This window comes from Seriola dumerili, unplaced genomic scaffold (genome assembly GCF_002260705.1).
Source record: "Seriola dumerili isolate Sdu_G_001 unplaced genomic scaffold, Sdu_1.0 BDQW01000226.1, whole genome shotgun sequence".
Lineage (NCBI taxonomy): Eukaryota > Metazoa > Chordata > Actinopteri > Carangiformes > Carangidae > Seriola > Seriola dumerili.
Genome location: NW_019174481.1, coordinates 6,472,295 through 6,598,278, shown reverse-complemented (window position 1 = coordinate 6,598,278; position 125,984 = coordinate 6,472,295). Strand labels below are relative to the sequence as shown.

Genomic DNA, 125,984 nt, shown 5'->3' with positions numbered 1-125,984 from the left:
TACTTAACACTAGTGTACACCAAACTTTTTATAGGAAAGGTTTCCCCCACTTAAATAACGGATGCTCATCAAGGTAAATTGGCAGCACCTGTAGCTGTAACTGTATTTAACGGTCGTAATACATGGGTCATTCCACAAAATCGGTGCCTTGGGTTAGATGGCCTTTTTTTCATGTTACAGGTAGTTTAGGGTTAGAACTTGCATTTTTCCTGGCACCCAACTCACACACTTCACAACTGACTACTGACCTAAGCCTGCTATGTTTTGCTTACGTTGAGTTATCCTTAATACATTTCTTGTTTACTAATGTGTCGACCTCGTTCTGTGTTATGCTCCTGAATTAGCCAGGCATAAAAATAGGGGTGACATGACATATATATTATTCTACATAATCGTGCCAAAAACACAGTTTCACAATAAGTTCATATCTAAAACAATATATAAATGAGAATGAGAATATTTTGCCTACATCTTAGAAATGAAGTCGAGCAATCATAGCCAGGAACAGGCCAAAAACCTCAGAATAAAACTAATTTTAATAATTTGAAATAATATTTAATTGAATTGATATTTTGTTGAGGAGAGACATAGTAATAATATATTTCATAATCACATATTTATATGTTGTCTTAGTATTTTATGACTGATTTTTTTCTTCGGGACTCAAAAGGCATCGAATCTACAGACCCACATAAAACTGGGCTAGCACGATAGCTGGCGAGTAGCTTTAGTTAGCATTAACCAGTGACCGTACTAAGTGTCGGCTGAAGTGGTGGTGAGCCCTCGGAGTATTTAACCCATTTCAAGCCTTTTGCAAATCTTCCAAGTATAAGACTGTTTTTTATGCTAGTCTAGCTACATCGGAGGTTGGAAAGGTATAGAGAGAACGATTGTTAGCATGAAACTTACGAACGATGAGGTCTCATTAAAACCTCTTACCTTTGCTCCAAGCAGTTCCTCCCAGGTACGGAGTAGTCAGACACACTGGTTAGTTAGCATTAATTTGACTTCTTGACTAAGTTAAACTGACACTGGTTTATGTCACAATGCTAACCTTGTACAACTTAAAACATGTAAATAACCAACCACGGAATTGCCATGCCAGCATAATACCTTTGTTTTCACACAATGAAATAACGGCATCCTTTTTTGCTTTGCTTCCAAAGTTGAAATACCACTTATTTCTGCCTCCACCTCGAGCCGGATTCTGGCATTGGCATAATCTGGAAGCGTTAAGTGACTGAAGAAAAAATTGAGAATTTAGTTTTGAGGGGATGTAAATACCAGGTGAGAAACGTAACAGATCAGTGTGTTGTGTGACATTTGAGAATGAGTAAATTGGTGTGTTTCTAATAGCGGGATTACCACCAGGGATATGTGTTTAGACTTTATGCTGTGCCAAAGTCACACATGAGACCTAGGTGATTTAGGTGGCCTCAGCTGTTGAATCAAACAGCAACTTTAGTTATGCAGATAGTTTCAGACTTTCAAGTTCATGTACCTAAAACCACAGCCTATACCCTGTATTCTGTCTCCACATTTGTACTGTGGTGTGCTTGTGGAGGCTATTGCCAGATGTGTACAATACAATGTGTGCTTTAATGCTGTAATGAGCAGTTCTACAGAACAAAACTCACCGACAAATATACTTCATACTAGCAAGTACCATCTCTGTGCAAGCAATTGTTTTTCTCAAATGATTCTCAGAGACACAATATTCAGTTGTGATGCTTGCCCCCAAGCTTCAAGTCCCGCTGAGACTGTATTTTGATAGTTCACTCGATAGTTCACATAAGATGTGCTGAGGTGTTCAGACTAATTAAGAACATATTTGCCCCCCAGGAATGCATGAAAATCTGAGAGCATGGTGTATTGCCTGCAACTCCAGCACATCTATGTGCTGTAGCTTTTGCTGGGGGCCTCCTTCAGGTAGGCCTAAGTGCAGAATGAGCCCAGAGGTTGTACACATCATCTGGGAAAGCTACAACAGGAGATCTGGCTGTCTCCAAATAACCACTTTCAAACTGATTAGCTGTTGAGTCAAGATGTGCTGGCAAATAACTGTCCGAACAGCCTTTGACTCTGCTGTTCTAGATGATGCTATACAAAACAAGCAGGATGAGCCAATACTACTGATGCCTCTAAAGTAGCCAGTGAGGATATGGTGCTACTATAGCCTTCCTTACAGAATGCTTTGGGTCCTCCTACAGAGGCTAAATCTTCTGTCACAATTGGGAGTCACATGTCTTCCCCACCATGTGACTATGTTTCACCTCTGCAGTAACAGAATCAGCAATTGTGGTCCTGCATACTTTGCAGATGTCCTCATGGGAGTTTCCTGGTCTGGAGGCACAGTGTTCACCACCATTTGAACCCCAGGACTACACAAACCCAAGGAGGCCACCTGCCACCTGCCTTTGTCCTCACTGATGCATGCACAAAGTGAGTTTTAATTACTTTTATGCATGGTTTATTGTTTTAGTTGTCATCTGTTACTTTAGCCATCATTTATTCTTATGAGGCCAGCTCTCAAGCCTGGCTGCTATCACATCCAAACCACAGCAAGAAGAGCAGAGTGCTAATGTCAGTCTATGCCCTGATAATGTCTTAGTGTACTGTATATTGCAGCAGCAGCAGCCGATTGTGTTATGGTGGCCATTGGATTGGTGGTTCCATGTTCAAGTAGTGGCTCTAATTGGGTTGGTGGCATTACTGTTCAGGCTTACAAACTCCTGGGTCTGCAAGTCCATCAGCTGTCATTGGATCAGAGCACTACATTTTGAGCTGCTCTGAAACTTGTTTCAGTGGGCGACATTTTCACTGTGACTAACTGAGCTTTATCCTGTGCTTTTACCTCTTTTCAGTATTACATAGAAATATGTCAGGATTACAGCTAGCTTTCCCTTTTGTCTTTCTAAACACACAGTTCAGGTCAGGGTGTTGATGTGATGGCAATAGTTTCAGTAGTTTTAGCAGTTCTCAGTAGATTTTTCCCCCAAAGTTCAAATAAAAATGATTGCCTTAGTTCATAGAATGAGAAGGAATGGAAACCTCCACTGTAGATGCGTTCAAACCAACCAAGCAATAAACTTGCCCCCACCCCACTAGATCATAACTTAATTATTTATTTATATACCAATTTTCTAAAACCAGATTGCAGAATTCTTTGGTAGACTATTATAAACCAGTTGGCAGCTGATTGCTGATGTAGTTTGTTGTATGACCAGGAGAGGGTAGTATTTAACAAAATAAAATGTATAAAAAGAGTACCAGTAAGGTTACATTAGGAAATGTTCATTTAAAATCTATTGTGTACTGTATATACTGTAGGTCACACACATATTAGGTGTATAGATCTACATTGTTACACAGAAAATCTGGAAAACATGTCATCATAATTGGATAATGGTAATTTAATTTCTGAATTATTATTGATTACATATTTTAACTCTCCAAAAAATCTTACTTTATACTACTATAGATGTCAAAGCTGTATAAGGAACATAATATTTTGATAGGCGCATCAGTCTGGACAAATGAGTGCTTGCTTTTTTACTAAATATTTTTTGCCAGAAGATGGCAGCAATGTAAATCAAATAAAAGTAAATCTGTGGTCTTTACACATTCCAGCAATATTAAACAGGAGATTCAGATTCCCATTAATGCAAGTAATCAGCTCCAACTCAACAACCCCCGTACTCTGAAAAATTTAATGTCCTGTGCTGTTTAACCATACCCCTCCCCACATTCATACTTAATTGTGTGCCTTGAGGACGCTGGCATTTATTGCCCTACAATCCATTTACTCATAATCCTAAATCCTGATGAAAAAAAGGAAGATGTAGATAGTAACTTAATGCCATCTGAACATTTTTAATATAGTTTCTTTCTTGTAGCAGCTGACTGTGAGTATCTGCCTGAGTTTAAAATAGAATTTGGGTCTGTTGGAGAGACCACCAAAAATAACATTTAATGTTAGGGTGAGTTTGTAATCTCATGATATTTTTTTTATTTATTATTACTTCAATTTGTAGATTATAAGTAAGGCCATGGAATAATGTTGTGTTTTACTATTCACACATTTGTTACAAAAATAGTTTAAAGTTAAATAATTTTCAGAAGTACACAACATGTCACAGGATGCAAAAATTATAGATAAAATATGAGATATTGTTTAGTTGTAGGGATTTCAAATGTTGTACGGATACTGAGACTGCAAGTCCCTATAGGGATATTGTAGTGAGTTTTAGTTGGGGCACTTAGCTGAAGTAAACAGAAAGGGAGGGGAGTGTGCAGAAGGCTTTGGAAACAGGCATGCAGACAGTCGACCACTGCAAAGTGTAGAGCGCGGGACAGACTGACTTCAGCTCACACCACTCTTCATCTGTGCTAGAGAAGACCCCAAACCTCTAGCCTGCTTTGAGGCGCTCACACTCATCCCAACCAATAATGTGAAAATCAGACGGAAACGTTTGTCAGATGTTTAAACTCATCGTCGCTTCATTGTACTCCAGTGCCGTCTACATTCAACACTGTCACACAGTTTGCAGTCAGGCTACAGTAGGCTATCCACAAGGATACCTGGTGTGAGATGCAGCAATGTCCCGAGGAATATGCCCACGCGTGAACTCTTGCGGATCCTTTTGGATTTTGTCAGCGGTCATATTTGCGGTGAATGTGATCGACGTGGACGCGTACAGCTGTCATGAAGTCAGGACCGCTTTCCAGCTGCGGCAGGTCGGACCGCTTCACCGCGTACCGGAGACACCTGGCACAGGTGAGCGTGTGGGTTTGGCGCCTGCAGGGAAGAGCACTTAGGCTAAAACGTACTATAAACATCATAGATTTTGTTAGAAGCCACACATTTTGCTTAAACTACAATCATTACCATTTCAGCAAAGACAATTTGCGTGTAATATGTGTCAAATTAGCAACTTGATGACAACCTCTCAGTTTTTACAGTAGACTTGTCCAGTGCTTATAACAGTTCAGTGCTCCTGTCAAAAGGACACGTGGATCACAACACACACTGTGACTCCCAAAGGTAAAAGTCAAGTGACAGCATCAAGAGATTGAAAAGCTTAGAGACAGAACAGACACTGCTGTCTGTCTTCACTTTGTCTCTCTTGTAATAGTAGTCATGTGTGTTGAAAAGAGTAAAGGGTTTTTACTATAAAATGTCTGTCTGATGTTGTGTATGGGAAGTATTGGTTATGATGTGGTATATTCTTAATGGTATAGCACTGCAAAATCCAAAAAGATCTTGTGATCAAGTGAAGTGTGTCTTAATGTGTTTGTCAGTACTTTTAAATTAAATTCCAGGAATCATATCTGTCCATCACCGTGAAGTCTGAACATCCTGAGGTTTTTTTTTTTCTTCCAAAAAACATGTATCGATAAATTATCGCCAATATATCGCTCCCATCTGATCTGTGGGGTTTAAAGCACCAGTGCCTCTAGAGTTCCTCCACAATCTGCAGCTTCACATGACACCCAGCTGCTTATCATATGCGGGTTGTTTGGAGAGATTAAACAATTATTTTGCAAATTTCTTTTGGCAGAGAAGCTGCCCAGCACATTCACAGGCTGCTGAGACAGGGTTTTTGAGCTAGAACAAGACTAGTGTGATGCAGGGGTCCCATGTGGTTTAATCTGTCTGGATCAAGAGGCTACAATATTGTGTTCACAATAGGGGAAGTGATTGATTTGCAATCTGCAGATTGATTCGCGCAAGTCAGCAAGACCAACTCTTTTGTTCACATGTCTTTAGATACTTGGGGTAGCAAGCCCTTATACATGCACTTGATTCCACTGTACTTTGGACATCAATTGACTCCTACAGCAGGCCTGTAGAGTCTTTTGGCACCTCTGCTGACACGGTCCCCAGATTTTTACTGTCTTTTGACAGATTTTTGTTTGTGATGCTTGAAAGCAGCCTCAAATGCCTTGAAGGGTTTGTGGTATGTGCTTCCCTCCTGCACACTGAGGAAAAGTTATTTTCTAAGGATAAACATTGGTGCCAAATCTGTTTTAGAGGCAAAACACATTTTGAGTGGCTTTAGGCTTTGCTTCAACTATGATAGTTTTGCTTGAAAGTTACTTGCAAGCAAAAGACACTTTTAACTAACTGTCATGTTTCTTATGAGGAGGACATTTCAATTGACACATACAGACGGGACATATTAAAGCAACAAATTTAATAAACAAGTGGAGAAACATACCAAATGCAGATGCTTTCACATGGTGCACTGCATGGTACAGTTGGTACATGGTGCAATGCTCTGTGGCATGTATAGAAATGCTGAGCAGGCCCTGTTGATTCTTATTTTATACAGGCAACAGGAAAAGATCTAAGTGACTTTGAAAGAGGGTCCATTGTAGAGGCACTGATGGCAGGAGCTTCATTCACAAATACTGTTCAACTATATTGTTTCAATAGGAACAGTGACTAAAGTGACGTGACATCTGTATGTAAATCTATAGGAAAAAGGGTCAGAAATTGTGGTTGACAGCGCACATGTGATGACCGTGATGCTTGTGCATTAGTGAGATATGTGAGGAAAAACAGGAGAACAACTGTTCCTCAGATAACTGAGAATGTCAGTTCTGTGTCAAGAACAGTCCGAATAATATTGTCCTTATCGTAGTAGGGTTGCAGTGTATAAATCCCTCATTACAGTGATGCCAAAACCATAGTCACTGGTCTGAGTCATCCTTCACCATATTCTCCACAAGTGGAGCGAATGCATATGTGGCGTACACCAAGAGAATGGTACAGACCTGAATGCTTGACATCTACAATGAGGGGATCTAACAGCTCTGTTATACTGTGGGGCGCATTTTGCTGGCATGGTTTGGGTCCACAGGGAAGGGTCACTACAAATCAATAGAAAGTTATTCTGAGTGATCACCTTTACGCTGTGATGACACATTTCTATCCTGATGGGAATGGTCTCTTCCAGGATGATAATGCCACAATCCATAGGGCACAGGGGGTCACTGAACGGTTTGATGAGTATGAAAATGATATGAATTATATGCTATGCCCTACACAGTCTCAATCTCAACCCAACTGAACACCCATAGGAGATTTGGACCGATATGTTAGACAGTGCTCTTCATCTCCATCATCAAAACACCAAATGAGGGAAATTTGTTTGGATAAACAGTTTTATTCCCTCCAGTAGATTTCAGAGACTTGTAGAATCAATGCCGAGGAGCTTGGAACTGTTCTGGTGGCATGCAGTGGCCCACCACCACTTTATGTTGTTTTTTTATTTTAATTTGTCACCCATTTGTATATTTGAACTCAACAAATGAGGCTATTCAGTGGGCATTATTATATTTTAACTCCAAGATTTTTTTCTTTATCTTTATTGTAAGTTTTTTATTCTTGGGGGTGTCTAGAATACAAGAGCATTTTTCCTTTTGAATACTCAAATAGCAGTAGATATGCAAATGTACAACTATCTATATGAATACAGACCACAATCTGCTTTACTGCTGCGGTGTCACAAGCAGGTTGGTGGCAGTTTAAATATCACCCAGTCTGAGACTGTATGTTGTAACAGGGAGAAGAGCAATAGATAGCTGAGTGGGAAACATACCTAGAGGTGCATCCAAACCACTTGATATGTTTGTTTAGCAGGGTGTCACTACTAGCAACAGAGGCTGTCAGTGTCAATGCAAGCATTAGTTTAGGGTTTGCTCTTAAAGACAACAGAAAGACCTTGGTCTTCTGAGGATGTCAGCAGTCTGGAGCAAGGCTTGCATGACAAGCTTTTACAGTCAGCAGTGCATTGGCAGAAGCTACATATGAGTATCTCTGTCTACAGTTGCAGCTGTTGGGAGCATTTTACCTGACAGTGAACAAACAGAAGCATGTACTCACTATGCTATGAAGGGGATACAATAGTCTTTCCTTTTAATGAATGTGCTCTTCCCCACCTCTAACCCCCACAGTTAGATATTTAATTTGAGACACATCTATCTATAGATACAACATTTTTGGAAAATGGTGTTAATATGATCCAGATACAAACTGTGGCTCCTTGGTCTGGACTATTAATTGATATAAATATTGGTGTTTGTTTAAAAGGTGTGGTGAACTGCATTTTTGTGCAGTTACACTCCACTACTTCTCTGCTGCTCCTTCCCTCCGCAGCTAATCAAACATTGCTGTAGCTTCACTGGTACATTCTGGGCTTCTATCTTATTTTGCTTTTTATTTGTACTTGTCCTAGAGAGGTTGTTTTGGGTCAGGCGCAATCTTGTCTTCAAAGCGCTGACCAATGGAAGGGGGTGTTACAGTGGGAGATTTGGTGTATATTTGTGTGTGTACACAATTATGCTACTCTGCTTCAGTTCTCAGATCAAATGCCAACAAAAGCAAGTCTTGAAATTTGAAGTGGCAAAACTTCAGCCCTTTTCAGAGCCTGATGTTTGTTTTAGGATACAGTGCTGCGTTTCATTCATGTGTGGTGAACTGAATTCTCACTAAACACCAGGAGTGTGGCAGCAGGGAACTTAAGAGCCGGCCAATTGGATATGATTGTGTATAAAAAGAATTGCACTTTAACGGTATAGATATTTTATGCATTATTTCTTTGTTCTTAATTCTGGCATTCAAAGAAAGCATGAAGTGCAATAAGTAGTGATAGTGCCTTCTGATTATAAAGAACTCTGTAACATCATGTTGCCATGCAGTGTTGCAAGAAGTACTCATTGCATTTGCAAGTGTGTGCTTAAACTGTGCTAATGAGTGACCATTAAAAGCAGTATTTTACCCATATATATTTGTATTGAATTATTTCAGTTTTCCAGACATTAAATGTTTGTTCCCTGCATGGGCCACAATTTATAAAGAGTAACTTTATCTCCATGCCAGATTCAGCATCAAGGGAGCTTAGATAATCAGTGACATGAAGTTGCTTATCCTGTCGTTATTTTGAAGAGTTATGACCACTTTGGTACTGTGGTACACAGCCAAACGCTCCATATTGAGATTACCACAGGGTGCTGATATAGCCCTTTGGAGATAGATCATTTGGAAAGCAGACGGGTAGCAGTGCTGTGCACAGACTCACTACTTCTACAGTTGGCTTCCTGGATAATGTCCTCAGATATGATCAACCTATTTTACAGCTCAGTTAAACCTATCTGATTGAGCAGGGCCTATCTGATGGTGTACATACCCAACACAGAACACCTTTTTAAATCTTATTACTGTACTGCCATTCTCTGATTTACTGAGTCATTAACAGCTATTTTAGAGTGAAAGATAAAGTGTCTTATATCTTTAATATGTGGCAAGCAGGGTCATGTGTTAATAGCAAGAGAATGGGAGCCCAGTGTGTTATCACATGTCACCACATCCTTAACCAGTTACAGCGTCAAAAGCACTTGGCAAGCTCTCAAAGCTCAGCATGGTCTTTGATTGGCTATGGTTATTTTGAGTCCTTTTTTTACTTGGTCTTTCTCACTGAAATACCTTACATGGAGGTGTGTGCCTCAACCACCTACTTCAATCTAATGTACAATTCACATGAGTTTTGTAAAAGTGGATCTATTTGAAAAAAGACATTGGTGGTTAGAAAAATTACATCATATGTCTTCAAGTTACAAGACACCGTTTAGATTATTGAACTGACAAACACCTCACAAGCTCTAGCTCCAGTCAATCTCAAACAGTTCAGCCTTACCAGCGTTTTCCCAGTCTGAAGCTGATTACACTGTCTGAGTCTGTCCCTAAGTCTATCCCTAAGTCTATCTTATGTTTCAGTGTTCAGTGTGTGTGCTACCTTACCCCTTCTGGCTTGCTACTGTGGTAGAGGAAGATAGTAGTATATCATCTACCTCTCCAATAATATAACCATCTAGAAAAGATGAACATATAGGACATAAGAGTCTGTGGCCCTCTGATATAATGCTGCATCATCAGGTGTGCATCTATCTGGCCACCAGCCTTCCACTTCTCTCTTTAAGATCTGCCTGTCCGTCCTCTGCCCTCTGCCGTGGCTTTGGACTGCGTGCCAATCACTGTAGGCAGTTGCAGCTTGGGGTCTGGGAAAGCTAAACATTCCAGTTGAGTTTCAAGGTTGTCCAAAAATGCAGGTATGCAGCAAAGACCCTTTTGAGTTGTTTTCATTCAACATGGTCCATCCCAAGCACAGCAAATCTGTATAGAGTAAATATCCTGTATGTTCAGTTGAGCTGGGAGCTTCAAAGCAAACTGGCTTCCTGAGGCAGGAGAAGGGTAACGGCATTAATTGCCCACTTTTGAACAAAGTTATTCTTGTTCTCAGAAAAATATCAAAACAGCAGCATCAGGAAACCGCAAACCTTCCAGTCATCAACACATTCAAAATCAAAACAAAATTTCCATACCATATTGAAGAGATGTGAGCTGCATATAAATCATTTTTTGAGTGCAGGACTTTATGCACGTGTTTGAAAAGAGTGGTAGTAACTCAAGCATCTTCTCAGCAGTATACTGTATTCAGCTCTGCTACTGTAGTACCACATATTGAGAATGGCATGTGAGTGAGTATGTCAGTTATACAGTGGTAGAGTTTCTCCACTCAGTTTTGACTTGTGCAATGAAGGGCACTGAGGTGTTGCTGAAGGGATTGAGACTAACAAGTCAAGACCCCTGAGCCATGGCTTTAATATGGCAAATTACTTCAGAGGTATTTGTCACCTGAGGACGATTAAGGGAATTAGGATTCAGAGTTGACATCCAGTCTGGAGAGCAAAGTGTGTTAAGGTTTAGCCAGGCAGAATGAGTAGGATACACAGTGGGCACTAATTACAAAAGAACCAGTAGAGTTCAGTCATCTGTCTCCATTGGAGTCTGTGTCAGAGTTGTTATTTGAAATCAGAAAAATAGCTACAGCCTGTAGACAAAATAACATTTACGATTCATGAGAAACTTTGGAATTTGTAAAATAAAATACAATTACCATAGCAAATTCTGCATATCATGTTGCAGGCCAACTAGCTGTATTTGTCCTCCCTCATATTCTGCAAATATTCATTATCTTCATGGCTGGTTAGTTTCAACTTTTAACTCCTCAGTGCAGTTTATTTCTTCTCATGGTCTTTCATCATATTAATAGCTCAAAATATTGTTTAGCTTTCAACCAGTGCATTTACAATGTGCACACTGTTTGTGTTGCCTTTTCAGAGCTCTGTTAGCTGTTGGCAAAAAATAGTTATTGCATAAGTATTCACCCCATTACAATTACAACATGCCAGGGAGTAATCAAGGTGTGGTGTCAGTGAAACGTTCCCGCGAAGGTCCAACAACTAAATAGTTTATTTCTATCCAAAAAAGAACATCATGAAAACAAACAGGTAATTCAAACTCCACAACAAAGTTATTGAACAACTTCCAATTTTGGAAAGGATACAAGAAAATTTTCACAGTAGCACCGTAAGGTCGATCTAAAGAAAATAAAATACACTCACAAGTATGCCACAAAGGTTGTCTGTGTGAGCAGGGCACCAGTGTGGGGAAGCCACCAAGACACCTGTGGCTACTGTGTAGTTAGAGGGTTACATGGTTGAGACTGGAGAGACGGCACATACAATAACTGGCTTTGGTGCTTCACCAGTTATAACTTTATAGCAGAGTGGCAAAGAGAAAGAAGATTTGAAGTTAACTCTAATGATTTCTTGGCTTATTTTCCAGCAAGAGAGCAAGCCAAACCTGTGCAGAAATGGCTTAAAAACAACAAAGCTGATGTCTATTGTGGTCAAGTCAGAGACATTCCAATCCATCCAATTGAACATTTGAGGCAGGACTTGAAAATTGTTGTTGAGTCATGGTCCCCAGGCGGTTTGACAGAGCTTGAGTACTTTTGCAAAGAATAATAGGGAAAAACTCCTGTGTCCAGATGTTCAAGACAGCAACTCTTGCCAAAGGTGCCTACTAAATTTTGACTACAAGAGGATGAGAACCTTTAGAAATATTTAGAATTTACATTAGATTAAATTTCTTTTTTATGTTGACATTAAACAGCCCTTTAAAACCCCCATTAAATCCAATTCTTTCATTTGATTAAACAGTATAAAAACAGTTCTAGGGTGGTTCAATACTTTTTATAGGTTTGTGGTATGTGTTCTTTATCTTGAAAATTTAAATGGAGTTTGGTTGAATAATACACATTCATACGCAGTCAGGTATGAAGATACTGTATGTCCTACATAGACTATATAGACTTAAATGAATCAGAGAGTCCTTGGAAGACCACTGCCCTGAGTCCTCAATACATATTTATTTTACCCTTAAGGCAGAAACCACTGAAATGTTGTTTATTAAGATAATGTAGCCTAATTAAAATATTTTTAAAGACAAAAAAGAACAGACTCTGCAGTTTGTTTGCTGTTGGACATACTAGTAGTGACATAGCGTCTAATGATTCCAGAAAGTGGCCCGGTACATTCGTGACACAGTCAGACTGTCCTGACTTCTGTGGTGGCTTTAACAGCCAAAGTATCCCTGAGTATCACTTACTCCATGCAGCTACTCGCAAGGGACGGAGAGCCCAGGCTGGATTCCACTGTGAGTCCCTGGATATTAGTTTCATATCACAGATAACACACAAACACAAAGGGGAGAAAGAGCCAGCCAGTTAAGTGAACAGGGTCAGGGACAAAAGAGGAGACAGGACAGACACCAAATATGGTGAAATGATAACCCTAAAACAGAACTAAAACGATATATCATGCTTTCCCATACATTTCCCATACTTCTAAGCTAACAGGTTGAGCTTGTTGTTATAGGTTATATGTTTCATGAATCAGCTTGTTTACATTTCCACAATGATGAGGCCCGTGTGTGTAGACAGTGATATTTATTGAGAGATTTACAAACGTCCTTTTTTTAGTTCATGGAAATCTAAAGAATGCAATACACTTACATTATATCCCTAGAATATATAGCTTCTATAAAGGGCATTTATGGTTTGTTGTTGCATGTCATTCCGCCCCTAGAAAACCAATATCTTCTCCAGTCAGAGCTGCATAGTTGCACTTACCCAGTAAAATGTAGTGGAAATGTCAAGTGTTGCTTCATTGCTTCTGTTGCCTGGTGACATGGGTGTAGACGAGCTCTGCTCTGACTGAAATACTTTCATATTAAAAGAAGATCCATTTTAAAAGGTTGGTGTTACGACTTTTAACCCAAGGATGAGGTAGACCACCAGCAGTATTCACTTGTGACGTTGTGACCTCGACCAAAAACAAAATTAGAACTCATACCCATTATTTTTAACTGACGTTACTGACCTGTCCTGTCATCAATAGGACCCCTGATTTATTTAAGTGTTCATGTTAATTTATGTTTAGATCAATAAATAACTATGGCTTGTATGCTGGATGGATTAGGATTCTCATTTATATCAGTTATCAAAATAGTTTTTAAAAGAGGTAAAGTTGCAAATAAAGTGTGGCATTGAATTTTTGTTAAATTTGTTCATTGGCAAACTTTATTCTTTGATGGTTGAGGTAAGGAAGAGGAGGAGTGGCATTATTGTAAAAAAGGTCAGGATAAGACTTTGCAGAAACAGTGTTGACATAAAAAGAGTGGACTGCTACAGAGATGGAGATAATGAGCTGGAAGGGGCAGGACAGCCAGTTATGACTTCACTCGTCTGGCTCTGGGATGGGAACAAATGGAGCCTCACTGGGTAATTAAGAGACACCCAGGCCTCAGTAGGATATGCCAGGCAAATGGGAGAGAGGGAGCAGAAAGGGAAAGAGGGATTGAGAATGCAACCCTATTGTGTTTCATGGAGGGATTTGGACAGTGAGGCACTGGTCTTGCGGTCTGTCCTAAGGCCATGCTTTAGGCTCTGGTTACAACACCTGCCTCCAGCCACCACATCCAGCCCTTCCCCCTGTAAAATGAGTTATCATATCAGCTACTGCATTATATAAATGCCCCTGTACATGTGAGTCTGTGCAAGGAAATGTGTGGGAAAGGACAGTTTTAATAGCTCATGCTAATTGTGAACAGTCTCAGTGATGTCATGACAGTGTTTATATATATAGCGATGGTGAGCAGCAGGTGACACTGGCAGGACAGGGTGGACTCTGTTTCAGCTGATGTAATTGTGCCTGATTGAGCTGTTCTTATTTGCAGTTAGGTCATTGCCGTCATGTGGTCGTTATGAACTACAGCATTATGGCTAATGACTGTTTAGTTGAAGAGGTGAAATTACTGTTCTGTATATATACGTGTGTGTGTGTGTGTGTGTGTGTGTGTGTGTGTGTGTGTGTGTGTGTGTGTGTTTGTGCATATGCATGTGTGTGACTCAGTTTGAAAGTTTTGCAAGTATGTGCATTCATGCACTTTTTTTAGTTTTTATGGGACATAGAGTTTACATACATGTACAAAAGTATGTCTTGATGACATGTGTGCAATCGTATGAGCCAAAGATATTTATATATTTAGCAGACACAGTATATATAGCAGGAAACATGGATGAATTCTTGGTCTACTTTCTCACCCTCCCCTGGTGCCTCTTCTGTCTCCCAGTGGATATGTGCATACTCAGGACACTATACATATACTCACACATACTTGGACAGCACACATATACACACACACACACACACACACACACAAACACACACACACACACACACACATATTATATATACATACATACATACATATATATAAGTTCTCTGCACTTCTATTTCCTGTGATATGCTTTATATGTTACCTCTGATTTGAACATATGTTCATTTCTGCTTGACTTTCCTAGATGTGGATCTGCTGATTTGTAAGCACCAGGGTCCATCCTGCTGCACCCGGAAAATGGAGGAGAGCTACCAGTTTGCTGTAAAACGAGAAACTCTTCACAACATTCACTCCTACAGCTATGAGCTTGAGCACCTCATCTCCGGCCACTCGGATGCCTTCCAGGGTAAGAGCTGCGACAAAGGGGCCAAGCTGGGGTTGGGTGGGATTGGCCTGAAACACTGGGTTGTTGTTGATGTAATGGAAGGAGATGTTGGGATTCCGTGGTTGATGAGTTGTTATTTAGCTATCTGGCACATACTGTACTTACCACTGCATGAGACTGATACCCCAAAATGTTAGCTTTTCCAAAGTATTTGATTTGAAAACTTGACCCAGCACCTTGTTCACCTGAAACTGAACCTGTCCCCCTTATTTTAATCCAAATTCAGCAATAAAAGCAAAATAACTTTTTGTTTGTTTTCGTGCTTGCAAAGAATATTTATTTATCCAGTATTTGGTGAAAAAAAGTTTTTACTCAGTTCCCCTGGGTCATGGTAGCTGGTGTGCAGGCAAGTGTGCAACTCACAAAATGGGCAAGGCTTTACTCCCCCCCCCTCTCCTCTTCCCTTCTTCTGTGGGTTTGGCAGCAACAGAACTGTGGAGAAGGATCACTGAGGGTAGATGGGAAAAGAGGGTATATAGGCCTTTTTCAGCCTCTAGTACTTGGTGGAAGATGGTCTGCTTTGTCATTATCTGATCCTGCTCTCAAGACAACAAAACAATTACTGGAACTCTGCAAGAAATTACAGTATTTTTGGAGGGTGAAACAATCTGTCCAAGGGTAATTATTTTCGGGTATATGTTTTCTTGTTGCAGTACTTTGGTTGTTAGTATAGTTCAAATGTCTGAGTTCTAAAAAAACAAACCCCTTCTGTAGATACAAAGCCTGTTTCTGCTACGGCTTGCCTGGCAAACGGCTTTGTGCTACACCCAACTGAATCAAGCAGTGCACTAGTTGCCCAAGCTTGTCCTCCCTCTTCCTCGAGTAATTGCAGTGTCATATAAATTTAAAAATTTCCGAAACAAAGTTTTTCTTCTGCAAAACCTCCAGCACAATCCCACAGGGTTGGAGACATGCTTTGGATGTTTTTAGTTTTACAGGAATTTCAGTACCATGCAATTAGTTTTATAAGACAATGGACTGCTTAGACGCCATGTTGGCCAAGTTTTATTTTATGATGGATGTAAGAACACTACTGGTCTTGATGTCCAATATGGAAAAGTCATATCATATGTGAACAAATGGTGTAATAAAAAATGAGCACTGTTTAGGGAACAGTCATGGAGAATTTATTATTTTCAGACCTTGTTGTCATGGAAGTTATTATTGTCATATTTGACTTGTAAATGCCATATGGACAGGATATATTAATGTCACACAATGTTCCTCGTACTAAAACAGAACCAATATATGAAACTCCAGGCCTGTCAAACATATTACTATGTAGGTTTTCACTTAGTGCTGGAGATAAGCCCCTCTTACAGCTGTTTCAAAAGCAGGCTACATGAATAGAAGTAACCATGTTTGAATAGTGCTCCTGGTATTCGTCCTTTTCATCATCATTAAGATCTTTCCCGTCTTACCTCATGTCTGAGCCTGTCTGGAGAATGAAGATCAGGTGTTCCACATATCCAGAAAAGGCCAAGATGGAAAATAACAATGGAATAACAATAGAAACTGGAGTATGGTGGTGCCGAAAATGATGATGTCACTAGCCCTCAATTTGCAAGGCCATCTAAGGACAGTCTCTGCGCTGTCTGAGTGCCTTGAGTGGAATGTGAAGTAGCAAGTGGCTCATATACCGCATGAAGTAATGAGAGTATGATTTTGGCTGATACCATTGGTACTGTTATTCACACGCTGGATGGTGGAAAAGTGTGGGTAGCTTTCCTCCTCACTGCCCCTATTTGTTTGTACTGTATCTATGCAATACACCACACCACTGTGCACCACATGCAGTTCACCACTGAGGCAGTTGTCTGCAGGCTGAAAACTCTGCTCCTCTCCTGTTAATGTGTTGTTTTTATTTGATAATTCTTTCATGATGTGGCAGTACAGGCATTCATCTGTCTGTCATTCAAGTCATATCGTAAATCTTCCAACAACAAGTCAGATGTGTGCGTGTTTTCTCAAAAGGATGTGCCCATTAGAAAGGAGATGGTGTGAGTGAGTGTGTATGTGTGTATGTCTGTGTGTTTTCGTTGGCCTTTCCTTTGTTTAGACAGCCCTAAAGGCCCTACTGTGCTCTGTCATGTGTGGGAGTTGTCATGTCATGAATATGACCCCATAAACACAGACCACATTTATGAATGTTGAGAGGTTTTTTGTTTCAGCAATATTTCTGACATTATTCAGATAAAAGAATTGGTTCAGTTGTATAGTGTGATAACAAATCTAGTTCTAGTAAAACAGTAAAACAGAGCCAATAACCTTTTGGGATTCTCCAGATATTGTTGTCCCCATTTGCTCTGCGACTGCCAAGCCCTAAATCCCACAGACAGGTTCCTTGTTTTTAGATAACATCCTCCTTCCTCCTTACTATCTCCTCCTACCATTCAACTTTACAAAAGCATACTCTCAAATACAACCAGGCCAAACCCACTGCTCTCCTCTCTCATCTCCAACACACAAACAGACAGACTCTTCTAATCCATGCCATTGTTGATAGGTAATGAGTGTTGGGCCCTGTTGGTGGGTAGGTGTCAAAGACAGAGCCCAGTCTAAGCTGGGCCAGTCTAAGCTCGGCCAGCTTAGTGCTGCCATCAAGGGCTTTGGCCTGTCAACTTGCTCTAGCCAATCAGATCTGGAGTAATCTCACTGGCTGGACACCTTTCTGTGGCCGCCTGATTGGCTGAGAGAAAGTTGAACAGATGGATTGGCCACTAGAATATGTTTGTGTGTCTGTTTGCCTATGTTACTGGTTAAATGGCAGAATCATTGGGTTAGAGCCTTATGTTTAGTCAGTTCCAGCAAGCTTACTTATTCATTTTTAATATGCAGCAACCTTCTGACAGCAGATTGTTGTGCAAGCAATCCAGTTTGTGTATGTGTATATGTGTGTGTGTGAGTGTGTTTGTGTGTGTGTGAACGACAGGTGGGAATGATGAGCAAGAGAGTAAGTATCTGGGTATATAGTCACACTACTGGGAAGCAGATGTCAAGAAAATGCTGACACTTTTGATCACTAGTGTCACCGATATGAGGGGGACCTGGCCCACAGCTAAAGGCCATGACATCTGTGTTTGTGTGTGTTCATATATGAGTGAGTGTGTGTGTGTTTGCAATTCTGCATTTAGGTGTTTTGTACATGTGCATCTTGAGCATTGTGTGTGTGCGCGTGTGTGTTTGTGTGGGTATATGTACACCAAAGACATGTGAGCATGTACAGTATTTACCACCCTTGCAAGTCATCATGAGCACCTCAGGGCTCAAGTTGTCCTCACAAGAGCTGACAAATGCTTTTCAGAGAAATATATTCTCCTGGCCTAGATAGCACTCTATCATCAATGAAAGTGCACTGCATTTAAAACTTTAGATGCCCTTCAGTGAAGGGACAAGGACTACATTTGACAAAGAGCGACAGTGAGAGAGAGTTAGAGACAGAGAAAGAGGCCATGGCAAGGACGGTGCCTTTCCTCATTGAGGCGACATAATTAGCTGATCCTTGTCTCATCATCCAAGAACTCTCCAGACCCCCCCTGTCCTGGGAGACGGCGTGTGCATGAGTGTATGCGAGAGACAAAGTGAACAAAACTATAACCCAAGGCAAAAGGGATACTTGAGGTTCTTTGCTGTGAATGGCAGAGAAAGAGAACTCAGAGAAGCGAGAATTGGTTGAGACAGGATAAGAAACAAAGACTGTGTGGTCTGTTGCTGCATCTCCCCCTGCGACTGTTTGTCTCCCTAGGCTCTCACAGGTGGTTGAGTTCAGCCTACTGTAATTGTCCCTCTGCCCCTTGGGAATTTTGCGCCTGCCTCATTGCCTGTTTAGACAGTAGACAGAATTCTCCACGTCTGTTGCTCTTTGTGCCCCAGTCCCCCCAGTGTCTCTGCTTTCCCCCCTAGACTGACAGCCAATGATGTCTAGCCTAAAGCATTTTTGCTAATAAGCCACCACAGATTAAACTGTTGAAAAGTCCTTGTTCTCTCCGCTTTGACTGTCAGGATCATCCTGGGTGGCTCACACAACACGGCCTATGTAAAGGCAACTGTCTCATTTATTATATTCTGAAGATTTATATGCGTTTGTGTTCACAATTTGCGTGGCCACGTGTCTGCATGTGTATATAATTTGCGTGTGTGCAAGTGATAGGGATGATGAATCACTTGGCTGTTGTGTCCTATCTTCATTCTTTCAGCAGTCATAGTTCGTCTTATCTATATTGCAATCGCTCTGTGTTTGTCTGGAAGTTCTCTATCTCATTTTGCCTGTGATCTTTTTAGCCCGTCCTCTCTCACATCATCATTTTTTCCCTCTCACTTCATGCCTCCATGTATTTTTCTCTGCAGATGTTTTGACCGACAGGGTTATTGCTCTAGAGGCTGATGCTTGGACATGGGACGACATTGCACTGCGCCATGAGCTCATGCTCAAATTAGGGAGGATATCCGGAATCCATCCCTGCACGTCTTATTTAATCATACAGGGCGGAGGGGAAACGTGTTTATGGACCTAATAGTGGAGCAAATACGTGTGTGTGTGTGTGTGTGTGTGTGTGTGTGTGTGCATGCACGTGTGTGCGTGCATGTGTGTCTGAGTGCGTGTGTGTGTGTGTGTGTGTGTGTGTGTGTGTATGAGTGTGACCGACCTAAACATATTTGTATTTTAACTATGCCTTTTTATTCTCCTGAGTAGACATGATACATACGGGCAGGATGCGTTTCCCTCAGAGTTTTCAGGACTCCTCTCTTGGGGGAAAAGAGGGAAAGAACAAAGGAAAGGAGGGTGGAGTGAGGGGGAAAGTTCAAAGCCTCTAGCAGTCATAAAGTCACACTCAAAGCTTCCCTAATTACCTCTGCTTTTCATCTGCCCCTCTCACCTCAGCATGAATGTGTGAGTGAGAATGTGCGAGGAGCAGGGAGTTAGGCCTAGAGAGTGAGGAGAGAAAAATGAGACAAGACGGATGGTGAAAGCAGAATTTCAGTGAAAGTGTGCACAGGTGTGTTTTAATGTGGTTCAATCGGGTGTATGTATTGGTGTGTGTGTCTGTGGTAAAGAATGTTGATTCGACAGGTTTCTACCTTGTAGATTCGCAGTTCCCTGCTGCTCACTTTTCTGCCTCTTTCTTCCTGGGTGTCTCTCTGTCTGTGGCCCGTGCTTTGTCAGCAGTGGGTGCTTAACAAGAGCATGCTGGGTCTAGTTGGGCACTGTGCCAACAGCTTGCTTGCTGCCATGTGCTCTACAGGGAACCCTCACGTCTCAAAGATAACCGAGTTGCCAAATGTGTGCTCCACAGAATAAAACCATAAACATAGGAAATCTTCCCAATCTTCTTCTTCACCCCAAAAGTCTCCTCTCATTTTTCTTCAGCCTTGTTATTCTGCTCTCCGACAGCCCCGGTCTTCCTCACCAACCATCCATGCTCCCCAATATTACATCTATTGCCTAAAAAAATAGGAGGTCTGCATAGATTAGCCTGCTTCCAGACACCACAGCCATATTTTGACATACTAATATGAAATGAAACTGAGATAAATACCCCTTTAGTTCTCGCCAACATGATTTCGTCTCACACGCAATGGTTTTGTGACACAACTTTACAAATACTATTTCTGACACTGCTTTTCAGCTAGCCTCAACAAACACTCTTGGTATAGACTAAGCCTCTTCAGTCTCACTGCTATTGTACGAAGACAATAAGCTTGATGTCCAGGAAGTTTCTTGGTAATCAGACAAAGTCGCATCTCCCGGGGCTTGTTCTCTGTCCAAGAGAATTTGGCTTTTCTGGAACACAATCTGTCTGGCTGGCTGATGGGATTTATGCTCTACTGTTGCTGATTGGTCCAGCCTGGCCTTTTCCTGTGTCCTGTCTGACTCTGCTGCACCCGTCCTTCCCAGACTGATCCCAAAAGCCATAAAATGTGTGTGTGTGCGTGTGTGTGTGGGGGTGTGTGTGTGTGTGTGTGTGTGGGCATGTGTACAAGTATGAGATAAAGATCTGTGTCTGCACACGTGTGATTGCATAGCAGCTGCCAGTCAAAACTCTTTTTTAGAAAATGTCTAATAACCTACACGTTTGCCAGACTAGTCACTCTTTTGGTGAAATGTTATCTACCTTTATTCAGTTTAATGAAAGGCGATATTATAAAGTGGTGGATTTTGGCCAAAATAAGGTCACGCTGGGAGAAATAAAGGAGTATTGGTGAAGCGTAGCATGAGAGAAAGAGGGGTTGAACACTGCAAATTGGCCAGACTCGCATGCCTGTGAGGGAGAGTTGCTTCCACCCGACGCCTGTGGGAGATCAGGGTGTGTGCTTAATATGTGCTTTCAATGCATAAGTGGATGAGCATCATGATGTACATTTCTCTGCGTTGTGACTCACACTGTTACTTCAGTTCCAAAGTAGGTTGGAATTGGCCGTCTTCCTCCCATCTCCCACCACCAGCTCACTTCATCACTCCTCCATTCAAGTCAACTCACTTTCCTCATTACACGCTGTGTTGGACACTCCTATTCTTCCTCTCCTTCTTCCTACTCGCCTCTGTGGCTCCTAGCACACCATTAAGGAGTCCCCACGGTAGGCTTTATTCTCTAATCCTCCAGTCTTTTGATTTGTCGTTTTCCAGAGGAGGAGGTATAATAAATGAGAGAAATGGATAGACAATGTTGTTCTGACCCTGCCCAGTCGTGTCCTGTTTTTTTGATCCATGATGGATTATGATATCTGCTGCACTGTCTGCCAAAATGAACAGAGGGTTTACATGGATCTGCTCTTACATCAACCGCAACGGAGTCTATCACTGGCGAACTCTTAATACTTCTTTTGGTTTCAATAATATGATGGAATTTGTCCTTCGCCAATATTTTCAAACATTTATCTTGATTATTTCGTGTTTTCCTTTTGATTTATTTCAGCCCACAGAACGGGATTTTGGATTGTTTTTAATGGCATTAGCACAAAAGCTCAGGCCTAATCAAAGTAGTGTTTTTGGCCTATAATTGAAACAATGCATAAGTGACCCTCCCTGTGCTGAAGCTGAAAAACGAAAACAGGAGCCACACCTGCTAAGAAAAGTGGAAAATCCTTCATTAGTCTCCCTTTCATCTTGGATCCCTTTCACACCTCAGAGTCCATTTGAGGGTCTGTTTCATGTTAATCTTACGTTAGCCTAAACGTTTCCCTTCCTTTTTCATGAAAATCTGGAGCCCAGTCCCTTTCTCCGGCCGTCTCTAGTCATCATCAATTTCTACTTAATATTATGGGTTATTACCTTGACAAGGCTTTTTTTGTTTATAACAAACCCACACTGACATCATTATAACCAGGTCTTGGAGAAAATGTCTCCTGTCTTTCAGGTTCAGTTTTTTATGTTCTCGTCTGCAGAGTACAAAAACACTGCCAGCTGATGTGCTGTTGCATGGAATCTACTTTTTCTTATAATTCTCTCTGTCAAGCAGTTGACTCTTTTTTGGATGTGCGTGTTCTTCTTTTCTTCCAATCTGTAGAGCTATAAACAATATTTCACAACTGGGATAAAGATATATGTAGCAGTCCCACTAAGATGTGAATATTAATCAACATACTGTTTGTGCAGGAAGGCTGCTGGTGCTGTGTTCAAGAGTCAGAGGGCATTCCTACTTGTACAACTGGCATACATTTGATTGGAGCTTTAAATAGTCATCAGCGGGTGCAAATACTTTTTTTGTGTATGGCACTCTGTGTTGCTCCTTAAGGCTACACCATATCAAAAGAAACACCATATTTTATGTTCCAATAAACAGCAGAGAAATGGGGGGGTCACTGCAGACCTGTGGCCCCCTTAATGCTTAGGACCAGAGGTGCTGTCCATCAGCCTGTCAACAGTCTGCCCCCAGGCTGGCCCTCCACATCTCCCCTTTATGGTATTAGCCATTTAAACAACCTTCCCTCCCTCCCTTGCTCTTCCCTTAGCCCCTCACCCACTGCCCGTGTGCTCTGTTTCCTCTGTCCCCGTCCTTCTCTCGTCTGCTCGTTCCCCTGCCTTCGATCATGTTTCCCTACTTTGGCCAGAGCAGAGAGAGCAGTGAGCCCCCCCACCCACCTCCCCATGCCAAATCTCCACCTCCACCCCCCAACCCCCACTACATTATAGCCCAGTGCACCCCGATTGCCCCTGGCATCTGTGGAATTGTTTATGTTTCAAAGTTTTGATATAGCTGGGCTGCCTTTTTAATTACTGGAATGCTGATGGAGAGATGGGGAGCTTTCTACCCCCCTCTCCTCCACTCATCCTCCACCACCTCCTCCTCCTTAACCTCCTCCTGTCCTGCCTCTCAAGCTAATTGTCCCACCTGTTAGCCCCCTGATAGGACAAGACAAGCAAATAAAAATTTATGGCCAGGCTTAGCTGGAATTTGTTCACACACATTTGGGATTGAATATGTGAGTTTTCTAATTGGATTGTGGAGTCACAGTGTTTTTGTGCAGCTCAGCCAGTTCATGAAGGTCTGCGCCTGTTGTCTGACAGATGAGTCATGCTCCCACTTTAGACTTTAGACGTGTGATTTTGCCACACAAGTATGATGAATCAACAGATTGATTCATTGACTTATTAATAGTTTATTGCCATTAAACTGTTTGCTGAAAGGTTAGAGGCTGGGAGAGTGTATGACATTGCAGCTCTCCTCTGTAACCTAAGATGACCAGCGCTCAGTGGGAGATGGCCCTAAGTACAGTATTTCTACTAATTAAAACAAGGATATGTAATCTGCACACGTGTCACTATGTCACATATCTGTGTGGTGACCTGTCTGAAACCCAAGCCTATGGTAGGATTAAAATGCTTTGCCTGAGAAGACGGTTGGTCAGGTCCAGTCAGGACTGATTGCCAAGATAGGAATGGCCCACAGCTCCATGGTATGAGAACAGTGTCTCCTACCTCATTATCACAATATTACCACATCTCCAAGCACATGTGAGCATACACACATATGCACACCCACCTCAACAGGCAGACATGCACTTATTAAAAGATGCAGTCCAATTTATGACACAGTAGGGCTATACAACTGGTTTAGGATTTTTCTGGGGCTGCACATTATCGATTTTCCATTTTTTCAATCACAAAATTTGCATACATGTGACTCAAAACCTTAAACCTCTGAACGCTATGTGTTTTTACAGTTTAGACGTCATCTGATATAACTAATAATAATATTAGTAATTAGTTTTTTTATTGGGTATTGAAAAGCAATGGTGAAATTGCATTACAGTGGAAACCTTATGGACTATCTCTCTATCTCCAAAAGTCATAGAACATGTTTCTGATCACACACCTTTATCTAAGGGGATAAAATACATTTCCAGGATTTTACAGGAATAAATGTTAGTGTACTGCACACAAGATATATTATGATTCCTTTGGGTTAAAAGGTGAAATAAAGAAAAAAATATATAAAGTCAATGTTTTCTGTAATTAAGACTATTGGACTGTGGATTTCAGAAATGCAGTATTTTTAGATTTCAGAAAATGCTCTGTTCACTTATGAACTCTGCAAACATTACACACACATGTATGCAACAGTTACAGTTGCTTTGTGACATGCGATTCTTTCTGCCACAATGTCCACCTCGATAATACCACTTGGAGTCATCAAAGTCAGAAATTTAAAGGGATTTTAAATTATTAACAAATAACTCAGTGACGACTACTACTAGAACATATAATGGTAATACAGTATGACCCTTTTGTCTAACCTCTTTAAACACACTTACCTTGTTGGTCTGTCCTGACTGTCTGGTACCACGTGTCTGTGCTGAGTTTTGACAACTCAGCTTTGATGCCTCGGCCAGTTGTCATGCCGTTACAATACAACTCAGTCAGATACACACACACAGTGGAAGTGGCTTAGAAATCAGAGACCACTGTTTAGCAAATTCAAGGAACATTATATTTGTGACTTAAATCTCTGAGCCGCCACTGTGCTTATTTTGACTCAGTTACTGTGGCAGCTTCACCATGGTGACACTTCAGTTTTAATTGTGCCAGTAAAACACTGGGTTGCCATGCAGAATGTAAAGTAGAAATAGCTTCTTATGATTAAAACCCTGTGATCTCAGAAAAGTGGCCTTGGCTGAGCATTGGTGGAAAGATATGGTATAATATCCCATCCCAGAGTCATAAATGCATCTCAGTTTTAGCCACGGCAGGACAAACGCCTCCTCTGCATTGCCACCACTGCTTTTTTATCCATTTAATACCTTGTTTATTCCGAGCAGAGAGCATGTTTCGGCCCACAGGGCCACAGACAAAGCAGGACTGTTCATTTATTCCTGTATAGTTAGCTTGACAATTATGTGTTTTGAATTTCAGTGTTTTTAGGACTTCCTTGCAAATTAAAGATAATTGTTTCATGCAAAATAGCCTCAATCCAGCCAGACTTCATTTCCCAAGAGGCTTACTGATGGGAGATGTGACAAGGTAATGATAGCCACCCACATCTGTGTGTCTGAATGGAATGTGGTCGAATCCCGATTAAGACACAGTGGTCAGACAGAACAATCAAACCCAATTGACTATCATGCATTGGTAGTTAGGACATAAAAAGCTCTCTCTCCTTGGTTTCTTGTTTTTTATTCTCACACTGTTTCCCAGCACTGGAAAGTGCAGAGAAACCCACAACGACTGTCCTTGATTTATCGCAGAATGAGAAACCGGATCCGTGTATTGGAGAGAACTCGATAGAGAACAGAAAATAACTGATGTAGAAAATTAATGAATCGTGAGATCCACTGTCTTGTTTGTCAAAGGGAGTGGGGAGAGGAAGAAAGGTGGACTCTCGTCCTACTTTTGCATATTGAGAGGAGGACATGTTTGAAGTAACAGCCACGGAGAGACAGGGAAGTGCTCCGGACCCAGGGGCCAAATGAATCCAGATGTCAGAGCATGTTCACAAGGTGGAGTCCACTTGTACAGTAGTTGTTTTTCCTTGTTTAAAAGTTCAGTCGCTTCTTTTTATTCCATTTTTCCTGGCAGTCTCCCACTCTCTCTTCCCTTTTTTCCTCTTTCGTGTTCTCTCTGTGTCACTCTCTTGGCAAATAAAAAACAAGCTTTTGCTTTTACTTAACAAGTACAGAATGTCTTGAGGATTTAATGATCCTGTCAAAACTCTAAGAAAGATGTGCATCCAGATAGGCCCCTCTTAAGAAGTATAAGACTGAGGTTTTGAAGTTTAACCTCATCTTTTGAGAGGCCTTGATTGATTCATCCATCTACATATTTTGAAAGCAGACAAAGCATCAGCGTCTGGAGCTGAAAAACACGGAAGTGCCAAAAACTGCAGTTCCTCGAATGGCCAGTTGAGGCTGGCTCCAAAAGTGAGTCAATCCCCATAGACTCCCATGTTAAAATGCCCAAATTTACAGCAGAAATTAACACGTTTACAGCCTGGTACAAAAAATGGTTTTGGTTTCTATACCTAATTTCCCCCTTCATCACAACTGTTTTTATGCATAATTGACAGGTGGGTGCTGTCACAGTTGGCTAGCCGCTTGGTGTCTGCTCGGCATTACCATGGCTACTTCGAGTCACCGAATGTGACCTCTCTGCAGTGTTTGTGGTGTTCGTGACTTTTGGAGGATTTTTCATGCAATACTGGGCAGATAATATGGCTTGCTGTGCGATTAATTGACTAATTAATTAACAGAATGTGAGGAAGTATGTGCTCCTCCTTTCTGGGGGGGTGAGTGAATTTCTAGTATAATTTTATTTATGTTAGCACTAATTAGCAAGTATTCATGTCTGCACTCACCATACTCGGCTTCTTAGCTTAGCTTGTCAAATAGCCAATTAGCCAACAAAAGAATTAGCCTTTGGTTAACCTTTGATGCCCAGTGGTGCTAACGGGCGCGTATGCTTGCCTCCGGCATGCACCAAAGTATCAGCTCCACACTCCACACACGACAGCTCTTCGCCCAGTTTTGGATTAGACAGGAGTTAGGCTGAGTCAGGTACTGCCAAGATGGCGACGCTGGAGCAGCCCACTCTCTGCTTCAAAGCCGCTCCTCAGAAACCTATGGATGACATCACAGAGACTATGTCCAACTTTATATACAGTCTATGATGTAGTCTAGTTGAGTTCTGTTTTTGCACCCACCACACCTCACAGAGAGTGAGATTAAACTGTGGTATTTCTGAGCATGATAATTTTATAATAACATTATGTAATGCTGTGAAACCTAAGCCTGTGAGTACATCTTGTGGTGTAAATGTTTTGTGGCTATTGAGCCTCGCGGCCTGACTGGCAGGCAAGCAGGCAGACCTCACACTGGTACCAGCTCTGCAGCCTCACAGGCTCAGGAGACAGTGAAGTGGAACTGAAACTGCAACTTTACAACTTCTCTGCCAATCTCATGCTATTTTTGCCCATTCCCTTTCTTTTCGGGTCTCTCATTTTGCTGCTCTTCTCGGTCTGTTGTTAGCTTGACATCTCTGGAGGGCTATCAGACTGCTTCCAGCCTACAGTCAGACCACGTTTCACCACCCTTTACTTTACAGTAATAATCCCTAACAGACCATTACATCTAATGTCTGTCTGCTTTATTTCTGTCACAGGCAGTCACGCTCTTCAGAACCCATTTAATAGGCTACATCTTTAAATGTTTTGTGTGTGGGAGCTGCTCTGATGATGACAATAGTGTTTTCGGGCCCATTACAAATGAGTTGTGCCTTTCACTGACCAGTGGGGAGTCCCTGTGTGTCACAGACAGCGGTCATATTAGTGCAGCTGTTGAGGAGGACATGACTGTTGTTATCCTTCTGTCTGTGAGCAGGGAGGGGCTCCACACACACAGGCACACACACACACACAAACACACATACACTCGTTTGGTAACAATCACTGTGCCAAAATAGATTCACTATGGGAAAGGTGCTGTTATGAAGGAATATGTGTTAATTAATTTTTTTTAAAAATCAAGGCCACAGTATATCATTGATGACCTTTTGATCATACACTGTGGGCTTATGTTCAGTTCATTCACAATATGTATGTATGTGTGTGTATATGCGTGTGCGTGTGTGTGTGTGTATGTGTATGTGGTGGTAGTTGGGGAATGTGTGTTGGCACCCTCCTTTTCCTGTCTCAATTTCTGTACAGTTGCTACTGCTCCTTCATGTCCTGGCATGCTTTTAAGCTGACATCACACCCCAGAGGAGAGTGTTGTGTTCAGGGCACACATATACAAACTAACACACATACATGTATACAGTGCCACACAGTTTTGGAGGGAATGTGTGGAGAGTCACCGAAGGAGAACTGGACAGAGGGTTATAGGATTAAGTGGACGGAGAGTGAAGGAGAGGGTGGGATAAGAGAATGAGATGGCTGTACAGTAGAGGTCACATCCCATGTGACAATCAGCAAGAATAACCGTTTTCCTCTTGCCGTGTGGTCATTTTCAAATTAATATCTAAACATCTCTGAATTGCATCATACAATACACCATGTCAGTGAGCAGTGGAAGTGGGGCAGGTAAAGGGGTATATTGGAAAGGAAAGGATAGAAAACTAACAGGGAAGAGAGTCGAAGAGTTTTTCTAAATTGTATTTCTTTTCCACGCCCTTGGCTATCCGCTCTCAATCTTTCTGCTCTGTTACAGTACCTAGCTTGGCAAGAAGTGGCACTTCATTGGCACTAATCAGCCTCTGTACTGACATCATTGATTGCTGTACAGCTTCACTTGCTCACCAGGAAATGACATAAGAAGTGGATGACTCAACTCTTTCTCGAGCGTGTGTGTGTGTGTGTGTGTGTGTGAGAGAAATCCCTGTAGAATCTAGAATATACAGTATTTGCTGCAGAAAATGAGAACTGATTGCGGTTTGTGCTCATATCAGCAGCATTCAAGTCTCTCTCTCTCTCTCTCTCTCTGTGTCGCTTTCTCTCTCTCTCTCTCTCTCTCTGTCTCTCTGTCTTTTTCGCTCTCGCTCTCTGTCTCCTTAAGACATACTTATTGGGTGATGACTTCATACACAATGATTTCCAACTGCGTTATAGGGAAACTTGACACTGGTTTCTCAGCCCAACTTACTGATACACATAAGCCAAGCTTCACTGGTTGGGAGCCAGGGTTTGGAAATTTCAATGTCTTACCCATTTCACGGAGAGCTTGTAGATCATTCCATCAGTGATTTTATTAAATGACTGAATTCCCCATTTGTTCCCCGTCCTTGTCTTTCCTTCTTTCTCTTATCTCTGTGTTTCTCTTTTGCTTACCTTGCAGACATGTTCCAGTACCTACTATCCTTCTCTCAGGGCCACCTGAGTTCACTCCTGGAGGGAACCTACTCATCCCTGTCCCGCCATGCCCTGCCCCACGTAAATCAACTCTTCTCCTCGCTCTCCCTCTACCTCCGTGGGGCCAATGTTTCTGTGGAGGCAGCAGTTCACCAGTTTTTCAACAACCTCTTCCCGCTCGCCTACACACGGCTCATCAATCCAGGTATTGAAGGCAGCATGATGGTGGGCAGTGAAATGGGTGACTGTCTCCGTATGATCAGGCAGGATGTCAACCCTTTTGGGCCTCATCCAGCTGTCATGGCCCAGGAGCTGGCTGGGGCATTGGGAGCCGGGCGGCAACTTGGTCTGGCCCTGGAGGAGGGTGTGGAGGTGATGAATGCCACCGAACATGTCAGCCTGAGCAAAGAGTGTGTGAAGGGCCTCGTGAAGATGGTGTACTGCTCCCACTGCAGAGGCTTGACGCTGATCAAGCCCTGCGTGGGCTACTGTCTGAATGTAATGCGAGGTTGCTTGGCCAGTGTGTCAGAGCTGGATCAGCCCTGGAGGAGGTATACCAGTTTATTGGAGCAACTAACCCACGCCATGGCCGGCCACCACAGCCTGGAACTGGCCCTGCTCGGGGTCAGAGGGCACGTTAACGAGGCCTTGCTCTACGCGCAGCTCCACGGTCCACTCATCACCGCCACAGTGAGTACACACTGGAGAAACATAGATCAGCAGCTTTAATGGCACATGCAAAAAAACCTCCAAACCTTTTTGTTTAACATCTTTGTTTTATACATATACTTTGGCAATGTCCATTGTATTAATTGGAAAGGCTTTGCAGGCTGCTTGTGGGTTATGAGCTATTTTTTCCAGCAATGCAACAAAGAACCCTGCACACTGCATTAATGTTTACACAGTATTGAAACTATTCGGAGAAAAATAATGTTTATATTCCAAAAAAATTTCAGCCCTCTCCAAAGAAATGGGGGCTGGGTTGAGGCTAGAGAAAGACCAATTTTCCAAAATGGCAAGGCAGCTAAAAATGACCACTGCTGTTTAGATTCTTACTGTAAGGGACAATTATAAATTCCTCATTGACTAAAATGAAAATGAAAAAAAGTAGAGGCTGTAATGAGAATTGGGTGCACTTGCAGGCTATGAGTATTACCATATGCCTTAACCCATACTATATGTGGTTATAAGTTGGATGTTCACAACATGAAGACAGTTTCATGAATGACTGCCAGACATAACTGAATACTGCTTTTAAATCCACAGTGAAAATTGGGATTTTGTTTAACAATTTATCTTGGATTTGTACTTGTATGTTCTCACCACGCGTTGTGGTCAGACTATACTGAATAAACAAAATCCATTCAGTCGGCAGTTGTGTTTAATTTTGCAATACAAGTAAAGAAATTTTGATTTTAAAAACTACGGCACCATGGCTGGAAAAACTAGCGATAGACATAATCTCCTAATCCTAATATCCTAATCTTACACATATCCTTGCATGCAAATCATATGTAATACACCTACATCAGTTTAGTAGCTTTGTTTGCATGTCAGCCATTTGTCGTCTAAAATCAGCTTTCCTACACCGAACACCGAACACTGTCATCTTTACTTCACCTTTGAAGCAGTTCCCTCCTTTTATATCATATTTAAAAGGTGGAGGCATGCATGTGGGTGTCAGTAACATGAGTCATAGACCGAGGAGCAGAATGTGATTAGCAGAGATTTATGTACATCAAGAGGAAAAAAAAAAAACTTAACTCTCACAAGAATGTCAACCAAACAGTCCTATTGCATTTCCCTCCCTCCTTTAAATTTCAGACATGGTTGTCGACGCGGTGTGTGTATATTCACTGATTTTAAATGAATGTATAAGAGCACTTACAAATGTGTCTCCCCCTGGACATGAGTTGGAGAGTTTTGGACAGCGTGCTTCCACAACCTTTAGCGGTCCCCTTTACCAAATACGTGGCTGGACTTGACTTCCCTGACTTCTGGGAATCGTCTCTGTTATATCTGTTTATTCTCAGAGTCTGTGTCCGTCCTTTATTCATCCGTATTTATCATATCCTGTCAACACCTTGAGATATTCAGTTGGACTATAGCTTTCTGTGGTTACTGTGTTGCGTATGGGACCTTAGAATAGAAGAGCAATGCCTCAAATATGAAAGGTTGTGTAGGGTGGTGTTCTTCTGTAATATCTTTAATGGGACCGCTCGAGGACACGTCTACACTGGAACTGTTCCCAGGACTGGACTGAAACTATAAGACAGTGCTATAGAGGCCATAATGTGCATGTTCTTGGTTGATTAAACTTCTTGGTCCTTTTTTTTTAGTTAAATTACTGTTGCAATCCTTCAAAAAAATTATTGTCAAAAAGATTCTTAGGCCAGTAATTACTATGCAAGAAATAGAAATACACTTCTGCATTCACTGTACATTCCTGCTCAACATTTTTTAATCTCAGCTTTTGTAGTATTGTACTGTATTTTCAAAAGATTTTATCAGTAACTCGTTTTCCCTTGGGTCTCTTTCCAAACTGGGCAGACTTTCTGTGGCATCCATCACTGTGATACATTTTAGCCCTTGAAGTAATGCTCACTTCATTAGTTTGTGAACAAAGATCACAAAGCACTGCCATTACTATTATTATTGTTTGGCCCATGGGTTTAGTTCTCAGCTTGTGAATGCTAATGCTGTTAAGAAGGCAAACCTCAAGTCTTCATTAGCCCAACTTCACTTTAGCACATTTTTGTGCTACTGAGAAAAATGTCCAACATGAAAATACAATAACTGGAACTTTACAATGAAGTAAAAATACTGAAGAGGTGCTGTCCACTGTGACACTGTCTCTCTAGCGTCTTTCACTACTGTGTGGAAGTTGATTTTCGTAGTGTACCACAACGAACTGAGGTGAATGTTTGCCCGGAAGGTGGAAAAATACAGTTAACATGTACAGTGGCAGTAACCATAAAATGTATGTAATTTGTAGTTAATGGGGTTAAACATGTGAAACCACTGGTATGGTTCTTTAAAGTTGTGGAGGAACATCAAAGCCTCAATGATTCTACAATAAACACTCATTCCCAAATGCGTAGACACTTACTGTATACACACATGCATGCACAGACAGGGGAGGGACGGTTGCCAGGCTTGAAGATTGACCTAATACAACTATGCAGAGAGAGACCCAGCTTGTATTTCGTGTGTGTATGTACGCATGTGTGTGTGTGTATGCCTGCTTGGTATTCATGGGGTGGCAGGCGAGCCCGGAGCAGGGAGTCTAACACGAGGACAAGTGGGACAGAATTGAAAGGGTTCCAGCTAGGCCATACAAACTAGACCCAGCCAGCTGGAAAAAAGAGCCCAGAGAATTGCTGCAGGAAAAGGAGGTGGCCCCCAGACGGACACTGGTGGCTCCCATTTTCTGTGCTCTCATACGCTTCATGCAGGCGCATACACCCAGGCTAGAGTGCAAACATGAACACCAAAGTTTACTCACACACACACACACACGCACACGCACAAACACACACACACACACACACACACACACACACGCACATGCACACATACAGTCATGACACTCATGGCCTTTTTAAATCACAGTATGTTTTTATAAACCCACAGTGGCCTGTCAAGGAAAACTGTTAAGTCTCCAGTGCACAACTACTGTGTCAGCACTGCCACCTTCACCCTTATGCCTCCATATGCCCCCCCCATACGAACACCCCATTTAAAACACCTACTTTTTTTGATAATCATATACTATTTTATCCTAACTGTCTTACTGCAAAGCAAATAAACTGCAAATACCTTGCTTAACGTACTGCGGCTTTTTATAACTAATGCTGTATGTGTGAAGTCAAGCACAGACTCTGTTTTTTTGCAGAGTCAGAATATTATATGCAGTTGTTATTAAAGGAATTATTGTGACTGTGTGGTTTTACACTGGGATGTTATCCCAAACCATTTTGTGGTTGCTCTATTCAGTCATTTAGAGAGCTGCAGACTACACAGAGTCTCCACTATATGTTGCTATACGTCATGGGGTAGGACCTGGGTCACAACACATATACTGTACACACACACACACACACACACACACACACACACACACACACACACACACATATCACCACACCGTGTGCAGGTATCAGGTTTTTAGAAGTCCTGTAAGGAGTGTAGATGTGCGGCCCACCCTGTGACAATACTGGCAGTGCACGTGAGACTGAAAGGCAGCTATTGATATATGTGGGGCAGCAGCAGGATAGATTCTGTTTTAACACATTCCTGCTCTTATTGAGATGGAGCGTGAACGTGGGTCAGAGGGAAGTGGTTATGGTTATGGATACTGGGGGAGCCTGGGGCTGGATTATGTTGAGTAGACACAATTAGGAGAAAATTGGAAAATACCCAGTAAAAGTGGCGAACTCTTATTGGGCCCCAAAGCAAATGGTAGCTCCAATGTTTAGTGAGGTTTTCTCCCTCTCAATACTACATTGTTGAATTCATTTTAAAGTTACTCCCTCCAGAGTCAGCTGTGCTCGAGAGGCCGCAGACTGCTGTTTATTGACATGGCCATAAAAATGATATGCCTCGTATGACCTAGAGGGAAACTTTATATCTTCTGCTTGCTGAAGATGAGTAGACTTTTGGATAAATCTTAACACAAAGAAGCATGTACTGTATTCACTCACGCCGTCATTCACTCACTCACTCACTCACTCACTGACTCATTCACTCACCCACCCATTCTTTCTCTCACTCAGAACTTTATAGTGTGCTTATGAGAAAATAGTACCAGTGGTCCAGATTAAAACAGTTTATATGCAGGTCTACCTTATCCGCTTGTTGGTTTTACCCCGGCTTTTCATTACAGACTTATGGAGGAATGATAATAGCAGCCTGGGCCTTTAGATAATGGAAACAAGGGCCAGTGGGATGACTGGAAGGTTTCCATTCACCACGGCGGCACCTTAATAGACTGCAGTGGCTTACATTGCAAAAGCTGTTTTCTTTTTCTAGCCCTCAATAAAATGAAAGAATATTATTGGTATGAAAACAAACTTTGTTCTTATCGCACTTTCAGATTTTACTTTCCCCGTGCAATTCTCTGTAACCATGTATTTTTCATGGTTTAGTATAGGAGTGGGCTACATGATTATCTGCTTCGTGTCATCAGATATTTTGCCATATTGTTAATACCATGTTATTTATTTGGCCATTGTGAGCAATGTCGCAAATCAATGAGCAATAGAGTCAAAACTTTTTATAGCAATATTTGATTTTTAAGGGGTTTTCTGCATCAATGTTATGTTAACTTTACTGGTTGGGTATTTATTTTATAAGATTAGACAAAAACAGAAATCGGGTATTTAATCTATAAACAGTTTCTCATATATATATATATATATATATATATGTATATGTATATGTATATACATATATGTATGTGTATCTTCCAGGAACTTTTCTACATCACAATATAAATTCATCTTTCAGTTTAAAAGTAGGTTGGTTGAGGATTTTATTCATACCAGCCACTCCACTTCAGCATCATCTGACATTAAACATGGACAGTCTCTGTGTTACCTTTCAAATAAATTTATATACAAGACAATGAAATATGAAATTGAAGGTAGTTTCTACAGTCTTTACTTTCATCACTTTGTCCCATTTGATGATGCATAATGTAATTTTTTACTGTGTGTGTAACTTGTTAAATTCAATTTATGATTTAGGACAGGTTAGAAATTATACTATATTTAAATGAATATGATATAATGATAATTATAATAATATAATAATTATAATATAAAAATGCTAAGATAGTTGTGCAAGTAAGAATAAAAGGACAGATGAGGCTTTAAAAACTTTTTGAGATACTCTGACATCAGCTGCTGAGAACACCTCTGGAGGGCACCTTCTATAAAATGATTAGCTACACAGGCTCAGGCCTTTATGGTTTTTGTATCTAATATTTGAGACTGTTAGCAGAATGGTAGATGATGCAAAATGCGCTCACGGCCAATCTATACGCTTAACCCATCTCTCTAAGTTGTGTGTGCCTTTGGCACCGAGTCTAACCCTCAAGCTGGCTGACTCACTTACTCAGCAGTCCATTAGCTAATGATGGTTGGTGCAGCCTCCCTTCTCCTCAGCCACACTCACACATCTTTTCCTTCTCTGGCTTTCCCTCTTTTGATGTTTTCCTTACTTTAATATTCTGATGATATGTAGCAGTCCTCAACACCACAGAAAATTCCTGCATTTCTTCGCCTCTGAATGAAAAACGCAGTTGTAACAATGAGCAACCACCATATGACTGATTACTGGGTCATTAAATTTGGATCTGAAAATAAAGGAGTGGTGCTTAAAATATTTTTCTCTGTGCCCCCTGACTTTGATCGGTATAATCATATAATTTCAGGAATTATGTAATTTCTCTGATTGGTAGTTGATCATAAGTTGATGAAATGTTCACAGAAGAAAGACGTGGGGAGGTCTGCTACTCAGATGGACTGTTACACACATAATAAGAAATGCTAGGAGAGACAGAGATGACAACAAAAAGAGAGAGTGACCAAATACAGTGTGTTGAAGTTGTCGTTTGAAGTCTACTTAATATCAACAACGAAGCTCATATCCAGTGAATTAGACAAACCATACCCACATTTGGGCTTTCTGTACTTGTTCTTACTGTAGTATTTCAATGGTTATGTGACCTTTTACCCCTTTGTAAGCCCTGCTTCCTGACCCTCCATATTTCTCCCCCTCCCTCTCTGTCACCCTTTAAATAACCCCTGCCAACCCTGTATGTGTCTTCATACTTGAAGCAGCTTCACCTGATGCCTGCGTGCCCACTAGCCTGGTGTTTGAGCACCTTTAAACTTGAGCTAGCTGGTATGATAATTTCATGCAGCTGCTGTGAAGTTGACACAAATGCCTGCTGCATCTGTGTTATGATTTGAGTGGTAATTACTGGTTCATTGGAAGTCTTCAAATGGACATGTGGACCTTTAATGTTTCTATCCGCAAGATTATTTTCTTTGCTTGTGCACGTATGTTCTACCATATCACAGACACAGACGAGATGAACTCGCTTGACCTTCCTCTGCATCTTTTTCCTGCCCCTTTTCCTCCATCTTTGTGGTATGACACCACTTGAATCCTCTGAGACATCTTGCCACATTCTGTGTCTGTAATTCTCATAAATTTGTTTACAAAGATGGACAAATGTAGTCAACAAACTCCACAGTAACACCCATATTTACAAGGAAAAACCAAGAGCCTCTCATTTTTAGATCATCTGTGAGTGATTTGATCAGGGTAAACAAGCCTCATTGTGGACAGAAAAACTCAGGGTTCTCGTCACTGATTGGAATCTCAAGGACTTTTCCCTGTGATATACGAGGGACTGAGTCTCTCTTTAATTAGCATTGACATCATTCGGATAAGAGACAGCGAAAAAGGCGAGGACAGGGGTGGGGGCTGATTGACAGAGGCTGCAGAGTAAAGACTAAAAAGAGAAAGATGAAGACAAAGTGATTCAGAAAGAATAGACAGAGAGCTAAAGAGATGGCAATGAAGAACTGGTGGGGAGAGAGAAAAAAAGGCAGGGGGAGAAGAGCACTGCTGTAAATCATCTATCCTCTCTTACTCGAGGCTTTCAAGGAGAGGCTGAGTCTTAAGCTATCACAATTAGCTTACGAGTGGTTCAAGGGCTGTTATACACTGCATTCTGAAAGTTTTCGCACCCCCTTCAATTTTTTCATATTATGTTATGTTGCAGCCTCATGCTACAATACAAAAGAAAATCATAAAAATCATTTGTCCATCATTCTACACTCCGTACTCTACCTAATGAAGTTTCTCCCATCACCACACAGCATCTCTGAAGCTCAGCCAGAGTGACCATCGGGTCCTTGGTCACCTCTCTTACCTTTGGCCGGACATTGAGATCTAGGTAGAGTCCTGCTCTTTTCAAACTTCTATCATTTAAGAATTATGGAGGCCACTCTGTTCTTGGGAGCCTTCAATGCAGCAAAATTTATTTAGTAGCCTTCCCCATATGTAAGCCTCAACACAATCTTTTCTCTGAGCTCTGCAGGCAGTTCCTTCAACCTTAAGGCTGTTTTTTTGGGTCTGAAAACTTTCTGAATGCACTGTATGTGCTGAATGTTTTTACAATGAAAGAGGTTGACTGTTTTAGATTATCATCACATCATCACGTTTAGGACAGATCCAAACCCATGCATTGGTGACGCTTTCTTTGGTTCAGTAATCAATCGATAAATTAACTATGAACTAGCTTTGTACAATTTATATGACAGACACATCTGTCTCTGATGCAGTTTCCTTTAATTATTGTCTGGACCTAGAGTCGCCAGCTTGAAGTGTTACTTCACATATGTGAAAAGAATGAAGGATGACATCAGTTCAGTTGTTCACAGCATCATCTGGACATTATCAGATGACTCTTCCAATTATTAGTTGTATGCTGATGATACAAACTTTCCCATCTTCATAAGTGATTGTTACCTCTTACATCATGTATAATCTCAGTGCTATACACCAGACCCTCTGACTAAACTTAAAGGTTAGCATGTTTCATCTGCTTTCCCCCTGGAACACAGGTGATGAGCGCTGCCATCAAAAATGTAAACTTGTTTAGTAGTTCTGTTCAGTTATCTTATTTCGTAATATTCCTGAACACAAATGTGAACGCTGCTTTCTCTATGTCACTCAAATCTATGTACCATCATCAGCAGATCTAATCACAGAACACAATCTTTAGCCATAACAATAATTCAATTGATTGATTGATTGATTCAATCTGAATCAATCTACCTGCTCGACCCAGAACCACTTTAGATTATCCTCAGAGTCAGCCATGTAAATTAGATGGAATAAACATCAAATTACAGTTATCTTGTTATCTATCTCATTGATGAAAAATGTCTACAAGTCTACTGTTCCAGTCCTGGGTTTACCGCCATTTGAGGCCATAATGATCTAATTAAACTCAACATCTTAAAACCTACATCTGTCTCTGTGTTTGTGGTTAAACATAAAACAACCCCTAACGTTGTTGTTGAGGGAGGAGAGACACTTTCTTACTCCCCTAACGCACCCAGAATTTCCCAGATGCTCCAGGGTTTGAACTGGCAACTTGCCAGTCACAAGCCTGCTTCCTTAACCTGAAGGCCTCTGCTGCAGCACTGCTAGTACTGGGAAATTAAAGTATCACCTTAATGTGTAAATAAGTTCCATTTGGATCCTTGCTGTATACCGTATATGTGTATTGTTATTTTTGGATGGTAGTATATTGTGATAACACATAGTATCCCATGTTGATCCTCAACAAGTCAGTTGATTGTGTCCTCTTTTTTTGGTTATTTTGATGGGACAAAAACACATATATTTGAATCCTTGCCTTTTTATAGTGCATTGCTCCCGAAACACTAGGTCTAATGCCAGTCTATGGTTTTTAACATAATGTAAAATGCATTTAGCTAAAAGAGAAATGGAAACCCCTCTTCTCCACAAATAATGGGCCCTCCCTTTCTATTTATATACATGTTGCACTTAGGGATGGAAATTGTTACTTGTTTAAACACAATTATCATGCTGCTCAGCGGCGAAAAAACTCCAGTCATTTGAAATTAAATTGATGCCTCTGGTTTTCTTTGGAGAGAGCATCATAAACAACCATGTTGCCAAAGTGGAATAGAGAGCCCGTCAGTATGTGAACCAGTGGTCTAGTGTTCTCTGTGCTCTCCCACTACTCATGCCGCTATTTGGCTACTGATTGCATTTTTTTCTCCTCTAGTTAGTAACTGCAATGAAGTAAACACCAAATAACGCTAATTATTTTTGCTCTCGCTCTTTCTTTCTCTCTCTTCTTCGCTTGCTTTTTCTCGGTCTCGTATTTGGTTACATAACTCTCAATGAAACATCAACACTGAATGAAATTCCCATTCCAATCACGTGGAACGTGGTGCTGAACAGGGGCTTCGTTTTTTTGTTTTTTTTTTCTCCTTTTTACGTCACTTCTCGATTGTATGTCACATATCTAAACCTAAACAGAGGGACATCTTTCTTTGAGAGTAGTATGTTTTACTATCAATGTAATTTTATTTCCTAATTTTTGTTGGTTAGTCACTATTTCATGTTTATGAGAAAAAAATGATTCAAGAGAGTCCAACATTTTGAGATGACAGTGACTGTGGTTCGCATAATGGATGTGAGCAGATGTCACGACCATTCTCACATATACAAATGAAAGCAGCTACAGTTTGCAGATTTAAGCTTCTTGCCACAGCGAAGTCATAACATTTGCACACATGCATTCATACTTGCACTCGCACTTAAACATACACAGATGTACACTACTGTCACAGTGCAAGAAAGGCACGACTGAATTCCTGAGATTAATTTCAAATAATACAGCTCATGGCACAAAACCAGCGCTGATGTTCCATTCAGGCCATTCATCCCTATAATATATAACTATGATAAATGAATACAATCCCTAAGGCTTGGTTGAAAAGTGGATATTGTTTAAGTTAAGGTCAGGAAATGTTAATACAACACAACCTCAGTATGAGACAGCTTTTCTTTTCTTTTTTTTTTTTTAATTCAACACACTTCGTCTCTGTGAGATTAAAAAGCTATCCTCTGCTCAACCAGCGGAGCCATCAAAAGGCCAACTGCTGTAAAGGGAAGATCTTTGTACCTTTGTTGCAAATGCTAAGGATTGCTTGGCTCTACTAGAAAGGGAATTTAGCTGTTGTTCACTTTGGCAGAGCTGACAAATTTAGTACTGTTCCTAGAGTTAAACAGTTGGTAGCATTAGGCAACCACACTGTATGTGTATGCACACTTAGCACACAAACTGCCTGGAAAAGATGAAGGGGGGGGGGGGGGGGTCTTCACTGACTGAGCTAGCCCCCTCCATCCCACAGTGCTGTGTGCTTGGGGTGAGAGGGGGCTGAGAAAGTTCCCTTGGCTTTACTGGGTAATCCCTTGACAAATAAACTAGGAAGACAAGACCACCGCTGCTATCTGTAAACCAATACTCCCCTAGAGGAGGGATGGCCCTGGGCTTGGCTAGCTTGGAGCTGATTCCCTTGCTGTGCTCCTTTTACACTCTCTCGCCTTAGGATGATATGTTCATAAAGCACAAATACACACACATACACTCATCAGTTTAGAGCTAAAAACCTGGAAACAGATTCTGGTAGACACCATTGTGTGGTAAAAATCAAAAGTTTATTTTGGTTGGACTAATGTCTATTCTGTGGATATGCAAAACAGTAAACCCAGTAGTTGTCAAAACATCCTGCCTGAAGCAATAGAAATCAAACGTCCTTGGGTGGCTCAAATGTACATAGAATACATGCCTTATATTTCCCTAAAGTCTTCCCATGTGGACAACATGCATCCAACCAATCTGCCCCTTCCATCAGTCTCTGTCCTCAGGCAATCACATAAGGAATGCTCCACAAAATAGCTGAAATTGTGAAGGTATAACAAGGGCAAGCAGGTGGTCACACACATACATACTCTAAACCAAGTACTCATGCGGTGCCCAAATGGGATTTTCATTCTCACGCCATCATCAGGTCAGGAGATAATTGATTTATGGCCGTGTCCTAGCTCATACCGTTATTCAATCTGTCGTCTGATTGGCTCTCAGGATTATGTGGTCACAAGATCCAGCCTATAAGAGCGCCTCTCCATTTCTCAACCCATCACGAAGATACTGTTTATTTTCCCTACGATGACTTTGTGTTCTGTTTACACTGTTGTATGTTTAGTTAGGCAAAAGAATGATTTGTGTGAGCGATATTGTTTTGAAATGCAGGCCCTTCTCAAATCCTTTCTGGCCTCTTCACAAGTAGCACATTTTTGAACCTCTTCTCTGTGGTTTCTGTTGTAAAAATAATGGGGTAATGCAAACAGAACTGTGACTGACCTCCTCTTGGTGTTCATATTTTACACGGATGTTTACATTTTTCCCTCGGAGAATAGTGTCAAAGTGTCATACAAAGGCAGGTGAGAAATGGCACTGGATTTCAAACTTAAGTCTGCCTCTTTCAAAGTTCACAATGATAGGATTAGATCCTGTCTCAGTCCTCCATTAATCACCACTGCAGAGAAATGATAACCTGTAGCTCTGATCTTTTTTGGTTGCTTTTCATGTGCTAAATTAAAATTATCACCTTTAATATTATGACATGTATTTAAAAGCAAAAGGTGGGAGTGCCAAATAGTCCAGTGAGTAGTTTCCTATTCTTTTAAACTAATGGCTACATTCTATAACAATTTCCAGTGTTTTTTTTATTTAGATATTTCAAATATATTTTCATCTGTACTGCATAGGTGTGTTTATTTGCTGATGTTTGCTTAGGTGCATTTAGCCCTCAAGGGTCTGTTGTAGGTTTTTTTGCCCACATTTTATTTTCACATTGATTTACCCAGGATAGTCATTTGATAGTCCCAGATGAAATGCCATCATCATTAGGTTACACTAACCAACACAGAAACAAAATTCAATGAATGCAGTGAAATAAGAAAAAAGAGCATAAAACATTCAATAATCCATTTTAAACACACAATTTCCTCAACAACAAAAAAAAAAAAACAGTATATATTGTTACAAACCAATCTTGGCTTGGCTCAGCCCCCTCACACAGTATACTTGCTCCACCACTTTCATACAAACACACACACTACTCCACACGCACAGTATTGTAGACCTCCCAAAATCTGTCTGGACATGATGTCATGGTACTGTATGATGTCTCAGGAATATCTCAGGAATTTATTTTATAGAAATGGATTTTTTGCTTTATAAGGAAGAGGCACATGGTTCACTTCAACACCATCCGCCATACTGGCCAAGTACTTTAAGCATATACATTTAGTTAATGACCAGGTTTATGTAAGTTTGCCAGGTAAAATGAATCAGCTTTGACATTTGTAGCTTTATTACTCTTTGGAATCAACAGTGTTTTACTGGTTAGTTTTCTTTTTTGTTGCTACAAACACTAACATACTTGCCGTAGTTGATCATGCTGGACTGAGCAATGTTGAACTCCAGACTAATAAACAAAATTTAAATACATTTTAAAGGATCCTTGTTTTCCTTTAGTCTTGCTCAAATACTCTAATTTTGCAAACTTTGTTTCATGAAACCATTTTACAGGTTTGACATTTACAAGTGTTCTAATAAATGTCTGAACACAACATTGTGTGCATACGGTATGCAAATGAATTAAACAGTAATTGTCTGCAGAAGTACTGCAGCAACTGCATGGAGCATTTGGCTTAGTGTGTTGAAAGGCTACATGGACAAAACAGTTGCGATGTTCCGTCTTTTCTCACCACCACAATGTAATGTGAGTGTGTGTGGCATGTTTGCATGTGTATGTGTGGCTGTGTGCATGTGTGGCTGTGAGCTGCTCCACCACATGTGAGCATGTTTTATGGGTCCAGAGGGAGTTAAGGTTAATGCAATAAAACAACTTTCCCCGTGCCCAGCGTCTGCCTTAAGACAGGATTTAAGACCAGAATGTCGTAAAGAAAAAGTAGGAGAGAAAGGCCAGAGTGAGGAGTGAGGTGCAAACAGTGCAAGGAGGAAGAAAAATGTTCAGGTGGTAAGTTATACTGTTAGAAAGCATCTCTTTGGTTCCTACACCACGGATCGGGAATATCTCGCTATTACATGAAAACCTCCATTTAAACTCAATTTATAAGACACATGAGATGACTGATGTGCTTCACCCTGGAGGCCAAGTGTATCTTTAGCAGGCTGGCAAGACATATTTGTGACTGTTTAACACATATTTCAGCTGCTTCCAGAATTACTTACCTCCCACCATGTAGGCACACCACTTCAAGCAGCCATTTAAACACACATGCTTGCCAGTTCCTTCCCCAATGAAATTTATGTATTTGTTTGCGCGTTCCATTGTTTCGGGCCCCACACATGACATCCCATACACTGCCTTTTGCCATGGCACTGTGTCTAATAGTGTGAGAAAATTGCAAGATTGGTTCAGAGCAAATCTGCAGGATTAGCATTGGAGCTAATTACTGTATTGTTTGATAGATTGTTATTGAGCGTAGGACTTACTGATCTTGTGTTTTTTTATAAGTCATTGTAGTCTGGGTGTGCTAGTTGTTAAAACTCCCCATTGTGTACCTGCAAAATAAAAACATCATTCCATTCTTATTCAAAACGGTGAAGCAGATGAGAAAAGTCTAGACGTGCTTCTGTACCGTATGTATGAAAACATCACTAAGAATGAGGTGGCCACTCTGCTTCAATGAAATAGAAAAGAATAATTCCCACTGCTTCACTGTAAGTCTCCCTTTTTCTAGATCAGTAATACATTAAATGTGCTGTCAAACATTTCGTAGTCCTGTTGGATGCCCTTACACAGTAGGATGACGCATCCCTCAGGACAAAGCAGTGTATGTGCATTGATCACTACGAGGAGCTATTCAGTCCAGCATGCAAGACCCATTACACTCTCTCTGGCTAATTGAGGACTACTTAATAACGCTGCCCAGATGCTTTTAAGCCAATGAGATGTCATTGATTTTACCTCTTGGTTTGAAGCACACGCCCCTTTATTCTCATGACCCTTCTGTCTCCTCCTCTCCGCTGCTGGCTTTAATAGCCCACTGGAGGTACTTGCCAGCGTTGCCAACTGTGCACACATGCATTCACCTCCATGAGGTAGTGGAATGTTCTCCATTTACCGTCAGCCCTCCTGGCAATAACTCACTCATCGCACCATTTTCTTTCATCACATCCCTCCCTTCACGCCTCCTGTTTTCCCACGTTGTCCGTTACTCTGCACTTCTCTGTTCTGTAATCCTTTTCACCTCCCTTCACCCTGCAATCATTCATTCTTCAATTGAAGCTGTCAGTATCACCCTGAAAAGAAAAAGTTCACTTTAAATAATTTCTTTGCTTTTATATGCTTTCAACTGTGCAGGTGTCAATTGGTTTATTGAAGCAACCCTGCAGCTCCACCCCTGCTGTTATATGTTCTCCTAGCTTAACAGGTGTGTGTGTGTGTGTGTGTGTGTGTGTGTGTGTGTGTGTGTGTGTGTGTGTTCTATGCTCCCCACAGGTGGACAAGGTGTGTGGCCTGACGACTGGGGAACCTACAAGCATGCAGCCTACCAGCCCAGAGGTCACAACTTCCACCGTGACCTCATCGTCTCCTCTTCCATCTGCCGCTCCCTCCCAACCTTTACCAGAGCAGTGGCTGGGGCAGCTCGCCCACTTGAGGAGGTCAGACAAAGAAATCAAATGAACTCAGTCAGATCCAGAGCTTTACTGCTGCCAGTTGTAAATCAAATTGCCCTCTTTTTTTCTGGCAAACACAACTTTTCTTTAGCTTCTTAATTAGTTGTACTGCTAGACAATCAGCTAGATGGAAAGTTAATTTCGATAAAATTAAAACTGGCCAGGTCGGTATGACATAGCCTTAGGGTTTGGCCAATGTCTACTCACAGCTGCCATGACTTCTTTATTTCTTCATAAGGTTAGTTGAACACAACACACGCCCACACACACACACACATAGTAAATGTAGAGACTGGCACTAAGGTCCGTGCCCTCCACCTGGCCTCTGGGGCAACCAACCCATGCCCACAGCAGCTGGCAGTGATGTGCCCGGCTACAGGCAAGGGGGAGCGTAGGTAAGATTAATCTTGACGGACCAACAATTTCCTGTTTACCCAGACGGCCATACCACCAACTCTGTACACCAGCCAGCCTCAGCTTAAATAGCACCACACACAAAAACACACACTCAGACACACACTTGCAGCGTTGCCTGTCTGACCTTGTCCCAAACCATGAATCACTGCACTGATGCCAGCCTAGCTGACAGGTCTGGCCTGGCACTGCCACCGCCATTCATGACAACACAATCCAACTCCCTGCCTGCTGCCAAGCCTGACCAGAGCACATGTGAGCACTGACCACATCAGAGACCTGGCAGCATCCACTGCAGTAAAGGGAGAATAGTGTACTGCTGAAAAATATGAAACATGATATAGTAGAGCAACATTTATGTTTCGTTTTAATGGGGAAAAATGTAAATCAAGAAATACAGCAGAACTTTCTTTGGCTTTCCTGTGGATATTTTAAGTGTTTGCACATCTGCAGATGTTTGCTTGTGTGTTTGTTTACTGACTTAACATATACATTGCATACCAGTATTTGTTTTAATTGTTGGTGTGGTGTGATGTGGTGTGGGGAGAAACGGGGTTATTGATGTTTTTTGTGGTGTGGCCATTCTCTGCATGTGCATGATTAATCACTCTCTTCCAGGATCAACTGACTGGTCTTTTCTCCCTCCTCCCCATGTGTCCTGTCATGTCGTCCTTTTGTTTCCTTTTTCTTTCTCCCACCCCCCCACCCCCCCACTTTCACATCCCTGCATCCTCCTTGCTTGCAACAATCTCCCCTGGACTTCAACTCCCATCATTCCCAGCTCGCTCCCCCTGAAACCCTCCAAGAACAATAAACATAGTCTGAGAACGCTGTCTAGGTAAGCATGAACCCAAGGGACTTATTTCTCTCAATCTCTCACACAAGCAATGACAGCTCATATTTTGACTGGTTTAGATACATGTGACATTTTCATTTATTTTAACAGTTGATTATTTTTGTGTTTTGGGTGATTCATGCATTTTTTTCCATGTCTTACAAAACCATCGTCTGTTTCTCCTGAACAGTGATTCCCGACACTGTCTGACTCAGCACATAACCTCTCACGACCCCTGCTGTTTTTGCTCAGGCTCATGGGTGGCAACAATATGTGTCGGATCAAAATATCATGCCATTGTTTTGCTCGCAATGAAAACATCTATATCGATAACATGTGCTAGCAGATCTGGTGAAGCGTGCTCTGTGCCGCACGGCATAGTAGAGAAAAATATGCCGACTGTGGTCACATTCAAAGTCACTGATTTTCTGCCGCCATCAATATCATGAGGTGTATTTATCACATGGATGTATTGTTGAGTGGAATGCAGATACCTATTTAATGTAAGTGGGATGGCACCAAAGTATTATGTTAAGAAGTGTGCCCACCAGCTGCTGCAAATATGTGGCCAGTGCCCACTTATGCCACACTTACACAATAAATTCCTCAGTTTTTTCTAACATGGCCAGTGATGACAAAAGATATGTTGTGCAGTATGAATTAAAATCGCACTATGTCCTCTCCCCATGTGTCTGCTTTCTTTCTTAGGGAGTTTTTGATGTACCTGCAGCGCTACAAGTCTTTCTTTGCAGCGTTGCCAGAGATGCTGTGCGAAGGGGAGAATGTAGTGGACGACTCCACATGCTGGAGCGGCGATGATGTGGTGGAGAGGTACACGCGCACACACACACACACACACACACACACACACACACACACACACACACACACACTCCCTAAACTTGAACTATAAATAATAATATTAAGATCAAATTCAATCCAAATTTCTCTACGAATTCGATCATCTTCTATCATCACTACTGAGTGGTTGTTTAGGAACTAAAAAACTGCAAGATTTTCAAATATCATTATTACTGTCACCTTATATGCCCAAAATTCATTGTTCTTTTCAGTTTGAATAAGAGCAGCAAACGTGATCTACGTTTCGCATTATGAGTCTCTATTCACGTTTGCTCTTCATGATTAGGCAACAGTTTGTATCGTGTTTCACTGCTTTGCTGTGGCCAGTAGTTGCATAAACAGGTTTCTTGGCAGCGCTGGAGTTTGGAGATGAGATCTTTCATTTTCTCCAAATAACAGGGGATTCTGGCTTTTATGTATATTTCAAACAGGTTCTTCCAGTTCCACCTGAGATTTAAAAGCTCTATTGAATTGAGAAGTATGAGCTTTTAAAAGCGACAGACCCTCTCTGCATGTGTTTGTGTGCTTGTGCGGGATAATGTCAGGGTGTGTTAGTCAGTGTGTCTGGCTGTTGTTAATCAGTGTGGAAATAAGGAATTTATTAAATCCATCTCCACACTGAGTGAATGCAGACAGAACAAATAGTTGCTATGCTCTCCTCTCCTTTGTATTAGATTCAGTTAATGAGCTGTTATCTGTGCCATTTTTTTCCTCTTCATTATATTCATTATATTTATGAGGTTTCTGTTTTGTGCTGATTTATAGGTGTGGACCTGGAGCCCTTTTGCTGTTTATGGTTTTGGGTGCATCTCTCAGAGACTCAAGTGCTCACTCTCTGTATGTGTGTGTATGTAGTTACGGGTTTCTCAGTCAGCACAGAATTGATGCAGAGTACTGAGCCAATGCAAGTCTGTAACTGATTCCTCCCGCTGGATCTGTTTCTTAAACACTAGAAACTCAGTCCACAATTATGACAAGGTTATGCTCTCCTTTTTCTGTGGTGGCCCTAAACTGGCTCCCATTACTATGGCAACCTCAGCTCTTGGCACTGCAAATATTGGCCTTGACAGAGGAAGACAGTGGTCTGGGGATGCTTTTTCCCCCACGATCCGCCCTGAGTGTTTGCGGGATCCTTTTGCCCTTGTCTGTTTGCTGGGTTAAGCCATACATTAAACTTTACATGAGTACATAGGAAGACATTAGGCGCATGAACAGACGTCACGGACCCATTTTACTATCGTCGGTGTTAGGCAAAAGCATTTTGTCAAAGACTTTCAAAGACAGCTTTCAGAATTTTAGTTGGGTCTCTTCTCTTCTCTTCTCTTCTCTTCTCTTACCCTCTCTTCTCCTGGCCCTATACTCTTCTGCCCTTCCCAGCTACAGAGGATCTGCCAATGGCTGAGACATATTGAGCAGACCACCCATTCATCAGGGCCTGTGACAGTGTGTCAGCACACAAAGTACAGTAGGCAGCCAATGTGTGTGTGCTTGGTCCATGATCAGGAACATATGAGCATAAACACAGGGCGAGGCAACCATATCTCTCACTGAACTTGTCAAGGAACGGCCTCTTTGTGTGTATTTAAAGCCACTTCTTTATTTCTTTATTCTCCGTGTGTGTAAGTGAGTGTGTGAATGTCACTTTTACTACCAAACATTGCTAATGGGTTGTAACGGTGTGTTATCACACACTCCCTGGTGAGAGCCAGGTCTTTGCTTGTGGTGTCAAGTGTTCTTGGGTTGAATAAGAAAACAGTACCCTACTGAGACAGTTGGCACCACTCATAAACTGCTCAGATTGGCTTGTGGCTATTCAGCAAACCTCCTCCACTGTATTTGACTCTGTTGGCATGTATTAGAGAGAGAGGGGCAGGACAGAGCATGAAAAGGGTTGGCGTTTTTGGTGCCGTGGTGCCCCTTGTGCCTCCCCGTGCCCCTGATGAGGGAAGCATGGTGGAGGGATTGGGGAGGGGGGGCTTGGCAGCATAAAGACCCATTGTGGAGTCAGTGGAGTGGGGCACAGCCCTGCCGTGGGGACCCCCAAAGCCTGGAGGGGAAACAAAGACCCTCCTATGAGGCTGCATGGGAAAGACTTGGACATTACTGCCACTACTTCTGCCACTGCCCACACCACGCCTGGGAAAGTCGCATGAGAAACTGCAAAGGAGATGAGAGAAGGGTAGATAGTGAGAGGCAGCAAAGAAGACAGAAAAAGTGTGATCGACAATGAACATGCCAAGCTACCATCATGTTAGTTCATATCATAGTCTGACTTCCTGTGTGTGGTGGGCACACAAAGCCTCTGAGAATTTGGTTGGGTTTCCCACACATGCAGCCACATGCAGGAGGACACACACACACACACGCACACACAAACACACACACACACACACACACACACACACACACACGCACATGTCAATCCACATAAAATCCATATGCTACTCAACAGCTGGAGGAGTTATTCATTCAGACACAATCATACTGTGCTAAGACAAGGATACACACATCCACATGTTAGAGCACAAACATGCACACACACACACACACACACACACACACACACACACACACACACACACACACTTGCATGTTGTAATACTTCAAAGCACATCAAAGGCTCTGGGGATTGAAATTCCCTTCTTCTCTTTATTCAGCATCTGATGACAGAAGGGCGAGCGGGGGGCAAGCAGTTGTACTTACAACCAAAAGTGCATGTTGGCATGTGTTCAAACATCTCTGAACATTTACAACATCACATGTGTGAATACTTTGCACCATCTTTTCCGGAAGATAAGATCAACCAAACTTACCACGTTCCTTATTTAGATTTGCCAGTCACTATAAATCAATTGTAGTAGTCTTATCACAAATTGAAATAATCAATTGCCAGCTCTCCTCACTTTATCTGTGTTAATTACCATTCCTGTTGTTTCTTGCCTTTTTGTGAAGCTTTTGACACATATTTAGAGATAGTGTGCGCAGGTTATGAAACAACGTTTCAGGATATAGCCACTATTTGACATTATAAAGGCCATGATCAGCTCCCTGACTGAAAACACATGAGGGGGTAACCTCAACAAGGGTTTCGGTAGACAACAAATGTCATCCAGTCACAACCAGACAGCAAATATTTGGGTATGGATGAGACATTTATAGAATAGATGTTGTCATCAGTGTCAGGATCCAGAAAGCGGAACACATGCAAGTGTTGCTAATTAGATTCCAAAGAGGAATAGTGATCAGTGGTCGGTCCTTGTATTGGCTGTCACCCACCTCGACCTTTTTAAGAGGAGCAGCAGATCAGGTGCATAACAGCATCAGACGGGGCAAAAGACAGTCAGGTGAAGCGGAAGCCATAGTTTAAACAAGTAAGTGCAGCATGTCATTTTAATTCTGGATTTAGACTTGACTGTTTTTGAGATGCAGTTCATGCAGCAATCTGCGTCAACAATGAACGTTATTGCAACAACCATGGAACAATACACAAAAACCATTGTTTGGATTTACAAAGCTGAGGTGCATGGTGGACTTGCTGTATTCGGTTTTTGCCATTCAGATTCAAAGCTGATGTTATAAGAGAACAAAGTAAAAGAAATGGAGGCGAGTGAATGCAATAGTCTTCCTGTTTTTGATTTTGCCCAAGCTTTATTATGCTAGTGCAAGTGTTAAGAAATGATTTAGATGGAGTCTGGCAGTTCATCAGCATTCTGGCCTACGGACTCTTTTGGGATTTACATTGTATTGAGCTGATTTACACACTGTATACAGGTAGAATATATATTCTGTTTTGGGGGGTGGGGGGGGCAATCCTCCTAGCCAAGTATGTCAGCAGTAAGACATTATAATGCTCATTGGACAGCTCACTTCCTTCTCTCTCTGTATTGACCTGTATGAGGAGACATTCATTTTAACCCCACGGTCAAACCAATACCACCAGGCGCTGAGAAATATTTAGCTTTAATATAATTTTTTTTCTTAGTTTTTTCAATAGTATAGTATACTTTTTATAGTACATTATATTTGCAAAGCTGATTTTTTTTCAGAGTGGTTCTGCAGTGAACCCCCAGGGTGCAAGAGTGTGTCAAATTATCGTCAGATTGCTGAGGATCTTTAAATAAGTGTGTGTGTGTGTGTGTGTTTGTGTGTGTGTGTGTGTGTGTGTGTGTGTGTGTGTGTGTGTGTGTGTGTGTGTGTGTGTGTGTGTGCGTGTGTGTGTTCTCCAGTAATTGGGAAGAACTAATAGCTCATCACTATGCTTTAGGGATGATTGCAAAGTTCTGGATTAGCGCAATGGGACATACCACAGACAATACAGCAGTGTGAGTGCTTCTGAATGCCTTGCATTTTTATAAGGTTATGACAATCCATTTGTTTATCATTTTGACATCTGGAATCCATTCTGTTATTGCAGGGAGAAGCAGTGAGAACGCTGTATCGGGCAAAGCCCTCACCCCTCGCAATCACGCTCACTTTCTCTCCTTCCAGTCCCACTGAGCCATTTCTCTTTTTTTTTTTCTCCTCTACCTTCCCTGTGTCAGTCTCTTGGGTCAGATGAGCTCAAAAAATGTGAGTGCAAGGGAATTGGATAATGAAACTCTGGCAGAGGGGACAATAAATTAATTACTATATACACAGGAAGGACATTCAGTGCTCCAAGCCTGTGTGTGCTGTGCATATGTGCCTCAGAGCCTGTTGTTGCAGCAGAACACCAGCAGAAGTTCAGTCCGTTTAATCTGTCTTTTTTTAAATGCAGATACGAAGCCTGACATGTCGTGGTGAAAATCGAGTCATGAGAACAGTTGCCATCAGAGAAGAATTGACGAGCCATGGAAATATATAGACTTTATACCCTTTCATTTCTTATTCTCTTGCATTTGCCCTTTTACCTCTGCCATTTGCATTTGACGTCTGCGCCAAACTTCTTAGTCCTTCCTCTGCCCCCCCACCTCACCCCCCACAATCCCTCTCTTCTATTTCTCCTTAGCTGTGATTCAGTGGCCCATCCCTTTCCCATAACCCTGGGCTGCTGCCTGGGACCTCAGCATGACCCGCTCTACATTGCTTAGACTTTTCTCTCTTTGGGCCTGCATCTTTATTGTGTGTGTGTGTGTGTGTGTGTGTGTGTGTGTGTGTCCATGTAACAGAAAGAGAAAACAACGGTGATCATATTACAGTAACTGTGAGTTATTTATTCTCTCTGCTGAAGTGCTTGGATTGTGAGAGTCTGGAGTTATGGTGTTTCTAAACGTGGAGCAATACACTCGAAAATGAGGAAACAATCTGTTAGAAGAGAGCTTTTCCAGTTGTTTGTAAGCAAATGTGATTTTTGTTGGCCTCACTATACAATTATTTGCCACTTTGGGACTTAACATGCCTCTGAGTGAAGAGTGTTTATGCGTCTCAGCCTCCTCAAATTTTGGTTTTATGGTGTGCCTTGTGCATATTGTACATTTGTGAAATTTCCTTCCAGCTTCTTTCAGTCTAGTATCATCACTTTTATGGAAGGGACACGGTTTTACAGCCTCTCCCGTCTGTTGTGTGTCCAGCCGGCGGAGTGGGTAGAGCTAATATAATTAAAATGCCACAATAGCCTGGCATGTTTTACTGGAGCAGTTCCTACTGGGTGAGGTTGACAAAGTGCACTCACCAACCTCTGTGCCGGCCCATTGGCAAGGCATCAAACTCATAGCAGGCAAGGGGGATGAGAAACGGGGAGATAGACATGCAGGGCAGGGGGGAAAGGAAGGGTGGATGAGAAAACAATGGATAGAAGGAGAAATGGCCTGATGGATGGATGGATGGATGGAGGAAAAAAATAAGGGATATAGGTCAGTGGCAGCAGGAAGCAGTGGCTTTAGGAGAACCCTCTGTCTTTGTGGCTTAATTGCCTCTATGAGCCTGTTTGATGTCCTCGCTGCTAGCGTGTCAGGATGCCAGTCGATGGTTGTGTGTACGTCATTGTCCTGTGTGTGTGTGTGTGCGTGTGTGTGTGTGTGTGTGTGTGTGTGTGTTTGAGAGGGTTGTCTCAAGCATTTCCGTATCACAGTTTGACATGCATTCTGACCGACCACGGCAGGGAACAATGGACAAAACCCACAAAATGAATCCTCCTTGATGTCGACACCACTCATTATGTGCTATTGCGCAGATAAACACCACACCACCCAAATATTACGTGTAAAACTAAACAGTCAACAATGGGTCCTCAAGGACGAACCCTGAATTTTAGAGGCAATTTTATCTTGTGTCATAAATTTGCTCTTGGAAAACACCACAGCTATGCAGTGAAGTGCTCGCTGTTTCTCGGCAAACGCTCTGTGATTGTTATCGTGGTGTCGCAATATTAGAGCTGTCTCTGCCTGTGTCAACAGAGTCTGTTCCCCTTGTGTAGGAATTTCAATTTAATTTCTACTTTTTTAAACATAACATGCAAGATCAAAGGTTACATTATACATGATATTTCTACACTGGCAGCCTCATGTGACTTTCTAACTGAATTTCTAGAAATGGGAATGTGAGCTGTGGCACCAAAAAGTGAGCCACACATTTGCCACCTTTTGAGGTCGTGAAGTGTGACTTTTAGTGCAGTTAAAACAGAGAAAAACAGAATTAGTTCTCAAGTAATGCAGCCTATGGTATGAGTCTTCATATCTTTGACTCTTACTATATCAGTATCACACACTTACACTCTCACTCAGTTCAGTGTGCATTTGAACACTGTTCAAAGGCAGGGAAAATCCACCTTCAAACCTCTGCTTTGATCCTAACACGCGGCTCGTAGCCGTGCGGACACAGGATTACGGCCTTATAGACTATCACACTATTTCAGACAGCACACATTCTGTACACAACACATTCACACACCCGACACACATCAACACTCACACAGCATGATCACATCACAGTTACAGAGCTGAACCTCTCTCCGTAGTGACTATTTTTAGGGACACTGTTATCCTTCTTCCTGGGGGATACAGCAGACTTTTTCAGTTAGAGCTTGATTGTCTTTTATTTGAGCTGAACTTTTGTGCGATGCAGTGTATACCTGTACGTTCGAATTTGGGGCCCATAGCGAGCACTGGCAACACTCCCTGTAGAGTTTTAGTGTGAATGTGAGTACAAGTTTAAGTTTTCAGCATGTGGTATTTACCATCAGAGTGAGAATCTGAACAACATCAACGGCAAGTTTAAGGTCAGTCCGACTTGTTGTCCAACCCAGTGGATAAGTACGTGAGCTTAAAATGAAAATGAATGACAGGCACGGGAGGAGAGAGGGAAAGCTAACAAATCCAACTCTGTACAAACAACAAAAGTACAGTACACTACTGTGGAGGGTGTTGTGTGTGTGCCTGTGATCTGTGCTCTGTGTGTGTATGTGGTAACCTGAAACCACAGGGAAAACGTTCCTAGAATTCCGGGTGGGTTTGGTGTCGTGGCTCGCTCACTGGAGCCCCCTGAGTGGTGCTGGGAATGCGGCCTCTGCACGGAAGAGCAACAGAATGAAGGGAAAGTCCCCCCCAGCCACCCACCCACCCATCTCTATACACCCACCTATATACACCCCTGCTCCCAGACACACACACACACACACACACACACACACACACACACACACACACACACACACAAACACACACATTCCTTAGCAATTTACCAATTAATGCACATATCGACAATAATATAGGTGTAAGACTGAAGTTGTGAAAAAACTGTTGACTTTCAGAAATAGCTTTTTATTAGTGTCTGTTGCTCAAACCCTGACCCTTTAGGTCGTAACCTAAAGGTTAGGGCAACACCCTAACCTCACTCAAAACTGTATGTGCACAAATAGGCCTACCGTGTATCTTGTGAAGTCACGAAAGATAGCAATACAAAAAGCCATATCTAAGTCATTAACGTGAACAGTGGATGTCTCTGGCCCGGTAAGTCTGATTGCGACTGTGAATGATGATACACAGAAAGACAAAACGTGAACTGGATCTGGCTCCCAGATCTGGCTCGATTTGAAGATGCAGACGTGGCCCGTTCAAGATGAGAATCATCTCCTTTAAGCAGCCCTCTGGTGAGCATATTGCAACCAGTCTCAAAAGGGTTCGGGCCAAACTATTTTGCCTGTTTCTTTTTTTTTACAAATTAATTGAAACAGACATTGCACAAAAACGAATACACATGGCCATCATTGCTAGATAGCAGTGGTTGGTTTGTCAGGTAACAGAGACATCCCACTGGCATATACACTGTAGGTCTACAATTTGAGCCACAGCAGCTTGGCACTTCAGCACAAAAGATAATTGAATAGTTTGTTTCCTGAATTGTAGGTGAACTGAGCATGAAAGTGTGTTGTAAAAGGCACCAGATTTATACAAGGCAAGACTCTAATAACTGATGGGAATGTCTAAGCCGTTTTAAAGTGTTGTGTGAGAGAGAGAGAGAGAGAGACGGAGAGAGAGAGGCACAGAAACATTATTTTGCCGATTTATTGATGCCAATAACCCGTTTAACCACATACAATCACCCACGGCTATAGTGATAACAGTAAAAAAATGTAAGGTTGTTAATTAAATGATAGAAAATTATATAGTGTCAATAGAAGTTTACGATTTGTTTGGAAAGACAAACTTGTTGATGAGCGCCACAGCATACCAATAAATGAACACTCAAGTGTTTTCCAATCAAATTCATTGCTGCAGTTTTACACATCAAAGACAGCACCAAGGGAAGAGCAGTAGTCCATATTTTGAAACATTACGTGTTTTGTGACTTAAATAAATGCAACTTCAGGTTTGAGCCAGAAAATAAGGATGAAAATATGAGGCAGTGGTAAGTGCTAAATATTGTTGACATTTCCAGCAGGCAATTACACACTCAAGAACGTGCCTTTCCTATTGCTTCAAACTGTCACCTGCTCCATACATACTCCCTTGAAAAGAGAATCCTAGCAAAATCTTAAATGCATAAAAGAAGCTTAACTTATTATTAAAGGTAGTTTATTGAAATTTATTGAAACTGTATAGGACTGAAAATGCCAGAGGGGGACTTATCTTCTAAAAAAAAAAGTGATGCTGTCAATGACTCTGAGCTCTTGGGACAAATTTGTTAAGCTATAGTCCAAGCCTCCTAACCCAAGCTCGATCTCTCAGATTCAGCTCACTGATTGACTTATGATGATGTGTCCGATTTCCAACCTGTGGCTGATTGACAGATAAGCCTGATCATGACAAACATGATAGTTATGGCTGGGATTTCTGCCAAGAAAGCCATTTTGACCATCTGTTTGTCAATGCTACCATCTGCCTGACTTCATTTTGATAATTGCTCCCTAACCTTTGCCCTTCTTCTCGCTGTCTGCGATACAGTCACTCTCTCTTACTCCTTGACGGTAAACGCAGTTTGCACAACATTGCGGTATATAATCCTGTATATGTTCTTGTGGCGTAAGGTTGCTGCAGTCTGAGCTGCCTCCTTATCTCTATCTACAATATGCTCTCAAATGTCCAACTTACTGAGTGTCTTGGGACCATTTCTGCTTGTGTGTGGGTGTGTAGGGGTATGCTGATTCTCTCATTGCATCATAAATGTACTGCTTGGTTGTCTGTGTCTGCCCTGTGTCTGTGTGTGTGTGTGTGTGTGTGTGTGTGTCTTCATGATAGATAGAGGATGGTAGAGTTGTGCTCCCATGTGCCCTTTGCGGCAGCAGAGTCTGATCCCTGACCCCCTCACTCAACACCCTCGCAAGCCCTCGCCACTCTGTGTGGGTATGTCTGAGTATGTAGACGCCTGAGTGCGTGTTTGTTGCCTTGAGTCAAACACACGGTCTTTCGGAGTTGAAGTTGGACTGTCTGTGCTGAGTTTACTTTGCATACACAGACGGCATATACAGTATAGTCCAAATGTGGCATTATGCCTCCCTCTGTCTGCGTTTGTCTGTGTTTTTGACACTTTGTACACACTTGAGATGTTGTGTGATTGCAAAAACCAGCTCGTACATCAAGATGTAAAATAAGGACATAAAATCACGAGGAGGAGTATATTCAGCTTTATCCGTGTTGAGACCCTTGACTGGTTTTTAGTGTACACTGGAGCTGTCAACCTTAAGCACTAGGTCACGCCACTCTGGCCCGGATCAGACAGACACACAGACAGACAAACAGGTGGTCGTACCACACCAGAGGATCATGGTCCACTCCACCCGTCTGTGCTCCGGGGGATAGTTTACTCTCCTGGCTCTGCCCCTGCCTGCCCTTGTCTGCCTTCCACACACCAACTGCCCCTCCAGCTCCCCCCAGACCTCTAACCTCAGTTATCCATGCCCTCCTCGGCATGTGGGCATGTGGCTAGAAGGGGGGGGGGGTAGATTCATCGCTCTATGTCTTTCTTCCTTTCTTTCTGTCTTTCTTTCTTTCTCTCTTTCTTTCTTTTCTTTTCTTTCTTTCTTTCTTTCTCTTATAATATCCTTCTCCATTAACATGTAAAGTCTAATGTTCTTGTTTTGTCGTTTTATCCTCTGTCTTTGAAAGCAAATTTGAATCGCTACACGGTCTCTATCTGTGGCCTCATGGTCTTCAATTTTGTGTCATGCATCCTTCATCCCTTTGTTCCAAATAAATTCACATGATATCCTTGAAATGACTTGAGTTGTCTGGTGGAAGTCGGAATTTGAATTGGTTAATGTTGCCACCTACTGGGGAATCAGTGTCACTGAAGTAGGTATATGCTTCATAACTGGTTATGAAGTTTCCAAATCTATCTGAGAAATTTGCAATTCAGAGATGTTAGTGCAGCGCAGTTTTGCATAGAGCAGCGACTGCCGATGGATTTTCCCTGATTCTCACCCACTGGGCTTGTTCGTGTGTGCTATAGATTCACAGTCATGCTCCAGTAATGGTTTCACTGTGATCCATGATTACTGGTGAATGGCAGAACATTAGTGATTTCTTCACATTTTGAAATTAGACCTGTGTAATTGAAGCAAACACAAATGAGGCAAATTTGTGCATGTTTGTGGGAAACGCAGAGACGGGAAAGCGCGGTTGAGTGAGTGTGTGGCGGCATATGTACAGAAGAATTGTTGTATATGTCAGGAGATAATTCCTGTCTGCATGCGATTTTCATATGTGGGCACATGACTTTCTTATTCCTCCAATCTAATGGCGCTGTGGAATGTTTTCCCAGAAGTCTGTGTGGTCTGTTGACTCAGCCCGCAGTACGTCTGCTGGTACATCGGCGCAGGCGACACAGCGAGGTGGGGAACTGTTACACCCAGTGACAGACGCAGGCGGGACAGTCAGGCCTGGGAATATCCTCAAAGCAAACCACAGGCCAATTACAGTTGTAATCTATGGAGCTTTAAACGCTGTAGCCATACTCTACTCTGTGTTTCCATTCTCTAGTGCTAGAGTCAGACAAATGGAAGCTCTTCATTATGTAATTTGTTTAACTTTCATGTGAGCAAGTAGTTACATTGTTTTGTAGTTATAGAGGGGGAGCAGCACCCGCTCACATTCTATATGGAAATTGTGTTTAATTACCTGAAAATAAAAGCTGTAAATTACAGTTTCAGTGGTTTAATGTTTATTGCACTGATCTGAGATGAAGCGAATTACAACTCGAGTCTGTGCTCCTTCAACTGCGACTAGTTTCAGTACCACAAATTTTGCCCAAGAATGAGATGATAACATTATTAAATTGAGATTGTCAGGGAGCTTCAGTGATCTCAGGTTTCTTACTTTGAACAGTCAAGCTTTGTTTCAGATGAATATCAGTACAATCTGCCTGTTAGCCATGTCAGAGCCATATGTTACACTTAAAATACAATCTTAAAATGAACTGGTGCCAAATTAGCCTGAAGGCACTGTCAGCCTGTCAACTCATTCTTAATATTCAAGCTCAGAATTGCTCGATACCTCAAACATTGAATACTGTAGGCTTTCAGTACATAATATTGGCCACATGGGTGCAGTGTGAAAGCATGTTTTACTTCACTGTCAACCAGCAACTAAGTCTGATAATATTGCTCCTGTATTATACTGAAATGTAGTTCACTTAGAGCAATGTAAACTTTCCTTTTTCTCTTTGTTCGTCTGTTTGATTTCCGTCAGACTAAACGTTCAGTATCATCATATCAGTGTTTGGAGGCAGAACTAAGTACAGAGAGTACATGTTGGATCTGGTGAGCTCCTATAGTGAGTAGGTGGGTATATACATTACACTGTCCTGCAGCTTTTGATCTGTTAATGTCAGGATTTACTTACACAGCCACAGGGATGAGAGAGACTGTGTGTGTGTGTGTGTGTGTGTGTGTGTGTGTGTGTGTGTGTGTGTGTGTGTGTGTGTGTGTGTGTGTGTGTGTCAGTGTCAGAGAACGTGAGGAAGAATGCAGGAGCAAGAGCAGTTTGTTGCCAAGAGTGAGTCACTTACGCCAAATTAATTCAGCTCTTTGCAGTTACTGTGATTGTTAGATAAATCGATACTTGTTCATTAGCCTGGAGTAGCATTGAAATGAAACATGCTTGGCTGCGTGTAGGCCTATAATGGGCTAATGATGAGCCAAACTAGATATTGTAGACATCACCTAGCCTGCAGACGGAAATAGAAATAGACAGGTAGAACAGCCCTAATGATGAATATCAAACGCCTCTTGGGTACAAGGTAATCACAGTATTTGATTACCTGTAAGTATATACTCATGCTAAGTGAATCATTGCGCCTATTCATAGATCATTTCCATCATTCTGTTTTTCTCCCTTTAAACCCACTGCCCTTCCTCTTGCTCAGTCTCTATTCCAGTTCTCTGGCTATCCTGAGGGTTGGCCCAGGTCGCAGTGGCCTAGAGAGCATACCAAGGCAGGACTACACTTGGGGTAAACCCAGAAGACTGAGTACTTGCTGAAGTAGCCCACAGCTGGGATTGTTTGCTACCACAAACAGGGACTAGGGCCACTTACTAAATTTAAACTCACTGCTGTATCCAGGAAGTATAAGTGTAACTGTGGTCAGCAGTAGTTTTTTTTATATTAATTTGGCACTGAGCATCTTGGAAATCCCGATTCTCAAGAGAGTTCCAGCCTGCTATTAGCAGTGGGCCACATCTCCATGAGACCATGGTCTACTGGCTCATAGGGGACTGGGTCAGCTTTCATCTCCATCCGCCCCAACAATCTGATAAGAGACGTCCAGTCAACAGCTACCACACTGCCGCTCTGATTACACGGGAGACAAGCAAACATACAGACAGGCCGCGTTGCTTCACCACATGGACCTCTGGTCACAGCGAAAAGAGAGAAATGTGCACAATACAAATGAAAGGAAATCTGAATTTAATGATTGTTTATGAAAGCTAGATTCCCCTCAGGGGCACTCAGTGAGAGAGATAACTGTCGGTAGTGATGGGCGAACTGAAAACAGGATGAAGAGAAATATTGATTGGATACTTGACCTGGCCCAATATAGTCTGTGTACATGTATTTGCTGGCATAAGAAAAGAATATATAAAACAAACATGCAGTATGAAGGGAGCCATTCATAAGTGCAGAAACACCTTTTATTGCACTGTAGAGGACAGGCTTTCAGTGCGTAATAGCCATGAGTAATATGAGCCATTGGACCTTCAACCATATAGCTGTTACAGTGCAACCACTCAATAAACCAGGCTGGTCTTGGTAAAATCACCCTGGGACCTCTTAAGAAGTGGCAAAGCAGTTGAGACCAACATAGTGGTGTGTAATTCCAACCAAACCACACAGCCATAAACAGCCATATTTCACTGGTCCACAGCGCCGCAAAGACAGATATACGGCCAGCTTAGCACAGGTGTCATGCCTCAGGTACTTCACCTGAGGCATGACAAAAATTGTACAGATTCAATAATGTTGACGTCCTGGACAAAAATGTTTCATCTCGGCTGACGTGACATAACCCCGCAGTTAGTGTAAGTGGAGTTAGAAATAGCCTGTGGACTGTTTATGTTTGTGTGGAGCCCCATCATCAATAGTAGAAGGACATGTCTTCTGCACTTACTGCAATTACTCTAGGTCACTGAGTCGCAACCCAAGGGGCCAGTACTCCCTAAGAGGACCAAGATGATTAACAGTATAGGAGAGTGGAAAACAACTGCTACACAAAATGAGGTTTATTTTTTTCTGATTTGTTTCCATAATTAGCTTTTTTTTATTAAGTAGAGTAAATTTCACCTCAAAAAATACTTTAAAGAAATAACCAGAATGAAAAATCACTGATTGCAAGGTAGACATACAGTATATAACCTGTGCTGCTGGGTCACAAGTAGACATTGCATCATTTTAATGGGTCATAGGTCAAAAAGGCAACATACCGTACTTTAGGTTCAAGCAAAAGGCAGAGCTGATGACATTAACATTCCCAACTAAAGAAAATAGTTTCATGAACTAACGACGGATGATTATTTAGGCAAAACAAGTTTCAGCATCACAACATCACATGATTAGTCATGCGGACACAAAGAACAGCTAGTCGGTATGAAATCACCAAAACGGTTTCCAACTAACTTCAAAACAAGAGAAATGAGATTGCTGGGTTCAGCAGCTGACTGTGTTGTTGATCTTGTTTGGGGATTCCAACATGACTGCTGTGCCTGTGCTGCTCTTTATTTTTCTGACCCCGCCTGACTCTCCCTACATCTCTGTCTCATCGCTCAATACTGAAGCTTGCCAGACTGAAAAGAAGCATTGCAGAGGGTCCACTGGGCTACCGGCCAGGTCTACAAAAAAAAAAAAAATCACATGGCACCCTTGACTCAGCTCTTAAAGAAATTAACTGGGAGCTTCACAAAATTTGGACGGATAAATTGAAGTCTCATTGCTCGGAACTGCCGTCAGAATTTTCTACTTTCAGCAATGGAATCCAAAAATCAAATCTTTAATGAAACAAAATAGTAAATTTGTCAAGCTAGTAAATTTGTAAATTTGACAAGCTTTCTTTGGGGTTTTTCTAGTTGTTAAACTTGGGGAAACTTTTCTCAAAGTCTGCCTCATTATCCACAGTGTCCTAGTGTTTCTGAACGTCCATTACGCTGGTGTCTCACTGGGACAAGATTGGATATAGAACTGTTACATTTCCAAATCCCCAAGCTGCCAGGTGGAGGTCAAAAGACAGGAGGAGGCAGATAAAGAGGGGAAAAAAAACACATAGCTGTTTGGAATAGAGTGAGAGTAAAATGAAGCCATGACTGCATGCCCCATATACTGCGGAGACTTCCAAGTGACTGCAGCTACTGGTGGCGTTCAGCGTGTTCATGTGGTTACCAGCTGGGTTACAAAAGGAAAGCAAAAAGAAAAGAGAGGGAGAGAGAAATCACAATTTAATGGGAGTTTGCGGTAGTGGGTAGAGAAAATAAGAAGAAGAAGAAGAAATATGACTTGAACTGAAGACTCTCGATGGACTGGAGAGATGGTTTAAAAACAAAAAAAAAAGTAAGAGGCGGGGGGGGGGTAAAAGAGAGAAATAGAGCACAGACAGAAAAGCACACTGTTTGAGCTTGCCTGCCCTGTAGATAACCTCTCCTGATTTCCTTGCTATTTCTCCGTGCACATTTTATGATCTTGAGTATCTCCTCTCTAATAAAGTTGTCTTTGAGGCATAGAAAGCTACATTACATGCTGCCAGGAGTTTGGACATCTTATATAAGAGCAGCAATAGATTTTGCCAGTGCGTAATTTTGTATATAGCTCCACGTTTGAGATATTTATTTTCACTGTGTTTATCGGCGGAATCGAGCCTTTGGGACTGAGGGTTTGTGGTAGGAGTGTGCTGTGTGTGTATGATCACGTTGCATGACAGGATAAATCCTTACGAAACATTTGTATGTCTTTGCACACGTTCATGTTTACTGTCCAGCGGACAGCATGTGCACATACAGCATGTCATGTTGATTAAATGTTTGCAAAGTGGCTTTTGACCAGTTGCCTGTTCATGTGCTTAGTGTTAGCGCAGTGAATGACTGCTAAGCTCACAGTGTGTGTGAGAACAGTCTGGCCTTTCAGAACAAAACCTCCTGTTCAGAGTATTTCAACATGTCCAAGCCCTGCTCGTAAAGTTAGCTGGATACAAACATCCACTCAACCCCTCCCTTGCTCTCACTACTGGCCTTGCTTTTCACTTCAGGGTCCTCCTGTTCCAGTGGGTAGGACGACAAAACTGGAATGCTGTATTTTATGATGTTATGGGCTTAGTGTTATGATGAGCAGCGTATACAGTGTATGTTTTAATCTTATGTAGACTTATATCCCTTAATAAAACAGTCAAATTAGCAACAGAAAAAAGTATGAAGGCGTCAACTTAAGCTAAAAGCATGTCTGTAATGTAGTAAAAGTAATGTATAAAAATATTGGTTCCTTTGTAGGATTATCCCTGTAAAAAAAAAAAAGATATTAGTGCATCTCTGCAGATTAGACTGTGAGGCTGCTGCTGATGCTTTCTTTAATTCTGTATATTGTACAGTCTTTCCCTTGTCAGGTTCTTCTTTTGGTACTAAAATGTGTGAGTATATGTTTGTTTTATGAGTGAAAACACAGAAAGTTAAGTTAAAGAAGGAGGAGATAAGAAATTAAATTATTAAATGTGTATATACAGTGTAATAATATTTCCATTTATTTTAGACTGGCCTGTTGCATCTGTTCTCTTCAAATATGCACAGTAGTCTTCAAGAGGGATCTGTTTTAGAACTCCTTGACTTCAGCTGCAAGTTCACATTTTGAAAAGTGTTTCCCATACATAGTAGCATTCAGTTATTAATGGAATGTGTGTGTGTGTGTGTGTGTGTGTAATAAAAAGTCTACAGAGCAAGAGACTTCTTAACTGTTGCACAGTCTCCATTTTAGGAAAAAATGGATAGCGGTTATTGCCACAATGGTGGAACACACATATAAAGTGTAATCTTGACATTGCTTGAACGTGAAGTTATCTTTGACGCTCTGGGCTTAGTGCATAGCTTTGAGGGCTTTGAGTCGGCAGCGCAAACAGCACAGAAGTGACTAAAAATCGCACAGTGTTATCAAAGAGAGTCACAAAAAGTGCAGAGCCTCAAGGATGACATCTTCAGAAACTACAGCTGCCCTGAACCATTGTGTAGTAATCATAACCTTTCACTGCGAGTAACTCCAGCACATGTTCAATCTCGCATACACACAACGGGTGGGAGGGTGGGGAGAGGCTTTATTAATCATGATGAACCAACAATTTGCTGTTTGCCCTGACAGCAGTACCACCAGCTCTAATCCAAAGCCCTCCTCAGCTGAAATAGTACCACCCACAGCCATAAAAATACACACACTCCAACATCAAAACAACCTCATCTCCTCTCAGTCATTAATCACTGACACTTTTGCCCTCCCCACTTTGCTCTGATTCAGCCTGATGTTTCTTTCAGAGGAATCATTCATCCAAATCAATTTCCATGTGGAAATGTGACCGCCAAACATACAAGCTGAAATATTTTCACCTCTTAATATTTAGAAAAGGAGAGGGAGCTTTAGATCAGTTAATCAAAGAGGCGTATATCAGCCGGTGATGCTGTGTACTTTCTGAAGATTGTATCTTTTTAAAAGGGAAACACACACAGAAAATAGAATTTGTGATGAGGCACATTTGAAGGAAGCATGATGACAGAAAATTTATCATGGCTTATATTTACAGTCGATAGTAGTTAGTAGAGCACCCCTTTTTTTAATGTTGTACTTTTAAACTGTAATAACATCTTACTTTTCTGACGACACACGCGCATAGACGCACAGTGCCCAGGTATTTCGTCGCCTTCTGTGTTTGTCAGAGACTTTCCCTCAAAGTGGAAGACGGTTTGCAGTTTGAGTTCTTCCCTTCGACGTTGTTGACTGTTTTACACATCCTACTGGGCAACAGAGATGGGTTTGCTGCTCAAGCATAAATCTATGTGTTGACTACTAACCTGTCAGGCAGAGAGTACAGCATGTTATCTCCTCATAATGTCAGCGTAACATGTGGAGCTGGATAGTTCAGCTCCACATGCTGCCAGTGGGAAATAATATTTGTGTCCGCAAGATTGATTTTGATTTGTTTCAGAAATGATACCCAACAGCACCGTGTACGTCTATATTATTCAGTACTATCCTATTGATACATTCTTCATTGGTCTATTAAACTTGACGATTTCACACAATGTCCTGCTTTCGAGCTATTACGGGATGATTTATTGATTCTAATTACTGAAGCAAAGATCCAGATATGCAGTGTGTTAACTTAAAATTCCTGGCACAAAATGTCAAGAACACCATGTAGCCTTGATGGTGCTATCCTACAATCCTGCAGTGAATTTTGAAGCACATCAAACAAAAAAAAAATCAACAAAACTGCCTTTAATCATCCCAGAGATTATGTACAACCGTTTATCTCACTGGCAGATACTAGTGGATAATCTTCTTAACCACTGGGATCCTGGCGAATATCTCTGCAGAGAGTTTGCAGAACCAATGCAATTATGCAATTAGACAAATTACAATCCAACAAAACTACTGAATCTGCTGTATGTTTATTTTACACTGTCTATGGGTCATCTTGGAAGTCTCTGTGGTACTGTATGTTTGGAGGTTTAAAATAAGCTGTGCTGAGAAGGTTTAGTAGAACAAGAAGGGATCCGTCTAGTTTTTAGTTGTTTGTTGTACTGTCTGTTTGAAAGGGAAATGTCAGCAGCTGTAAGAGTGCAGAGTGCTCTGACGAGTTTCACTATATCAAAAAGAGATTCATGGGGAAATGCAAAGATCATCCCTACCTGTACTTTAAAGAGACGCACACACACACGTACATGCAGTATATACACAAAACACATCTATATAATTGAATCCCTGATGAGTGTTGTGGGCTCAACTGGTTTCAGTCAAGAGCTGAGCACAGATGAAAGACAATCAGAATCCACTTTACCTGGGGCCAGTCTACTAGACGTGCTCTCTCTCTCTCTCTCTCTCTCTCTGACAGTAGCTAACCTCCTTCAAACTCCTCATCAAATGTTTACACATCCATGAAAATGTTGGTATTAATGCTATAGCGTAGCTTTGCTTACAGCATACACACCGAAATGTTCGGGCATGTTTAAGCGTGCACTCTGGATGCACATATTCCCTGTGTTGTCACCCCGTACACCTTGGAAGATGAATATTGAATATCTGTTTTCTGCCTTACAGCCCCACAGGCATTCCCGCAGGCCTTCAAAAGATCAAGACAGTTCAGTTTGGGGTCAGCATCAGGGAGTGGAGGTCACTTCTAGTCTGTGCTCCAGGCGGAGGGAAAGATGGAACAGACAAAGCTGCCTTTAGGAGAGTGCATCAATTGGGCATTCACAGGGGAATGAGTCAGTTCAGTAGAAAATAGCCAGAGAGCGATGAGTCAGAAGCCATACATGTGGAGGTAGTCGTTTCGAATGTTTGTTGAGGTTGAACGTTTGAGACCACCGGACGAGAGCTATTCATTTATTAGCCACACAAGAGAGTGATATCATTTGGGTGCTGCAGTCTTTTACTTTTCTTGTACAGTTTTCTGCTCGACATTCACAGTCACACTTTAATTCGTTGGGACATAGGGCTGTAGCGAGAATTTTTTTTTTTTTTTTTTTGAAATAGTACACGGCCATTGGCAGAAAGCTTATCATAGCATCTGATGTCTGCTCCAGATCCGGCCAGAAATTTGCTGCATTAATTGTCTGTCTATCAGGTAATCATCTCTGGGATGTCCTGCTTTGTCAGTTGTCACACCCCTTACGTCATATTAAACTTACCCCACAATGAAGTGCTCCAGGTCTAACATGCTGCCAAACTCACCCTGACACTTTCCTTTCATTAGCATCCCATCTGATGAGCTCATTTCCACGCCAACACTGTTATCCCAAGCCAAGGCTGGAGACGGACACGCATATGCTCCCGAACACACAGGCCCCCGCTTTCAACCACTGCTTAGGGAGCTATTCGATTCTTCAATTAATCATTTATGTCAGAGGGGGGAAGTTAAAAGTCCAAAAGCAATCGATTGTCTCCATCTTGACAAGAGAAGATTCAAAGCCGCCGGGCAATTAAGTGCTCAATTGTTGTCAAAGCAGACAGCGGTTTGTGTATGTGTGTGTGTGTGTGTGTGTGTGTGTGTGTGTGTGTGTGTCTGTCTGTTTGGGGGTGGGGGTCCACTTTGCAAATACAGTAAAGTGAACCAAGCAATGAAAGGAGGAAGGAAATAAACAAGGAGGAGATGTAAAGTAATGTGTAGCGGCAGAGGGTTAAGTGAGAAATTTTTGCATTTTTATGGGCCCGATGTGTAAAGCGCTGTTTCAGCAAGCCGAAGGGGCACAGACCTTATCAAGACATTGCTTAGATCACGGAGATTCTCAGGTTCAGCACTTTTATGATTGCCTCCACTCATATCCACAATACATGCAGGTGTGTGCGAGCACAACCACACCACAAATCCACGCACATGCCTATCCGCCACGTCCATATAAACACACTCACTTACACAGTCCATAATCACTCCATCAGCCTTACGCTGCCCGTGGAAGCATCAATTGATTTGATGCCTGTAGATGTCATTCCTCTCCAGTGTTACCACTCCCCCCCCCCCACACACACACACACACACACACACACACACACCCCCGCATGGAAGATTACCATCCACATATAATTCTCAAATTGATTTGGATAACAGTATAATGGCTGTGAAAAAAAAATATATGTATATAAGGCGAAGCTATTAGTTTAACAGTGAATCTACATATCTACCTATGTAGGCAAGAGCATTAAGAGCGTAGCAGCGGCAGGTGTGCCAGACCTCCGTCGTCATGGTAACTATAATAAATATGCGATTAGGGTTATCACTACGATTTGGTTAGATTTAAAGATTGTGGTTTAGGTGCTACAGAAATAAGTAATGTTTTGATGCCTCCTAACGCTGACTTTGTCGCTCTATATACTACGTCACCTGACTTCCTCCTTTGGTCCTGTCATAATCAATACGGTTGGTAGAGGTGGCCAACAATGAAACCTAACTGTGGGTCATAATAAGCTGCTTGCACAGCAGTGTGGGGTCGTTTTTTCACAGGACAGTCTCTGATCAGCAGAATGATATCACTAATACAAGAGGCCGACATAAGTTTCCTTTGCAGGTTGTGGTGTTTAACCTTAGGGACAGGCTGAGGAGACTCAATATCCCAGATGAAGAGGGGGGAGACTGAGTATGTATGTGCATAATAAGTGTGAGAAATAGAGAGTTGAGAGCGGGTGAGTGAATTTTAACATTAACAGTCTCTCTCTAAAATTAATGGATTTTAAAGCACAGGTACTTTCTCTTTCTAAGGCAGGGTAAATGTGTTTCTTCTGAGGATGTAGTGTCTGAGCTTCTCATTTTTAGAAACAAAATCACTATTCTACCCATTATGAGTTGTCATTGTAATCGTATTGGTTGGTATAATTAGTGAATTTGCTTGTAGGTTGTAAACAAATTCAGAACTGGTCAATTAGTCATTAGTATATAATGAATTGGGTTAATTAGGTTCAGTGTAATGACAAATTCCCAGTTGCCCACTAGTCAATATGTTTTATTAGCAACAGATAATAAATGGTTGTACCTTTTTCAGTGAAGAAATAATACACAACGCACGTAGCCTAATGCTAAATAAATAAAGCTAAAGTACAGCGACTTGCAATATATTATTTAAATTCCTGCTTAAGAAATGAACAATAATGTAGTCCAGTTCATGGTTCAAACATTTTTGCCATTAAAACTATAAAATGTTCAATGAATCCCTCCTGGATGCTTAGCTGTGGTGTGCTGAGTCATGGTAGGTATTATTTATTTCAGCCATAACAACTTCTATGTCTTAATTTTAAACAGTTACCACACTTCCCCTCTAAATCAGGCATGCTGCTAGAAATGTTAACCTCCCTGACATCAGCTCAACAACAGCTCTGACAAAATCAACAGCTATAATCCCTGCCAGGCCCAAGGAGCATGCCAGGGATTAAAGGGTCCAGCTCACCATGTGTCTCAGTTTCATTTTTACAACGCTGTGCCCAGTCACATTTTCATTTGAAATTATTTTCAGTTACAGAAGAACCATAATAGCAGCATCCAGTGATTTTTGACCACATTTGATTCATTTGAGCGATTGTTGACACAAAACATATTGCAGTGTTGGGAGTTTTTAATGTTTTCGTGCAACATGCTCTGTTTCTCGTCTTTGACAGATGAGACACTAATGGTTTTCAGTTCATGTTGAAGAAGTGCTGCGGTGTAGTTGGCAGACTACTGAATAAAGACATTGGTGGACTACACATTGTACTGCTCTGTTTGGCTTTTAGTTTAGTTTAGTCTATTTGACAGTAAAGACAAAATTACATCTCAGTTTATTTGTCAAGCATAACACAGTGAAGTCCAACACTTATTTCCATTGTGGTCTTTGATGCAATATAATTACACATGGTTACTTATAACAAGGAAAGATCAACAAATAAAAATCTCACAATAACAAATATCTACAGTACCCCTCTCTTACAAGCAGAATAAAGCAAAATCACATCAGAATATGGCTGCTGTTGTCTCAAAGAAACACTTCTTGTCTGTCTTTCTGCGCCTAAGTGTATATTGTCTTCTATTTGACACCAAGTATCTGACTCTCTCTTCCTTTTTCTCACAGCTATTCTGGCAGAGTTGTAGGAAATGGTCTGCACGCCCAGAGGCAAAACCCAGAGGTCAAAGTTCGCAGTGTGGATCCTACGCTCGCTGAGGTCAAGGAGAGGTTGGATCGTTTCAACCAGGTAGGATGACCCTTGCTCAGCATGATCATCACTGATAAAGCTTCAGTATACACACATATACATTTTTACACCTAATCACATGTATACAGCATGTGTCTGTGTTTCAGCATTTTCAAAAAAATGTTCTTCCATATGTCACACATAATATCTGAGACACCATTGAGTGACAAGGGGGTCATAACAATAACTGTACATGTCAAAACAAGGAGACCTCATTGTTTAGCTGACTGATTGTTGATGGTTGCCTTGTTTAGAACAGAAAACAAGAATCATTTAAACAAAAAAAAAAAAAAATCAAAAGTGAATGCAGATTTCAGGGTTAAATGATGTTTGATGTTCTTGTCTTTAGTTGCATAAGAGCAGTTTTTCCCAGTATTTAAATGTCATTGCACTGAAACAGGTCAAAAGTTACTATCAACTGAAGTATTATGCAACAACAACAACAACAGAATCTTAATTTATGAGGCTTTTGTCTAATTAGTACTCTGCGAACAATATAACACATAGTCAGAAGAGCTGCTGAAATGTCCCTGCCGTTTTCTTCAGACCCAAAGTCTTGTTTTGAGTGCAGAGGCAGATATCAAAGATAAATGAAAAGGACAGAAGGTGAAAGGGAGACAGTGACAAAAAAAAAAAAGAAAAAGTGAATTACTGTGGAAAAAAGAAAGAAAGATGAGAGGCGGGAGCAAAAGGTCAGGAATGAGTGACAGATAGGCCGAGATGACACAAGCAGCTTCAAAGTGACACTGTTTGTCATGTAGATGGGGTTTAGGACTGAAAAGGACCAAGAAGAAAAGGGCCATTTCACACAGTCCCTAGAGGCCATTTGAGGAGACAAACGGAGCAGGATTCGGTTCCCCTCTGCCTGCCTGCCCTTTTGTTGCCCTGAAAATTATGCCCACAGACAGTACACCAGCCATCTCTCACTTTCTATCTCTAAATCCCTCTTTCTTTTTACAGTTTTGACCCTTTTGGTACCTATTTGATTCTCGATGCTTCTAATACATCTGAAAGACATACTCCTGTCTGCCCTTATTCTTCTTCGTCTTTGTCTTTCACTCTGTTAACGCATCTCTATTTCAGCTCTTATTCTACTCTATATCGTGATAGTTCTTTATCCTCACCTGCAAACATCCTCTTACTCTCACCTTTTTGTCTTCTCTCTCTCTCTCCATACATTTTTTTTATTTGTATCTTGTATATCTCACATATATGTCTCGGCCAGCCTGTGTCAGCCAACCTGTCTGCCACTGACAGCTGAAGATCATTTCTGTCAGACCAAAACATCCAATTATGCATGGTGGCTGTCAAGTACCATGTTGTCATGGTAACTATTCAGAGTTGAGCGGGTGTCTTGTTGACATTTACAGGGTTGAAACGCCTACCTTCAATCTAGACCAGGTGGCAGAGCGTGGCTGAGCTTTGTGGCTGTGCCAGATAAGAGAAAAGAATCAGAGAGTGTTAAACTGCCTAACGTGGCAGGATTTTTGATCTACATCCGCAAGAGATAAACATCCACAAGCGTAGCCGTACATTTTATCACGTGTGCCCACACCCGCATGTACACAGTTTCACATAGTTGCCGTACATACATTAAACTGTTAAACATCAGACATAAAATTTTGTTCATTTCTGAATTCAGACATTTAAAACTTGTGACACTCACCTGTGACAGCTAAGAACCCTGGGTACTATCCAAACCGGTTCATATAGATCAAGGCGGTTTTGTTCAAAATTCTCTGGCCTCTGCCAGCCCTTGTAATAGGCTAGTACCATTTCACGCTCAAACAGCATTGGACAGGCTTAAAGGCACACTCCTTGATTTTCTTATAGCAGCCCATCACTCCTCCCAAATCACCAAATTTCCTCCCAAAGTCTGACACCTCAACCGTGAGAGGAAATTCTCAGGTGCCGTTCAACACTTAAATTGAACTCGACTTTCTCGTTTAGTAAGTAGCTTTTAACTCAGTAGTTGTTAAAAATCAAAATGCCATTTTGTCTCTCTTTTGTCATTGTCTGCAGTTAAAATAATTGTTCTTTAAACACCATTAGAATGGAAAAGTCTTAATACAAGGCACAAGCCGAATATTCTAGTTTTTGAGCAAACAAGGTCATCACTTGTCCCAGGCTCTCTTTATCCTTCCTACAGAGCCCTCAACATATGTTTAGAGACAGAGCCATTATATGAGAATCTTCCAGGTGGGCAAGTCAGCTCACAAAATAAATTTATTTGCAGATTGATTTTGGCAAGCCCATCTGGATCCCTTTCCAAATCACAAACCTTACGGGACACCCTTGCTGCCTTTTAGGCTGTAAAGTTAATTGCAGTTCAATCAGGAGAGAGTTGTTTACAGATTTAAAGAACTGTTAATCCATACGATTTAGATTTGTTTGTGCACTCTACATTGACAAAGCTCAGTGGCTGAGGACTTATAACTGAATCAGCAATATAACCTGGAATGAGATGACAATCATCACTAGGATTCTGTGATGCTGGAGTCTTGATGCTGGTGGTGACTTCATGTTGGTTTCTAGGCCAGAGGCTGTAAGCGGTGCACTGCTAGTCCAACTGGGCTGAGTGATCAGCAGTCGCTGTGTGGATACATGGGAGGAGTAGGGAACTTAAAATCTCTGCAGCCACTGAGGTAATGGCAAAGTGCTTCGCATTGATCAGCAACACCTGCGCACCCCTGCTACAATATTACAGATTATGTCTTTACATAAATATATTCATTTGAATGACCAATCTGTTGTTGATAAACAGCAGGATTTTTCACAGTCTGGCTGGCAGCCCCACACTGAGTGAAAACAAAAACCTGACCTTGACCGTAAGAAAAAGCTTAACAGAAAGCAGCGTTGTTAATCTTCTGCTGGGACGGCTCCCACATGAACCAGATACAGCAGAATCAAAGTAATGTCAGTGCAGTGGTTAATTTTGGTTCTTTGTGTCTGTGCGTTCCTGTACTTCAGTCTTTGCAAAATACAACTTTGAGTCTCAGACAGTCAAAGTGAGGACATTTTTGAGAAGTGAAATCATTTATATCAGTCTTCACGACTTCAAAGGACTCTTTGGGTCTAAGATTTGAATTTTGTGTCAATGTTAGAAGTACAATTAGGCATCTCTGTGTGTTTGTCGTCTTTCATCCTCAGAGCTAGTTTGGCTTGTTATTTTCACTGAAAAAAAAAGTCTAAAAATACACACAGTGGGTGGATTTTAAAATTCATGTATAGTCTCTTTTTTTGGACTTAAAAGGTATTGCAGGTATTTCAATGAATCCCTAATCTGAGTTTCTCCATATTTGAATAACCTTCATTCCTCCATTTCCGGGATTAGTGAGGTTGAGACGTGTATATTTTTACCTACTGGAGAGTAGTTAGGCCCACAGCACAGTGGCACTAAGAGGATTGGAGGAAACTGCTGCTGATGTATCACAGACTCTGACCCCTCATCTACCCGTGGCATTCTCCTCTTAAAGCACTCAGAGCTCTGCATACAATGTGTGTGTGTGTGTGTGTGTGTGTGTGTGTGTGTGTGTGTGTGTGTGTGTGTGTGTGTGTGTGTGTGTGTGTGTGTGTGTGTGTGTGTTCGGGTGTGTGTGTGTATAGCTTGCACATGCACATAGCAGAGCGTTCATTGGATTCACACGCACACACACAACCTGTGACAGACAGGTTTGCTAGGTGAGAGAGGAATCATACACAAACTCGCAGCAAAATACAGTATCTCCAGTTAAATTAAGTTTGTAAAATCTGGAAATAACACACAAACACACGCAGGACAAACCTAATCTCTTGACCTCCTATAAAATGGTCCATTAAGTGAATCAGCCTGTGTATCTCCACTGACGATCCTCTTTCTTGCTCTGTTTCTCTCTGCCTGTAAATATTGCGAATGTGGACAATAAATGTTTCAAAGTGGATTTTTGATTCCCGGCCATCAGTCCAGCTGTTTTTGGGTGGGGATCTTTTTACAATGGTCTATCTGTTTCCATGCGAGTATTAAGACCAGATCATTTGTCAGTTTGTCAATTTGCACTTAAGTAAATGCAAAGTCAGTAGTAACATGTAGTGCAGGGGCAAAACACCCAGATGCTCATTCTCACGCTTTATCGCTTTATTTTTCTCTCAGGCACACACACGCTCACACACACACACACACAGAAACAAACACACACACAGAAACAAACACACACACACACACACACACACACACACACAGACAGCATCATTAGAAATGTTTAAATCTGTGGTGGACAGGGAGTTGTAAAGACATACAACATAAAACTCCAGTACAGAGATTTCAGTTGTTAAGCGTCTACTGCTTTGCTATCCGGTTTGGCCTGTGGCCCAGCCAGGTACCACATCACAGAAAACTTACTTATGTTTCACACACGCTCAACACATCCCCACTGTGGATCCTGTGGCTCCTTGAATCTATCAGCCAATGCAGGGACTCCAGAGTTACTGTGTGCTCTTGTTTGTGAGGACAGTTTGTCGACGGTATTTAGAAGACTAGAAATAAACAAAATAAAATGTTTTATGTGAACTCCTAAAGAACATATGAGTTGTATGAGTTACCCACAGTTGGTTTTGTGACTTCAGTTTGCTTTCACAGTGTATGTTTCTCTTAAGTTTTAGCGATGCCTGCAGCAGTCAGAAAGGGTTTGAGCTTTAAAGAGTTAGTGGAGTCCAGGGATGAAGAAAGAGCTCAGGCTGAGCTGGCAGCCTGTCACAGGGAGGGGACAGATTCTTTCCACTTGAAGAAGATGATGGAGCTGGCCTTCACAGGAGCTCTGCTGCTCTTTGCTGCTGCTGCTGCTGCTGTGGCAACGATACAGCAACAAGTCTCACAGCACAGGGCTCTCTGTAGTTTGGCAAGCAACCTTCATGAACCCAGACTCTACTTTAAGCGTTACATTTTTTACCATCACAATTAGATGAAAAGCTCATAAAAATCCAGTGAACTGTGAATGTTTTTCCACATTGGGTCATATTCATTTTCCTCGTGGGTTTCAGCTCCATGAAGACAGTGATTCTTGTCATGTGGAGAAAATATGTGACCCGTTTGTGTTTCTGGCACATAGTTAAGAAAATCCCCTTTTTCAATCTGATATGGTGTGCATTCGTAAAACCAAGTCAAAACACATTGTTCCAAAGGTTATTTGCAACAGGGATTACAGGCTCCTGTGGCTTCACATATTTTGTAAATTGTATTGATGGATGGTTGTTTCGGTATATATATTTTTTTCTCACTGAAGTTATTCCATTTGGGATAATGGGTAAAAAATGGTTTTCATTATATCATTGGATAGGGGTGGGTGATATGGCCAAAAGATCATATCTCAATCTTTTGCGGTGGAATCACGAGTCTCCCCGTAGATTTTGTTGAACTCGTGATCAGATGACTAGCTGTGCATATGGCTGCCTGGACACAAAGCCTGTCATGTCAACTCAAAGGCCCATCCCACAAATCTCTGCATCCTTTTTCCGCTCAGATTTTATTCTGAAAGTCCTGTCCAGAAGTTGTGATTCGTCTCTTTCTGCCACTTTGACACACGTCTTTCGGATGTTTTTCAGCTTGCCGCTAATATTTGACCACAATGCTGTCCTCTGTTTACAAATTGTGTCACAACCAATCAAACTTTTTTGCTTTGCTTGCAGTGGGCTGGTTAGCAGTGACTGAACTTTAAAAAATGAAATATCTAAATATAGGACCTTTTAATGACACGATCTGTATGATTCATCTGACATCACCACCAATTTGTTTCATCTCTTGGAACACAATCACATCCTCATCATTCATTAATCATTCATTAATCATTCATTGATGTAACGATCCAATGTGGAAAATACAGTCTGGTGGCTGCTAAACATGTAGCTTAGCCCTGTTGATGATGCACAAAGTTGTGTCGTAGTAATCTATGTGGCTTAGCCGTGTTGTTGAGCAATATGTTACAAATACAGTGTGAGGGTTGGCAGTCTGGAGCTTAGCTCTTTTGATTATGAGCCAGGTTACATATTGACAAGATAACAAGTTAATGAGCGACCGTACCAATAAATGACCTAATTCATCAAAGAAGCCGGTAAATTAAAGAAAAGGTTGCTTTCAGGGCGGAACTTTCGTTCTTACCTTGTTGCCAAGGGACACATACATGACAGAATCTCTCGGCTAGCGCAACCAGAAAGTGGTTGTACCCATCCATTTGACAAAAAGTAGGATTAGGCAGCTGGAACAAAAGTAAGAGTGGGTTTATTTATTTATTTTATTTCTTAGGAATCTTCTTAGGAATCTTTTTCACAAGAAAGAATTTGCTTTTTGTACATTTAAAAGTTATATAGGCTTTCTTGCTTTAAAATTTAGATCAGATTTTATTTATTCATGTTTTTTTTTTTTTTTTTTTACCCAGTCCAATTTTGGATGGATAGGCAGTCAAAGAAAAACTAGGACACCATATTTTTTCTTTTGTTCTGTCTCACATGAATCATATTAAAGTTGATGTAGAACCAGCGATCATTAATGCAGTGTGTGGGCTGATGATGACCACAATGATGGACGTTCGTGGTGAGTAACCAGGAGCGGTAAAATATCAGGGGGCCCTCTTCAAACCTTTTGTGCTGCTGCCTTATAAGGGCTTCTGAAGCCCAGTTTGAAGTCTGAAAGGCTCCTGCTTCCCACAATCACAGCAGCAGCCATCAGTGTCTGTTGATCCTGACATTTCTCACAACAGACTTTTCATCAACGAGGTAGCTGCTGGAACATGCTCCCTCCGAAAACTGCTGATGTCACTCAAACTGCCACACATTTTCGAACAACGTCTCCATCATTTGGCTGGGAAAAACCAAAGTTCATTCACACGTACATAGTTTCACACACACAGTCTTTCTCAGTCAGTGCCTGACAGGAGCAGGGTGTGACAGCACAACGCCACAGTGTGTTGTTGTGATTGACTCATGAGGGGTTATATGAGGTCATGGCCAATAAAGTGTCACTAACGGTTAGCAACAGAATCGGCTTGTGCTAACTTGCAGAGCAGGGGTGTGTGACTCTGCTATTGTTTTAGAAAAGGTTCTTACCATTACTCAGACTTCTTGGGAAATTTGTTCATTTATTTTCAAAAGCATGACCGATTTTTCAGCTTTCATACTGATTTCATAAGGAGAGGGTGAACTGACTAGTTGTTGTTGCAGAAAACACCACCATGTGTCTACTTTTGGCTCACAACTGTGGAGAAATAGGTGCAAAACTTTCCTGCATTCCTTGGTTCGAGACAAATCTCTCAGCAGAAACATTTGTGCCTAAACAAATAGTCATGTAACCATGTTTTCTATTGTTTTCTATTCTCCTTTTCTATAGTCCTTCTGTGAATAATGTCCAACTGGCATTTTGCAATTGCAAACAAGCTTAGATAACCACTGCGTAGATGAAGTTACCCGCCGTCTTCCAATATCCATGATTGTCTATCACTATTCGTACATTGATGCAGATCCAGACACAGAAATATAAAACATTTTTATCATTTATCAAAACATATTCAAAGTTTGCCTGGCTTTGGCAGAGGGGCATGTGGTCTGCGAGCGAGTGTGTCCACGCATATGTTAACAGATTTTTTTTTTTTTTTTTTTCCTTCAGCTAATATGTTGTCCAGAAAGATGGCATCTGGAGTTTTAGGGTCAGTGATCTGAGACTGAACTCTTTTTGTTTTCCATCGTGTGATGTAGATTTCACAATAAAAGGTCAACAAAGTAAAAGATCTGGCTGTCAGATTTGGATAAGGGATTATTATTGGTTTCATCTTAAACCACAGAAAAGGGCAACAGCAGAAAAGTACTTGGCTCACTGTGTTGTTAGGCCTTTGATTTTAAAATCATTTTGGAATCAATTTCATTTTCCATGTTGTGGATGGCAACGCAGACTTTTACTTAAGTCCAGACTCTGACAGCTACTATTACTGTCCAGTCCACAGCTTGCTTATTCTGCCAGTCGGAGGCTCTGCATTAATTAAGAACCGTCTGGAAACCGGTTGGCCGTAACAGGCACAATTAATCCATGCAAACAATACATCATATCTCTTCCAGAATCAGCAACTTTGGATGGCTGAGCACTGCAGCTATCTACAGTTACTTTTGTTTGCAGACTGTCACTCTTCCTAGAATACTTTCTCTCTTTCGCTCTCTCTCCCTGTCACACTCATACTTTGGAAAGATGCTTGTTTTTTTTTTCTCCTTTGGCTCCCTTTTCTTGGTCATGCAGTCTGAGATGTAGAGAGAATTGCAGCCATTTCCTCTGAAACCAGGCAGACACACACACACACACACACACACACACACACACACACACACACACACACACACACACACACTTATTCTGTCTCTCAGCTGATGTTTGTTTCTACACAAAAGCATTATGAGCCTTTACAGTATGTGAGAGAATGGAGAGAATTTTAATTTAAAAGTTGAGAGGGCTTCTGCAGACTTTTAGAGATTACCACTGTCACTTTTTCCTTAAGTCTCCTCCAGCTTTTTCCTCCCGTCTCCTTTTCTCCGTCCACATATGCAGTTTTACCACCACTGCCCTCAATGAGCTGATACTGTTTCAAATTGTCAGGGAAGAAAAAGAGCACATGTCTCGATGTGGGCATGCAAAAAGGTTATGACTTATGATCCTGGTTCGCTAGTTTGACAACGCTATCCCACATATTACAAACGCACCGACGTGTGCACAGACACACTCACTTACACCAGTACCGCAATAGCTGCAGTATTCATATCCCATCCCTAATGACCACATTTCACATTTTTATATTTCATAATCAGATTTTCTATTTCCACATAAAACTGGAATGTGTATCCACAGCTCCCTCCTGGTTAAGCTACACACACGCACGCACGCACGCACACACGCACACACACACATACACACACTGTTTTAGCTTCTTTCCTCCAGACTTTTTCAGAAAGTGATTGGTTACTCCTGGCAGTACAGATTTTAGTGTGACTAGAATGCAGTGAAATACATGCAGGAATTCAGCCCTTGATGCTCTCAAACCTGCCCCATCATCCTCTGACTGAAGAATGCTTTTGAAAAGAAAGAGAGAGGAGAATGAGTTGGCAGGGTGAGGGGAGAACTAGAAAATATTTAATGATTTGGGATTTTATTCAAAGACTTTGGGGAATAAATGATTTGTGTTCAGATGCCAGGGTAATTTCAAGGTAATCTTAAAGTAGGCTGGCATCTTGTTTTTTTTTTTTTTTGTTGTTTTTTTTTTTCCAACCCCTCCACCCTCATTCCCATCACCTGCTTACACAACTACAGGCTCAGTCTTCCTGTCTGAACATTTTGTACATAGTGTAACAGATTTTTTCTTTTCTCTCCCACCTCCACTCTCTACTTTTAATTCTCCTTCCTTCCCTTTCTCTAATTGTGTCTGTCTGTCTCTCCTTTCACTCCGTCACCATCTTTGTGTTTTATTTGGCCCGAGCAGTTGAAAATCTTATCTAGATGTTGATCTGAAATTGCAACACTTGAACTGATCATTCCAGTTTCGCACTGCACTCGTTTGTCTTGATCCAGCTGGCATATTGTTAATGAACATATTGTTCTAAATCTACAAAGAAAAAAAAAAAGAAATAAGAGAAATGGTTTCACTTTAAATCTGCAAGTGATATTTGAGCAGGATGAAATGTATCATAAAAGAGGCTGAGAAATCCATTTGTCAACCAGAGGTTTTCCCCATAGTCCATAATGCAGTACAATCACAAGATTATAAGGAACATACAATTATAGAAGTTTACCTTTGAACTTAGTATGGTTCAGACCAGTTTAATAAAAAGTAAGAAAATAGCTATTTAACTGTAAATTTTGACTAAACTTGAACAGCTTAAATATTCTTCTTCTTTTTTTCTTTTTTTTACAGCATGTTCTCACTATCCATAGGCTGTTGGGAAACAGTATCTAATCCAACAGCAGAGGGATATTCAGCATTGTTTTACATGTCAGAAAGAGAATGACGAATCATGTTAGACCAAAAACATTTGTACCGTTAAAGTCACAGCAAATCTCTGCTCGGCGCATCACATAAAGACTGCTGCTGCCATTGAAATGTTCTGCCCACTTGCTCACATTTAGCACATGTTGCAGTGTGACAGATCAGGAGGACGAGCCTTTGAAAGGTTGTTGTTGTTGTTGTTATTTTGGATGGCATGAATAGACTGTGCTCTGCTTTGTTGAGCGCGTTGTTCGTCTGTGGGTCCTGAGTCGTTGGATTCTAGAAAATGTTGTTTTCTTATATAATTTGTTTTGTTCTTGAAATGAACATACATGGCTTGGCAATGGTGTCTGTGGACTATCCTCTAATGTGATAACTGCCTCTACTCTAAAGCAGATAGAACGCTAGGGGAAAAAAAAAAAAAAATCCAATTTGAGGAACTGCTTAAGACTCTCATTGAAACCCAGAGGAGGTCCTTAGTGCAGCAACAGTCTTTTTCTATGAGAAAACCGATAAGGAGAGAGAGACTATTCACCACATATAAAGCGTCCACCAGTCTTCAAGAACACATATTGGAATACTGTATATCTCCAAGGACAAATTAGAAATTCGCTTTTTCAGTATGTTGTTGGAATACGACAATTCCGTTCCCTGCGTGTTACCTCTGAAATAACCACAGTGGGAGATGACATTTCAACAGAAAGGCATAACTGAAATCTTTGGCAGTCTTGCCGTCCCGACTTAGTCACAACAAATCTACAAACTGCGTTGGACAGCAGCCAACTACCAATTCTACAACGACCCGACTGTGGTTTCCACAGCGACGGCGCCTTAATTGATTCCTTTTCTAATTAACATGCTTTAAGGACAGCTGGGCCAAGCGGCATTGTGTTAAACGTCCCCTGAACAGCACGGTTATTAGCTTAATACCCAACTGGTTATCTGGATGGTGTTGGTACACAACATTCTGCTGTTCAGCAGAGCATTTGCTCGTGAACTCTTGGAATGTGCATTGAATTTATTTAGTTGCTCTGCATAATAAAAAAGCTTAATGTGTTTATCGCGGTTGCTGTCCAGAATCAAGGAAGATGTTTTCTCTCTCTTGCTGTCTATCTCCCGTCATCGCTTATCTGCCCTTTGCAGGCGTCTGCTAAAATATCTGGATTAAAGCAGTGGATAGATACTTAAATTCTAGCTTATATTTTGTACACAAATCAATGTACTTTCACCTCTAATTCACAGCAACAGAATGGATTCCTCAAAGCGTAAGGAGAACCAGTACCCCGACAGCTGAGATGGGAAAGAGCTTTTTAATTGTGTCTCTAATGAGCCATGAGTCCCCTCACCAAAGCTTGTCCTTATTTGAAGACAGCATATCACATTGCAACCTCAAAACAGGTGGAACCAGTACAAGACACACAAAGAGCCTGTTGACAGGTTGTAGTGAGAGTCTATCCATAACCATAAAATGCAAAGCTGTACTGCAGTGTGCAGTATTGTTTGCATTCTTTCTAAATAATCCTCTTGTAACTGTCCATCTATGAAAACCGAGCCATCCAGCTAGTGTCAGTGTCTTCCACGTTTGCGGTGAGCACAAGTGATATGTTTTACCTGCTTCCGCTGAGGAGCCCACTCGATTTTCGTGAAGCCTGGCCTTGTGTTATGGTTGTACATGACTCATTTTCAATGTCGCACTCATTTTCTCCCACTCAGGCGTGAGTGAGGGGGAGTGCATTTACATTGGGTATAAATGAGATACATGACAGATGTAATGAGTTACAGTATCAGTACAGTGTCAGGATCATTTCTCCGTTTCCTCTTCCTCTCTCTCTCTCTTTCTTGCAGAAACTGGTAATAAGTACTAAGGCATTAAAAACTCAAAGAACACCAATGTGCTCTGTAACTGTTCTCCTGATAACTTTGACAACAGTTGCTGCTGTTGCTGCTGCAGAATTATTGGTGACAATCAAACATTTATACATCAGCATCAGTTTAGTGTGGTTTTCTCATTAAGTCTGCCTGTCAGTTGAAGGCCTTGACTGTCTGGGCATCTACTCCTTTATATAATTGTTTTCCAAGTTAGGAAGGTCTAGACTGAAATATCTCACAACTACTGAATGGATTGCCATGACATTTGCTACAGATATATGGTGTCCCCAAATGACAATCATCTGTCCTAATGATTTCTGCAGGGCCCTGACTTTTCACCTAGTGGCACCAGCATGGACTTCAGTTTATAACCAAATACCTGTTTTACAGTGTTAACATTATACCTGCTAAACATCAGCATGTTAACATTGTCACTGAGTGGAAACAGAATAAGGCGTCTGGCACAACTTAAGCTACTTTCAAGGTGTATGGAAACAGCAGGAGGTCCAAAGAGGTAAAAAAAAAAAAAAAAAAAAGTCAAGCAACACTTGTAGTAAAAGAAGAACTTTATTTGACCAACGCATTTCAGCTTGTGGTCTTCATCAGGGTCATTATAAAACACATCACGGGTGACATTTAAATAAGATAGGTATGGAACAAAAAGGTGGGTTGGGCCTTTGGTCATGTGGATTCAGGCCAATCACTGTTCCAGGCTGGTGAGAAATGTCCAATACGGGACAAGGGTGCCATGTTTTGTTCAAAGCCTGGAAAAGTGCAGTTAAAGGGTTGTATAAAGGGGACCTTGTTCCAAACTGTGTCCATTTGATGTGGCGTAGCACCCCCACAAAAGTCTTACATTTAAAAAAAAGATTTTAAAAAAACTTTATATGTAGAAGGCCACAAGATACAACAGAAAAGTAAAAGTAAAAATTACATAAGTCTTCATACAAAAAAAAACAAACAAAAAAAACAAATTATACATAAATACATCCAAACCACTGCAAATCCAGATAGTTGTGCACATTGTCACTGAGACCATTTAAGCGTGCTGACATGTAAGATGTAGCTCAAAGAACAACCTCAGAGAGCAGCCGACATGGATTAGTCTTGGTTCACATTTACATTAAGCTTTGCATTGTAATCAGTATACATGAGCCCATCAGCGTTCATGGCATGTTTCTTTTGGGGCATTCAAGGCATAGGAGACAATTGGTTAAAGGTCACCTTTGCTGCTAGGTGTGTTGATAGAAAGACAGAGTCTGGTGTCAGGGGCAAGGATATTAGTCATCCCTCAACAACCCAAGCCACCCCCATTCCTCCCACCCACCTCTCAACATGTCTTTAGTGGCTGTTCCCTCCATATGAAGGTCAGATGTGCTCCAGGATTGATCTTTGTCAGCTTTCTCATGAATGTTTAATGGTGTGCTTGTGTGTGCATGTGTGCATGAAGCTAAATGATGGTCAACATGAGCAAAAATGTGTGTGTCTCTATTGTTGCACATGTTCTACAAATCTGGTATTCATGTCAGTCTAACACCTTCTTACTCCAAAGCACCATTTGTTGTTGTGTCAAGAGTACTCCTTGTCCGACATGGTGTGATGGAACAAAGGCCACCTTGATGATGGTGGACAGCAGGAAGGCCCAGCAGGTGGTCCAATTAGTTGGCCCCACGCTGAGAGGGAAGAACATCATAAAGAGGAGTGTTTCATGCTCCAGGCTGCAGAACTCCAGTCACAGTGTGATGTGATATGTTATCTGCAAGTCAAGGTGTTGATCACAGTTAGATGCATCGGTGGCGTACACATGATGCTTTGTTTAAAGTAAAACAAGCCGTGACAACACACGCATGGTAAAAGATTCACAATCTGTTCAAGATGTGTGGTATAAGAAAAGTGTAAAGTGTATGAAATTCATTGATGTTTTGATGCACTGTGATTCAAATTTCACAGATCGTGATTTGCTTGATGCATGAACTGTGAACTGAAGGGGAAAATCAACAAATGTCAAAATAATTGCAGATGTTTTACATTCTAATTGCAAACAAATACTGATCATGCACAGAGTTTGCCAGAGTTTGTCGTGATTTATTTGGGGTTTTTTTTTTGCAAAATATTGAACATAGAGTAGCTATAAGAACTGATCACCAGGAGGTTTTATTGAGTTTAACAAAATCTAAACATTGCAGGGCCTAGTCATGAAGTTTCCTTTTGTTTATGGGGCTCTTTCTCAACCTTATAATCAATGCTCTCCTTAAAATGCGGTTGTAATTAAATGCAACACATCATCCTACCACCCAGGGACCTGGCTGCTGTACACCACCCACACTGTTCGTCTATATCCCCAGGATGGTGTGTGTCATCTATTGGACCCTGACATTTACAAGGCCTGATATGTCAGGGCAAGAGAAGTGGCGTGTCAACTTCAGAACAGTAACAGGAGTCACAAGGAAGCACAATGTTTCCCTGGGACACACTGTGCCCCATACTGGCATCTTTCTGCGTAAATAGGCTTGTGTTAAAAGGATTCACAAAGGGATTTCAGCTGTGTTAAATAAAATTTTGTCAGAGACTCCCACAGACACTAAGCGTGAAATCAGAAAATCAGTGATATTTCCATTTTTAAATCCATGCAGTCATTACTTCCTGATGGGATTGGATAGAAGCAGTTAAATGTGGTACAGAAATAGTAATATTATGCACGAAACAGTGTGTAATAAACCTTGCATTGTTGTTTTTGTGCTTCAGGAGACCCAGGAGAGGTTTCCAAAACTGGGCCAGGTCGATGCCTGGGACGAGCTGGGTAGCGGGGAAACAGACGAGGGCAGCACCACAGACTGCGATGATGAAGATGGATGTCAAGCCTCAGGAGACGGTCCAGAAAAGACCTGTAAGTGACACATGCCAGCTTCCACATGCACAAACACTCACATGAACACAAATCATTCTTCTTTTTCTTTTTAGCCCTAATCTCATTCCAGTGTCCTTCACTCTGCGTTTAAAAAAAACTCATACATCATATACTCATACAACATTCATCATTCACAGTACACATTATGTCCACACATAATGATTTTCAGTATCATTGTGATATTTTTGTGATATTTTTTATTGTGCTCTACCTTTAATCAGCAGATTTTTGTGCAGTATATAACTAAAGACAGATCCGCCTCTGAACTGTTTTCTGCGGATCCTACGTTCACTTCGTACATGGCGAGGAAAATTCACTTTAAAACACATTTTCACTCTCTGCAATCCCCGTCTACTGTATCTCCTTGAGGCTACAGCAAAGGTGGCGGCACAGGAGGTTCTTCAGATCCTGAGACAACAAGCCGGTTTACAGTTGGCACACACACACACACACACACACACGCGCGCACACACACACACACGCACACACAAAACAGTGAAGAGGTGTTAGGGCATGTGTTGGCTTTGATGAGAATCATTTGATCTGCTGCAGAAGCTTCACGTTAATCATCCCTAATTATCATGTTGGTATTTTCCACCTACACAGTTAAACAAAGGAGTCTGGTGTGAAACATTGTCTGACTAGCATGGAGGGAGTAGAGAGGAACGCGGAGGAGCGAAAATTCACTCATCCATGCACACAAAAGCAGCGGGTGCCAGGTTAGGTACAAGTGTTGTGATTCTTTTTCATGTGGGCGGTAAATAGGCCATCAGGGGATACTGTACGCTGAGACATCCAAGCAAGCTGACAGGAAAACATAATGAGGGAAAGGCCCAGTGATAAGATCCTCGTTGGAGTAAGCTGATTCTTTTTGGCTTCCCCAAGCGCCAGACGGCAGGAGAGCCAGATGCTGATTCAGCAGTCTCTTCATACTTAAGGTGTACTTTGTTTCCTCTGTCCATCATAGGCACATTTTACACATAGCTCTGGCCACAAACGTCAAATTGTGTCTTATGATGAGCACATAAGTAAATACTACAGACATGGGTGCGTGCTGGTGGCTTCTATGTTAGAGATTAAGCGCTTGTCATTCTTCGTCTGTTTCCATTCAACAAATGTCACCTGTTGCATGTCACCTGCCCACTCTCTGCTGTCAAAATATAATTTAAAAATATACAAGATACACAGCATTATTCCCACATACCATCAAACCTTTAATCTCTCTTGAGTCACTGAGGTCACAATATTATAATTTTATTTGTTCTTGAAAAACTTGAGTGTTGCTCACTAGATAAAAAAAAAAAAAGCCATCAGTATACCCGATAGACATTTTCAACTGATCCTCTACTGTCACCACAAGGCCTATTCATTCAGCACACTGACATATCAAAATGGTTTTTCCACTACCCTCCATGGGGCCGCAATTGACAGCAAAGACACAAACAGAAAGTAGGGCATATCTCATCAGTCGTGTCTCTACTCATGATGACAATTGCTTAATTGGTAATCAAATCTCATTGTACTCCTGTACTGTGCTTGATGGAGTTTACATAACTACTTGATGTTATAAAGTAAAGTAAAAACAGCATGAGTCAATGCAAATTAGTTATATTTTAGCCCCAAAAAAGAAAAATCCCACCATAAGCCATTGCAATATAAGTATATGCGAGATGCAAGGAATCGAAGTTAACGTTCAGAAGATCACAACGGCTGGTGTGGCTTAAAACCACCGGTCTAGTTTTTTTAGTGTAGCGCAGAGGCTACCCACGCCACGATATGGCTAATACACTAATCAATAACCATTACATTCCCACTTACACACTGCGCTGGTCAGGTCGTTGCTGCTCCTTGTTGGGATGTGGATAAAACATGCCAGAGTGTCTTGAGCACCGACAGCAGAGCCAGTATCCCAACAGCAGGGGGTAATCAATCAAAACCACTGTCTGAGATTTACTGAACAAAACCCATTAGTCTGTGCTTTAAGTATAAATCCATATCCTGGTGAGCTCTGTTCAGCTGTCCTTTAGCTTTCAAAAGAAGGTTTGTCATCCAGTGACAAAACCATGCTGCTTTGAAAGGTATTTGGCCTTGGTATCTCTCTTGGTATCTATAAAAACAGATTCCAATATTGGCTCTATCATAAGACAACTCTGACTATGACACAGAGTCATTTGCTTCTCCGAAGACCGACGGCAAGAGCTTGGCAACACTTGTCTTCTGAAGCAAAGATAGTCCCGTTTTGGTACATCGTCCATTTACGCTTGCCAAGGCTCGCTTTGAACTCTGTTGTGGGTATGATCAACTATTTTTACAAGTCTTAGTCATGTGCTACACTCCCCTGTCAAACTCTTTGAAGAGACCAGTTTTGGAGTTAGGATTTTATCTAGGATTTAGAAATTGATCTAGGATTTCCTCTGACTTTTAGCATTTTTAAATCTTCTTAAAGTCATTTAGAGCTCACCATCTGACATGTGACATTGTACCGCTTGGTCGCTTGATGTTCCTTGATGAGATCTGCTTCACTGATCACCAGGTCATGCTTGAAAATTGAAAAATGCTCCGATCTATCGTTGTCTTATGCCTTCACAAAAAAAAAAACGGTTAAGCTGTTATTGATCCAAACAGCAACTTCGGCAACTGTTAAAAGAATTCCTCAGGTGGGTGAGGTTGTAATCCATTATCGGGGTAGGAGGCATATTTTAACTTCTGTTAACGTCTGTGCGTTTGTTTGCCTCTGTAGATGTAGCAGAGCTCGCAAGGTCCATGTTAAAAGGGGGCATGACCACCCACTGTTCTGCTAAGGGAGACTTCATTACCAAGCTAATGAACAGCGCTAATCTGCAGAGGACAGACTCACTGTCTCTGTCATCATTCAGATATGATGGAGCTGCTGCACATCTTAAGGAGGAGATAGGATGCATGCATACAGCCTCCTGCATACTGAAAGCATGTTTAAGAATGCAGATGTAGATGCTTCTTCATACATTCAGAAGATCCGTTGCTGTGAAAACCAAAGGATTGTTGGCAACCATATATGAAAACTGAGCAATGTTACTGTTTGACACTGCCTGGCTAAGAAAAGGGATTATAAATATGCTAACAAAAGAAGCTATAGACAAGAGTTGGAAAAGTCGCATTCTTTTCCCATACTCCAATTTGCTCTCCGCTACCACAAGAAAGCACAGTCTGATTGCATGATGTCATGCCTGTTTGATCTTGGTTCAGATCCCACTACTCTTGCCCTGCAGACATGTTAGTGTACTTTGTGTGCCAACTAAACAAGGCCTGGTCATGTACGAACTGCCATGACCACAGCCATGAACAGGAGAATAAATCAGTGAATCTTTAATGAACCATATCATCCCTCTCCCCTGCAGCTATGAGAGCCTCCTCTGTGGTACATTTTGTGGCGTGACTATGGCTTATTAACTGTATTAGCCCGGGAACACTTATGGCTGCTCCTTCCAAAGGAGCTATTCATTTGTAGCTAGCTCATTAACGTATTAATCTGTAAAAGACCCACAGTGGCATATTAGACCACTATCTCTCCATTAGACAGAGAGAGGAGACTCCGGATGTCTGTGCATCAAAAGGTGGAACATTACTTTATTTGTCTGTGCGCTTCCCGGAGTCCAGCAGTCTTGTCTGAGTCTCTGGCAGAGTTGACACAGCCTTTTTCTTCTCTAGCCTTTTGTGCAGATCTGATGAAACAGATTTAGGCAAATGGAGAAGAGATGTTCTTTCTTAGCACTGAAAGTGCAAGAGAAGGTAGAAGTTTGCTTTTAGATTTCATGAAATCTTAAAGGAGTTTCAGATGGAATGTGGGAGATCAAAAAAAAAAAAAAAAATCCCACTGCTTACACCCTTTGTATTTGACCGCAAAATAGTTTTGTTTGTGCTGCTGTTGAGGCAGTCTGCCTGGCAAAGGTGTGAGAAGCCATAAAAATACAACCAGGAGAGAGCAGGTTATCCATCTCAGAGGAGGAGGAGAAGTAAATGCATGGATAAACACTTCCTGTGATTGAGCCGGGGGGATGTGCAGTGAAAAAGTGTGAATCGTACAGCCATGAAAGTACAATTCTCTTTTGGTAACAAACACCATCTGTCAGGAACACTGGTGAGCTCATCAAGAAAGTGAAGACACCCCCGGCATCGCTCACACACTCTGCAGTTCAGTGGCTAAACCTGCCTATTAGCATGAAGCCACTAGCAATGATTGTTTTGCTTTGTCATCCTGTCGCAGAACATAATTATCTAAATGTGACAAGATGGGAAGATTTAAGACTGGATCGGTGTGCTTCCATTATTCTTGAACAGAGGGACAAATATATAAACTTTCTTTGTCTCTCCTTGCTTACCCTCATACAGCTGGAAACAGCTGGCTGTGTGTGCGTGTGTGTGTGTGTGTGTGTGTGTGTGTGTGTGTGTGTGTGTGTGTGTGTGTGAACCTGAAGCTAAGGGAAGTAAACTCTGAACACTATTTCAAATCCAGAGCTTTTTTTTTGTGAAGTTGTGAATTTTTCTCCACTTTTAACACACCCTCACACACACACACACACACACACACACACACACATTGATGGAGAGGTAGGTCTGTATGGCAGCAGGGTTTGAATTTAAGTCTAAAGGGCACCCGAGCGAAATCTGTACTCCCCATCCATCAATGCCCAATGTTCCTAGTGTGTCTTTCACTCTCTCCTTTGTGTACACACATACACACACACACTTGTTATGAATACGTTGCTATCCACAGCTGTATTTCTACACCTTGAATGCTTGAATGTCAGGAATACAAAGTAGTAATGTGTCCGATATGACCTTGAATCTGACCTTGATATGGTGATTAAGCCTTCGACATATCAGCCTAATAAGGTTCTTGGGTTTCTGTTGTGTTTGTACCTGAGTGTCAAAGGCATGGAGAGAACTTCTCCCCAAAGCCTATAAGGCCATAAAGGTGTGCGGCAGCTGTTCGCCCTGGCAGGGGAAGTACATTCCTGACGTGAACGGCTGCTTGGGCAGGATATGGCCAACCTACACCAGTGTTAGCAGGATTACACTGGATCGGCCCCAAGCCCACTACAGCCTGCTGTTGCCCTGGATCCAGCACGCACCGACCTTTCATGTTAGAAAACTGGAGATTAAGGGTGAAGTTCTCCAAGTTGAGGTCTGAGAGAGGACACACGGTCAGAAGTAGAGGTGAATGGGGCAGGAAAAGGGTTTGAGATGAAGAAAAAAACACAGGGGTAATACCATAGAGCTGTATGACGTGATGTTACAGTGCAAGAGGTAACAGAGGCATGGAAGTACAGCTTACACAGGCATAAAGTGCTAAAGGCTGAGGTTCAGAAAGGACGATTGCAAGATGCAAACCTGTGACTCAATATGCCGTGAGAGGATGGGTGGAGGATTTGGTGCGTGTATGTTCTGCCAGGCTGGTTAGAACCAATCCACCCCACGCTCTTCCCATCCTAGGTCCTGATTCAGCCTGGGCCTCTTGGGACTGGCGTGTGTCGAGACCGGCTGGACAGCAGATGTCCCGGTGCGGATATTACCAGTAGAACTGCCATTTCCCTTAGCCTTTCATCTGGAGCTCAAGGGGCTGAGAGTGTGCTCCGCAGGGCAGAGTAGGCCTGGAGAAGAAGGAACAAGAGGATCAGAGACGGCTTTGGCAGGGCAGGGCGATGGTCTGGTTTGCGGATAGATGTGGGAGGAATGAGTCACAATTTCTCTCAGATATGCAGAATCATCTATTTGTTTAATGTGACACTGCGAATAACATTGCATAATTTCCCTTAATACTTGCTGGGACAAATGTGAACGATTCTGAGAAATCTCAGTATCCTTCAAGCAGAACAATTACAGCAATAATCCTTCAGACTAATATGTGCTCAAACTCATTTTCAGCAATTAAACTACTTGACAGATATTCAGTTTTCTTAGAATCACTGTATCAGACATTCGTTGTTGTTGTTGTTGTGCGCATCAGCATTTGTGATCAATTGGCTCCAATCTTCTGCCGCCCCCATCCATCCCTTTTTATACTATTTTCCACCTTGCCTTTCAGTGGTCTCCTTTTTTGTCCTAGCTTGGCATATTCTGCCCTGTGGTTTTTATGGCACTATGAGAGCATATTAGCTTGAAGGGCTCCCTAGGCGTGCGGTCATCAGTGGAGAATGGTTCTCATTAGCCGGCATCATCATTCCGTTTCTAAGCAGTGACAGTGAGACCTTTATGACTGAGCCTCAGCAGCACACCTTTGGGACCCTGGTTGGGAAACACCAAGAATCTCTCGTATGGCAACAAGTTATAAACTAAAGGAAGTGGTGGGAATTACTACCTTGGAAGTGTAAAATGAAAATGATTCATGGAATTCAGCATTTTGTATGGTTGCTATGAAGTTTACTAGCAGAGCAACAAGGAATGCTAGTGACTCAGTGTTCTGATACCATAGCCACATAGAAGTCTTAACTACAGTATCGCAGGAGGAGCTCTTATTCACTTATATAACAAGAAATCCTTACAACATGTGCAGGTTTCCAAGCAGTAAATGGCATTTTAAAGATGGTGTCCAGACTCATAAAGTGCTCTTTATTGAAAGCTGCAAATTCAGTGGATATGACTTGAATTATATTGTGTGCGTAACGCACTCCTTATACCACCATTCCACCCCGGCCCCCAGTCGGGCTTATATTAAACTTGTGCACTGTCATTGGGGCCAGAGGTAATCAGTGCTCAATGAATTTATGGAAATATTTTGTTGCTGGCTACACACACTAACAGACAGACCTACAGCTGAGGCGACGTGGTGATGGCCCTAGTTTATTTGGGCTGCTTTATTAATGCCCATACTCAGGCTTCTCTGTCGGGGGTTGAGATGGGGATTGAATGGGAGGGTGGGTGTGGGGTTGCATGAGTGACCTCCTTGACTCTCCTGCCTTGCCTGGAGCCCAACCCTGGCTACTAACACAGAAACTGGCATTCCTGCTGTAACACAGCACTGAGCAAATAAAGGCAGACATTCCATTGATATTGAAAAATACAGTTGAAGGATAAGCAGGGATGAGTCTGATCCTCTTTGTCTCATCTCAGCCTGGTATGCAGGGGGAAATACAAATTAGGTGAGGGGAGAAGGAGAGAAAGCGTGGAATGGCTTGGGATGGAATTTTCCCACTGAGGCAGGTACTATCACGAACTCAAAAGATGCAAACTTTTGTTTTAAAGCAACACTGGGATCAGAGTATCTGCTTTAGATAGCAGAGGTGCATTAGCATTGCATGAGTGGTCAGATAATGGAGGTTGGTACCAATGAGCCAAGTTTTGTATTGACTACCAGCAGTGGGACTCTGTGTGCAGTCTTATATATGTATATGTATCAAAGGGACACACACGCTAGACAGGTCACTTCATTAAAAGCCTATCCTATTGACCAGCAGTGAGAGCGACAAAGCCCTTCTCCTTTATCCATAATTGATTTGGCAATTAGAGCTGAACCTGGAACAGACTGTCAGGCCTGAGGGCTGGGAGGGGGCTGACCTCTCACTGCTTCAGCTGATTACAGATCAGATTGGAAGAGCCGCTGACAGCGTACTTAATGTAGTGCACAGTTGTAATTTGATTCTAAAACTGCAGTCAGTTACGCAACCAAGAGTTTACATCAAAGTATTTGACTCGCCCCCATAAAATCAAACATTTATAACATCACACCACAATTTTTTTTTCCTTCTTTTTTAACCCACACAGATTTCTGAAAACACTTTGAAGTTGAAAAGGCAAGTATCACTTAGATCAGTTTAATTCAGAGGAGGCTCGTCACATGGAGTAACTCAAGATTTCGTTCTATTCTCTGCATCTTACTTTTGTGTGGGCGCTGCTGCTGCTGCTGCTGCTGCTACAGCTACACTGTGTCACTGAGAAGATAGTACCCAATGACAGTTTACACACTCTAAAGCATATTTTCCATACATACAGCCTTTACAGCCCGTCTGTGTCACTTTAACAACAAGAGCAAAGAGCGAGCTCCGAATGTGTCATTGGATTCTTGACGCTCCAAAACTGTATAGAATCGCAGAGAGAATATGATTTATCTTGAGACTTCTGGTCTGATTCGCTGATTCCAGTGGGCATGGATCCATGTGTGGCATGTTAAGTCAGCAGACTTACACGGCAACTGTGTCTCTGTGGTGCTACCTGATGTGCTCTTCCTCTTGACTATAATGGATGGCAATGACATGTGTGTGTGTGTGTGTGTGGGTGTGTGTGTGAGAGTGAGAGAGCAAAAGAATATGAATGTGAGTTTATCTCCGCATCCTTCACGCTTGTCTGTCCACAAGGACAACCTGACACCTGCCAATGCAATGAGGCATCTGGCGTTTGAGTGCACACAGGTGTGGCGTTAGGCGTGTGTGTGTGTGTGTTTGGGTGTGTCTCGGCGCTGATATCATCCAAATGAATGTTCTGGTGGGAAAGCAGCGTATGTGCATCTGTAAGATTGAGGAGTTGTACTGGGCCTTTAACTCCTCTGTTGCATAGATGCTGCTTTCTCCTCAGGATTCCCCCTCCATCTTGGGAATCTGTCGCATTGACTGGTGGAGGTCACTGTCCTCCCAGGGCCCCTTTAGCCTATTTGTTTCTGTGTGTATGTGTTTGTGTGTGTGAGTGTGTGTGTGTCTAGAGGAGTAAATCTTAATCTTGCCAAGGAGCTTAATAGTGTAGTACAGCCAAGAATCGCACTGGGTAGATTCCATTGCGCTGATCCCTGCTCCGGAGTTGCCATGCTGCTCTGCCCGTTGCTAGGTTAGCTGTAGGCTCCGATGTGTACCCCACTGGTGCCCCTGTATTTTTGGCCCTTTAGCCCCTCGAGTGGCCTGCCAGAGACCCTGTACCAGTCCTGGATTCCCTATACAAGTTGCCTGTGAACCAGAAGGACAGTTCCCAGAGAAGTGAGTTGGTGTGTGAGTGTGCAGGCAAATTCAGTGTGTAACTTAGAATACAGAATAAGGAGATTAGTTTTTGATGGGGTGAGGAGCCCCTGCCTGACATGGGACCACATAAAGAGTGAGCTGTGGACAAAAACAGCACAGAGATGAATGGCCAGTCATGAACTGTGTGAATGCATCCTTCCCTTCTCTCCACCCTCTAACCTTACCACTCTTTGTAAGAAAGTGTATGTGAAAAAAGATAAGGGACTACTGTGTGGGTGCTTGGGAAGGTAAATGTCTGTGTGCGAGACAGTGAAAGAGAGGCCATAAAAACTATTGTGACCCAGAGAGTTTTCTCCTGGGTCTCAATGGTTCCTCTGATGTACCAAATAGTGTCGGGACACTCCTGATACATTGCCACCAAGAGCAGCATCAATCTTTTATTGGTGTCCAAAGGTCTGATCAGAGGGAGACTGATAGCTCTGTGGCTTGGTAATACCGGCTTTGCCCAAGAATAAAAAAGACTTGTATTGGACTGCATACATTCAAAAATGAAAAATATGTGTTCATGAAAATATTGCAACCAAGGAGTAGCATTTAATTACTGAATGGATATGTGCCTTAAGGGGCTACGTATGCATAATATGGACTCTTTATAGTTATCATTATTGTAGAACTCATGTACTGTTGAGCCCCAAAAGAAGGCTGCCGAACACGTTATCTACACAAAGTGTTAGAAGTGTAGAAAATTACGGGGGTAAAATCTCCAATCATAAAACTTTAAAACGTATTTGGAATACGTGCATGTACAAAAAGGGAGTAGTAGAACATTGTGTCTGTGTCTCCTCTCTCTTCATTTGGGAAACGGAGAGCCTCTTGCTTTCAGAGGGATTGATGGCAAGAAGCAAATATCTGGCAAAGGTCACACATCAGGTCGGATCAGAGGAGAATGCTCTGTCCCTGTTAAAGTCAACAGAGAGTAATAGTAGAAATAATTGTACATTTGAAAAACGGTGAGCAGGTGCCCACGTTTTCAAAGACATATTGGCTGTTGCATTTGTTTTACGGAGAATGAATCATTTAGCAAATCAACAGTGTCATTATTCAGCCGCTTGGCAGAGCTGTCGCAGGGGAAAGGGAGGAACAGTTGGATAAACTGCACCTCTGCTGTCTCTGAAGCATGCTGACGAGTCTTGAACTTAAGCTGGAGCTAAGCACATACTCACATTTAGACAGCGTGTCTGAGTGTGTATCTACATGCACTGTGAACATGCATAAATCTTTGCGCCTGTGTGCGTGCTTACATGTATGTGTCTGCCTGTTTGAGTGGGAAAAGGTCACTCCTCCTAATGAAACATCGCCATGAGGCAGATCCAGTGGCCTTGTCAAAACTCAGGAGCATGAGCTGCTTTACAACCCCCACCCCTCCTGCATCCTTCTCCCATCAACCGCTTAGCAGATAGAAAACCTCCAAGGTCAAGGCAGAGGTGTGAGCCTAGAGAGGGGAAGATTCTGAGAATGAGAGAGAGGAGGAGCAACTTACTGACCTGCACCCACCACCTCCACCACACTCCCTTGATGTGCCATAAATCGAAGCGCTACCTTCTGACCATCGCTATAATTATACACAGCAGGCAGAGGAGCGAGAACTGCCACAGGTGCTTTAAAGTCCATGTTAAGCAGGTCAACGTCTTCTATTTACACATGTAACTTCTCTGTAGAGTTAAGTTACAACAGCAGGTTACACTAAAGGGAGATTAAGACCCTACAACACAATTCTGGGTTGATTATAATTCAGTGAAATAGACAAAAAAAAAATGAACACAATTGAACTGAACAGAACACATATCTGTGTTTGTTATGGCTACAGGTCTGTGCTTAGTCTGGAAAAGCTGCCTTGTCATGTTGATAGCATATAGTATGACAACTTGCTAAGCCCTAGTATACAGTAGCACCATTCCTCACTGGATTACAGCTCTGCAGCTAGTGTTCTGCCAAGAGTCCCATGGAGGCTTGCACAACACACACAAATGCACTCACACACAAACACACACACACACACTGGGTTAACTCATTGGATTTGTCCCTCAGTAAACTCTTTGCCCTGTTGCTCCTGTACTGCTCCTCTGAGTGAGTGTGTGTGTTTGCTTTTGTGCGTCCATTTGTGTTGTGTGCATGTATACTGTAAGAGTGTGTATTCTTGTCCACGCATGACGCGCTGAGGAAAAGAGAGACTAAATCTTATCAGTTGAAGACAGAGCCAGGATTGTTCGAGAGCGGTTTGCTTCTTCCCTTTGCATAGATTCAAGGATTTAGACTGTGTGGCAGCAGCGGCCGGGTGCTGGCAAACCAAAGGAAGCACAGAGGAGAAGAGGGAAGGAAAGAGAGAGGGAGGAGAGCAGAATATGAAAACTGACATGGCTGCCCAGACAACCATCATGCAATTTTCTGTCCCTCAGAATTTTTCCAAAGAAATGATGGCCAAGGCGTTTGTTATTCCTCCCACTCACCTTCCAACCCTTATTCCTCCCTTCCTCTCTCCCTCCCCTCCAATCCCTCCTTCCTCTTGGCTAGAGCCCGAGGTCCACCTCTTCCTCAGTGCTGTGGCCAGGCTTGTTAGAAGCAGCTGTTGTTGCTCCTTGGCCAGTGGGAAATGGAGGCTCCTCCAAACACACAAGCTGCCCATCTGGAGAGGCATTAATGGCAAAGGACACTATGAACCATTTCTCACACACTTAGCCAACAGAGAGGTCAACAAGGTGGAGGAGGACCTTGTACTGTATGTGTAGTTATGAAGGTAACACAGTGCTTATACTGTATATAGTGCTGGACGTTCACATGTATAAAGTGACCTGATCCCACATCCTGTTTCCCTTCATGACCCTGTCTACCACACACTTTAATGACAAATGAAAGCTACCACAACCCATCCTTTATACTTGCACAGGGCCCACACACACACACACACACACATATACACACTTCACATTTAATGTCTGCAGTGTTGCACAGACCTCTTAGCACTCAGGTTCTATTTGTCTCTTGGGTTTGCTTTGCCCTGTTCTTGTTTTTCACTGTCACTCTTTGTCGCCTGTTACAAAGCTTTTTACCAATCAAATCACATTTGTCTTTTACTGGTAGAGGACATAAGTCATTGACTGGTGAATGTTGTCGTGATAGGAGGAGCATGTCAATGTGGCATCGCTTAGCCTTGATACAAGTGACAACGGACATTCATCTTCCTCATACTGAAAAGCCAAACTAACTGTTTTCTTCCTCTAACACTTTACGTCATCTTTCACTCCCTCCCACCCCTCTGTTTTTCTATCTTGCTTGTTCTCCTTCCTTATTTGGAGGATTTACACATGAGCCAGCTTATGAAGCACGGCTTATGTGCTAACATTGTCTCATTATGACAACAACACCACATTCCATTATCCTCCTGCCCTCCTGCTTTTTCACTTTTTTGTGCCTCAGGTTGTTGAATACTTTTAGGGACCTTTTTCTATTTCAGCTCACCCCTTTTTTCTCAGGTTTCCACTGCTTCTACTGCTCTATTTTATTACTTTGATAATTGAATCCATCTCAACTCTTGCATGGCAATATGGCTAAAAGATCCCCATATTATCTGATAAATAATTTAAGAGACCAGACGTACAGTATGCCGTGTCACAAAAACTTTTTTTTTTGGGACCAAATAGATGAAAAAGAAAACTAAAGAAATAGGATAAGTTAAAACTAAAATACAGCTTACAATTCCTGGCCTTTATTAACTGTGTGGGAGGGTTTCCCTTGAGAACTTACTCATGGTAAATCTGCCAAAATAAATGTTGAGAACTGTTTAAAACTGTTGTATTGCTGAAAAGAAACCTCTCCAAGATAAACATGGCACAGTGCATTATTACATTTTAGTATAAAATGACAATTGTGTTATACAATTTGACTGCACCTGTCAATGTTTTGGAGAACTTTCCTTCCTCTGTTTCACAACAGATGTTCATCTGTTTTCAAGACTTCAACAATGTCATCTTTAAGAATTGTTTAAATCTATTTATAAAATATATTATCTGTGTAAAAAAATATCTCAGACTAATCTAGCACAGTACCACTGCACTGAATCATCCATCAAATCAAATTTAGGCCACTTATTTGGGTCCAAGTCATGACAGCAGCTCATGAGAACAGCTCAGGAGTGTTTTTCTCCAGCCATGTCCACCATCTCATTGTGGAGGATACTGGAACGTTCTCTGGTTGGGAAACATAATCTCTTGTACGTGCTCTGGATTTGCCTTCTGGGGCAGGTGTGGTGCAGTGTGAGCTTGTTTTTTTTTTTTTTTATGAATTTGTCACATCAGATGCAATTTTGAAAGGCATTTGAAAGTATATGAGACTTTTATGTGTCTTCCAGCTGGGTTTAGGTAATCCCAAGTTTGGCTTTGCCCAAAAATGGACCCGGGTTGATGATTAGGTAAATACGTATTGACTCTCGGCCTTGTAATTTGATTTTATTGCATCCCATTTTATTTTATTTCAAAGATCACAAAGTATTCTAGCTCCATGCAATACCTACCTTAGATGAAAAAAGACACTTTAACTAGTTGGCAGCACTGTTGTCTATGCTGTAATTGGTTGTTCTGGCAAGGACCTGCTCCAATAATTAGCCAGTTGGTTAGCCTGCAGTGGAGCAGTATTAGCGTTGTGTTGGCCCATTCAAACGCTGTTTTCTGACATCTCCCTGATGAGATGCAGCCCATTTCCATCGAAACAATAACAGCAATCTGATTTGGGATAAATGATGTCTTTGTCTATTGTCTTCTGGAACAACAAAAACCATTGGCACGGGAAACACTTCTCTCTCTAGAGCCCTGCCTAGCCCTATTCAGACTTGCATACACATAAAACCCAAGTGCACAATAGGGATGGGTTGATATGCATTCTCAGTTCTACAAAAGAATGTTTTTTTTTAGAATTACCCATTTGACTATGCCATTTGTGCTTAAAAAGAGCAATAAGTGTTGTTCTCAGTGGAGAAGTGATCACGTTAGGTATTCAGAGCTTTTGCACAGTGTGCTATGACGTTTTGGGGTTTTATATGGGTGTAACATCTCGTAACCCATTACACACCTGACTGTCAAGCTGTTTGACAGCAAAGTAGCCACAGAGTGGCGGCTTGAACTGTATATAATTAGACAACTGAACTCTAGACAGATTGGTTTATACACACAGTGGTCTGAATCATTGAAAACTTGGCCTGTTTCTGTGACAGTGGCAGCTTAAAGAGACACTTTGACACTGGGCTTTTGCATTGTCAGTACTCTGATAACTAGCTTTCCCCCATAGCACAACACACACAGTCATTCTGTCCTTCACCCATGTCTCTATTTGTTACTTCCATATGGGTACAAACTAAATATATTGCACGTGTAAGGTCTGAGTGATGCAGGTTAATGGGAATTTGATTGCGAGTTTGTGGTGCACTTCCTGTGCCGGGGATGGTAATCTGTCTCTAATCCAATCATGCACGTATTTGGTCTGGGTTGGGTTTGGTCCGGGTGGGATCCATAAAGAGGAGTAGAAAGAAGGATGGGTAACGAGCAGATGGAATTAATTTCCTTTCAATTTTAGAGACACTAACACGTTGTCACCACCCAGAGGAAAGTGAGATAAAGAGAGGAAAGAGGTTTGTTCAGAACCACAGCTGTGATGTGGTATGAAGATTGAAGTTGGAGAGAGACTGGAAGAACAGTAGGGAGTAGAGGCATGAGTGAAGTCCTTTTTCAGGAAAGAAATTTTACAGACGTCAGCAAGAGTGGGTTTGTGCGCTCAACTTTATGTGTGTGTTTGCGGGGACCGTGATAGAATGGGTGCTTAATGTCTGCCCTACCCTCATCAGCCTGATTTATCTCTGATTGGCTGTAATGACACAGTGAGGGCTGTCCATCATTTTCTGCTGGAGATTAGACAGCCTGTCAGTTCCCAGTCATGATGTGTGTGTGTGTGTGTGTGTGTCGTTGGAGTTCAGTTTTTATTATACTGTGTCCCTCTGGGGTAGAAAAATACAGTATATTGCAGCACAGGCTTGATGTGTGTAACTTGGACAAAAGGATTTAAAAGTGAGTTGATAGCTGAATACTAATCTAGTAGCACTGTACATATATTTTTGAATTTTTTGTAAAGCACTCTTCAAAAAAGAAAAATCGCGGGTAAAATCGACTGAAGCAGCCGCAGCTGTGCGTCTTCTGATGAACATTGTGAACTCACTTTAACTGTAACAGACATAATCATACATCATTTTTTATGTCTGATTGTTTTTGAAAATCCTTGGAATGAGGTGATGGGAACGGTGACTGGAGATGATGAGCCTCTAATGTACAATTTTACAAGCCCAAAGGACTCTGAACAATAAGGCAGATTACCATGATTACTGTGATGCGCCAGACTATTTATCTCAGTCTGTCTCTTTCCTCCCTTCTCCCTCTCTGTCTGTCTCTTGCAGCACAAACAGAAGTCTCCAGTGAAGGGAAGCCCATCGGGAGACAGCCTGGAGGTGACAGCCCACATGAGAACTCTTCCAGGCCCCCCTCGGTGAAGGTGATAGGGGGCTCGCCGTCTGCCAGCTGGGCACGACCCTGGAGCCTTGCACTGCTCTTTGCTGTACTTTGCTTGCAGTGGACCCTATTCTGATGCCAGCACCATCTGTGAATCCCCACTCCCCTTTACATGTACATGCAGACAGACACTCATATCATATAAACCACACGTAGTATCCTTACTCCTGTCCTCGACCTGCGTGGATGGATCGTAATGATGGAAAAAGGAAAACAAGATGGAGACGGAAGAGAGAAGGACAACATTGTAGGAGACTGTATGGGGGGGGGGGGCTGCTCTTGCAGGAAGTTGTTGTCCTGCAGCATCACCAATGTGGATGATCGCACAAGCTGATCTCATGCGCTCTCGTCTACAAAGATTATGCCTGCTGCTTCCACTAGGCTGTTCTGGGACTAGGATGTGTTTGTGTGTGTGTATAAAGACACCAATATAGCCCTGCAGCTCCTTGCTCCACTCACACAAACACACACGCTTTGTAGTTCAGAACAGGACTTCATCATTCTGATTTTACTTAAAACCACTTACACATTTACAAACTCACTTACACGTGTTTTACATATACCAATGCAGCCGTCTTCTTTTTTTTTTTTTCTGCTGCTGGATTTCACTTATCCTTTCAGACTAAAAAACCTCGTCACAGCCATTAGCCAGCCAGACACAAGAATTCAGCTCATTTGAAAACTCCACTCATTTTCTTTTGGAGGATTAAGGAATGCATGATAGATTGATAGATCAACCCCAGGTGCCTGGCCCAGAACAGCAGATTTGATATACTCTAATGACTGTGTACCTTGGCAGGGATTAGAATGTAATGAGTTCACAGGTAGAGCACGGGCGCACTTGCACGGCTGAACAGAGACAAACTAGGTGTGTATAGTATGTAACTGTATATAGGTGGAAAGATTTGATGGAGTGTATGAGGTTCTGATTCTACAAAAAGCTCTTAATTGATTTAGCTGAATGGGTTTTTCTTTTCAACTAGCTATGAATGGACTATGTTTGTCGACTCCATACTACATAGAAAACGATGCAAAAAAAAAAAAAAAAAAATAGAGAGAGATTTCATTTCTATAACAAATAAAGCAGGAATGTGCATCATTTTCCAACTCAAGCCCATGACATAAATGGACAAATTTTGGACAAGTCTGTACATTGTTGATTTTCCTAATGTTTATCGTGCATCCGGTTTTGTGTGTTTGCTCGTTGAATTGCACATTAATGCATGTATCGCCTACCAGGTTCTCAAAATCGTTATGATGGGATCAGGCCCTTCTTCAGACAGCATAAGAAACATATATTCTAAAACCTTTTACCTATAACGTTTCACTGATGGCATGACATCAGGTCTGACCTTTCTCAACAGATTCATCACATGCAAAAAAAAAACCAAACAAAAACAAAAACATGCAGAATATTTTTTACAAATGGGTGCATCTATTGTTTGATCCAGTACACTGGCAGCCATTGTATAAGTCATGGATTTTACCATGTATTTCGTCCTGTACTGAAATTGTTTTTTTTTTTCTTAAACATCGTTCAGGAAACCCAAATAAGCTCAAATTCCTGCACACCATTCCTTGGAATTCCAACAGCAAATCGTTAATTGTTTTAAATGATTCCTGATGGGGATGGAACAAAAGGGAGGTTCAACCAAAAAGATTGCGACTTCTACAATGGCTTCCTCTGTATACCAGTTTTCTTTCTTGTGTAGATGAGGATTTTGTACGCACAGATACTGGTATACCAGAGTACCTGTGTGAATGAGGATGATGAATGTATGGTCATTGCTATGCAAATGCTATATTAAAGCTGACTATGCCCTATATAAAGGCTACACAGATACGGTATCTAAGCTAAAAAGGTCTACACACTTACAGATTGACATGGGTCTATGAGCAGTGATATACCTCTTCCATTAACTAGCCTTTATTGTAAACAACTTTTCCTGTCGTTACTGAAAGGTAATTCACCTTTAACTCTGCCTGGCAGTGCAAATAGGATGACCTGCTTAACTACACGCAAATACAATTATACATTAAATGCCTGCCGTCAATGAAGAACAACGATAACTATAGCTATGTAAGGTTTCGGCGGTTTAAATGTGTCACATTTTGTGTTCTATAACCCTTTGTTTAGTTCATATGATTTCCTCCATGTATGTTTTGTTCCAGACTGGCGTTCATTGCACCCACAGATCACTTACAGCCCTATACCCTCGCATGTGTATAAATGTACATATTTTAAGTCATTTACCATTTGTTTTGTGTCTCATTTCCTCTCTTTTGTATCAGTATGATACGGTGTAGCTGAGCTCTATTAAAGGTGCTCTGCTTTTTTGCTCGTCTCTGTAGCCTCTCCTTGAAGAATATCAGTCACAACAGACACTGACAGACAACAGAGATTTGCTTGGAAAAGGTGTTTATTAAAGGACCTACACACCCATCGCACACCCACACAGGTGTTGTTATTTCTGATTAATCCTCTTCTTAGGACTGTGTGGACTTGCTTAGTTGACATTTTGTTCATTCTCTTGTTAGGTCTGGTCAACTTATATCTTTTTTTTTTTTTCTAATGGTACGGTAAGTTTAGTCATCTTTTTTAATTATGTAATTCCCAGCATAGCTCCACCCAACCTCAATCTGGTGGGAAGTTTAATGAGCCGTAATAGGTGAAAACACCTGTGTGGGTGAGTAGGCTCTTAAAATATTGCTGATGCTGATACCACATACATTGCCCCTGGCCTCAAAAAGGAATATTAAACAGTGAGGTGGCCACATTTTGCACATCAAGCTATACATTTTGAACCTTCTGTCACATTTGTATGTTAAATTTGGATCTAGAGCCATGAGGCTGTTAGCTTAGATTAGCATAAAGACTGCAAACATGAGGAAACACTGAGCCTGGCTTGCACCAAAGTTCGCCTACCGACACCTCTAAAGCTTAACACATTATATCTCATTTGATATCCAAGACTCCTGGACGTCACTGCGTCCAGCCAAGAAATAGTTACAGCATGCAACTCCCTGTAGAAGCACAACCTGTCATTGTAAAATTTTGATTTGTGTACGGATTAAACAAACAAGTTGTGTTCATTTGTGAGTTTTGGAGGTGCTTGTAGATGTGTTTGTGAGCCTTGGAGTGAGCCAGGCTAGCTGTTTCCACCTGCTTTCACTCTGTATGCTAAGTTAACTGCTTCATACTTAACGCACAGACATAAGAGTCATATAGTTCTTCTCATCAGAAAGCATGTAAGCTTATTTCCCATCATCACACACCATCACTTTCATTGACCATACTTGTCGCTGGTCAGCAGTAGAGCAGCACTGAGTTATGAGGGCGTAGGCAGGGCAAGCCATCTCAGTCTGACCTTCTCTATTTGCATCCAGGAAGCCTCTTGTTAAACATATCTGTCTGTGTGTTTGCACCAGGAATAGAGGCAGAGGGAGTGTGAGAGTACAGAGGACATGAATAGGTTTGGTGCTGGAAAAGACCGCGGCAGACAGTCAGTTGTGATGACAGCGGCGTCGACAGTGACAGTTTGCTCGCTCAGCTGATGTGTGGCTGACCCCTTTGGCTGCTCCTGTAGGGGAAACTTTGCGTGTTCATGGGCTAAAATTGCCCTGAATTAGTCACTGCATCACTTTGTTTGTCTAGCTTAGCTGCCATAGGTGTGTTTTATGCATTATTTTAGATAAAGCCCAATAAGTCACAAAAACATACAATAGGACTGAAGAAAACCTTTTAAAAGGAATGTTTAATATCTTTTTTCCTCCACAGTAATTATAAAAGCATTTGATGGCAATGTATCAGGCAACAGTGGCCCTCCAAGTCTCACCACACCTCTCACTGTTTTAGCCATCAGCCTGGGAGCACATACCCTAATAGCACTTTCCTGGCTAAAGCACACAATGCCCATGAGCTCTTTCTCACTGTCTTTGTCTCTCTCTCTCTCACACACACACAAATGTACCCTTTTATGAACACAAAACTTGTCAAAAAGACACACTGATGATCTCATTCACGCACCCTGTCCCACAGTTTTGCACTTCCAATTGCACCCAGACTGTACTTGATCCTTGGAGTCTATTTCATGCTTGTTGCTGTGAAACTGAGTGTCTGGCTAGCTGCAGACGAGAGCAGAGCGAGTGCCTAGTCCAAGGATATCGTGCCTCCTCTTTGCCTGAGCTGTAATTGGGCTGCATTGTCCCTGCTTGACAAAACCAAAGCTGTCTGTTGTCCTTTAATAACCTCCGCTGACTGACGCAGAAAGCCATGGATGACTTTAAAATATGGACAATAATGGGAGCAAACTCAGGCACTGAAAGAGAGTTAGTCCGACAATTACTTTCAGCCGAGTTTTCTTACTGAAGTTGGCTTCATAAAGACAGTTTAATGTCTCCGAAATTGGTATAGACAATTCAGTGTATTATACTGTAGGTACAGACACACACACATTGCAAAGAGCAGTGTGGTCAGTGAGTGTAACTGAGAGTTCGGGGGACCTGAGGTCACAGCTGCTCAGCTGTCTGTCTGGGCTATTTTAAACGGTAGCACACATCAGCGCTTCTGTCCCACTGGCTTGGCCAAGTCCACACCTAAATGTTCTCACACACACACACACACACACACACACTGAAATCTGTCTCTTGCCTTAGTTAAAGAGTAGATCTTACAATAACTCACGCATTCAGAGATGAACAGTTGCATCACACAGTGTGAACAGACCCTTAAGATGCATAACTGCATCTTCTAACAGATGTTCCCTCAAGTCAACCTGATTGTGTGGTAGCAGAATGAGAGCAGTGGAGCCCCTTCGCTCTCCCCCCCAACCAGATTGTCTTACCTTTTGAGCCAGGGGGATCAGAGTGACAAGCTAGAACCAGGAGGAGGGAGCAAAGGAAGGAGGGAGGCACTGGAAATAGATTTTCAAAGATGGACAATTGGGTGAGGTAGAGGGGAAACGAAGGAGGACCTGCGGCTCCTGTTAGCCACAGCTCTCCTTGAGTTTCAGCCGTCAACTGTATCCATTCCCCTCTGTTCAGAGCTGCCTCTGCCCTCACAACAGGCTAACACAAGCTGTCACTGCCAATTCTCCTTCTGTCACCCTGCTCTGCTGGCCACTTAGTATTATGCTCAATGAGCTCTTGAGCTGACTAATTGAGTCCAATTAAACAAATTTTCGACATGACAGACCATCAAGAAGAGTCTCAGCAACCCTGACAGAGATCAAATCTGCACCAGGAACACGGGAACTTTTGCTTGATTCCTCCTTCTCACTGATTGGCCTCACTTGTCAGGTTTGTTTCCCATCATGCACTGTGCTGCTGGCAGAGGCCAGGTAAACAGTATTAGGAGGTGTTATCTTCCTGGCAGCTACAGTGAGGTTGTTGTCATTTTCTGTCTGACTGTGGGAAAAAAAACTGTTATGTGGCAATGCACAAAGGTTTGCTGCTGAATTAAGATATATAAAACCCAACATGTGTGTACAAAACATTCATGCATACCAACAATTGTGAAAGTTTCAGATTGTGCAAGATTGCACAAGTCGTACAAGTCGCTTTGCAGACAGCTCCCTCTGGCAAGTACTTCTGGATGTGTACGAACAGACCTGAAGACGAAAGCAGTGATGCAGAACAGGCATTCATCTGTGCAATAATCTCAGATCCCACGAGAATCCCAATTTATTCTGCCTGTTATGAGGGAAGAATAGAGGCGGACATGAACCACCACACCTCGCGTCACAACACTGGACATCTGTGTTGCGCCCCTAACTACTCGCTGAGGACACCTGAAGGTGAAGATGTTTTCTGTACTTCACTGCCAAGTCAGGTAGTGCTCTGCCCACAGATATCCCTAACCATGTCTCAAGCAGATGAGAGAGAGGACAGAAATCATTTACAATAGAGAAACAAATGTTATATATGCTCTAATCTTTTCAACTTTTAGGGGTACCACATTAGCACACACAATGCATTCAAGTAAGCCCAGTTTACAGGATGTCTTAACATCTCCTCACCTCAAATAGTCAGAAAAGCTACGTCAGCTGTACCAATAATAATAAAGCGTAGTTGCCTGCTGTACTCTGTGCATATTTATGTTTCATGTCACAAAGAAGAGAACTAAATTACTACAATTTCTACAGTTGCAAACTTTTGTGATGTGAATCATAGTACAAAACATAAACACAACACATGTACAGTCATTCACAAGCCCACAAAGAAACAGAAGTGCTTGGTGAGGGGCGAGTTGTCATTAGAATGTATTATGTCTTAATAAGGCGATGCAGAGGGGCCTGAACATTAGTCACCATGAAAGTCTGGCTGTTTGGAAAACAGATTAACTATGTCGCCACATGACAATGGCGAGCCGGAGAGAAATGTGGCCCCACTAGCATGAGCTCCCATTCCAATTAGACCAGTGGGGTCTGCACTGATGTGTGTGTGGTGTGAGGCGTGATTGAGGAGTTTAAGAAGCGTGTGTGTGTGCATGCATGAATGTCTGTCACACATGTTCAAGGCTGGCCGGCATCTCATGTTGAATTCTCTGTCAGGCTTGCTCTGTTTGGCATGCTACAGGCAGCCTCCTTCCCCATGTCCCAGAGATGGATGAGCTATGGTGTGAATGTTCCATGGCTCCCTTGGGTGCCATTCTACCTTTCCAACTCTCTCTCCCTCTCTCTGTCTTTATCAGGCTGGAGCTGAATTCACACATTCCCCTGTATGACTATTGTATTAGTTGGACTCTGTTTCTTTTTTTCTTTGTTTTTTTTTTATTTATTTCATATTCATTCAGGATTATTTTCACCTGCATTTGCGATCTGAATACCTGACATCATTGTGTTATATGGTGTTAGACTTGAATGAGCATAGAGCATGAACGTTAACGTGCTAGTTTGTTGGTTTGTGTAAGGGTGTGTGAGCATGTTGGCCACATGTGTGTGACCCAGGATGAATGAGCATGCTGGTGGACAGGAACATCATTGATTGGCTCTGATTACAGATTCAGAGATGCCTGCTGCTGTCCGATTCTGCTGGGCCTGAGAGAGTGGCGATCAATGTTGCAGGGCCACAAGATCTTCACTCACATACACCCTCATACTTACAACACACATCCTCCCTACCTCATACCAGACGGGATTTGGATTACATTAATGACACTAAAAACACATTGCTGGTTGACATGACTACTGTTGGGACAACAAAAGTCCAGTGCATTTTTTCATTTTGACCTTGTACTGTACAACCTGAACAAGCAATAACTCAACACTAAGGATGGGCGATCGTCACAAAAAAAGCATATAACTCATGTATTAGTGGCTATAATATGAAAATGATAATATGATATTTCTCTAATGGTTCATTTACTCAACACATGGCATTGATAATGATTTATAATAAGAAATGACAAAAAAATATGTTTCATACCTATTCTAACTCAAGAGACATGCAATTAAATGATTTGGAAGACATTATTTGTAAATGAAAATTTACATTTATTTGTTGAAAGTTTAGTCTAATCAAATTTGGACAATTTTAATTTCTGCTCAAATCTAACCTAGCAGCGACAGAGCCAATACTGTGCGCACAGCCCGTATTTTTGAATGAGCGACAGATTTAATTCATGCTTTGACAGAACCAGTCGGCCAGTGTTGGGTAAGGAAGCAGCTCTTCCGGGGGCGTCCTCTTTGCAGGTGCCGGTGAATATCTTGACAACAACCTGACTGTCACACTTTTCGGCGGTCGCAGAATATGTCGTAACACGCGGTTCACTCACCCTGGAACTCTGACCAAAAGTGTTTCCTGAATGTATTTTGTAGTTGCTAACTTTAGCGTGACTGCTTAAAACATGCAGTAGGTTATGTAAATATGAAAATGTCGGAGTGACCAGGAGTCTCATTTTTCCTTTGCGAAGGCTACTGGCCTTTCCCACCTCCAGTCCCTGCACCAACCTAACATGCACAGGAGAGAGGCCGTCTCGAGAGCAAACGGATATCAACCATTCATCAAACTCCTGATAATGGCGAGTATAAGCTGTGCTATTTTGTGCTACACACACAGACCAACGTGAAAGAAACATGGCAATATCTTTGTTCGTGGCTCCAAGTGGCCCTACATCTGTGACGGAGGTTCAAATATGGTTGCCATGGTTTTGATACCCTGGAACAAAATACTAACTGTGTCACACATCCAGGATGACCAATTATCAAAGCACACATTTCTGAAAAAGTTATCACATTATGTAACATGTTACTTTACTTCTGCTAACAGTTGTTGTTGCAGGGAAATAGTTCACAGATTTACTTCTTTAATCTTTTCCAACTGTTAATTAATAGAGCAATTTGGTTTTTGCTAGCTTTAGTATATTAAAGCTTTCTTCACAGCACACATTTTCCTCCGTCATAGCAGGTTTAACTGATAACACTAATGAGAAATCTGTTCATTCAGGTGTCTCAGTAAGCAAAGCCAGGGAGCCAGCATGTAAAATATCAGAACCATGAAACCTGCAGCCAGTTATTATTAATTGCACATGTGTTTGTCCTGCTATGATAAAATCTCTCCTGTGAAAAAGGTCTCACTGGCATGGCTTACAAGGATACGACATTGCAATGGAGACATCCTTAATGTTATCAACTTAACTTGCTCTTAATTGTCCTTCTGTTACAAGTGAAAATGTTTATTGGTAAAAGCTCTCACTCTGTAAATTTTCACAATACTGCAATATCATAAATGCTATTAAGATTAACATGTCACATAGATTTGAAATAAAATGAATTTGACGTGACTTTAGATGTCCCCATAGGGAAAAAAGTAATCACTGCACACTAATTTATTCAATACTAAGATCAAAAAAGTTTAACCTGGAAAAAGATCTAACAGGAATCAAAATGTCAAAATAGCCAGGAAATTACAAATAATGTGCATATAATAATGGTAATTTCCCTTCTGATGTCTTTATACCATGCTACAAAAATCAAGGCTCTGTGTTTACAGTAGGTACCTTGTAAAACATGCATGTATGCATCAGCGACCGTGACAGTGTTACATGTTAAGCACACCCATGTTGAATTTGCTACTGTAAATCATGCTCCAGTCAAGAGGGCTTTTTGCATCAGCGATGAGGCACGCAGAGCTGCAGGAAATGTGCACACGGCATTACAGCTTCATTTGATACCCAACCAAAGACGGACTGTTTCTAAGCTGACAGATTTACAGGCTAGATTTGTTTTACCATCCAGTTTACAACGCCATATGAGGGGAATACTGAGAGAACTATCCGTCTAAATGGCAATGCCCCATTAGCAGCTTCGCTCTGATCACAGAGGGTGAGGGAAAAGGCTTCAGACAAAAGCCAGTACCAAAGCTGGGTAGCTCTCAAAAGTGGGTTGTTTAAAATTGAAAAAAAAAAAAAAAACAGCAGCAGCGGAAGCTGGCAGTTTATATCAGTGGTAAGCATAAGCACTTACACAGTCACTTACTGTATTTGTGTCTGGTGATCGAACTGAGTCAGCACTGATACATTCCACTTTTTATGCAATCTTTCTCATTAGAAACAAATTGGAGAAATGTGAGGAGGAGTAATGTGATAAAGTGCTTCTGTACAGGGGAGGGCTGAGTAATGTTGAAGGAATGTGTGGATATTCTAAAGTGGCAGTGGGAAAATAATGAAGGACTCCTCTTAGGGGGCTGAGAACCACACAGAGACACGGCCTCCCGCTGTCCCTGAGGCCGACATGGAGGGAGATGCTGCCAATTTGGACGAAGAGCTGCCGTAGAACCACATAAGACCTGAAGAGAGTTGAGGTTAGTTGACTCTGGACCATTTGCATGCATTGAAATTCAGAGAAGACTTGTGGCCAGTTTCAGTGTTTCAGTTTCTGTTATGATAGCAAGGTCACTCTCAAGGTCACTCTGAGGAAAATATAATCCACCCAACTTGTTTTTCTTGTAGCACATGACATGGAACGTAACATCATGAAATATATAAATACAAGTATCCGTGCATATTAATACCCAGCTAACAATTAATCGCATGAGAGTTGGTCATAAGAGGTCATCTGAGGCTTTTTTCAATTTCATCATTGCTTCCCATGTGTTTATGAGTTTTCACAGCAAGTGACAGATGAAGAGAGTAGTTAATTTATCCGGTTAGACATATGACAAATAGAGGAGGTGAAATATTCATATGAGAACAGCATGCAGGCAAATGAACAGAGTAATTGGATGAAGTTGGTGCAGGGATGAGGAGACGCCACTGCCAGATGGGTACAGTCTGCTATTGTGTATGAGAGGGGCTTGATTCAGCGCCATCATCTCATTTAATGAATCTACACAAATGAGATGTGTGCTGTCTTTTCCTCTTCAATAACCTACTGTACATGAACAAATATTTAAAAAACTGCATCCAATGGCCATTATTCAGGTTTAAGTGGTGTCTCAATTAGATTTCATATGCTCCACTCCACTCCATCCTGCTGTAATTTCCAAGTAAGTAGTTTGTGGTGTTTTTACATTGGATTTCATTACATCGTAAGGTGCACCTAGAATTTTGTCCATGCTTGGACAGGGTTGGAATGTGCTCTGATTATTGAGCAGAGAAAGTGCCAGGATGCCCACAGAGACATACAAAAGCACAACGCAGCACACCACAGGGGGCATTTCTCATCGACCACACCGCCTGTTTACAAGAACAACCCCAAGAATCCAAGGATTGGACCGTGCTGGCCATTGCTTGTTTTCACTTCATTCTAACTCACTCCTTCCCTTTGAAAACACTGTATTTGTTCTATTTCCTGCACTTCATCTTTTCCATTTTGAATGTGCAATCCCTCTGTGCTACATTTTCCCAACTCACTTCTCTGTCACCCCCCCCCCTCCCGTCATCCATCATCACATTCTCTCCCTCCTTATCTTGCCTCATAAGCTCGCCGCCCTCCTCCCAGTTTCCCTAGCTATTTCTCATTTTTCTCTACAATACTATCTGTCTACCCTTTGCACTTGCCATCAAAATTTCTCCTTTTTCTGTCATCATCTGTCTCTGGCAACTGGGGAGGGCTCCGTGTGTGGAGATATGCAGATCTACTGTTTGTGGAGGCTGTGTTTGCACAGGCCGACACTCGGTAAATGTGATCAAGGGATGATGTAGCATTGCAAAACGGCAAAGGGGAAGGCAAGAAGAGAAGGAAGGCGTCAAAACAAGTTTAAGTTTTTATGTGTGACTGTATTTTAACAGGCAAGGATGAAGGAATGATCATATGTTCTCATGAGACTTAGAAGCGGAAGGAGAAAATATAGAGCAGCGGTGAGTGTGCATACAAGAGAGAAAATAGAAAGGAGATGGACTGAAGAAAAAGAGACAATGAACGAGAAACGAGAAAGGGACGAGATGGACCTGATGAGTAATGTGCACACACTCGAGCACTCCGATGAATGTGCTGAACTCAGGCTAATGGTTGACATAAAAATCCAGAGGAGAGGCAGAATCGATGTTATCTGTATGAGCCCAGGATGAGACTGGTTTTAGGGAGAGGACACAATGATCTTCCTCTAAAGGCTGATTACATCTGTTGAAACAGCACACTGATATTTACATAGAAACCCTGCTGAAGCCTGGCGGTGGGCCTTGTACACTGGCCAAACCTGCTGCTCCTTCAGTGCATCACTTATTTTTAGGGAGAAACTCAAGTGTGTGTGTGTCTGTATGTTTGTGTGTGTCGTCTATCAGATCTGGCAGTATGCTGCTCTTTTTGTCATTAATGTCTTCATAAAACTCTACTCACGAGTGTGATGAGAGCACTCTGTGCTTTTGCATTTCAGTGCTACAGTATGAAAATGATAAAAATTACAAAATCTTCCTTTGCACCATTTTCATCTGGTTACATAAGCTGACCTTCAAAAGACGGATCAGATTGCCTCTCTCTATATATATGTGTCTATAACTGTAGAACTCACATGTCGTTAACACACAGTAGTTCTGTGAACGCAGGCAGAATGCTCTACTGTCAAATTCCCATACGGGTGGGATACCTGCACAAGTGATGCCTACAGTATCTGAAAGGATTACATCATGAAAGCTTCTGTGTGATACAATCTGTTCTTGCGTTCCATCCCAAGCAAGATTTGAAACTGATTTGGAAACAAAAGTGCTCCTACATTTCCCAAATCTAAATGTGTATTTTTTTTTTATTTTTTATTTTTTATTCAACAACAAGTTCCCAGCCCTTCAACATTTCCTGTAGCTTCTTCACAATAAAGGCATTGTAGTGGCTTGCAGGGAATGTTCAGCTGGCATGAACAGATGTTTGATACAGCTTTGGATTTCAAAACTACTTATCGCAAAGAAATTAGAAAACACTGAGGTCTCTAGTTTGACAGCAGTAAATTTGTGCAATCAGCAGTTAATCAGCCAGTGCCACATTCGGGTGTTGCTGTCCTTGATTTAGTTGTGTTACTTGTATTCTAACCTGAAGAATAATCCACAGTCTACTGATGATAAGTGAAATAACATTTTTCACACATTCCCTGTTGCGATAGCATAGAAATACAAATAATTTATAACAAATTTCATGCTTAATTATCCTTAATTATACATGAGGAAATGGAATTGGATAAATAAGCTTTTCTGTAATTACCGTAAAAGGAGACAGTTTGAGGGAGAACATGAACATTACTTATAAGGTGATTCTGTACCCAGTGTTCCCATTGGGATTACCCTTCACTATATCCACCTTTAATAAGTAATGCAATGGCAGAATGACCAATTAAAGTCATAGAAGTGAGGCTGAATCAACAGTGAAGTCTACTATTATTGTAGGCAGTTCTGTCAGCTTCAAAGGAACGTGGGGATGTGTTGTAGTGATCAGGCCAAAGCAGGAAGAGCAGTAGTTCTGACACAATTATCTTTGGATAGGTTTGGGTCACTATCACTGTACTTACTCAATATCTGACATACTTATTTTCTGTGTGCCAACACTCAAAAGATGAGTTGTCAAGTCTACTAATCATTTCGAGGGAGAAGCATGTGTTATAATAACATTTTCTTCCATGTATCTAATTTGAATCAAGTGTGAGTGTTTTTGCTTGGAAGACGTAGTCTAACATCTGTAGTATTTCTGTACGGATGCAGTGTAATTTTCACTAGAAAACCTCTTCACGCCCCTGAAACTGCTCACCACATAATTACTGCACATGTTACATGAAAACTGACAGTTGCTCAGTTGCACACCCTCTCACCCCGTTCTCTCCCCTCTCTCTCCCTCTCTCTTTTCTACCATTCTGCCTCCCCTCTTTTGCACTCCCCGGTCTCCTGAACTTCCCCCAGCATCCTGCTCCTCATTAGGAGGCCTTTCATGGTCAGAGCCAATAAAACTTCAATGGGAGGCAGCCTGAAGAAAACATGGCTGCTCTGTGGCTTTACTGAGCGTTAATTACATGATCTCCATACCAGACAGTGGAGGGCCAATCAGTTTCTCCAACAGCATTGCCGACCTATGGCCACATATGGGACACAGTCAGACACATAAACTCACATTACACACTCGCACCAACTGCCTCTCACACATAAACGAGAAATGGGCACAGACACACGTACACATAAAGGTCGTACATACACAAACCCATATATAATACGGACAGACATGTTATCACACACACACACTTTGAGGCCACCAGACTTATTAACCTCTGGCCACATGTGCTTTAACTCTGGCCGGTATTCCCCTTCAGCAATGAGAACAGTGGAGCAAGGGTATTACACATAATTAGAAAGTGGTTTCTGTCTGCTGTGTGGCACAGTTACACAAGTCTCAACTTTAGCAGAGTAACTGCAGCGCTTTAGTGTCAGAGTCGACCACTTGATTTAGCAGAACGAAGGTGTAATTCATGCCTTCTCATTTCAGAGCTGCAATAATGGGAAGCAAGTGTAGCTATTTGTCAGTTAGCGATATGCAAGATGCTGTCCTCTTTGTTTGGACTCATCCAGTCATGAGGAACAGACTAATTATAGAGTAACGTTTTCCTAATGCATTCATAAACAATGTCTGCCTTCATAAATAGAATGATTTGGAGGCAGGAAATGACTTTACTTGCTATATGGCTCTCTCCTTCACCCTGCCGTCTCTGGTTTTCTCTCGTCGCATCTCACTTTTGTTTGTCTGTCTGTTGTGTGACGGTTGGTTATTTCAGGCTGCACTGGAGTTTTTCCATGTGTCACTGCAATAATGTGCGGTGGCATCTTCTTTGGCAAAACGATCCTTAAAAAGCATCTCCCACAGTTGTGACACCATCAAACACTGTCTGATTCAGTTTCATACACTGAGATGACTAAGGAGACATTTAAGTGAGAGAACTGCATGTCCTTTTCGTTGCAATCCAGGTCCACACCAGAGTCATTTAATATCAGCTGAATGTTTTGTGGGTTTCTCAGCACATAACACTCACAGCACTGCTTTTACCTTACCTTGAACTTTTGACTGTGCATGTTCGTATGAATGGTGTAAGACGGGAGGATGTGTGAACTTCGCATTTATGAGGCCAATACCATACTCAAAGTGTAATAATGTAATGAGACTTTTAAACTCAATTTTATTGCTTCATGAGAAGAGGGCCCTGGGTTCAAACCGACCTGAACTGAGTGAACTTTTTCCTCTCGCATACAAATTAATGAATCCCCAAATAAACAAAAGCATTAGTTATGGACATATTGCAGCTACTGGCCATGCACTGGCCTGCTAGATCTGGACCTGGGAACCGGGAATCAGGGGATCCTATTAGAAGCAATGAATAAATGGAAAAATTCCAAGTATGTATAAAATGTAGCCTGCTTTATAAACAAAGCATTTCCTTTAGGGATGTAAGAGGAAACAGGCTTCATAGGAAAAGCTAAACTGTAGCATCATTGAAAAAACAAACAAGGGATGGGGGTCTTTTGTATTTATAGTGTTATTGTATGTAGGCTATAAGACAAGTGCAAACTTCTTTCATACTGAAGGCGAGGATAGCTCTTGTTTCGTATAGCTTCTTTTCTGTGTTCGATCAAGCCTGAAATTATTCAGGAACATTTCATGCTTTTGTTGTACAGCACAGAAACTCAGATAATGAATGCATTCAGCAGGTGACAGGTAAACCGGGAAAAGGCACAGGGCAGGTAGTGACTTGTTGGCTCCTTAATTGCACCTTGTGGAGTGATATGGCGCATGTGTACAGATGCTCTGTGCAGAGTGGAGGAGGGGTATACTCAGCGTTGGCCTGCACTGGTGGGTGGGTTGGTCTACCTGGGGCTCGAGGGCACGCCCACAGCTCACCTGTGACACCTGGCTGGTGGAGATCAAGCTGTCAGGACGCGCAGTGCACATTCCTTCACTTCCAACCACATACACACACACACACGCACACACACACACACACACACACATACACACACACACACACAGAGCGAGAGAGACTGCTACAGACTGAAAATGACAGATGTTTCCTAAACTAAACCCACGAATCAAACCAGACAGTAATGTCATTCTGAAACATGTCCACAAATAATATTTAGATGAGACAGAATGAAACGGAAATGGCAAGAGGAACGTGAAACCTCGTATGCCCCCCCCCTCTCGCTCTCTCCCCCCGCCTCCTCACTCCACAGAGTGGCAGCGTTGGCAAAGCATCGTTCAGAAAAGCCTGAGCTGGAAACGAGCTGCGGTAGCTGCCTGTGCGCACCACTTTACTCAGATCCCTCCGGGCCGTCATAGCCGGTAGGCGTGTGGCGAAAGAACCAGGCTGCACAGCGTCAGCGCAACACAGACGCTATTTTCTTACATGACTTAAATAATTTCAGCTGTGAATGCATAACCTAAATCTTTCATCTCTTCATTCTCTCTCTTTAGGTGAACCAAAATCCCAACAGTGGATATAAATCTGCACTTAAACCCGAGCACGGCGTGAGAAGATAGCCTATAGTTATTTGGGGAAAATAATACCTGAGGGTCTTGTCCTGTCCACATCGGCCCTGCGTTATAGGACTGGGGAGAGACGAAACCTCTGCGCTGTGAAGAGTCGCTCTTGTGCCTTGCAGCAGTGCGCGGAGAGCAGCCCCACACTCAGCAGACGCACTGAAAGGGAAGAAGGAGGAGAGGAAGGTGGAGGATATTTTACGCACAGCAGCACTCAGTAGCCCTGTTTGACACGCGGCTACTTACTGGGAGTCTCCTGCTCCGTTTAGGACTCAACACAGTCGCTTCGGCTCTTGGTCGGATTTGCACTTGACCACATACACCGGTCGGCTGGGATGGATTCCTTCATCATAGCGGCTCTGGCACTGTGCTCTCTGACGGCACCAGCCTATGGGGACAAAGGCACCAGCAAAGCCCGGAGTTGTTCGGATATCAGGCAGTTTTATAGCGGGAAAGGATTCTCTATTGAAAGTGTCCCTCAGGCTGAAATATCAGGTAAGCTCCTTAAATATACAGCCTGTCCAAAGTCTGCTGTTCATGTTGTGCGCACACCTTTCTCTGGACTGAATCTGATCTTTACCCCTGAAGCCAGAAATACTTTCAGGACAGTCAGTCTGTCCAAACGCAATATATCTGTTATTTAAATTATGCAACAATGTGTTAAATACACAGTAAAGAAGCTCACAGTTGCTTTAAACTCATTGCCACCAGGAGCATAATCCCTCTGCAAGTCCCCCCAAGGAATGTTAGTCTATTTTGGGGCCAAAGTCGCACCTGCAGTAACACCATTTATTGTATCTAAGTGCTGTTGTGCAGATCTGACCTATCCAATAGGAATGAATGATTATAGGTTTCTATGTAGTTGGTTCACAAACTCTGCTCTTTGTGCTCAGTGTGGTATACAGGATATTTAGAGCAATCCTTGTTAACCACAAGCTTAAAATGAAGTCTTTTCCTAGTTTATATTTGTTGTGAGAGAGGAAGCAGATGAGACGTCTAACTCTGTAGCTTTTCAACCTGTAGTCACACTCATTTCACGTCACATGGTAAAGCAGAGGAGCTCTAGCTCTTGGCTATCTCTCAGGATGAAACACTGCTTTGAAAAGATATCAAGACAGTACAGACGTGTCACAGACAATCTGGCTGTTCATCCCTGATCAAAAATGTGAGAAAGCCTCTTCAAATGTTCTCACACTTGACATTTTTGGAAACGCAGATGCAGGATCAGCACCTCGCTTTATGTTTTCTTTTCTCAGTTTCCCTATGCCTCAAAATTAAGCTGCTACTCCTGAAGACACTCCCGAATCTTTTCTCTTCTTTAAGCTCTCTTGTCTTTGCGCAGGGAATTCTTCCTTCTAAATTGCCAGCCAGTCACTTGACTGGGCTGGAACCACGCAAACACGATGTTGCTCACTGTGTCATTCATGGTCTGATGTCAGACAGTCACAAGCCCCTCTACAGTTCAGATGATTACACGTGTGCCACTCCTGGAATTCGGTGCAACGCTTTCTCACACACACACACACACACACACACACACACACACACACACACACACACACACACACACACACACACACAGAGTTAACTGCAATTTCAGGTTCTACAGTTACAGTATCGTACATGCATGGACAAGACAGGAGACTGTGACCACGCATGCCTACACAACCACTTTCCTGTGTGCACATTCAAATGCAATAGAACTCAGTTTTGAACTAGCACACTTTTTATTTCACTGTCCCAAAACTGTGAATGTAAAGAAGTATTTTCCAAACATAGAGAGCTGACAGTACAGCAATAATATTTGAAGTAATCTCCAACAGGAAATGAAATGTGGATGTGGGCAATATTCATCTGAATTTCGCTACAGTGATTCTCACTGAAACACAGCTACAGTCAGTCCCTATCTGATAACATACTTTTTCTAGACTCTGCGTCAGCCACCTTTTCTGTATCATCCAATTCTTTTTTTTTTTTCACAGAGTGCTACATAACCGTGTCAGCAGATAAACTCTTCTTCTCTGTGAAGACAGCAGTGTTTGTCCATTAGTACAGAATGGTGGCTGAGTGGTACTGAGACATACAAGGGTGACTTTCAGCAGTATTCACCTAAAGGTCACACATTCACAAATATCCTAAAGTAGAAACTGCTCTATTTTCTGATAGCATATAGGCTGTCACACAGCACAGCATGGTTGCAGAGAGAGCATTGTGTCTTGAGAGAAACACTATATATATATATATATATATATATATATATATATTGTGCAGTCGGTTTTGCTTTTAAACACAGATTTTCTGTGTTTTATCTTGAGCTGCATAAATAAAACATTAATAGTGCATTTATGAGGAACATGATATCCAATGCAGAGATATACAATAGCTCTTTCCTAGTGATTACACTGATAGGATGGGAGAGATTATAAGATTTGAGGGTGGGGCCGTAATGTGATGAAACTGTTAGCTCATGTCATCACGCCATGCATCATAAGGTAGTGAGGGCCAAGTAGTAACTGGACACTTCTAATTTAACTGATTGACCATACTGAATAAATCATTTGACAGAATTAACGCCAGCTCTGGTCCCTTAGAAATCCCCTTTTCTTCCATATGTCTGTAATCCATAATGCTCTAAAGAGCAAATCTGTCTTGTCATGACACCACCTATTCCTCTTGTTTCAATCAATGATGTGGAGCTTAAATAAGTCTGGGGTCAACGTATTCTCAATAAGAGAGAAAATAAGGGAGTGAGACTGAGGGTCAGGAAGAGATAGATGAAGAAATGACAGAAAAGAGAGATGAGAGAGAGGGGTAGAGATAGAGAGACGTAAAGAGAGGGGGGAGATCTGGCTTTGTACATTGACAATATTTCTCCGGTGTCCCCGTCTCTTGGCTCTCAAGCATAAATAACTGCTGGTTCGCTCCAGTCTGGCATATTAAACACCTTGGTAAAATATGAAAGCTTTAATTTATGCCTCCAAATTATGCGCCACCTGAATGTTGTGGATGATCCCTGACATTTGCAGAAGGATATTTCCTGCTGTGACACCAGGGCTTGATCAACCTAATGTATTGGCTGAGTCTGACTCAAGGTCACATGCTGAGTACATCACCCAGGTTGAGTCTGGGAGGACGATGAGAGACGACTGCATCCCAACTCTGAAAATGATGTCCAGTCGCTGCACTTTGAAATGCCACTGCACAATATATGAGGAAAAACGTCCTTGGCACACAAAGTAGCCAACACCTTTGAGCTTAATATTAGACTTCATTTTTAGATGCACAAAATTTGAATAATCAAACATGGAAGCATATGCAAATTAAGTCTGAACAAGGTCTGTAATAAATATACCCCAAAAAAAAGGTTAAACAAAAAAGTATTACCATAGCTATTGCCATTTCATTTTTTTAATTAAATTCCAAGATTTTTTGGTTTTAAAATATAATTTTTACTTTTATACCTCTGTTTTTTACATTTGAATGATGTACTTTTCTAAATGTCTGAGGCAAAAAAAAAAGAAGTAAGAAATCTTCAACGAGCTGAACCCCCCCATCCCGTATCACAGTCTCTGTTTGATTATGCTCAGTCAGCGGTGAAAGAAGATTCCTGGATATTGCTTTCACATCGATACGCCTCATATACCAACTTGGATAGTCCCCTATTCTTAAGTAATTTGCTCAGGGGAAAAAGCCACGCAGAAGAAAGCTATTGAGTTAAGGCTGAGCTGTTTGTTATCATTGTGTTGAAGCAGTGTTTACTGGACCATGGGAACAGTATCACTTGAGCAGAAATGAAGAGCAATGGTTCACAAATAATCAAGCAAACTGATTGATGCTCTCAAAATGAATGTGATGATTGTAGTTTAACTCCATGTGTAATGTAATGTCAATGTTTTGTTTTTTTTGGGGTTTTTTTTGTCTGTGTTTACCAAAAATGGATGATTGATTTTTATGAGGCTCATCTGTCTCCTCCCTGCGCTGCCCCCTCCCTGTCCCACCCCATCATTACAGTCGTGATGACTTATCTTTTTGTCTTTCAGGGGATGACATTCTTCATCTCTCTGTTTCTCTCTCTCTCATCGGCTCTTAAAGAGAGAGGCGCCAGACGCTCTTTGAAAGCAGCTGGCAGCCAATGAGTGTTAGATGCTGAATGTCATATAAGCCTATACAAAGAGACAAGCTGCATGAGACATCTGCAGGAAGGCTAGTAGCATATTGGTTCGGCATTGGCTTTCCCATGCTGTATTTGTGTTGTTGTTGATTGCTGGTTGCTACAGGCTGACTGTGAGCAGCTCAGTGCTCTGAAGTGTCATCTCTAACCAGTGTTTGGCTAATGATACAGTGGGATTGCTGCTCACCAGGCCTGCTAGGAACTGTTGTTGACTAAAGCCTGGCTTGTGGCTGGAAAAATGGGCTGATCACTATGGTAGCCCACAGCGAAAAGTATGGGAATGTTTTGAACTCAGTCACTTGACTGAGAATTTAGATATATGTCCTGAAATGTGTAATAGCATCTCTGCAGTTAAAACAGAGCACAAGTTTTCTCACACTGAGTAAAAAATCTCCCTCTGTAACTTTCTCCTCTTTGACGGAGGGTAATGATAAGATAATGGCTGCTGGTGTGTTTGCTGCCCTCTACACCACCTTCCAGTCAGAGGTTAAATGGAGATGGGGGTTCACTGCCAGCCTGCGATGGTATCTCGCTCCTGTCCCCTCAGCGATGTTCTCTCATGCCAGTTAGGCATATAAAAAATACATATTCACAGTGTCACTGTCATCGCATTGTATTGTTATCAGCATGGAGACTTTATTTTTGTCCCAGTTTAGGAACACATGATGGACAACTGGCAAATAGTTTATCATAGCGTATATATATCCACTGCGAAGTAATGACAAAGCTATGTAGCAATAAATTAGATGTAGGTTTTGTTTTTGTGTAATCTTCTTTTTAAAGGAGTTATTTTTAGGTTTTTGCTATTGTTACACAGCCAGTGTTAGCATTACCGGCTGTTGACTCACCAGTCTAGAAGAAACATTGTGAATTCAGCATCAAACTTTAGTCCTTTACTCACCAAGCGCTGTCTCCAGCGGTGGGAAGCAAGCCAATGTTAACACTCGTCTCTATCACGTCTTTTCTTGTAGTGAAGTTAGCGCGCTGACCAGCTAGTCCCGGCCCATCTCGCCACTTTCCAATCAGCCCTGAAGGTGTAGCGCTGCTCAGAGAGGAATATTATAACCTCTTGTGTTGTAAACGCAATGATAGCTTTAGCTCTTGTCAAGTTTCCACCGTCCGCTCCTGGTGAGAAATCACATTTGGCGGCAGAAGAAACGAATAGCTCCTTTAAGTAGGCACAGAGAAAACTAAAAAATGTCCGTCTTCTCTTCCTAATTAAGAGCACTGTAATAATTCATTCATTCAATGATCATCTCTTATGAAAGGAAATACAATTTGTTTAATTCCACCAAATGTTTTTAAGTTCTTGAGGACATTCTTCTCCTCACAGTGTAGGGAATTAAAAATTATGAAAACAAAAACAGCAGCAATAAATAAAAACAACCCTTTTAGCTGCATGGATGAATTCATTAATATCCATCAAATCTCTAAAGCTACAGCAACATTTACGAATTGCACAGGCATGTCTGACTGAAAAAAGACAACACTTCAACAATGTTATGTGTTCTATGCCTGAGAAGGGCTCTGGAGAGATAAAGAGACAGACCAGACTTAACTGTAAATAGTAAATATTGTGTGTGTTGAGATAACGTGCAGTGTTGTCATTGTGGCTGTTCTGGACAGTAGCCTTATCGCCATCCCATTAATATCCCCGTTGATGTGCTGTTCTTATTCCCCATATAGTGGATAACTAATTGATCGCACTGAATTACATATTGCCGCCTTGTGAATGGAACTCATTAACTGAGTTGGAGATAAGAGCGGCAAGGCTTATTTGAAGGTTAATATCAGCATAAAGCTGTGTGCATCTGTTGGTCTTTCTCTTCAGACAGATTAAAGCAAAAGCAACAGTTGTTTCTGTATCACAGAGTGCAGGCTCATAACTCTGCCGCAGTTTAAAGTGTGTGAATCCCTGCATCTGGGCTCCTGTCTGTGCCTGTTCATGTGTAGCTGTGCATACGTGTTTGTTGGCGCGCATGTGTCTTTGTGTATGTGTGTTTGCCTACCAACTGAATATGCCGGAGTTGTTAAAATGCTGAAGTCAGTAAGAAGCCTCTTGAAGCATTAAGCCATAATGGGCTGCAGGGAGCATGAAACAGACCACAGTGTGTTTGATGTTCACCATACAGAGAGACATAGAGAGGGAGAGAGAGAGAGGGGCGGGGGGCTGATGGACTGCTGACTTGGGCTGCTTTGGTCTGCTTGGCTTTGCAAGACCCTGCTCTGCCCTCTGACAGGCTATATGTTGGGAAAAAACTACTACTACAAGAAACAAGAAGAAGAGAGAATGTGGAGTTTAAAATGGATGAAAGGAAATCGCTCCTTTTAAAGAAACACGTTCTGTGCTGCATTTCCTTATGTAATCATTTTCATTCTCTGGCCTGGTAGAAACATTGAAATATGGAGGACGGTCTGTCCAAACATATTTAGTTGCTCTGAACTCTGTGTAATGTGTGAATAAGGACAGAGAAACCTCTTCACAGATTGCTCACTAACCTGCTTTTTTGTATAAAGCACCGAGCATAAAGTAGTCATCTAAAAACGAAACAGTTTCGGATAGACAGAAAGCTGACGATTTGTCTTCCTATTTCCTGTGACAAACACAAGTCAAGAAAATAGTCAAATGCATTGACTCATATGTGGAGAGACAGGCAGACATAAGGGCTGGCAAACGTGTCACTGTTTTCGTTTCTATTTCCTATAACTAATTTTACAAAACAACCGCAGTGTCTAAAAGGTAGTGAAATTGAGGTCCGAGAGTGAGCGGTGATTGCTTTTTAGAACATGATGCACTACCTCGACAAGTGTCAGCTGCCTCTTCTCCGACCAGAATGCACTTGAGCTGCTGGCGTCGCTCGTCTTGCGCTCCTCTTGTCTTTTGTTCCCTGTCACTTGTCTAATGTGAGAGTAGGAGTTCACACGTACATCAGCCTTCCCTTGGCAAGCACACACACACACACACACAGATGACAGCATAGGCCAGTCTTTTTTTGTCACCACAGGGGGTTGTAGTGTCATTGCAACAGGCGTGTGTGTGTGTGTGTGTGTGTGTGTGTGTGGCGCGTGGGGGAGTATGTGTGTTGTTTCCCTCTCAGGGCCGCAGTGTCTCTGTGTTTGAGTCCTCTTTTGTCTTCAGAGGAATTGGCTGTGTCAAAAGGAGAATTATTCCCTTGTCAAAGCCCCTTCCCCGTCTCTGGTTGTGTGTGTATGTGTGTGTGTGTATGTGAGTGTGCGTGTGTGGGGATGTTGGGTGCAGATGTGTGTGCATGTGACCAATGGGTCCATGAGCGAATGAGAGAGTGTCCATTTGTGTGTGTGACACAGATGTGTGCACTCTGCATGACTTCTAAAGCCAAAGTGAAAATGTTATTAAACCGCTTCCTTTCCATTTGCTGTCATTGTGTGTGTGTGTGTGTGTGTGTGTGTGTGTGTGTGTGTGTGTGTGTGTGTGTGTGTGTGTGTGTGTGTGTGTTTGAGTGTGAGTGAGATTGCTGCAATTTTTTTGTTTTGCCCTTTCGTCAGTTATGTAAATGTGTGTGTATGTGTGCCACGCCAAGCTGTTGTGATCCCCTCCAGCAGTGCATTCTGCAGACAAGGTGAGTATTTGAAGTGACAAGGAACTGGCTTTAGCTCTCAGCGTGGCTTCGCTTCTGCTCCAGCTCCCTCTCCTCTTGCCCTCCCACTGCTTGACAGATGGTACAGACCCAAACCGGGACGCCCACTACCATATTAAGTGAGGCCACGCAGTATGAATTTTACAGGGTGACACGCCCTACACCAGCTCACACACACACACACACACACACACACACATACATACGCACTGACTGCAGCTGTGGTTTGAAGTATTTGTTTGGAGACTTTCATTCTTTGGCTAATACACATCCCAGAGGGGAAATCCTGTGTCTATGGCACCATGGCAACAAATTCAGCAGCTCACAGTGCCAGACGGACACACTCACATGGGGTTGGATATCATTTAGATTTCATCAATTGTGATTCTGATTCTGTTTATTGATTCAAGTTTTTATTGAACCCGTATTATGTTTACTTGGGTATGACTAAATTTAGGAATTCTCAGCAGATTTAAACTGCCACACAGCTATTCCTCATAAATATTAGTATTAGTAGTAGTATTAGTAGTTAGTATTATAGTAAATATTATTAGTAGTATTTTGTGTTTCTTTTAATTATATACAGTATGTTATTAATATTCTTTATCTTGTGGCATGTTAATTGTTTTACGCATCAACCCTCAATTATTTTCAAGCAAATCTGTTATATTGCTGCTATATTTTGATTTAAACCTGAGATGATTATTTGATGAATTGATTAGTCAGTCAACACAAAATTTACCAACAACTATTGATAATAATACATTCTATCATTTTCAAGCAAAAATATCATTACAACATTACTTTGTTCCAGCTTCTCAACTATTGAAATTTACTGCTTTTCTTTGTGAGAAATTTAATATTTTTTTTAGTCTTAACCTGTTGGTCAAACAGGAAAAGATATTTGAAGACGTCACCTTGGACTTTAGAAACTTGTAATTGGCAGGTTTCACTATTTTCTGACATTTTACAGATCAAGTGATTAATCGAGAAAATAATCAGCAATAATGCAGCCCTGTTTTCAGTTGTCAAAAACAAAGTTGTTTATGAAAACCTTTACACAGCCCCAGCTGTCTTCAAATTACGGCATGGCTAAACTCATCTTATTCAGGGTCATTATGACTAGGAAGTGCTTTGTCATGTCCTTCACTGCATGAAATGGTTTGCGTGGAGCAAACACATTTTGCACTACTTTTCTTTGTGAAGCCCAGCTACTCTTTAGAGCACAGTTCTGGATACACAATATAATTGCCAAAATAGATTGATATTCTCTGATGGAGACAGCCTTTAGGCCCCTATCTCTCAAATAGAAAAATGAGGAAATAGGAATTGAAGAGATGAGAGATTGGGCTTGTATATAAAAAGATAGGAGTAAATGATAAAATCAGTAAGGTGTCGTCTAACCGTTGAATCTCTGCGTCCTGCACCTCACTGCTCCAGCGCCTTCTACACACAATACAGATTTAATAAAGATAGGACACACAGATGCAACAGTACACATATCCCTCAACCACACACTTCCCTTTGATAAGCAGTCACTTTTGTTCTGCTCTGTTCAGCAGTGGCCCTTTCTTCCACACATAGGTTGTTATTAGAAATACCGTAGCTCACATCCTCTCAGAATAAAACAGTGTAGAAGTTATCTGGCTGTTAGCTTATGTGTTTCTATGTGTGTGTGAAGCAGATATACCAGGTGTTTCAAGACTTGTGAATATCTTCTTTGACTCCAGTTTCCCCTCCTCTCCCCTGAGGTGTAAACATTATTCTCCATAATCTCTTCCAAACTAGAAGCATGTTCCCATACTTTGTATGCAGAAGAGTTGCCACTTTCTCTTCAGCTCTGTCAGATCTCACTGTCTCTGATAGTTCTCTCTTTGGCTTTTTAAATTGGCCATTTTGGAGGATTTTGTTTTTAGCTGCTGTAGGCAAGTGGCTCCACATAATAGCGTTATTTTGCTTTATTGTTACTTGGCGTTTCGTAATTTCCTGAAGGTTTTCTCTCATCGAGATAAACTGTTTCACACTAGTTTCCATTATCGTAATTATTTCTTCTCTCTTTCTCTATCCCTAAGTCGTTTCTGCCTTTGAGGCTGTATCTCTCTCATTCTCTCCCTATCTGCTCCTGCGGAGGAAGTTGTGAATTCATTTATTTTTCATGTGAAATTTACTGCATGCTCACAGATGCTCTCCAAAAGCATTGCTAGTTTAGTTTGTTTTCGGGTACTTGTCTGTGATTTTTATGACTCCATATTTTTGTGATCTAATTTTACCATGAAATTTACAGTCTGAACATTAAAGCCACGTGGCTTTAATGTTCAGGGTATAATTCAAAAATCCAAGAAAATCATCATCATCAGTGGAGCTTTAAATGCAGCTCAGGACTCCTCCGTCCTCTGGGCTTTGGGAGAGAAATATGCGAATGAGATAGATTAATTCTTAAAATGTTTCCCTTAAAATTTAGTGCTATAA

The 125,984-nt window shown here is 41.8% G+C and overlaps 2 protein-coding genes across 4 annotated transcripts in view; both read left to right on the top strand.

Moving 5' to 3' along the window:
- The first annotated feature begins 4,315 nt into the window (after nucleotides 1-4,315).
- LOC111229086 (glypican-5-like) lies at nucleotides 4,316-102,134 on the top strand. Of its 2 annotated transcripts, XM_022755257.1 has the most exons (9): nucleotides 4,316-4,777; nucleotides 14,775-14,936; nucleotides 29,238-29,941; nucleotides 44,410-44,573; nucleotides 45,784-45,840; nucleotides 46,546-46,668; nucleotides 69,380-69,500; nucleotides 84,101-84,242; nucleotides 99,678-102,134. In XM_022755257.1, the coding sequence occupies exons 1-9, from the start codon at nucleotides 4,600-4,602 to the stop codon at nucleotides 99,863-99,865; spliced, it is 1,839 nt and encodes a 612-aa protein (XP_022610978.1). In that variant the 5' UTR covers nucleotides 4,316-4,599; the 3' UTR covers nucleotides 99,866-102,134. The 2 variants fall into 2 exon arrangements, with proteins under 2 accessions (XP_022610978.1, XP_022610979.1); XM_022755258.1 differs by lacking the exon at nucleotides 45,784-45,840.
- Nucleotides 102,135-115,441: 13,307 nt separating this feature from the next.
- LOC111228813 (glypican-1-like) overlaps nucleotides 115,442-125,984 on the top strand; it is a 65,392-nt gene continuing 54,849 nt past the window's right edge. The window contains exons 1-2 of one of the 2 annotated variants that reach the window (XM_022754886.1): nucleotides 115,442-115,529; nucleotides 115,662-116,222. In XM_022754886.1, the coding sequence (XP_022610607.1) occupies nucleotides 116,063-116,222 (160 nt within the window). In that variant the 5' untranslated portion in view covers nucleotides 115,442-115,529; nucleotides 115,662-116,062. Of the gene's footprint in view, nucleotides 115,530-115,661; nucleotides 116,223-125,984 lie in introns of those variants that run through there. The other variant, XM_022754887.1, reaches the window with a different exon arrangement.

What these genes read in the sequence shown, in the direction of transcription:
- LOC111229086 (XM_022755257.1), top strand. Translation starts at nt 4,600, where the DNA reads ATGTCCCGAGGAATATGCCCACGCGTGAACTCTTGCGGATCCTTTTGG. An exon ending in GTCCACTCATCACCGCCACA is followed by an intron (nt 29,942 to 44,409) that starts GTGAGTACACAC and finishes TGCTCCCCACAG; the next exon opens with GTGGACAAGGTGTGTGGCCT. An exon ending in CAGCTCGCCCACTTGAGGAG is followed by an intron (nt 44,574 to 45,783) that starts GTCAGACAAAGA and finishes CATCATTCCCAG; the next exon opens with CTCGCTCCCCCTGAAACCCT.